The 122,086-nt window shown below is 44.7% G+C and overlaps 1 long non-coding RNA gene across 6 annotated transcripts; it reads left to right on the top strand.

The window, feature by feature from the left end:
- Nucleotides 1–656: 656 nt before the first annotated feature.
- LOC126933467 (uncharacterized) lies at nucleotides 657–86,023 on the top strand. Of its 6 annotated transcripts, none has more exons than XR_007718598.1 (11): nucleotides 657–1,233; nucleotides 21,352–21,445; nucleotides 60,627–60,725; nucleotides 63,128–63,231; nucleotides 63,406–67,143; nucleotides 67,515–67,635; nucleotides 67,907–68,059; nucleotides 69,050–69,358; nucleotides 72,031–72,121; nucleotides 74,243–74,300; nucleotides 85,604–86,023. It is a non-coding gene; the product is annotated as an uncharacterized LOC126933467 (long non-coding RNA). The 6 variants fall into 6 exon arrangements; XR_007718601.1 differs by lacking the exons at nucleotides 657–1,233; nucleotides 21,352–21,445 and adding exons at nucleotides 48,898–49,811; nucleotides 61,750–61,872; XR_007718602.1 differs by lacking the exons at nucleotides 657–1,233; nucleotides 21,352–21,445 and adding exons at nucleotides 48,898–49,811; nucleotides 59,749–59,851.
- Nucleotides 86,024–122,086: the final 36,063 nt, after the last annotated feature.

Below are 122,086 nucleotides of genomic sequence, written 5' to 3'. Positions count from 1 at the left end.
TCCCTCACCACTGCGGCCAGACCCTCCTGTCTTTTGACCCCCTGTCCTGGCGGCATCTCACTGCCACGAGGAAGCTTCTCTGGGTGCGCGGGGGCAGTGGCCCCTGGACAGCTGACCTGTGTCAGGCTTAGAAGTTGCTTTGGTTTTGATTTTTAGTGTATTTGTTTGTGATATGGTTTGGCTCCGTGTCCCCACTCAAATCTCATCTTGTAGCTCCCATAATCCTCACGTGTGTGGAAGGACCTGGTGGGAGATGATTGAATCACAGGGGCGGCTCTTTTCCCTGCTGTTCTCGTGAGGGGCGGCTCTTTTCCATGCTGTTCTCGTGAGGGGCGGGTCTTTCCCCGCGCTGTTCTCGTGAGAGGCGGGTCTTTCCCGCGCTGTTCTCGTGAGAGGCGGGTCTTTCCCGCGCTGTTCTCGTGAGGGGCGGGTCTTTCCCCGCGCTGTTCTCGTGAGGGGCGGGTCTTTCCCCGCGCTGTTCTCGTGAGGGGCGGGTCTTTTCCATGCTGTTCTCGTGAGGGGCGGGTCTTTTCCGCGCTGTTCTCGTGAGGGGCGGGTCTTTCCCGCGCTGTTCTCGTGATAGTGAATGGGTCTCACGATATCTGATGGTTTTAAAAACGCGAATTGCCGTGCGCAAGCTCTCCGTTTGCCTGCTGGCATCCGTGTGTAATGGGATGTGCTCTTCCTGGCCTTGTGCTATGATTGTGAGGCCTCCCCAGCCACGTGGAACTGTAAGCCCAATTAAACCTCTTTCTTTTGTCCAGTCTTGGGTATGTCTATCAGTAGCATGAAAACAGACTAATACAGTTTCTACTTGCATTTATTTAACACTTCACTAATTTTCTCACTTGGTATTTATGAAGCAGATGTCTTTAAATTGAGGAGGGGAGAAAGAAGAGGAATGTTTTTTTAAAAACCATAAAACAGGTTACCCAGTGCCTTCAAGACTGAACTTTATCATAGTTTCCACAGCAAGTAGCTGGAGAAAGTGCAACCAAGGCTGCAAAGTGGACGGCCGTGCAGTGCCCAGGGTGCAGGAAGGAAGAGGGGTGGCCTCATGGCTCCTCAGCCCAAGAGTCTCGAGCCAGTGGCCGTTGGGGCTGTGGGTTGAAAACAGGCCAGCAGCTTGTAGCACGTCCCTCGCGATACTCTTAACGTTCTCCCGAGGACGCGTCCCTCGCGATTCTCTCCCGAGTTCTCCTGAGGATACACGACTTTCGGCCATGGCAGCAGGTCAGTACCCATAGGCTAGGATGTTAGCAAGCACCTGGGGGGCTGTGGGGTCCGAAAGGCCGTGTGGTGAGACTGGAATGCACCTACTGTGTTTCTTATAGACTCCTCTGTTTAGCTGAATGTTTGAAACATGATAGATAATAAGTATTTTTTTTTTTTTTTTTTTTTTGAGACGGAGTCTGGCTCTGTCGTCCGGGCTGGAGTGCAGTGGCCGGATCTCAGATCACTGCAAGCTCCGCCTCCCGGATTTACGCCATTCTCCTGCCTCAGCCTCCCGAGTAGCTGGGACTACAGGCGCCCGCCACCTCGCCCGGCTAGTTTTTTGTATTTTTTAGTAGAGACGGGGTTTCACCGTGTTAGCCAGGATGGTCTTGATCTCCTGACCTCGTGATCCGCCCGTCTCGGCCTCCCAAAGTGCTGGGATTACAGGCTTGAGCCACCGCGCCCGGCCGATAATAAGTATTTTTAATGGTTAAATCAATTCATTTACTTCATTTGACCAAGAGTGGAAATTTTAAACAGGACATTGGGGAAAATTTTCAGTCAGAAAGGCTTTTAATTCTCTTTAAATCAAAACGGTTTATATAGGTGATATTGAAGGCCCTGTCTTAATACAAAAAGCTATTGAAACAGTGTTACAAAGGTTATTGCAGAAAGATTGCTCAGAAGAGCCTAATTAATAAAAGTAGCAGTTAATATTCCAAGAGGAATGTTCTCTTTGATTAGGACAACCAGCAAGCACTCACCAAAAGACAGGGTAGGCCCAGAATGTTTATATTTGTTATAGGAGACCAGACAGTGTTTCCTGTGTGAATACTGAATAGTGCTTGCAACTTAGGGCATATGCTTTGCATAACATGTAATAGAGTTCAGATGGGACTTTTGTCTCATGCTGAATAGATGGCTATGGGGCGGAAATGGGTGCACGAGGGTCACCGCCTACCTTGATCTGAGAGCATCCACGGAAACTCGAATGTAGGTGGCCTGAGGGAGGCCTGGATGGTCCTGAGCCGCCCGGCATGGCCAGTGTGGGAAACGAGTGAAAAGAAATTTAGTTTAAATCCCAGAATAGTGGTAAATGGACGAGTTTGGTTGAGCTGAGTCAAGGAGGAGTGTTATAGAAGGCGGTACTCGAGCAGCACGAGAGACGCAGACTCGTTTCCTGAGCGCAGCGGAGCCAGGTCCTGACCCAGCGGCTCTGCACAGCTCGCCTCATTCAAGGCAGGTTTTGGTCCCGGCTGTTCCACTAATTAGCATATGACGCCGGCAGCATGACCTCCTTGACCTCTGTCTTGCAAATGTGAAACGGGTGGATCCTGTAGGACCCCTGCAGGCTCTGTGCAAATTCAGTTAGAATGACTCACCATTCCCCCAAGTAAATGGTATTTTTCACTTTTCGGCAACACCACTTTCTCTTGTACAGTCAGAGCTGTCAGCCCACACACAAGAGGAGAGTCTGAGGCTTTAGTTTGATGAACACGTTTATTATGATGGGATGAGCATCAGAGCCCGCAGCTCTTGGCCCTGCTAGTGGCAGAGGCTTTGTACCGTGTGACAGTGACCTGAATATGGAAGCAGAAGGGAGCTTCTAAGGAACGGATGCTGAGAGTCTCTTGTCCTGGCCTGGACACTGGGGTTCAGGTAAGAGGGTAGAAGGACGTTGGCCAGATCAGTGCTGTGATCCCTACGGCTGCTTCAAGGTCTGGCAGGAGCTAGGCTTCGCCTGGAGGCTCCTCACAGCCCCTTGCACCAGCTTTCAGCAGGGGGATTGCAGGAGAAACACTTGGTGAGTCAGAGACAGGATGTGGTGTCAGGGTGACACACACACTTTCTCAGTTTCAGGAGAACTTTTCTGTCATTTTGGCAAAAAGTTTTTCTATGTTTGTAAAGAGACTGGTTCGTTCTTGTTATACCCGAGGATCCAGTTTCCTGTTGCCCTGCAGCTAATCAGCTTCACCAGACATGGACCTTCAAGCTTAGGGATACATGAATCTGAAATCCAAGCCATGGTTGTAACAGCGATAATATGAGGAAAGAGTAAGAAACCAGATTTTTACATTGCTTTCAGAATAGAGCAACAAGCAGATGCTTGTACAATCTGGTGTCAGCCAAAAAAGAGCCTGTTTCAATAAGCAGAAATAATAAAGTCCTGATTTCTCCCTTTTTGAAAAAGAACTAACCAGTTACAGTGTAATATCAAGACACGTTTATTCACTTGCTCTGAATAAACGCGAGTGTGAATGTGAATGAAGGTGGGGAGCTTTGCTGCTAAGCCCACGTGGCTGAATGGCCAGGGAGCCCAGCAAGGATGTGCCCTCACGTGTCCACGTTTTAGGAACGCAGGAGACAGGCCTCGCCGCCCGCGTTCTGCTGCTGGTAGAAGACATCTGCTGGGCATGTGCGTGTGGGCGCGTGTGTGTGAGGGCATGTGTGTGTGGGCATGTGTGTGCAGGCGTGTGTGTGCGGGCATGTGTGCGCAGACGTATGGGCGTGTGTGTGCAGGTGCGTGTGTGGGGTGCGTGTGTGTGCGGGTGTGGGCTTGTGTGCAGGTGCGTGTGTGGGATGCGTGTGTGTGCGGGTGCATATGTGTGCGGGTGTGTGGGCGTGTGTGTGCGGGCGTGTGTGTGCAGGGTTGTGTGGGGTGTGTGCAGGTGCGTGTGTGTGCAGGCATGTGTGTGTGGGCGTGTGTGTGCAGCAATGTGTGTGGGTACGTGTGTGCGGGCGTGTGTGTGTGTGGGGGCATGTGTGGGTGCATACGGGCGTGTGTGTGTGTATGTGGGCGCGTGTGTGCGGGCGTGTGTGGGGGCACGTGTGTGTGGGCATGTGTGTGGGTGCGTGTGTGTGCGGGCAGAAAAGCACCAACATGTAGATAGCTGGCGCTCACTTATGCACCACCAGGGCTGGAGTGTTTCATCTCCCCTGGTGGCTTAGTAAGTGACAGAACAGCACCGAGATGTGAACAGCCGGCGCTCTGCTTGCAGAGAGGCGGGAGGGGCCAGCCCTCCCCGCGCCACAGCCCTCCCCGAGCCTGCCACAGGGTTGCTTGATTTGAGCCAGCACATCCGGGCCCCACACCCCCTTCCCCTTGGACATCAGGTGCAATCCACGCAGCATGTGCTTGTTATGAAGCAGGAATTAGAACGCAGGTTCCACTTTGGACTGGACTTGACACTTCCAACATCCTGAAGAAGTTGTTCTTTAAGGGTGCTGTGCAGTGGGACTGAGGTTTTAATTAAAGGCAGTTGGGGTCGCCGCCTCCTTCATGTTTAAATTTCTCAGCTACACGGTGGAGGAGGAGAGCTCAGGGAAGGAAAACTTCTGGGTTTTTTTTTGAGACAAGGTCTCACTCTGTCGCCTAGGCTAGAGAGCAGTGGTGTGGTCACAGCTCACGGCTAAGTTTTTAAGAGGTAAATTTCCGGTGGAAACTCCTGATCCACGCTGGTTACCGCAGGACCTAGAGCCTGGGATGCTCTTCCTGGATTTAGGATTCAGGGAGCAATGCCTGGTCCGGAGGAAAAGCGCCAGGCAGTGCCGTGGTGACTCCAGGGAGGGGCTGGCCCACGGAGAGCTGTGCTGAGAAACTGTCTGCCACACCGCTTTGTACCTTTCATTCCATCCATGGATATATTTTAAAAGTTTGATTGTTATATCCTTTATAAAAGAAAGAAAAAAGAATTAGCAAGCCCTTAGGTAGTAGGAATCCCAACTCTTTTCTGTAAACGTGGGCCACTCTTTCTCTTCCCCCATTTGTCATCAAGTAAAACGAAACAAAAGCAGAAAACATTTTTTCCGCAAGCTTCTACATCTTTGCTCCAACTTGGTTTGCTTGGTGGGCCTGGGGCACTGTATCTGTATTCCTGGGTGGGCAGATGCCTCCTGACTTCACAGAGTGATGCCAGTTGCCATGGGCTGCTCCCCACACCCTCTCTTCATCTCTGAGCACTTTTCACAGTGAGATTTCATGCTGGAGTTCATGCTTTCACCCCAGTCAAACCTAGCCTGCTGGTCCTGGGTGCAGTGTGACATCTGAATTGCACCTGCCTGGTTGTAGGTTCCAACTAATGGATGCTCATCTTGACCACATCCTTCTCAGAAGTGGCTCTGGAGAGGCTACTGTGGAAATTGTCATCAGGTGATGTGAGATGAGTCAAAATGGGCGATCAAAACTGTTGCTGGCTTAGACCCATATCCATCTCTTAAGCCTGTCAATTCAGAAGTCTGCACATTGGCTGAGAAAGGCAGAGGAAAGGCCACAGCAAGAGAGAAAAAGACCGGGGAGAGAAACCTCCAGACATTCAGGTCTCCCTGACAGTCTACCAGTGTGAGGTAGCCCATGTGGAGGTGCTCTGTCCTGCAGCACAGAGTCAACTTCTGCTCCATCTGCAGCAACGGGGACCATGTCTGCAGCTGGAGCGATGGACCAGGCTAAATGGGACAGATTTCCGCTTAGCTCCGAGCCCTCAATAGACAAGGATCCCATCTCACTTCTCATTTTTCTGGTGACCAGCACAGCCCAAGACACACAGATGTATCTCCCATGGGTGCTGGATAATGAACTCCAGTTACGCAGCTTTGAAAGCCCAGGGTCCTGCTCACCCGTGGGTGCTGGATAATAACCGCTAGTGACATGGCCCCGAAAACCCGGGGTCCTACTCACCCGTGGGTGCTGGGTAATAAACCCCAGTGACATGGCACCAAAATCCCAGGGTCCTGCTCACCCGTGGGTGCTGGGTAATAAACCCCAGTGACATGGCCCTGAAAGCCCAGGGTTCTGTTGGAGTCACAGAGTCCCTGCAACTTGGAAATCACCCAGCGCTGACGTTTTAGACAGGATTTGAGACAATCCACTCAGCGCTGATGTTTTAGGCAGGAGTCGAGACAATCCATGAGGTGCTATGGCCTACGTAATAATATCTCTGGTAGAATATTTTCTATATTTATAGACAATAGGATAGCCATGCTATAAAAGAAATTTAAAAGTATATTGAGCATCTAAAATAATATTAATGTTTAGACATTAAAACACACTTACTTTGGATCTCAAAAGATAAGGTAAAAAGTTGTATAAAAGTCTTATCCAAGTGATGCGTGCCAATACTTACACCACTGCTTTCAGGGAAGTGTGCTCTGCCCCCAGTGCGGATGCCTGAGCATCCCGTGTGTGGCTGGAGTAGGACTTGGTTTGTGGGTGATCACGGAGATGGAGACTGAGAAGCAGATCCTAGTTTTGCTACTGACAAAAAGTATGGGCAATTCACTGTTCTTGACAGTTCTCGAATCCCAGAGGTGAAAAATGGAAACGTGTGTACAGGTTCCACCCACTCCACCTATGGCAAATCATGAGAAGAGGTCAACTGTGATGTATAAGGTCGTTTTTTACCATACTCATCTCTGATGTCTGGCCAGGCATAAAGAGAGGCTTTTGTGTCCCCAGATAGAAGGAAGCCATGGATGGCAGAGGGTGTGCTCAGGGGGACAGGAGGATGTGGGTGGGGCAGGTGGGGAGGAGCAGGAGGGATGTGGCTTTGGAGTCAGAATCCTGGAGTTGTATTCAGACTATGTGACCTTAGCAAGTTTTACATTCCAGCTTCCTCATCTGCAAAACAGGAACCAGCGTCCCTATCACGCAGGGTAATTGTGTTCATGAAGTTAGCTCATAAATGAAAAATGTTTAACCTGGTGTCTGACCTAAAGGAACAATTGGTAGTAATTTATCCTCTTTTCCAATGCAACTGGTAGTGTGGTGGTTCTCTTTCAGGCTAGTAGCCATGCCATAAAAGAAATTTAAAAGTATTTACTTCGGATCTAAAAAGATTAGTGTAAAACCTGTCTCTGTCATCACGCCCACCTTCACCTGCTGCACCTCCAGGAAGCAGCCAGGTGGCAAGAGAGGCGAGAGGAGCCATGTGTCAAAGAGGGTGCGTGGGAAAGTGGGCCCAGCTTGAGGACTGGCCATTATAAATACCGCTGTAAGACACGGGGCAGGCTCACCAGGGCTGCCCTGCTGCAGAGAGCTCTTGGTCGAGAGCATGCAGAAGGAAGGGCGTTGTGCATGTGATACTTGATTTTGAGATCACGTGAAGCAAACAGATAGGGAAAACATGTTGCTACTTTGGCAAACTGGTGAGAAGGATGAGAATCTGAAGATGGAGTGGCAAACCTACTTAAAGGGATGACCAGCTATGGGAAGACTGTCTTCCTGCTGTGGGGCCCTGCGGACCATGCTGTCACGCTCATGTTCCCTCACCTTTTCTATGCCACACCCCGGCAGTGTCAACTCGCCACCCACACCTGGCCTGGCACCACTCCTGTCACCGGACTCCCAGGAACACTCCGCTCAGCAGTCGGCTCTTTGGGATCTCCAGGTGCCCTGTGCCTCTGGTGTTTCAAGGCCGACACTTGAGGGCCTTTTTGTTTGTTTTTCCCCTTATAGCCCTAGGTTTCTTCAGAAGTCAAGTCCCATGAATTTCAACTAGAATTCTTAGATTCTCTTCAACAAACTCTCCTTGGTGCTTTGCAGAAAGAACCTGTGAGTCAGCTTCCCAGATGAGCCTCTCAGTGACAATGATGGCGTCTCACGGCTCCTCCAGTTAGGAACCGCACTAAGCTGTTCTGAGCTGAGGGGTCGGCTCCTCCCAGGCAGCCTTCTGAACCCTGAGGCAGGCTGGACACAATAGGCATTGAGAACGGAAACCTTTAGTGCTACAAGGGAAGCTTAGAGACTTCTATTCCTTTTTGGAGTCGTCTTTTGTTGTTGTTGTTGTTGTTGTTTTTGAGCAGGGTGTGGCAGGCAGATGGATGCTCCGACGTGATCTCCTTCTCTGGTGCAGTGCTCATACCAATGCAGTGTGCATGCTCCCTCCCCCCCCCCTCCCCCTCCCCCTCCCCTCCCCCTCCCCTCCCCCCTCCCCTCCCCCTCCCCCTCCCCTCCCCCCCCCCTCCCCCCCCCCCCCCTCCCCCTCCCCTCCCCCCCCCCCCCCCCCCTCCCCTCCCCCCTCCCCCCCCCCCCCCCCCCCCCCCCCTCCCCCTCCCCCCTCACACTCTCCCCCCCCCCCCCCCCCCCTCCCCCTCCACACTCCCCCCCACTCTCACCCTCCCCCTCCCCCTCCCCCCTCCCCTCCCCCCCCCCCCCCACACCACTCTCCCCTCCCCCCTCCCCCTCCCCTCCCCCCCCCCCCCCCCCACCCCTCCCCCTCCCCCACCCCTCCCCCTCCCCCCTCCCCCATCCCCCTCCCCCCCCCCCCCCCCTCCCCTCCCCCCCCCCCCCCCCTCCCCCTCCCACCCTCCCCCCCCCCCCCCCCTCCCCCCATCCCCCTCCCCTCCCCCATCCCCTCCCCCTCCCCACCCTCCCCTCCCCCCCCCACCCTCCCCCTCCCCCTCCCCCCCTCCCCCTCCCCCTCCCCCTCCCCTCTCCCCTCCCCTCCCCCCCCCCCCCCTCCCCCTCCCTTTCCTTCTTTTCTTTCTTTCCTCTCTTTCCTTCCTTTCTTTCTTGCTTTTCTTGTCCTTCCTTCCTTCCTTCCTTCCTTTTTCTTTCATTTCTTTTCTTTTTCTTTTTCTTTCTTTCACTTTTTAAAAATATATTTATTTATTTTTGTGTGTGTGTGTGTGTGTGTGCTCAGATTCTGTTTTTTTATTTCAATAGGTTTTTGGGAACAGGTGGTGTTTGGTTACACGAATAAGTTCTTTAGTGGTGATTTCTGAGATTTGGGTGCACCCATCACCCAAGCAGTGTACCCCATACCCAATGTGTAGTGTTTTATCCCTCACCCCCTCCCATCCTTTCCCTCATTTCCCCTAAGTCCATTGTATCATTCTTATCCCTTTGCATCCTCATAGCTTAGTTCCCACTTATGAGCGAAAACAAATGATATTTGGTTTTCCTTTCCTGAGTTACTTCACTTAGAATAATGGTCTCCAATTCCATCCAGGTTGTTGCAAATGCCATTATTTCATTCTTTTTTGTGACTGAATAGTATTCCATAATATATACACATATATACAACATTTTCTTTATCCACTCATTGATTGAGGGCATTTGGGCTGGTTCCATATTTTTGCAATTGTAAATTGTGCTGTCATAAACATGCATGTGCAAGTATCTTTTTCATATAATAACTTCTTTTCCTCTGGGTAGATACCCAGGAGTGGGATTTCTGGATCAAATCGTAGTTCTTTAAGGAATTTTCGTTCTTTAAGGAATTTTCACACTATTTTCCATGGTGGTTGTACTAGTTTACATTCCCACCAACAGTATAAAAGTGTTCCCTTTTTACCACATCCATGCCAACACCTATTATTTTTTGATTTTTTGATTATGGCCATTCTTGCAGAAGTAAGGTGGTATCACACTGTGGTTTTGATTTGCATTTCCCTCATCATTAGTGACATTGAGCATTTTTTCATGTTTGTTGGCTATTTGAACATCTTCTTTTGAGAATTATCTATTCACTTCCTTAGCCCACTTTTTGATAAGACTTTTTTTCCTTGCTGATTTGAGTTTGTTGTAGATTCTAGGTATTAGTCCTTTGTCAGATGCATAGTTTGCAAAGATTTTCTCCCACCTGTGGGTTGGCTGTTTACTCTGCTTATTATTTCTTTTGCTGTGCAGAAGCTTTTTAGTTTCATTAAGTCCCATCTATTTGTCTCTGTTTTCGTTGCTTTTGCTTTTGAGTGCTTGGTCATTAAGTCTTTGCCTAAGTCAGAGTCTAGAAGGGTTTTCCCAATGTTGTCTTCTAGAAATCTTACAGTTTCAGGTCTTAGATTTAAGTCTTTGATCCATATTTAGTTGATTTTTGTATAAGGTGAGAGATGAGGATCCAGTTTCATTCTCCTACATGTGACCCAATTGTTGGGTGTTTTAGAATCTATGAGGGCAAATATGAAAATGAATCTCTGCTCACTGAACTTAGCTTAAGTTCTAAAGTTCCATAGTTATGCCCAACAGCTATCATGAGAAGAAGATGGATGAAGAGATAGTTCTTCATAGAGCCAAATTGGCTGGCATAGATTACTCATAGTCCTCTGTCAACTTCTCCACCCCTGTCTTGCAACACACAGCTCAGTGTTTCCAGATGTACCCAGTTTCATAGTTTCTTATTTTCCACACCCTTGGGATGCCTCCTGCTGAACCTGGAACTCTCTCTTGCTATGTCAGGTCCAAGAGAAACATTTTATGGCTCAAAAGTGGAGTGATGGTGTGGGATTGGTGGCATGTGTTAAGTATCTTTGCCATGTCTATCATGATACTGTTTTAGAAGATGAGAGTCATGAAGGTCCCATGAACACACTGTTGAGCTGGTAATTTTTGAACTCCCATGACTCAGAATCAAACCATATCTGTTTGTTTTTGTTTAATTTTCCAAGTTTTATATAGAGTTCCCATAAATAAAACATTGTGCTGTGAGAATGCAAGGGCATGAAAACAAATATAGTTTAGCCAACAGCAATACCTCATTCTGGTCTTTGGAGCTGTTTCTCAGGCACCCTGAATTTTATAGTAAAAAATTATTCTGGGGCTCCAAATATGTTACTAACATGGAAATTTATATATATATGTATATGATATATATAAAATAAAATGTTAAATATGTTTTTGTGCAAAATCTTGTTTTATGCCATAATCAGCAAGAACATGGGACTCTCACCAGTATGGATAGCGTGTGACTGCAGTTGAGTGCCCTCTGCACTGGCTGTGGCAAAGTTCTCAGTTTATGTCCTGATTTATCTGTGGGATGGAAGTAAGCTTGAGAGCTAGCTTTTCTCATCAGTGACATCTATTGATGACAATGTGCCTATGACCTATATCCACAAACTTACTATGTTTAGATGTATTTGTGGGTTGATGACCAGCAACACTTTTAAAAGGGTCTCATTCTTTCCCTTGGATATTTTCAGGATGACCTTATATTAATATATAAATATTCCCATGTATTTTGATTTTCAGGGCCATTAATTCTTCTCAGCAACACCATAGTCCCTACCTAAGTACTGATTCAATAGTAGACATGAGTGAGAGTTTTGCTTGCCTACGTAAGGTGCTATAATTGATAGAATATTGAAGATAAGTTTTTGAAAGAACGGGAAAGGTAAATGATAAGTAAATATAGTAAAAGAAAAATAGGGCTCCTAATTATCAGAATGAAAGCTTAGGTAGGTGAAGTGGGATGATCTGAGAAAACATGTCATCTCTCAAAGATGGGAAGAAGTCTTAGACATCAAACAATCTCAAATCATCCACTAAGTGAAATTTAGGAAAAATTTATTTTTTTAATCAAAAAGTGGGCTTGACAGATTTTTTGATAGATCCATAATATGGGAAAGTATCAGGCAAAAAAAAGTTTTGGACTAAATTAGAGGTGGGATAATCAGAGGAAAGTATAATTAAATTAATTCATTAAACAGTAGTCAGTGAGATAGTGTATCAGTTAATTTTGGTTAAGTAACAAATGACTTCAAAACTTAATAGTTAAAATAATAGTCATTTTATTCAGCTCACAATTACGTAGGTTAGATGGGTGGTTCTTTGGCCACTCTCTGGAGGGCTCTTTCATTCAGTGGATAGTTGGCAGGTCTGTTGGTGGCCAGCGGGTAGCTGATGCATGATGTAGGTTGACCTCACTTAAGAGTCTGGTGTTTGGCAGGGTGTTGGCCAGGGGTTAGCTAATTATTAGCTGAGGTTTTTATTTATTCACCATCTGTTTTTTCACTTATCGGGATAGCTTAGCTTCATTCACATGCCAGTCTTAAGATTCCATTTTGGAAACCCAATCATATCAATAATTATGTTAATTGTAAATGGGCCAAATATTACAATTAAATTGCAGAGATTGTCAGACTGAATAAAAATGTAAGACTTAATTACCTGCTGCCTGCAAGAGACTTTAAATATAAAGAAACATAAGTTGAAAGTAAAATGATGAAAAAAATATACCAGGCAATCAAAATAAGAAAGTTAAATTGGCTATGTTAGTACCAGACAATGTAAACTTAAATGCAGGAATTATTACAAGAAATAAAAAGGAGTATTTAATAGTTATAAAATTTCAAGTTTGTAGGAAGACTAAATAAGCATTAGTAATGTAGGTAGCTAAATATAGTGCCTCAAAATAAATGAAAGAAGCATGATAGAATGAATGGGAGAAAAAGCCAAATACAAAATTATAGTGAAGATTTTTAACATCATTTCTCAGAAATTGATATAACTGCCCCCAATCTAGAAAACACCCAAATTCTTGGAAATTAAATCAACACATTTTTTAATAACTCATGGGAAAGGGGTGAAAGCACTAGAAACATTTTTACAAATATTTGAACTCTATGAAAATAAACATAGCAATATCAGTGTTTATAAGAAAATCTAGAGATTTTAATGCTGATATTAGAAAATAATAAATTTATTCTAAGGAACTAGAAAAAGAAAAAAATTAAACCCAAATAAATAGAATAAGGTAAATAATAAAGAGCTGAAGTAAGTAAAATAGAGAAATGTAAACATTAAAGACAATTATAAATGCTATAAGTGGCCGGGCGCGGTGGCTCAAGCCTGTAATCCCAGCACTTTGGGAGGCCGAGACAGGCGGATCACGAGGTCAGAAGATCGAGACCATCCTGGCTAACATGGTGAAACCCCGTCTCTACTACAAAATAGAAAACACTAGCGGGGCGAGGTGGCGGGCGCCTGTAGTCCCAGCTACTCGGGAGGCTGAGGCAGGAGAATGGCGTAAACTCAGGAGGCGGAGCTTGCAGGGAGCCGAGATCGCGCCACTGCACTCCAGCCTGGGCGACAGAGGGAGACTCCGTCTCAAATAAATAAAATAAATAAATAAATAAATGCTATATGTTGGTTCTTTGAACAGAAAAAAATACAAGCCTCTAGAAATACCAATCAAGAAAAATGGGAAAACACAAACTTACTATCATCAGAAATAAAAAAGCAGATCTCACTGCAATTTCTACAACATTTAGAAATATTATGAGGGAATATTATGAACAAAGTTATTTGATAATAACTTTGATAACTGGGAGAAATTTGATAACTGGGAGAAAATGGAGAAATTGTTTGACATACAGTTTAATAAAAATGACACAGAAATAAGTTAAAAATTTGAATAACCATATATCTAGTAAAAAATTTGAACCTTTGTATTAAAGGATATTGAAGTTTATAAAAACAACCTCGCCACAAAGATGCTTTGAGTCTAGATGGCACTATCTAGAATAACGCTGGAAGGAATAACAGAAACTTTAATAAACTCTGATGGAAAGTAGAGGACAGTGCAGGACATGTTGCAGTGTATTCTGTGAGCCCACACAGCCCTGATACCAAACATGACAAAGGCATTATTCTCCAGGAACATAATCTCAAAAGCTTTGTAACAAAATACTGACAGATAAAAGGATAAAAAATATACCAGATAAAAAATACACCACATTATCAAGTGGGATATATCCCAGGAATACAAGGTTGATTTAACATTTGAAAATCTATCAATAAAAATCAGTATGTTAACAGAATAAAGAAGAAAAAAGACATGATCATTTTAATATACATGGAAAACATTTGATTACATTAAACATGCATTCATGTTAAATAAAACTTTCAGCAAGTGTAAACAGAGAATAAAAAGAAACATCCTTAATCTGTGAATGGGAATCTATGAAAAACCTACAGCTCATTTAATGGTGAAATGCTGAAGGCTTTCCTCCTACAGGCGGAAACGAGACAAAGATATTCTTTCTGATTATGTCAAGTCAACATTGAACCAGAGCTTTTAGTCAGTGCAATCACACAAGGAAAAGAAATAAAAAGGTATATAGATTGGAAGAAAGAAACAAAACTATCTTTGCTCACATACGTCACAATTGTTTATGCAGAAAATTCTCAGGAATATACAAAATAACTATGAGAGTTAGTGAATTTAGCAAGGCCATAAGATACAAAAAAATATAAAAATTGATTGTACTTCCATATGATAGCATCAATCATGTGGAAAATGAGATTAAATGTTATTTATAATAGAGTGAAAAAACAAAGTAATAGGAACATATTTTATAAAAATGAGCAAAACATATACAGTGAAATTAAAGGAGACTTAAGCAAATGGAGATAACACTATTTTCATTAATTTAGACACTCAATTTTGTTAAGAATTCAGATATCCACAAATAGATTTTTAGATTCAATGCAATCCCAATCAAAATCTCAACAGTATGATTTGAAAAAAATTACAAGTTAAATCTAAAATGTACATGGAAAGCAAAGGACTCAGAATAACCCAAATACTTCTGATAAGGAAGAACAAAGCAGCAGGACACATTCTACCTAATTTCAAGACTTACTATAGAGCTCTAGCAATGAAGACAGTGTGATATTAGTACACACATAGACCATTCCATCAATGAAACAAGGAGAAGGATGGAATAGACACCCACATGAGAGGTAAATTGAATTCTGGCAGAAGTTCTAGAGAAGTTAAATGGAGAAAGGAATATTTTCTTTTATATGATGCTGGGATAATTGAAAAAAAAAAAGTGGAGATAAAACAACCCGTATCCTTACTTCTCACTACACATGTAAACTATGGTTCATAGATCAATACAAAATATAAGCTATCACTATAAAGCTTCTAAAAACATAGGAGAATGTTCTGGCAACCGTGGAGTAGGCAAAAGTTCTTACAGTGAACAAAATAAGGCATTTACCTAAGGAGCAAATTGGAACATTAAGCTGTATTGAAGTTAAAAACTATTCTGTTTAAAACAGATCATTAAGACAACACGAAAGCAAAACAGGCTTAGAGAAAATATTCATAATACACATATCAGGCAAAACATTTCTGTAAAGAACATATAAAGAGCTCCAACAAATAAAAATAAATACAAATGATTCAATGACTTATACATATATTCCACTAAATATATTCATGTTCAATAAAAACATCAAAATATCAAAAATATTAGATATGAGGATAATGTAATTAATGTCAGATGATACCACTTTGCACAGTGTATACCATTTGCTAAGATTAAAAATTCAACCACACTGATTGTTGAGGTGATTGCGAAGCGCCTTGAACTCTTAACAGGTGCTCAGGAAGGGCCATAGACCAAGCACTTTGGAAACTGGAAGTTTCTCATTAAGGTAAAAATACACCTGCTCTATGACTCTTACACTGCACTGGTATTTACCCAAGAAGTATAAAAATAACCATCCACAAAAATACTTGTATAAGAATGTTTGTAGTAGCTTTACTCATAATTGCCAAAGCCTTAACCAATCCAAGTACCCATCAACAGGAAAACAGATTTTAAAGAGATGATACAATCATACAGCAAAATGCTACTGAGCAATTAAAAGGAATTGGACACAACAATACAATCTGAAAAACATGCTGAGTAAAAAACCCAGGCGTAAGTGTAAGTATTGCATGATTCCCTTGATAGGAAGTTTAAGAACAGACACTGTCTTAACAGGAACCAGAACCTTGGTGCCTGCAGGAGTTGCTGGCTGTTTCCTGATGCAGTTGGAGCAGAATGGGATGTTCTGGGACAACAGAGATGTTTACCCATCTTGACTCGTGTGGTCTTCTGAAGAATGGCCTTCAAAGTTATCCAGATCCTAATCCCTGGAACCTGAGAATGTTGCATGGATGAGGGAATTTGCAAATGTGATTGCGTTAAGGAGCTTGAAATTTGTAGATCATGCTGGATTACCCCAGTGAGCCCTAAATGTAATCACGTGTGTCTTTATCAAAGGGGAGCAGAGGGAGATTTGCAGACAGATGAGGAAGAAGATGAGAAAACAATGGACACAAGAAAGAAAAGGTGATGCAATTCAGGGACCCAAGCCAATAAATGAGGGTTACCTCCAGATGCTGGAGAAGGGAAGGAAGCAGATGGGCTCTAGAGCCTCCCCAGGAAGCAGGACCCTGCCATCACCTTGATTTTGTCCCAGTGAAACCATTTGTTATTTAGTTGCCAGAACTGTGTGGGCATAAATGTGTGTTGGTTTAAGCTATCAAATTTGCAGCAATTTGTTAAAGCTGCCATGGGAGACTAATACAACTGGCGTGGTAGTTCCATGAATGCACACATTCACCAAACCTTAACATGTAATCTTTGGATACTGGCATGATGGGTCCATGAATGCATATGTTCACCCACACACTAACTTGTACCCTTCAAATACTGGTATGATAGTTCTATGAATGCATTCTTTCAACACACACTAACATGTACCCTTCAGATACGGGCATGGTAGTGCCTTGAATACATGTGTTCACCAAACCCCAACATGTACCCTTCAGATACTGGCATGATAGTTCCATGAATCCATGTGTTCGCCAAATCCCAACATGTACTCTTCAGATATAGACATGGTAGTTCCATGAATGCATGTTTTCACCAAAGACCAACGTGTACCCTTCAGATACTGGCATGATAGTTCCATGAATGCATATGTTCACCAAACTAAAATATGTACCTGATATGGTTTGGCTGTGTCCCCACTCAAATCTCATCTTGAATTGTAAATCCCATAATCCTCACGTGTTGTGGGAGGGTCCTGGTGGGAGGTAATTGAATCATAGGGGTGGATTTTTCTTGTGCTGCTTTCATGATAGTGAGTAAATCTCACCAGATCTGATGGTTTTATAAAGGGCAGTTCCCCTGAACGTGCTTTCTTGCCTGCTGCCATGTAAGACATTTTTTGCTCTTCCTTCACCTTCTGCAATGATTGTGAGGTGTAGCCAGCCATGCTGAACTGTAAGTCAATTAAACCTCTTTCCTTTATAAGTTACCCAGTCTCGGGTATGTCTTCACAGCAGTATGAAAATGGACTAATACAGCAAATTTATAGTGGGAGTGGGGTGCTGCTGTAGAGATACCCAAAAATGTGGAAGTGACTTTGGAACTGGGTAACAGGCAGAGGTTGGAACAGTTTGGAAGGCTCAGAAGAAGATAGGAAAATGTGAGTAAGTTTGGAACTTCCCAGAGAGTTGGAGAGCTCAGAAGACATGAAGATGTGGAAAAGTTTGGAACGTCCTAGAGACTTATTAAATGGCTTTGACAAAAATGCTGATAGTCATATGGACAATAAAGTCCAGGCTGAGGTGGTCTCAGATGGAGGTGAACAATTGTTGAGAACTGGAGTAAAGGTCACTCTTGCTATGCTTTAGTGAAGAGACTGGCAGCATTTTGCCCCTGCCTTAGAGATCTGTGGAAATCTGAACTTGAGAGAGATGATTTAGGGTATCTGGTGGAAGAAATTTCTAAGCAGCAAAGAGTTCAAGAGGAAGCACAGTATAAAAATTTGAAAAATTTGCAGCCTGATGATGCAGTAGAAAAGAAAACCACATTATCTGGGGAGAAATTCAAGCTGGCAGCAAAAATCTGCCTAAGTAATGAGGAGCCAAATGTTAATCATCAAGACAATGGGGAAAACATCTCTTGGCATGTCAGACACCTTCACAGCAGCTCCTTTCATGACAGGCCTGGAGGCCTAGGGGGAGAAATGGTTTCCCTGGCTGGGCCCAGGGCCCCCCTTTTGTGTGCAGCCTTGGGACTTGGTGCCCTGCATTCCAGCTCCTCCAGCCATGGCAAAAAGGGGCCAATGTATAGCTTGAGCCATGGTTTCAGAGGGTGAAAGCCCCAAGCCATGGGAGATTCCACATGATCCCAGCCCTTCAGATGTGCAGAAGACAAGAATTGAGGTTTGGGAACCTTGGCCTAGATTTCAGAGGATGTATGAAAATGCCTGGATGTCCAAGCAGAGGTGTGCTGCAGGGGCAGAGCCCTCATGGAGAACCTCTGCTAAGTCAGTGCAGAAGAGAAATGTGGGATTTGAACCCCCACACAGAGCCCCTACTGGGGCACTGTCTAGTGAAGCTGGGGTCTAAGCAGACCCCAGAATGGCAGATCCACTGACTGCTTGCACCATGCACCTGGAAAAGCTGCAGACACTCAACACTAGCCTGTGAAAGCAGTCAGGATGGTGGGCTGTACCCTGAAAAGCCACAGGGGCAGAGCTGCCCAAGGCTGTGGGAACCAACCTCTTTCATTAGCATGACCTGGATGTGAGACAAGGAGTCAAGAGAGATCATTTTGGAACTTTAAGATATAATGACTGCCCTATTAGATCTCAGACTTGCATGGGGTTTGTGACCTCTTTGTTTTGGCCAATTTCTCCCATTTTGGATGGGTGTATTTACCCAATTCCTCTACTCCCATTGTATCTAGAAAGTAACTAACTTGCTTTTGATTTTATAGGCTCATAGGTGGAAGGGACTTCCCTTGTCTCAGAGGAGACTTTGGACTGTGGACTTTTAAGTTAATGCTGAAATGAGTTAAGACTTTGAGCGACTGTTGAGAAGGCATGATTGGTTTTGAAGTGTGAGGACATGAGATTTGGGAGGGGCCAGGGGCAGAATGATATGGTTTGGCTGTGTCCCCACCCAAATCTCATCTTGAATTGTAGTTTCCGTACCCAATGAGAGGTAATCGAATCATGGAAGTGGATTTTCCCATGCTGTTCTCTTGATAGTAAATAAGCCTCATGAGATCTGATGGTTTTATAAAGGGCAGTTCCCCTGCACATGCTCTCTTGCTTGCTACCATGTAAGATGTGCCTTTGCTCCTCCTTCACTTCTGCCATGATTGTGAGGTATCCCCAGCCATGTGGAATGGTGAGTCCATTAAACCTCTTTCCTTTATATGTTACCCAGTCTCAGGTATTTCTTCATAGCAGCATGAAAATGAACTAATACAGTACCCTCCAGATACTAGCAACATAGTTCCATGAATGCATGTGTTGTTACCAAACTCAAATACGTACCCTTCAGATACGGGCATGGTAGTTCCATGAATGCATTTGTTCACCAAAGACCAACATGTACCCTTCAGATACAGGCATTTGACTACATGAGCAGTTTACTTCAATGAAAAAGAAAAACCCTGAAAAACAACAATAAATAAAAACAAAAAATAAGTAAAAATATCTAAAAAATAAGTAAAACCACAAAAAATAAGTAACAGCATCTAATCTGTACTTAGATACAGAAATCACACAAAACACACACACACAATAGGAGTCCACAATGTTTGATGCACTCTTTTGAAGGGAATTAAGACATGTTTCTTTTGTGTTTGGTTCTTATGCTTTAAAGTGAAATACACCTTCAGCTAGACCTGTCAAATCTCGCTTTCTTCCAATCATCACATCTTTATTTAATATTCATTCTCATTTTCTGACTCCCCCGCACTGCTGGGTTCCATCTCAGTTTGCATTAACTGGTCAGCTCCCCACCATAGGAGTAGGGGGAACAGTGCTCTGCACCTCCCTCTCCCCTGTACTCCCTCCCCTCCACCCACTTTCCAAACTCCCACAATGACATCCAAATCCACAGCTTCTCTCTTCAGCTGATGCTCTGCAAAGAAGCAGCAGAACCACTGCATCCAAGATGAGTGAAGGTGAAGTTAGAAGGAATGAGATTCTTTGAGAGGAGACCCAGGCAGTGGAGGGGCAGAGGTGAGATCTGAGCACAGCATGGAGGAATTTAAAGGGGAAAGAAGATGCATCCAGGATAGAAGATTCCTAAAGAATGTTTACGAAACAAGATGCTACTCAGTTTTTATTATATGAGAAAGCATGAATAGTGTCCCCTCGCCTACCCCAAATCTAGAAGTGAAGAGGCTCCAGAGTGCAGACTGAAACCACCCCCTCCCAGAGGAGGCCAGGCTCAGCACCAAGAGAGAGTGCAGTGGGGCAAACACCAGCAGTGATGCAGTCTGGTTTGTAGGGGGAAAAACAGAGGACAAACTTGAAAATCTAAGGTGCTGCTACTGTAAGTCACACAGATACAATCACTGCAGGCAGACATAAGCTGGGGCCAGTGCCTCAGGCCAGCATGGGAACAGAATACGAAGGAGGTCACAACACAGGCGATACACTGGGGCCAGGGGCCATGACATCTGGGTCAGGGTCTGGATGAGTGGTGATCCAGGGGACTGTCCACAGCCTTGGCCCTCTCCTGTCTTAGACGTGTCCGTTCCCTGACCCAGGTGTGCCCCTCCCCTGACCCCTGTGTGCCCCTCCCCTGACCCAGGTGTGACCCTCCCCTGACCCTGGTGTGACCCTCCCTTGCCCTAGGTGTGACTCTCCCTTATCCCAGGTGTGCCCCTCTCTTGCCCCAGGTGTGCTATCCCTTTCACTCAAGTGTGCCCCTCTCTCCTTGGAGTCAGCTCAGAGGCTTCCCTGCTTGTGGTGGCCCCTTCCTCCTCCATTCACAATTTGCAGTTAAGTGTCCTCTGCATTCCCATAGTTAATGAAGAAGAAAGAGCTTTAAAATAGCTTCTGAACAGTGAAAACCAGAAAAGAGTATAAAAGGTTAAAAATAACCTTGAGCATCTTTAAAAATGTAATTCTATGGATACACAATCTGTAGCTCTCAGCTGGCTCTGCAGAAAAGCCAGTGCTTTGCACTCCACGGCTGTGGTGCCTCCGTTTACTGTGACTGAAGAAAGGGCAGGTGCATTGACTGACAACCCTCCGTGCCAGGCAGTGCAAGGGTCGCTGGACTGATCCTCATTTACAATATTGATTCTGTAGAATGTTCCTCCTGACAGTGATTCTAAAACCCTTTGTGTGCATATGGATTTTATATAAAATTTCATTTTCTCTGAAATCGACCGAGCATCCAAATCTTGTTCCTGTTGGCAGCATCTCCCTGCAGGTGCCTGCCTGGACTTGGGTGGTTGCCAGTGTACTCTGGGTGGGCTGGTGTGGAGGCTTCAGGAAGCTGCATCCTGAGCACAGGGACCAGCCAGCCAAGTCCCTTTCCTGAGATGCCAGCCCGCGCTTGAGCTGTTCTCCACCCCTGCACTCTCTCCTCTCCCACCTACACCCACTCTTTTTTTTGTTTGTTTGTTTTTGAGATGGAGTCTTTCTCTGTCACCCAGGCTGGAGTGCAGTGTGCAATCTCTGCTCACTACGACCTCTGCTTCCTGGGTTCAAGCGATTCTCCCGCCTCAGCCTCCCCAGTAGCTGGGATTACAGGTGTGTGCCACCAGGCCAAGCCTCCTACTCCCTTTAGAGAAGTTAAACTTGTATTTTTTCTTTTTTAGCAAGAGAGAGACGCTGCAGGGTGCATCACAGATGATCCTGGGACAGATGGATCTCGGCATCACGGATGGCAGCATTCACTCCACTGGCCCCAGAGTAAGAAAGCTGTGTTTGGAGAGGGGTTAATGACAGCCTCCCAGCCCTCAGGAAGTTGGTCACCTTAAAGAAGGAGGCAGGGAGGGTGTGTTTTCCAAATCTAGTCCTGGAGATGCTTAAAGAGAAAGAACATTGACAGAACTCAGTGTCCAATGAGCAACTGAAGGGAAGTCTATGCTCCACCTCCGAAGGGCTGAATGTGTCCAGGGCCCACTGCAGGGTGGACATGGTGCCTTGGATTGCAGTGTGTCTGTATTTCCTGATCAGTTGGTTGTGTAATACTTCTCAGTTAAGCTAGGAAGAGAGCACCAACAGTCACTGGGCATGTTAGGAAAATTCATAGCTGGAAAGATAGAGAACGGAGTAAACAATAAAGAAGAAATACAAAAATTTGAAGACTTTTTAAGCAGAAGAAAACTAAAATACACAATCATTAATATCCTAAGGAGGATTAGAGATGGTATCATAATCATCAAATGAGAAATGTTATTAGAAACATTCAGAGGATAAAGAAGCACTCTTAGAAATTAAAAACCTGTGATCACAACTTAAAATTTGAGTTGAAAAATATTGTTGAAGATATCTTTTGGAAGCCAGAGCTAAAAGGCAAAGACAGAAAATATGAAAAGAAAAATACAAAACTTAGACGAGTAGTCTTGGAGCTTCATTATGTTAATAAGGAATCCAGAAGGAGAAGGTAGAGGAAATACAGGGAGTTAAGTCATTAAAATAATTCAATAAAAAATTTCCAGAACTAAAAGACATTATTTTCCTGATTGAAATAAAAAACAAGGGCCCAACGTAAGACACAACAGTGGGAAACTTCAGTTTAGTGTGAAAAGTTGTGGAGGCTGCAGATAAACGCGTGGGCCCAGCAATGAGCCATCTGCAGGGCAGCCATGAGGCCAGCCCAGCATGGCCGTGAAAGGGTTTCCACTTGCAAATTCTACAGCCAGCCCAACTCTCAATCAGCCTACACACATTCTCAGATATTATCAGGCACTTTCAGACAACATTCGCCTCTGTGCCCTTTTTGAGGATGCCGCTGGAGCAGGCGTCTCACCAAAGTGGAGTGGAGACCAGGAAGGAAGGAAGCAGGCATTTGGGAAAGGGGAAAGGGCTTTCCCAGGATGGTGGGTCAGGGAGGTCTCAGAATGATGTCTGTGCATCCAGTGGAGGATAGCTTGTCTAGACGCTTCCCTCTTCAGGAAGAAATGGGAGAAATTGCATGTGTCTGAAATCTTTGAGAGAAGATTTAGCATTGTATTAGTTGAGAATAACCAAATTAAAAACAATTATTAACTCTTGAAACAACAAAATCTTTGCTAAATAACAGGCTCATGGTTTATTCCATGTTGTATCTGTCAACTGAATTTGTACAACCACAAAAGTGTAAATGTTGAATATTGATCTAACCCCAGTTACCATGCAACCATTGGAGGATGATGGGGGCTGGGGGCAGGAGCAGGCTGAGTCCTGAGCTGCCTGGGTAGGAGCTCAAGAGAAAAGGGTCATTGCAAGCATGTGATGTAGAAAGAGGGAGCTATTGTCTAAAGTGTTGGTAAAGGAGGAAGAAGGATTGCCTCTGTGCAAGGATAGCTTTGGTAAAAAGTAAAGATTAAAACTAAAAACACATGAAGACAAATGAAAGATAAACCCTCCTGACAAAGTTGTTTGTGTGTACGTGAGTGTGATTTTATTATAGACTTTGCCTTCTTGTGCTCAGGGATGCTAGACAGCACTTCAGCATCAGGCCTAGGGGAGGCACGCTAGACAGAAATCAGCAACAAAAAGTGCAAAAATATAAAAATATGTCAGGAAATATGCTGCAAAAGTATGCTTGTTTACAGAAGGCAACAGAAGCAAGAGGCAGGCATGTGAACATGCATGTGGGAGACTCAGAGTTTTCACCACTCTGCACTTGGCCATGAGTGACCCAGGAAGTGCTTCAAATGTTGATGTTGGGGTTACCACCAAATTCTAGTGAACAGGTGAACTCTCAAATACCTTCTATCCTAGGGCCATTTAGTGGGGTCATTTAGTGCCATTTTCTGATTTCATTTTTCTGTCTGATTCATTTCTTCAGCTTATTTCATACTTGTATAATTTTATGATTTTATTCTATTCTGTTAAAATTTATTTCTCTAGTATATGTCTAAGTAATGCAGAATATATGTTTACATGCAGCATATTGAGAGGAAACAGGCATCACTAGACTAAGTCTCAACGTGTGGACAGCGTTGGTAGAAGCATACTTAGGGAGCTCATCTTCATGAGACACAAATTGGTTTCCTATCCCCGTTACTCCTTTCCCATCCTCTCCTTTAAAGTACTGAGGTTAGTCCCAGGTGGCTCTGTACAACTTCCCACAGAATGGTTATTTTATGCAAGAACAGAATCCTTGTCTGTTTTTCCTTCAAAGTAGTCATTTTAACCTGTGGCATTTATTAGAAAACAAGATTGTCTTAAAAGGAAAATTTTAAAAACATTCAATTTCTATTTATTTATGTTTATGTTTTTATCAAGTTGAAATTCACAATGTATGATCCACCATATTAAAGTGGAATTCAGTGATAGTGCATTCACCATGTTGTGCAGTTTCTAGCAAATTGTATTTTAAAAACGTTTTTATTACCCCAGAGAAACACTTTGTACCTAAGTAATCATGTAATGCAATGAGATGTAATGGGACAGAAACATTCAGAGAATAAAGATGAACTTTTAGAAATTAAAATCATATGATAGTTTGCTGAGAATGATGGTTTCCAGCTGCATGCATATCCCTACAAAGAACATGAACTCATCCTTTTTTATGGCTGCATAGTATTCCAAGGTGTATATGTGCCACATTTTCTTAATCCAGTCTGTCACCGATGGACATTTGGGTTGGTTCCAATAAAAAAAAATTAAAATCATACATGACAAAAAGTTACAACTCAGTGAAAGAGTTGGAAAACATTGTTGAAATCTTTTGGAAGCTAGAGCTAAAAGACAAAGAGATGAAAAATAGGGAAGAGAAACATACACAAATTAGACAACTAGTCCTGGCACTCCACTATGTTAATAAACCAGAATTCTGCAATGAGAGGACAAGAAAGAGAGGGAATCTCTGCTCCCTGGTAATCTCTAATCTGCTTTCTGTCTCTATGGATTTGTCTGTTCAAGATAAACCGTATAGAAGAAGTAATTCACTATGTGACCTTTTGTACCTGGCTTCTGTTACTGGGCATAATGTTTTTAAGATTCATCCATGTTATAGCAAAATAATATTTATGACTAAGTAATATTTAATTGCATGTGTACCACAATTTGTTCATCCCTTTATCTGTTGATGGACAACTGGGCTATTTCCATGTTTTGGGTATTGTAAATAATTCTGCTATAAACATTTGTGTGCAAGTTTCTGTGTGGACACATGTTTTTATTTCTCTTGGATATATACCTAGGAGAGTAACTGCTGGGTTATACAATAATTTCGTGTTTAAATTTTTGAGAAGTTGCTGGGGTGTTTTCCACAGCGATTGCATCATATGACATTCTCATCTGCAGCATTCTTGCTCCTGTTACACCACATCCTGTCAACACGTTTTATTCTTCATTTTCTTGATGAAAGCCATTCCAGTAGGTGTGAAGTGGTGTATCATTGTGGTTTTTGATTTGCAGTTCTTTAATGACCAGTGACAGTGAACATCTTTTTGTGTGCTTTTTGACCATTTGTATATTTTATTTGAAGAAATGTCCTTTGCTCATTAAAAAAATTTTTTTTGCGTTTTTTATTGTTAAATTGTAAGAGTTCTTTAAAATTGCTCTAAATATGAAAACTTCATGAGATACATAATTTTGCAAGTGTTTTCACCTATTCTATAGATTGCCTTTTCATATTCTTGATAATGTTCTTTGGTGTTCAAAAGCTTTTATGAAGTCGAACGTATCTATTTTTTTCTTTTCTTGCCTGTTCTTTTCATGCCAAATCTAAGACTTCATTGCCAAATCCAACATCAGAAGGTTTACCTGTGCTTTCTTCTAAGTGTTTTGTGGTTTTGACTCATGGTTAGGCCATTGATTAATCTTGAATTAACTTTTTGTGTATGTTAGGTAGGGATTGAAGAGACTTCTTTCCCTATTCAGTCTTGGTACCCTTGTGAAAAATCATTTGACCATAGATGTTTGGGTTTATTTCTGGACTGTAATTCTATTCCATTGGTCCACATCTGTGCCTAAGCCAGGATAACACTGTTTCGATTACTTTCCACAGTGACTGCATCATATGACATTCTTATCTGCAGTGTTCCTCTATCTTGTTCTTGACCTTATGGTGAAAGTTTTGAAATTGGGAATTGTGAGTCTTCCTACTTTGTTTTTCATTTTCAAGGTCGTTTTAGGTATTTGGGACTCCTTGCACTTCCAGATGAATTTGAGAATCACCTTTTGCATTTCTTCAAAAAAGACCATTGGAATTTTGATAGGAATTGCATTGAATCTGTAGATCACTTTGGGGAATATTCTCATACTAACAATATTAAGTGCAGTTCATAAACATGGGATATCTTCCCATTTATTTAGATCTTCGTTAATTTCAGCAGTGTTTGGTAGTTTCAGTGCACAAGTCTTTCACTTATTTGGTTAAATTTATTTCTAGGTATTTTACTCTTTTGGATACTATCATAAGTGGAATTGCTTTCTTATTTTTCTTTTCAAATTATTTATAGCTGGTGTATAGAAGCATAGCTGTTTCTTGGATGTTGATCTTGATGTTGATTTTGATGTTGAACACAGAAACATCACTGGATTTGTTTAGAAGCCCTAGTAGATTTTTGCTTGTTTGTTTTGTGGGCATGTGTGTGGTGTGTGTATATTCTATGGGATTTTCTGTATACATACTCCTGCCATCTGTGAATATAGTTTTATTTCTTCCTTTCCAATTTGAATGTGATGCTCTTATTTCTTTTCTAACCTATTACTCTTAAGATATCCAGGAAAATATTGAATAGAAATGTGAAATGTTCATTCTTATCTCGTTCTGGACTTTAGGGTGAAAACTTTCACAATAAAGTATGAGGTTAGTTGTGGAGTTTTCAATTGTCCTTTATCATGTTAAAGAAGTTACCCTCTATTCCTAGTTTGTTGAGTGTTTTTATCATAAAATGCCATTGAACTTTGTCAAATGCTATTTCTGCATCTATTGAGTTGCTTGTGTGTGTGTTTCCTTTATTCTATCAATGTGATTACATTGATTGAATTTTTTGTATTGAGCTACCCTTGCATTCTGGGGATAAATCTTCTGTTATCTAATCCCTTTATGGTATACAATCCTTTTGATGTGTTGATGGATTCAGTGTGCTAAGTGATGGTGCTAATCTTTAAAAATGTTGACGTCTTTGTTATGTCAGCTAGATTGAATTGTATTTAAAGACCCAAGGCTAGTTACTTGGATAGCCATTGGTCACACATTTGCTAGTTGGGCATTTCACAGAAATGGATATTAATCAAATTAAAGAAAACAGGCATTGGTAAATGGATTTCTGTTTCTAGGCATTTTCAATTCCATAATAGATTATTTACTATACCTGGTCAGCAAGTCTGTAATGCTAGAATGAATACATACTAGGTTTATAGGTTTTAAAAAATGAGAATAGTAAACCATTTATCATTTTTATCTAACTTCTTTTACAGACCATATAGACATATGAAATCTGACTTAATATGAACTGCTACTTTTTCTTTTTTCTAATAGTAATTTCGAATCACATTTAGCTTTTTTCTCATTAAATATTTCCTAATTATTATTTTATTATGCTTTTGTTTTATATGTATGAAGAACATAACATTCATTGACTTTTGATTTTTCTCTGTAACATTATCTTCAGCTATTGAATTAGTTTTCCTTTTGATGTTAGTTTCCATTTATCATTTGGGTTACCAAAGTAACGATTTCTTACAGTTATGTCTTTGTTAATAATATTTAGAGCTTTATAAAAAATAGTATATTTCTTAAAGCAGTTATATTTTCCCAAGATGTTCTTTAAAAAACTGTGGTGCATGCATATATATTTATATCTATTTTCTTTAAGTTGGTATATTCTTCTTTCCTCATATGCTTCTGAAGATATTACAGGGTAAAACTCTTATTTTATACTTTTGAAAGTGATCTCCTCCAATAATAAATGAAAATTGAATACAGTTTTTGATTTCCTTTCATTTTAGGTAATTATCTGTTAGAATTTGATTTATCATACTATACAGTTTTGCTATGAGGACAATTAAAATAATTAAAATGAAATGTGTGTGTATGTAAAGTCTTTTTCCCTCCTTATCACACTGTATCACTGTGAGTTTTTCCAGTGTCTGACACTTGGCTCCAATGTCAGTTTCTTAATTTCAGGGCTGGGTCTTCACCTCTGTCTCCACTTCTAAGTTAGTGCAGGGCTTGGCATGGGGAAATTTCCTTCTTTTCTCTTCCTCATTTTCTGTTTCTTTTCTTCTTATTTTTTCTTTGTTTTTCTTCACCTCTCCCATTCTTTTGCCACCTTTCCTTCCTACATGTTTATTGAAAAATCATGTACCCTTAAGTAGTGATTTTACATCTTATTCCCATCCAGATAATATATTTTAATATATGCCTTTGATTGTATCCTAAAATGCTGTGATATTTAGTTTGCTTGAGTGAATTGAATAATGAATTTTATAAATTCTGCAGTACCCTGGAGGTAGTTCCAGCTACTGTTTGAAATACTTTCCTTTTCATAGTATCCCTATACTTCTCATACAGTATCTTGCAAAATAAAAAATAACATAACTAAGAGTATAATAAATGTACCTTGATAATCCTGATTGGTTATCAGAAGAAAATTTGGTAACTGCTTTGCATCCTTTACACTCTGGTTACATCCTCATTCTCAGGCTGAAGCTACTTGTTTTGACAACTGTAATCTAATTAGTTGGGGATTAGAAAACAGTAACATCTCCTTAACACCCAAGAGGGCACCTAGGATGAAATAGACCCTTTCAAACATGATTCCTTGTGGGTGACTGTATGGCTTTTCCATACATGAGTCAAACACAGCAACAGCATATTTTATCTAGGACATTTCCTTTAGTCACAAAGACCTGTTCGTCTGATGCAAATTTGAGTCATGTGCCTTTGACCTTCAAGAGCCCTTCAATGCCTAGGAGACATCCCTCATTTCTTAAGTTGTTCTTAGAACAAGGAATTCACAAGAGTAACGAATCCAAACCTCAGATGTCAGAGGTCAGACTGAGAGCCAGAGCTGGCTGTATGTTACGCTTGGCCAGACTCTTCCCTCCTCTCCATCCTTCATATTCTCCGAGGATGCAGGCTTAATATCCTCATTATTTTGTCAGCTGCAATTTACCAAAGTCATAAAAAGCCACACCACCCATGTGTCTTTGAAACAGACAAATTCTTTCATAAAAATATACCCTGGAAAATGGGAGCTGTATTTTTGAAAATAAATATTCAAACTCTAAGACTCATATTGAAGTAAAAAATAATATTTTTCCAAGCCTGGCTGAAGATAAATTATCTGACTAATTAAGAATATAATAGCAATTCTTTTTGATGAAGACTATGTTTTCTTTGAATCCTGAAGGAAGGTACAGGTGGAGCGAGAAGAGAAGCCCAGGGAAGAGCGGTGGCTACGTTATAGCCAGACGTCACCATTAGTTCGTTCCCAAAGAATTCAAAGACGCCAGACATGGGGGCTCATGCCTATAATCCCAGCATTTTAGGAGGCTGAGGTGGAAGGATCGCTTGAGCCCGGGAGTTTGAGACCAATCTGGGCAACATAGTGAGACCCCCATCTCTAAAAACGTCTATAAAAATTAGTGTTGGTGTGTGCCTGTATTCCCAGTTCTTCAGGAGGGTGAGGCAGGAGGATCACTTAGGGCCAGGAGGTCAGGGCGACAGTAGGCTGTGATCCCACCACTGCCCTCCAGCCTGGGCCACAGAGAGAGACCCTGTCTCAGGAAAAATAATAATTCAAATATATTAAAATACAGAGAACCCGGATCACAGTGCACATAATTTGACTTCCTTTTGGTGACTCAGAGTTGTGCTGCAGGGTCGGCTTCACGCTCAGGAGAAAGCTGGTGTATTTGCAGTGACGTCATCATGCAGCCTAGGAGATCCTGCCTCACCCAAAACCCCAGTGTCCAGTTGTTTACCTAAAATTTATCTCTTCATGTCAAAATAATTTGTCAGATATGCAACGTTAGAAGTAACAGAACTCCAGATGACAAAACCCGGACAAATCAGTTTTTACTGTGTTTTCTTGACTATGATATTATTTTTAAATAACCATTTTATATTGCATTGAAATTAACATTAATTTTTTAATTGGAAAATTTCTGTATTTATGATGGGCAACATGATGTTTGGTACATATTTATATACATACACTGTGGAATGGCTAAATCAAGCTGATTAATACATCCATTGTCTCACATACTTACTATTTTTCCTTTGTGGTTAGAACGTTTAAAATATACCATCTTAGCAATTTTCGAGTATATGTTACATTGCCACTAGTTATAGTCACCGTGCTGTGCAACAGACCTTGGAACTCATTCTTCCTGTGCAGCTGAATTTTGCATCCTTTGACCAACATCTCCCGTGCCCTCTCCCTGGCCCTGGTACCCGCCCTTCCACTCTCTGCTTCTCTGAGTTCAGCTGTCTTGGATTCCACATTGAAGTGGGATCATGTGGCATTTGTCTTTCTGTGCCTGGCTTATCTGATTTAACATAATGTCCTCCAAGTTCACTCATGTTGTTACAAATGACAGGATTTCCTGCTTTTTCAAGGCTGAATGGTAATGGTATGCCATTGTGTACTATGTTTCTTTTGTCAGTTCATCTATTGGGGGCACTCAGGTGGATGCCACACCTTGGTTATTGTAAACCATGCTACAGTGAACACAGGACTGAAGATATTTTTTAGATCCTAATTTATTTCTTTTGGATACGCCCAGTAGTGGAGTTGCTGGGTAATATGGTTCTATTTTTAATGTTTTGAGGAAACTCAAAACTTTTCATAATGAGGGCCAGGCGCGGTGGCACACGCCTGTAATCCCAGCATTTTGGGAGGCCGAGGTGGGTGGGTCACCTGAAGTCAGGAGTTTGAGACCAGCCTGACCAACATGGTGAAACCTCATCTCTATTAAAAATACAAAAATTAGCCAGATGTGGTGGGGGGGTGCCTGTAATCCCAGTTACTGGGGAGGCTGAGGCAGGAGAATTGCTAGAATCCGGGAGGTGGAGGTTGCAGTGAGCCGAAATCGTGCCGTTGCACTCCAGCCTGGGGGACAGAGCGAGGCTCCGTCTAAAAACAACAACAACAACAACAAAAACACTTTTCATAATGGTTGTATCAACTTACATTCTCACCAACAGCGTGAAAAGGTTCCTTTTCCACCAATTCCTTACTAACACTCATCTTGTTTTTTGATAATAGCCTTTCTCGCAGGTGTAAGATGGTATCTTATGACTTTTATTGTATCTCCTTGATGATTAGTGATGAACGTTTAAAAATATATACTCGTTGGCCATGTGTATGTCTTTTTTGGAAAAGTATCTCTTTAGATATTTGCCTATTTTTAAATTAGGTTATTTGTTTTATAGCTATTGAGTTTTTGAGTTCCTTATGCATTTTGGATATTAATGTCTTATCAGATGTATGGTTTTCAAATATTTTCTCTCATTCCATGGATTTTCTCTTCATGCTATTGTTTCCTTTTCAGTATAGAAGTTTTTTTTTTTTAATTTGATGCAATCTCATTTGTCTATTTTTCCTTTTTTTGCCATGCTCTTAGGGTCATCTCCAAAAAATCATTGCCCAGATTAATGTCACACAGTGTGTCCCCCATAATTTCTTTAAAGCAATCTGTAGATTCAATTTGATCCCCGTCTGACATTTTTCACAGAAATAGGAAAAGTAATCCTCAAATTTAATTTGGAACCCCAAAAGACCTCAAATAGCTAAAGCAGTCTTGAGCAGAAAGAACAAAGCTGGGCACATTACATTACCTGACTTCAAGATATATTACAAACCTATAAATATATACATATCAAAACAGCGTGATACTGGTATAAAAACAGACACAAAGCCCAATGGAACAGAATTGAGAGGACAGAAATAAATTCGTGCATTTATAGTTTATTGGTTTTTGACAGAGGTGCCAAGAGTACACAATGGGGAAAGGACAGTCTCTTCAGCAAATGGTGCTGGGAAACTGGATGTCTGGAAGAATGAAGTTAGAGCCTTTTTTTCACACCACAGACAACAATCAATGTAAAATAGACTAAAGATATGAGGCTTGAAGGTAAAAAACTTGGTTGGGATTTTTAAAAAATTAAATTTAGGATGAAAAAGAATCTGGAATTCAATTGTCTTTTTCTCTTTCTTTCCTTCTTTCATTCTTTCCTTCTTTCTTTCTTTCTTTCTTTTTCTTTCCTTCTTTCTTTCTTTCTTTCCTTTCTTCCTTTCTTCCTTCCTTTCCTTCCTTTCCTTCCTTTCTTTCTCTTCCTTCCTTCCTTCCGTTCTTCCGTCCGTCCTTCCGTCCTTCCGTCCTTCCGTCCTTCCTTTCGGATCTGGCTTTTCTATCCAGACTGGAGTGTGGTGTCGTGATCACAGCTCACTGCAGCTTCAAACTTCTGGGCACAAGCAGGCCTCCTGCCTCAGCCCCCCAAGTGGCTGGGACCACAGGCCGCCACGCCCAGCTAATCTTTATGTATTAATTTATTGACTGGTAGAGATGGAATTGCTTTCTATTAAAGTAGGGAACCACAACCTTTTGAAAGCAGTGGCCTGTGTCTTAGATTTTTGGTAAGGTATATATTTTAGGGCTAGGTATACATAGTAATCAAACATCAAGGTTTAACATATATTAAAACTTAAAATCTGTCCTCAAAACATCAAAACAGTTTTAAAAATGAATAATGGAGTAATAAAAATATTCATATGCATGACAGAAATGTTAATTTCCATAATATGTAATGAACCATTGCAAATTAATAAGAAAAATTCAAATGAATCACCAAAAATTTCAAAAATAAAATAAATTGCTTTAAAAAGTAAGAAAAAATGTAAGCTTCTTAGAAATAAAATACATTAAAGTTAAAATTTGGCTACATCGCCAAGTGGACGGCTCTCACAGTGTCCTCATCAGTGCTGCAGGACACAGGGAAATGTACCTTCTCATAAACAGCTTGTGGGAATGAAGATTGGTCAAAATTTTGGGAGGTAATTAGACAAAATATTTTTAGAGTCTTAAACATGTCCACACCTTTTGACCTAGTAATTCCATTTTTAGAAATATATCTTGACATGTGCACATCTCTGTGGGTTTATATCAAAGTTGTCCAGTGATGCATTTTTGTAGCCTAATGCATGGAAAATCACCTAGCTGTCCAGGCATAGAAGAAAAAGTAAAAATAATATGGCACAGCTTAAAATGGAATGCTGTACAGACATAAATATTTTTTAAAACCATTTAAAGCCATGTGTAACTGCTCATGGCAGATTGCCTAGTAAAAAATCAGAAAAAATGTATGCAGAGCAATTTTCAGTAAGTTCCAGGATGCCTGCGGGATGTGGCGTTGCTGCTGTGGCTGAGTGAGTTTGTGGTCAGAAAGAGCTCTTAGCGTGGCTCCCAGCCCCCACTCCCTGACTGAATGGAGCCTCGCTTGCCTCCTGGGCCTCAGTTTCCCCATCTGCTGCCTGCATCTTCGAATTGCTGTTGGATTAAATGAAATCACAGACCTGGCTTCCAGTGCAGAACAACTCTTCAATGAATGGTAGTTTTTACTGTTATAGTTCTCGTTACTACTATCATTGTTATTCCTAAACCAAAAATACGAATATACCCCAAATATTAGCAATGACTACTCTGAGCAGTTAGCTTACTCTTGTTTACAGTGTTTATTTTTACAATTACACTGTACCTTCTTATTTACATAATCAATGAGTTCTATAATCAATGAGTTCTTTTACTATCAGAGTAAAATTAAAAAATTCTCGTTATGTGTTTCCTAACAGCTCCACAGTCTCATTTTAGACTTTTTTTCTCTTTCAAAGAAATTAATCTTTCTGAAAATAAATTCCTTACAGTGAGTTGTTAGACTCCAGTAGTTATGAATCTTTCTGAAAATAATTTTAAAATTTTTTGTCTATTATACTTAATGCTTTAATTCATGTTATATATTGAGAGAAAGAAATTGTATTAAACATATAAAAACATATATTTCCTTGGGGGTATTTTAAGTGTGTTCTTTTTACATATTTGTCAGTTACTGTACAATTATAATACTTTAAAAATTATTATAACTTTAAAATACATTTCAATATCAGTTTGTATAACAGGCTACTGCTTGCATTTTAAATAATGATTTAGAATTAACTTTTTACCCTGGCCTTTCCTCTGTGCACCTCATCTCCAGCATCTCTTTCTCTTCTTATGAGGACGCCATCCTGTTGGATGAGGGCCCCACCCTTGTGCCCTCCTGGAACCTTTACGCCTTCTCAAGGCCCCGTCTCCAATAGGGCAGTGAGAGCTTCCACACACAAATCAGGGGGAGGCAGATGCAATCCGTTCCTTAATAGACAATCTGATATTTCTCATCGTCTAGTGCGTGATTGAACAGACTTCTGAAGTCTGAATCTGCCTTCGTAAACAGATTTCTTTAGACATGTCTATGTTAAGTTGTTTTTGATTCTCGCTAGTAGTTGTTTCCTATCATGATTTTTTCATTCTTGGTCTCTTCACTTTGATCCATGTCATGGTGGGGGGGAACTTCCCTTAGAGGACACTTCTCAGGAAGGTCCCATGAGTGGGAGCATTTTGAGCAATGCTACTTAACGCTTATTGGATGAAACACATCTTGCTGGTTAAAACTTTCTGTAGTCATGCGTTCTCTTCCAAACGTTGGGAGGCCTTATTTCATGACATTTTGACGTTTAACTTTTAGGGGGAAAATGAAGTTTTGGTTGCTGGGTAGGCAGTCGTCCTCCTTGCCCAGTTGCTGGTAGATTTTAGACTTTTCTTGGTTATTATTGTATACACACCTCTATTTGTTGCCAGTCTTCATTGATCTTTTATTTTTGGTTTGTTTTGCTTTTGTCTGGAGTGACTGCACACATTGCTTTTCAGCTCAAGATGGCTGGCTTTTTATTTTCTTATTGATATATAATGTGCATATTTATGGGGCACGTGCAATATTTTCACACATGCATAGAATGTGCGATGATCCAATGAGGGTATTTATGATACCCACCACCTTGAATACTTACTATTCCTTTGTATTGGGAATGTTGTAAATCTTCTAGCTATTTTGAAATACACGATCTGTTGTTGTTAACTATAGTCACCTTACTGTTCTACAGACACTAGAATATATTCCTTTTATCTAACTGTGTCCATTAACCAGCCTATTTCCATCCTCCCTCCCCTACACCCTTCCCAGCCTCTGGTATCCATCGTTCTACTCTCTACCTCCATGAGATCGTCTTTTTCAGCTCCCACATGCAAGTGAGAACATGTGATGTTTGTCTTCCTGTGCCTGGCTTATTCCCCTTAACCTAATGCTTCCAGTTTCATCCACATCGCTGCAAATGACAGAATTTCATGCTTTTTTGTGGCTGAATAGTATTCCAATGTGTGTGCATGTGTGTGTCTGCATGCGTGTGCCTGTGTCTGCATGTGTCCTTGTGTGTCCTTGCGTGTGCCTGCAGGTGTCCTTGTGTGTCCTTGCATGTGCCCACGTGTTTGCATGTGCCTGCATGTGTCTGCGTGTGTGTGCCTGCGTGTGTCCTTGTGTGTCCTTGCGTGTGCCTACGTGTGTCTGGTGCATGTGCCTGCGTGTGTGTGCATGCACCTGCGTGTGTCCTTGTGTGTCCTTGCGTGCACCTGCGTGTCTGCGTGTGTCCTTATGTGTCCTTGCGTGCGCCTGCGTGTCTGCGTGTGTCCTTATGTGTCCTTGCGTGCGCCTGCGTGTCTGCGTGTGTCCTTGTGTGTCCTTGCGTGTGCCTGCGTGTCTGCGTGTGTCCTTGCGTGCGCCTGTGTGTGCCTGCATGTGTGTGCCTGCGTGTGTCTACGTGTGTGCACCTGCGTGTGTCTGTGTGTCTGTGTGTGCTTGTGTGTGCGTATGCATGTGAGTGTATGCGTGTGTGCATTTTTTGTGTGTAAATATGTATGTCACATTTTCTTTACCCGTCCATCTCTGATGGACACGTAGGTTGATTCCATTACTTTGTTATTGTGAACGTTGCTGCTATCTTCATGGGGTGCAGGCATCCTTTGACATTCTGATTTCCTTTCCCTGGAGGGATGTCCAGCAGTGGGATTGCTGGATCCTATTTTTTCTAAGTTCTATTTTACTCTTAGTTTCCAGAGAAGCCTCTATAATTCACACCGGACTAGAAACACAGCATCAGATGCAAGATTTTCCCCCACAGAAGGCTAACTAATCACCAAATAAACTATGTGCATTAGGAAAATAAAAAATAAAGGCTTGCAAGTCAGGTGACAACGAGCAGAACTGTACATTCTCCTAAAGGAAGGGAGGAAATAACTGGGTGCGATCACACAACCCACCCTTCCGAGAATGATTTCAGAAAGAGAAACTGGTTGGGTGTCTTCAAGGGGATAATTTTGCAATAAGAAACTCACCTGTTAGGTTACCACTTTTCTTCTGGCCCAAAAGAGGCTACAGCTGTGGCCATCGGATAGAAAAGTTGCTGGTGCGCCGCCGGCAGGAAGGCGAGTTAATGCCGGGGAGTCGCCCGTCCTTTGTCTGTTGTCTTTCCATGTCTCCAGTCTCTTTCCGTGGATCCCAAGTGATCCTGGGGAAGGTTCTATTTCCTGTTCTTACAGATGCCCACTTTGTTCTCAGGACTTTCTGAGCATGCCTCTTGCTGCTGTGGAATTCTTGCTCGCGATCTCCGCACATCCTACTCCCCCTCTCGTCTCTTTCCACTCCCCGTACACACGTGCACCTGTGGTGACTGTGCCTCCCGGGGTCCGCGCACTGCTGGTCCACACCACCCTCGTGGTTTTCACGCACACGCGCCTGCCCAAGGTTTGCTTGAGGTTGTGGCCTCTGAATAGTCCAAGAAAGGCTGTGCAGGCCAGGAGGCAGGTGGTGTTCCGGCTGCTGTGAGAGCCCAAAACACGACAGAATGAGGATGACAGGCAGCTGGACATCGGGAGGGAGATCTGCTGAGAGATTCAAGGCTCCTTTCCTCTCTGCAGCAGCAGGAGTTCTTGGAGGGAGGAGGGACAGCTGGGCATGTTTTCTTTACTGCAGCTCCCTCGGCTGCACGACGAGGAAAGATGCTGTGTGGTCCGTGCCCTGCAGGGTGGACCCTGCCTTCCATGTTCACATTTCCCGCTTCTCCTTTCACTCATGGCTTCATGGGGAGGAGCGGGAGACCTCAGGGAGTGTGGAGAGGTGTCACGATTGCATTTACATCGCTCCGTAAATTCCTACTTGCCACTTCCGTTCACTGTCTTCTGCCCGCACCCTTTCTCACTTGCTTGGGATGGGGAATTTAAAGAAGGAAAAGATAATTGAATTAGGTCAAAATTCTATTGATATTTAGGAAAACCTGGGCATGTAATTGTTTGATAAATGTCAGTTCAATATGACAGAACTTAAACTTTTTAAATATTTTACTACATAAAGATTTAAGTGTGTAGAAACAGTAATATTTTAAATTTCTAATGATAAAGAAAAGGCTTTCACTACTTGTTTGAGTTACTTTGTTAATTTGATCCTCCAAGTCTAAAATTTGGGATTTAGTTTACAATCTAGAGAGACCACAGATTCCATGAATAATTTCAACTGGCTGTGTGACTTTTGACAGCTGCATCAGCCTCTCTGGGTTTCTAATTATCTCTCAGGTACAGGCTGCAGCAACTGACTGACTTACATGGGTACGGCCAGCTGCACTGGGCAGCAGGTACTGGACTCATTTCACCTACAATCTGCAACAGCAAGTGGTCTTTTGACCATTCGTGTGGGGGCAAGGACTTGTGTTCACCTTCGTAAGTCTGTGGGAGGGTGAGGAGGGGCTTTCTTCCAAGGGTATGGGGCCTGTGGTCATTCCATGTAAGCCAGGGGTTCCCAACTATGGGCAAGTTTGCCAGGAGACGTCCGGCCCTTTCTGGGGACATTTTGTTTGGGAACACTGGGGGCGGCACTGTCATCTACTAGATGGAGACCAGGGATGCGGCTGAACATCCCCCCACAACAGAGACCCGTCTAGTCCAAATCGTCAGCAGTGCTGAGGCTGAGAGGCAGACATGAGTCAAGGAACTGTGATGTGGTTCTTTCTGCCTTTGATGACTCTGGTGTCTGTCATTTTGCTGAACAACTGATGCCTTTGAATTTATCCTTGATGTAGCTACAAAGCTTCAATAGCACAGAAGACCACTTCAATTTTTTTAGTACGTGTATTTTTTCCACAAATGCTCAAAGTACACGTAATAAAAATGCTTTAGTTGTTCCAAAAAATAATGCAGTTTGTTTCCAAACCCTAATATTATACTTGAAAGTGACCCTAAATCCATATGGTCCACATGGAAAGGGGGAAAGGGCTCTTTCATGAATATTTTTTAGCTTGAGACCTTACCAATATCGTATTTCAAATGACAATATTCCCAGGAATTTCAAAGGGTGGTATAATTAGAATCATGAAAATTTCGAGCTGGAAAAAGATTTAGGGATCATACAGAATTCAAGATGCTCAGCCAGACTGTCCCAGCATCTTAGGTCAAGTATCTGGGTCCAAGAGGTTAAGTCCTAACAGTAAGTCCTAAGGTCAGTCCCAACAGTACCCAGGGCGGAGCCGGGGCCCAGAGCCTGCAGGTCATCTTCATCCCCACCGAGCTGCTTCCTCTGTCCCATCGTGAGAAAAGAGTGTTAGGAAGCAGACTCACTCCTGTGTGTGTCTTCAAAACTAATTCACATTACCTGATCCTAAAATATATGTATTGTATCTGAAAGACACACATCAAAGATGTGGTTGTTGAGAAAATAGAATTTCGTGTCAGGATGCAGTAGGATTTGTAACACAGCTCATTATCGTAAGGATTCCTGGGTTTTACGCGAACCGTTTCCCTGATGTCCTGCTCAGGGGCATTAAGGGAGTGTCGTGTTTGCTGGGGCCAAGATTCAAGATGAAAGGAAGCATTTTTCGGGCTGAGTGGCACATGGCAACGGCATGGAATAAATCTGCTGTGTGAACATTATGATCCAAATTGACACCAGGTATCAGTATTTTAACAGGGCTCGACGACGTGGCTTGTCTCTGGCATTGTATGTTCCTGTACACGTCATTGAGCTCTGCCTTTCCCAGCATCCATGGTGAACCTGGAGCAGCGGTGGCACTGGAGACCCTGGGAGCAAGTCACAGGCTCTGGTCTTAGGGATTCCCAACCCAGTGTTGGTGGAATGTGTTACTCAAATAAAGCCAGAGATCGAGATGTAATTGAAATTTATATCAAGGGCTCTAGTAAACAGGCAGGCGTGATTGGCAGCGCTGATTTAGATCCAGTGGTCAAGGACAGTGCTTGGAAAAAGTGTCACTTGAAACATGAATACAAATTAGTTAGCAAGAGGGGGCCAGAGGGGCACTCCAGGCAGAAGGCATGACATTCCTTGTATTGGGTGACAAAAAATAGAAGCTACTCTTTCACTCTGCAATCAGTGAACACACTGTGATTTAATCAGCATCCTAAAAGTCACTGTGTCCCTCTCAGCTGGGGCTGGTTAGTAGGGCCCAGTGGAAAGAAGTGCAGGCTGTGGAGTGAGGCTGACCTGGGCCCTGGTCCACCTGCAGAATTTGCTCCCTGTGGCATCCTGGCATGACACCAAAGCTGTCAAAGCTGCGTGGGGTGCATAAAGTGGGGTGCTGGAGAATGATGAGAATGACAACCCCTATCTCTCGAGGTCTTTCGAATCAGCTCCCGGGCCCTGTAGGTCTGAACTCTCCCCAACCCCACTAACTCCTTGACCTTGTCTTTGACCTCCCCTGCTGCAGCTGACCTGGCCTGTGCCCTCCCTGAAGCTGCTCTCCAGGCTGTGGATGCCGTGACCTTCCCACTTTCCCTGCTAGCTTTCTCCCAGCTTCAGGTCCACACTCAGAAGCCTCTGCTGCGAGCCCCAGGGCTTGTGTTTTAAACTGCAGCCCCCACTGCCCCACACTCCTATCACCTTTCCTTCGTTTATTTTCCCAGGACTAATTAGCTGTGATTCTCTACATTTTCTTTCTTTATTGTGTCCCCAGCTAGAATTAATCTTCAAGAAACCAGGAATTTTCATTTGCTTTTTAATCAGTGCTAAATCCAGCACTCATAAAAGTAACTGGTAAATAAATTGACACTGAACAGATATTTGTTAAAAGAATAAACTTCCAAGGCTTCTGGGAACCTTAGGGATTATGGGTACAAAGTGTCTGCTGTAGTGCCTGACATAGGGTAAGTGCAGAAAAGTGATAAATATTTTTGTATTTTAATATAAAAATTAGCATTTAAAAACTGGTGACAATGCATCCTTTGAATATTATTTTTTTAAATGAGAACTTTCTGGACAGTCTTCTCAATCAGTGGTGTTGGGAAAACTTGATATCCACATGCAGAAGAATGAAGTTGGAGCCTTACCTCACACCACATACAAAAACGTAATTCAAAATGGATCAAAGGCCTAAATATAAGAGTATATGTATAAAATTCTTAAAACATAGAGAAAAGCTTCATGATATTAATTTAGCAGTAGTTTCTTGGGTATGACATCAAAAGTACAGGTAACAAAAGAAAAAATAGATTAACTGGACTTTATTAAAATTGAAAACTTTTGTGCATCAAAGGAAATTATCAACATAGTGGATAGGCAATCCATATAATTGGAAAAAATATTGGCAAATTATAAATCTGATAAGGAATTAATTTCTGAAATATATAAAGGACTCCTACAGCACAACAAGTACAGAAAACGACCAGCCTAATTAAACTATGGGCAAAGGAGTTGAGTGGACATTTCTCCAATAAGACACATGGATGGCCAATAACTTTATTGCACATGAAAAGATGCTTAACATCAGTAACCAAAGGAAATTCAGATCACAACCGCCATGAGGATACCACCTCATACCTATTAGGGTGGCTCTTACCAAGCAAACAGAAAATAGCAAGTGTGACCAGGATGTGGAGGAATTGGAACCCTTTCACACTGATGAGAATGTGAAATGGTGCAACCACTGCAGAAAACAGTATCGGGGCTCCTCAGAAAACTAAACATAGACTCCCCACATGATACGGTAATGCTGCTTCTGGTTATATACTGAAAATAATTGGAAGCAGGAACTTGAACAGATGTGTGTACACCGGTGTTCAAAACACTGTTTTGCATGATATTCAAAGGGTGGAAACCACCTAAATGCCCAAAAACGAATGAACGGATAAACACAACGTGGTGTATACACACAAGGGGATATCATTCAGCCTTTAGAAAACGAAGCTCTGATACGTGCTTCAACATGGATGAATCTTGAAGACAATACATTGTGTGTAATAAGCTAGGCTAACGTGTGATTCTGTGTGAAGTTCCCTAGAGGAGTCAAATTCACAGAGACAGAAAGTAGAACGAAGGCTGCCAGGGGTTGTGGGGGAGGGGTGTGATGGTTTAACAGACACAGAGTTGTACTTTGGGAAGATGAAAATGCCCTGGGCGTGGATGGTGGGGCTGATTGCACAGCAACGTGAATGAACTTAATGCTGGTGAACTGCACACCTAAAAATGGTTACAATGGTAAATATTATGTAATATCTATACAGTAAAAATGAGGGCTTTCTCACAAATACTATCAATACTTCTGAAGGTATTTTCAACATTGCACTATACATAAAGCATGTGTTTTAAACGTTACAATATTATATGATAGATATTTTGGCAATTCTTTCCTGTATTCCTCTTCTGTATTTTATCTTAATGTATATACAGAAAACATCCAAAGCTTTAGAAAATTTGCCCCTTGGCATCAACTTTGGACTGTCCTAACACAAACTGTTCAATATATTAAAGAGAAAATTGAGTACAGTTATGAGAGTGGGGTAGAACCAGAGGCCAAGAGAGAGGCAGGTGCCTGCCACAGTAGAAACAAAGGTTCACACAGAAGATAAAGGTTCACGCAGAAGATAAAGGGACACGCGGAAGATAAAGGTTGACGCGGAATTTAAAGGTTCACGCAGAAGGTTTCCTTTTACACTTTCTGTCTCCATCTTCAGACATCATAGTCTGCTCATTCATAACCTGTTCTATTTTACTGACTTGGCTGTTTAATAGGTTACTGAGCTCTACTCGGCATGGTGCCAGGCCCTGGGGGATTTAGTGCAAACCATTCGGATTTTATGCTGTGAGGAACTGAGGACAAGGGCTTGTGAAATGAAGGCCTGAGATGAGTGATTCCTTCTCCGCAAAGCAATTTTAGTATCTACTGAGAAAGACTATTTCAGCCTTCTAAAACAATGACTTCTGTTGGACTAAAACCAGAAAACAATGCCTTTTAATGTGAGCGAAAGCGATGGAAGATGTATTTTAAAGGTACAAGGTATTGATCTTAGAGTCCAGCATCCTAGAAACTTGAAGTTTATTATTAATCTAGAGAGTGGTTTGACAAATCAATGCCTAACTTGCCTAAGCTGGTAATTCTATTTAGTGATTCCACTTTTTCCCTTTAAGGAAATGAAGAGATAAACGTCTGTAATGATTGTGTAGTAGAGATAAACGTGCATAACGATTGAATTGTTAACCATTTTCTATCTTTATATCATGCTGCCTCTGTCTCCTATCCACATTTTGAAAACCGACGACCTAATTTTCAAGCATGGAACGTCCAGAGCATTTAGGATTAGACAGGGAGGCTGATGTGCTTTTTACTCAATTTAGAAACTAAGTTATTGGGGCAGAGTTTTAACCTGAACAATAAGATTAAGAGCAAGAAAATGTCAGAACCTTAAGTCAGCAACTTACTTGCCTCCAAACTGATGTGCAAATACATCATGGGGCTGCAGAAAGTGCATGGATTTGAACAGCTGGTCTCCCGGCTGATGAGGGAACCTGACTTACAGTGTCAGAGATGAAAGTGAATGGGTTTGAACGGCTGGTCTCCCGGCTGATGAGGGAACCTGACTTAGAGTGTAGAGATGGGTGGGGAGATGGCTGGAGGAGGACCTCTGTGAGGCTTTCCCAGGCCTCGAACACCAAACCTCACAGCAGATTGAACGTCAAATGCAGTAGCATCACATGATAAATACAACTGATGAAGAAATACGTTAGTTGCAATCATGTGGCCAAGATGAAAAAAGTAACTTTTTTGACTAATAAATCAGGTGTTAATTTTAAGTTTGTAGCTTATGTTTCTGGTTTTGAAGCCGTTTTTTAGCTTTGAAGTGCTCATGGTTCTGGGGGTGACGATGCCCATGTTGCCTCCTGGATAAGGCGACCCTGAGGTGAGAGGCCAAATGTTTCCATCAGGTCACACCCTCAGCTATGGGCCCAGTGCCCAGACACTGCCTATCAGTGGATGAATACAAGCCCTGAGAACGGGGTGTGAAATCAATGCTACGTGAGGTCGATTAGCTCCGTCAGTACATCAGACTTCGTTGCAAACATCGTTCGAGCCCTGATCAATGCAGTGCAATCTTAAGTAATTATAGAGACAAGCCACAAACAGAAACTGAGAGTCCACAGTTTACAGAGAAGGAAACACAGGTAATTTCACCACCAGCAGGGTCTCCAGCGTCATCTTATTCTCTGCCTGGCATTTGAGAAACTCCGATGAGCCTAGAACAGATTTGGAAGCCTGATAAGTCCCACACGGCCGGCCTAGAACAGAGACCTGCGATGACCTAATCCCAGCCCGAGCCGCTCACGTTGCCGATGAGGAAGCCCAGGCCAGGGAGGGAGGGTACGGGGCCCACCTGGGCTAATGCCACATGGGGCACGTCTCTAGGCCTTGGCAGCTCTCTGTGAGTCTTTTTGTTTTCTTGCACATTTATTTCCGTGTGTCGGGAAAGAAGGCATGTTCAATTCCGCATTGCCTCCCCTCTAGGGAAGTGTCAGCACCTCAGTCTCCAGCACTGGTGCTCCAGGCACGCTCGTGTTCGAGGAATTGAGAGTTACAAGAATCACCAGATAGGGGAAGTTAGGGAAAGGACGTAATCGGTATTTTGAGTAAATCGGAAGCGCCGTCCCACCCCAGCAAGCCCTGAGGACGTTGCACGAGGCACTGGCTGCGCCTCCCAGTGGGTTTGTGCTGCTGCGTTCAGCCTGAGGGCAGAAGAGGAAGAGCCTTTGGGTGCTGCTGCCATGAACCGGGTGAGCAGTGTCCCGGCTCCCAGAAATGTTCTGAAAGCAGAGCGACAGCATTTCCGGTCAGATTGGATTTGGGGGGCAGAGAGACAGGAAGGAAGGACGCTCCAGTGCTTGGCCAGAGCACCTGGAAGACGGGAGCTGCCTTGAGCCAGATGGGAGGGCTGCAGGCTGGGGCGAGGTGCGGCCAGGACAGCATTTAGGTGACTGGATATTCCAGAGCAGAGGCGAGGTGGACAAACGCGTGGTGAGGTCGAGAGTTCAGGGCAGAAGCCCAGGCTGGAGGACCTTGGCTTTCATCACCAGTGGGGGTCCCAGGGGCACCCACTCTGTGCATCCCAATAACAGCAGAGGCTGAGCCAGGGCTGCTGATGTGAGGGGTGGGGGCAGAGGTCAGGTGTGGCGGCTCACACCTGTAATCCCAGCGCTTTGGGAGGCCCAGGCAGGAGGATTGCTTGAGTTCAGGAGTTTGAAACCAGCCTGGGTGACATGGTGAGACCTTGTCTCTACCAAAAATACGAAAATTAGCAGGGTATGGTAACACATGCCTGTCCCAGTTTCTCAGGAGGCTGAGGTGGGAGGATCCCTTGAGCCTGAGAGGTCGAGGCTGCAGTGAGCTGTGATCATGCCACTGCACTCCAGCCTGGTTGAAGGAATAAAGTATGACATTTACAAAACTACTATATATACAAGGAAGTAAGTTATTTTTAAAATAAAAATAAATTTCAAAAATGAAAAATAACTATGATTTGAAAAATAAATATTTAGTAATAATATAAACAATATGAAGTATGAACAAATATAATAATTTTATTTAACAACAAAAATACTAAAATGTCAAGAAGACACACAAAGTTGAATATTATCAAATCCATATTTTTGGCATCAAAAATGGTCAAACAGCAATTTCATCTGGTTCAACCTAATACATGTTCATGTAACTCATATGATGCTTCTTGACAGCTGGAGAAACAGCCGTGCTCGGCCTCTTGCCAGCGAGAGCCCCACATTTTCAGTGGCTGGTGAGGAATATTCTCAGCTGACGTGAGACGCCCTCCTTAGCTCTTCCCGCCAAGCCTGTGTGCCCTCACATAGAGGGTCTTGCATGAGCACCTCCTCCTGTGGTCTCGCCCGTTTCCTTTCTAGCTGCCTTGGCTTGTTTGTGTTGCTATAATAAAATACCTCAGATGGGGTCATTTATAAGGAACAGCAATTTAACTCTCTGCTCTGGAGGCTGGAGGTGCACAATCAAGGCACCGGCAGGACCGGGGTCTGGTGAGGCCCTGGGGGTTCCACTCAAGATGGTTCCTTGCTGCTGCTGCTGCTTTTGCGGGGGACGGAGGCTGTGTCCTCACATGGAGGGAGGGCCAGAGGGCCAGAGGGCAGGAGGAGTACGGACTCTCTCTGAAGCCTCTTTTATGAGGGCATTAATCACTTTCTCAAAGGCCCCACCTCCCAATACCACCACACTGGGGGTCAAGTTTGGGGGTTTTTGTTGTCATTGTTGTTATTTAGTTGTGTAAGTTTCTTATATTTTTTGGATATTAAACCTGTATCAGATATATGGTTTCCAAATATTTTTTCCTAATCTGTAGGCTGCCTTTTTAAAATTGTTTTCTTTATTGTGTGGAACTATTTAGTTTGATGTCTTCCCACTTGTTTATTTTTGTTTTTGTTGCCTGTGCAACAAATAATTGCCAAGTCCGATGTCAAGGAGCAAAACCAATTGTTTTTCTAGAGTCTTTCAGTTTCAGGTCTTTAATCCATTCTGAGTGTGTTTTCATGTATGTGCAAGATAAATATCTAATTTCATTGTTTTGCATGTGGATATTCAGTTTTCCCAGCACAATTTATTGACAAGACGATCCTTTCCCTATTGGGTCTTCTTGGTGCCCTTGTTGAAAATTAGTTGACCAAGGTTTATTTCTGGGCTCTCTTTTCTGTTCCACTGACATGTGTGTCTGTTTTTATGCCAGTGCCATGCTGTTTACATTACTTTAGCTTTCTAATATAATTTGAAATCAGAAAGTGTGATGCCTCCAACTTTATTTTTCTTTCTTGGTTTGGTTATTTGTGGTCTTTTATGGTTCCATATGAATTTTAGGCCTTTTTTATATCTGTGGAAAATGCCATTGAAATTTTTATAGGCATGGCATTGAATCTATTTATCACTTTGTGTATTATGACTTTTTTTTTTTTTTTTTTTTGAGACAGAGTCTTACTGTCACGCAGGCTGGAGTGCAGTGGCGCAATCTCAGCTCACTGCAAGCTCCACCTCCCAGGTTCTCCCCATTCTCCTGCCTCAGCCTCCTGAGTAGCTGGGACTACAGGCATCTGCCACCATGCCTGGCTAATTTTTTGTATTTTTAGTAGAAACAGGGTTTCACTGTGTTAGCCAGGATGGTCTCCATCTCCTGACCTCATGATCCACCTGCCTCAGCCTCCCAAAATTCTGGGATTAAGAACATTTTAACAATGTCAATTCTTTTGATCTATGAACATAAAATACCTTCCCATTTATTTGTGTCTTCTTCAGTGTCTTTCCATTTTACTAATGTTTTATAGTTTTTAGGGTACATATCTTTCTTTTTTAAATTTTATTTCACTTTAAGGTCTGGGATACATGTGCAGAACATGAAGGTTTATTACATAGGCATACATGTGCCATGGTGGTTTTCTGCATCTATGAAACTGTCATCTAGTTTTTAAGCCCCTCATGCATTAGATATTTGTCCTAATACTCTTCCTCCCCTTGACCCCCACCCCCCAAACAGGCCCAGTGTGTGATGTTTCCCTCCCTGTGTCCATGTGTTCTCATTGTTCAACTCCCACACATGAGTGAGAACATGTGGTGTTTGGTTTTCTGTCCTTGTGATAGTTTGCTGAGAATGATGGTTTCCAGCTTCATCCATGTCCCTGCAAAGGACATGAACTCATCCCTTTTTATGGCTGCATAGTATTCCATGGTGTATATGGGCCACATTTTCTTTATCTAGTCTATCACTGATGGGCATTTGGGTTGGTTCCAAGTGTTTGCTATTGTGAACAGTGCTGCAGAAATCATACTTGTGCAAGTGTGTTTATAGTAGAATGATTTATAATCCTTTGGGTATATACCCAGTAATGGGTCAAATGGTATTTCTGGTTCTAGATCTTTGAGGAATTGCCACACTGTCTTCCACAATGGTTGAACTAATTTACACTTAGGGTACATATCTTTCAGCTCCTTGTTTAATTTATTCATATTTCGTTCTTTCTGACACTATCATAAATGGAATTATTTCCTTGATTTCTCTTTTGGATAGGTCAATATTCATGTAATAAAAATGAAACTGATTTTTGGATGTTGATTTTGTATTCAGCAACTTCACTGAATTCATTTATTACTTCTAATTGTGTGTGTGTGTGTGTGTGTCTGTAATCTTTAGGGTTTTCTACATACCAGATCATTTCATCCACAGTAGGGATGTTTTTAATGTCACCTTTCTGATTTGGATGTATTTTATTCCTTTTTCTCATCTGATTGCTCATGCTAGTAATTCCAGGACTATGTTGAAAATAAGTGACAAGTGTGGGCATCCTTACCTTCTTTTGGATTTTAGAGAGAAATCTTTCAATTTTCACCCATTGACTATGCTGTTAGCCACAGTCTTCATAAATGGTCTTGATTATGTTGAGGAAATTTCCTTCTAAACCTGCTTTGCTGAGTTTTCATCATAAAAGGGAGCTGAACTTCATCAAATATTTTTTCTGTATTTATTGAGATAAGAGGGAGTTTTTTATTTTTTAGTCTATTAAAGGGGGGTATCACATTGATTTTAGTACAGTCAATCAATCCTGTATCTGCTGGATAATCCCACAAGGTCATGATGTGTAATCTTTCTAATTTGTTGTTGAATTTCTTTGCCTAGTATTTTATGATGAGTTTTATATCTATGTTCCTTGGAGATAATTGAACTATCATTTTCTTGTGGTGTCTTTGTCTGGCTTTGGTATCAGGGTGATGCTGGGATCATAAAATGAATTTGGAAGTATTTCCTCTAGCTTCAGGTTTTGGAATAATTTAAATGTTGGCACTAATTTTTCTTTGAATATTTGTTAGAATTCGATCCTGAAGCCGTCTGATCATGGGCTTTTCTTTGATGGGAGATTTTTGATTATTGGTTCTCTCATTTGTTATTGGTCTGTTCAGATTTCTTTCTTCATGATTCAGTTTTGGTAGGTTGTAAGTTTCTAGAAACTTACACATTTCTTCTAGGTTATCCAATTTGTTTTATCCAATTTGTTCATTTGAGTTTTGTTTTTTTTGTTGTTTTTTTTTTAATGTAGGCATTCATCACTAAAAACTTCCTTCTCAGAACTGCTTGTGCTGCATAAAAGTTTTGGGGAGGATGAAAACACTTTTGCCTGTTTCATGATATTAAATATTTAAAAAAAGTTTCTTTGGCCCTTTGGTTGTTCAAGAATGCGTTGTTTAATTTCCCATATTTTTGAATTTTCCAGCTTTCCTCCTGCTATTGATTTCTAATTTAATATCATTGTGTTTGTAAAAGGTGATTGTTATGATTTCAGTCTTGTTAAGTTTGTTAGAACTCATTCCGTGGCCGAACATGCTGTGTCCTGGAGAGTGTTCTGCGTGTGCTTGAGGAGAAGCTGTTGGGGGACTGCTATGTATAAGCACAGGTGGAGTGTAGCTCCTAAGGAGGTTTTACTGATGCGTTCTCATCCTGGGACCCTGAGATGCTGTATTCCTTGTGATTTCATACGCATGCTACAGTTTATGCTACAAGTATTACCTCTGAAAAATGCCACCAGCTGTGATGACTACCTGGGTTCAGGTTAGACTCTTCTCCTTAATGATTAATACAGGTTATTTTCAGACCAATTCAAAGGTATGAAACAGGGCATGGAGCATGACTTTGGCATTGTGTGGACTTGGACTGGAACCCTGGCTTTGCCACTTCGTGGGTTTGTGACTGGGATGTCTCACTTACCTTCTTCACACTGATTCTTTTCACTGAACGATTTGGATAACTAAGGAAGAGAAAGAAGGTTGGATGGAGTCTGAGGGGATTCTGAGAGTGAGGGCTGGGGGTCCCCAGGTATTTACCATTGTATAATATTTGGTCAGATTGTTGATTTCCTTGAACTTTCTTAAGAAGTAGTGTGCTGGCATGCTATTTGGTAACAAAGCTTCTCCCTACAGGAGAGATCTTACCTAACTTTTAAAAAGTGAGGGGTAAATTTACTGCTCAGGGAGGTTGTTTACACTTGGAAGAGTGACTTACCAGATGTCAGGACATGGACAGCATTTAGATGGAGCTGCTGGATGGTATTCACTTGTGCGTGTGCATCATGAAGTTGAGTGATTTCTGACAAATGGCTCATGTGCTTTGTCAGCAGGTCCCTGTAGTGACCAGAGGAGCATTGTACAAATGTCTGGCAAAGCCATCAGGACCTTTGACAAACTCAGTCTTCCTGACATGCCCCCTCCTGCCGTGTTAACTTTGTTCATTATTCTAATTGTCCTGAGGCACTAGAAAGACTATTGACTAAATCAAAGAGCTGTACTGAGAATTCACCCCAAGGCCCACGCTAGCAACTCTAGCTGAACTGTCTTTATTTCAGAGGAATGTTGAGAGTTAAACCTGGTCCAATACAAGCATGAGATGATGGCTGGGATGAGCAGGTGTGGAGAAAGGAGTGGCATTAAGAGATATTTAGGTGGAAAATGGACCATGAGGACAAAGGCAGAGGACATGGTCTGTGTAACTGGATGGGGGATGGTGACATCACAGAAGCAGGGAGTTCACAGAAGGTCAGGGGTCATCAGGAGCCAGGTGAAGGTGCTGCACTTGATCAGAGATCACTGAGTTTGAGGTGAATTTGGAATGTCCAAGTGGGTGACTCCCACGCAAGCAGGCAATGCTGTCTGCAAAGGTAACTGATATCGTCTAAGGTCCTTGGCCAGCCTGGACTCAGGTAGGTGTCCTGTTAACATCTTTTTAGTACTTTTAAATTTCTGTATCAAATAACAAAGAGTAAGTCTACTTTCTTTTAGCTTAGAAATCAGTATTTGGCTCAACTGATGTTCATTGTTTGCTTTTTTGACAAACAAGTGGCAAATAGTCTTGTTTTTGGACACAGGATCTTACTCTGTTGCCCAGGCTAGAGTGCAATGGCACAATCATGGCTCACTGCAGCCTCAACTTCTTAATCCCAGGTTTAAGCAATTCTCCCACTTCAGCCTCACGAGCAGCTGAGACTATAGGCATACACTAACATGCCTGGCTAATTTTTAATTTTTTATAGAGATGGTTCTTCCTGTGTTACCTAGGTTGGTCTTGAACTCCTGGGCATAAGCAATTCTCCCACCTCAGCCTCTCAAACAAATTGCTGAGATCACAGGCATGAGCCACTGCACCCAGCCTGACCAGTAATATAAACAGCTGCTCCAAAATCACAAATGAACTTGATGGCAGTATTAGGATTGAAGTTATGGTTATCCAAAGCCACTCTGACCCACGAGATGACAGCGTTCCTGTTTACCATATTCCTACAGGTTCTGCAGGGCAGAGTGGATGGCCATTGTGTGCTGTGTGCTCTGAGGAAGCTTCTTCAACTGCTCTGCGAACTGCAGCAGTTAGGTGTAGTATACAAGGCAGTTACATGGACAGTGACCCAGATACAGACCAGTCTCAAGATAAACAAAAGGAAGATACCTCATCTGCAACCCATGGCCTGAGTTTTTCATAATGCCCAGAATGGTGGTGCAAGGTGAACACTATGTTAGAAAGCTACCACTGGCTGGAGGACATGCCACGGGGACAAAACCAATAAAAAGCAGGACAGAGAAACCACCTTGCAGGAGCATAAAGAAATCAGCGAATTGAAATTTTTTTGTGACGCTGAGTGAGGTGGAATACTGACCGTATCGCATCCTAATGGCGTCTTTTTGTCACACGTTGTCCAAGCACATTTCCATGAACACACACCCCAAGCAGGTTACACACTTAAGCTGCATCCTTGACTCACCTACATTTCTAAGGGCGTCTGCCTTCTTCAGCAGCCCTCTGTGGCTTCCACACCTCCCACACCAGCCAACCTGAAACAAGGTTTCATCTTCCTCTAGGAAATACTCAGGGCCTCGCTTCCTCCTTCAACATCCACTGTGTCTTCCACACCCCATCCTGAACCAGGTGCCCGAATTCCGAGTTCCGTGTTCCTTCTGTCACACGTGGCTAAAGACCAGCTGCTACCTAGAAAATCACTGCTTTCCATAGCACCCTGCCGAGTCTTACATGAAGAGTTTTCTCCTTAGAGACGTGGATTCTGATTCAGATATTTGCTTTCATCATAAGCCTTGGAGCAAAGAGTATAAAGGTGTTTTCTTCTGAAAGTTCCTTTGGTTGACCACCAATCCCCAGCCTCAGCTGGCTCCCTTAGTGTTGTTTGCTTAATGGATCTCTTACAGATGTGTGTCAAATGCAGTTCATAAGCACAAAGACATCTGGAAAACAAAGAGTCGCTATATAAAGACTGAAGACACCATGTTTATATTGAATTAATAAGCTGATTCTGAGATTTTTTGAGAATAACAGCCTACCTGGCATTTATTCTCTCGGAGCATTAATTAATATTTTTCACACCAGTATCCTAGTCAACATCTTTTGAGCTTTGATTTAATTACAAAACCCTAACACACCAAACTGTGTGTTTTTCACATGGTAAAATATCACACATGCACTAAAGCCTTCAGAAGAATCAGTTTACTGTGGATTCTTTCCAATATTATGAAGTTCTCTTGTCCAAAAACACAGTTTTGAAAGATGAGGTTAGATTTATTAGTGCTGTGTTGGCTGGGATTTCATTAAGTGAGAGGGGTTTTGTAATTTTCTCAGACCAAGCAAATTTTATTGGGCCAAATTATTTTTAGGTAAATCTATGGGAATCTCTCCAATTTGTTACATGCCCTAAAATCTTGGCACACTGAGATTTTTTTTGTTTTTCTTTAGCAAATTCCCTCCCTGTTCTCCCTCTTTGATATTATTCCTAGTAACAATGCATTATTGTTTCCTGTGGGTCTGAGGACAGTGGCAATTCAGGGCATGTTTGGTGGTGTTGGCACATCACGGAGGAGACGTTCCCCACGTGGCCTTCCCTTTCCTGCTATGTTGTGGCCTCGGGCCCTGGAAGTTGAAACGGGGCGGCCAGGCCGAGGACCTTCTGTGCTGACGGCTCCGGTGCCCTCAGTCATCAGTCTCTGTCACGCAAACTTGTTACCTGTGTACAGAGCAGCTGCTAGACACTTTCTCAGACGACGAACGCATTAAGTAGTTTTTTCATTCCTCCATTTGACAAACCTTGACTTACAGCTGAATACATGATCGCGACCGAGCTGAGCACCACAGATCAAACCACACCCAGCTCGCGTCCAGCACTCAATTTATGGTACATTTATCTAAAGCTTCAAACCAGGGTATGCTCAGGGCTTACGTGTAATATGCTAAAGAGTCTGCATATCCTGTTACCAATCTCCTGAGACATAAACTCCCTAAGGAAAAAAAATTCTTTTTCTAAAGAGACTGGCTTGTTTTCAAGCTTACGAAAACCAGCCAGAGGGATCAGGCTAAGTTTAGACAACTAAAAATAAAGTGAAAGCTTGGGTTTTTAAATTATGATGATGATGATTATTTTAAAATTCATTTTTGAAATGCACTTATATAGTGGAACAACACCAGATTAATGAAATTTAATCGTTATTATGAAGATAAGTCTGTTTTTGGCTCAGATAAAATGAAGAACTTCTGTAATATTTCCTTTTTTTCTCTTAAAAACCAAATGTGCATAATTCTGTTGGAAGAATAAAGATTATAATTGTGAACTTTACCATCATCTTCAATCTGCTTGTCACTTGTTTCTTAAAAATCACTTTTAGCTCAAAAAATCTGATCTGTTTTTGTTTGGCCTGTTGCTGTCTTTTAAAATGTATTTTCAGACATATATACTCTTACAAAATGGTATTTCTGATGTAGATATAAATTTACCAATTGATATTTGATTTTCTTTTAAATATTATACTCTTAACATATACACTAAAATTATAAAGAATTAGAAAAGATTCTGAAAAATAGCAACTCTGGTCCCACTCTTCGACTGTTATGGAGGAAATATCAGATTTTTGTGGCAGGTAGATATAACTGGGAGGTAGGTACTCCCTGTCATTGTTGAAACCACGAATGTACATTTTCTGAATCTCTCTAAACAGGAAGATTCTTGTCAGAACATAAAGAACAATGTAGAAATTTTATGAAGTAGGTGTTGTAAATGTAGGTTATAGAATAAATTCCAGTGAGTTATAAAAATGCAGGGTTTAAAAACAGCTGTATAGAAGAAGTGATGTTAGCAAGATGGTGGAATGGGAGTTTCCAGTGCTCTTCCCCTCACAGAAACATCAATTTGGATAATAATCCACACATGAAAATACCTTCATAAGGGCTAGTGTGAGACACTAAAGTACCTTGTGGAATAAAGAAGCAAAAATGTATTTAAGAAGGTAGGAAAGACAGTTTCATGTTACCCATGTCATTCCTCCACCAAACCTGCACAGCACAGCACAGAGATTTATATCCTCTGTTGCCAGGGGGTTGGTGGGGGAATGCACCAGCCATCTGACTTTGCCATGGGCCCCAGGACCAGGTCCACCTCCAAAAATTTCAGGGCCAGACTAGCCCCTGAAGCCCCAAGCTCTAGGCCCAACAACTCTAAAGAAATGGAGATACATGAACTGCCTGGCAAATAATTCAAAACAATCATCTTAACGAATCTCAATGAGTGACAAGAGGACACAGATAGACAACTGAATGAAATCAGGAAATACACAAGCAAAATGAGAAGTTAGAAAATAGATATAAATCATTAAAAATAACCAAATAGAAATTCTGGAGCTGAAGAACAAAATGACTGAGCTGGAAAATTCCATAGAGAGCTTCAACAGGAGACTCAAACAAGCAGAAGGAAGAATCAGTGAAATCAAAGACAGGTCAATTGAAATTACTCAGTAGAACAACGACAACAAAAGACTGAAGAAAGTCTATAGGACTAAGAGACACCATCAAACAAGTCAATATATGCATGGTGATAATTCCAGAAGAAGCAGAAAAAGAGAAAGGGGGCAGAAAGCTAATTTAAAGAAATAATGATGGAAAAATTTCCAAATCTAGAGACAGAAATGAATATCCAGATGCATGAAGCCCAAAGAAGCTCCAAAGAGGTTAAACACAAAAAAACTTCATAGACACACATGGCAACCAAATTCTTAAAAGTGAAAGACAAATAGAGGATATTGAAAGCAGCAAGAGAAAAAAGTCTCCTCACATACATAAGTCTCCAAAAGCACAGTTATGTTTATAGTAGGAACAAAAAAGATAAAGAGAAAAGAATCAAGCATACCACTGATCAAATCACAAAGAAAAACAGCAAGTGAGGAAGAAAGGAGATACAGAATAGCCAAAACAAAATGGCAATAGTGCATCCTTACCTATCAATAACTACTTTAAATGTAGATGGTTAACTTCTCCTGGCAGAAAGACATAGAGTGGCTGAAGGGATATTAAAAGAAGACACAACTCTATACTGCTTACAGGCCGAAAGTGAAGGAAAGGAAAAAGATACTCCATGCAAATGGTAACCAAAAGAGATAAGGGGACTATACTCACAGACTTTAAGTAGTAAACTGTAACAAGAGACAAAGAAGGGCATTGTATAATGATAATGGGGTCAATTCATTGAGAGGATATAACAGTTACAAATATATATGCACTCAACATTAGAGCACTTTAAATGTATAAAGTCAATGTTAACAGAACTGAAGGGAGAAATTGCAATGCGGTAATAGTAAAGAACTTTAGTACCCTACTTTCAACAATGAATAAATCATCCAGACAGAAAATCAATAAGCAAACAGAGATCCTGAACAACATTACAGACTAAATGGACCTAACAGGTATGTACTGGACATTCCATCCAACAGCAGTGGAATACACACTCTTCTCAAGCACATGAGAAAAATGTTCCAGGATAGATCCTATATTAGGTCACAAACAAGTCTTAACAAATTTAAGAAGGTCAAGTCATATGAAGTATCTTTTCTGATTACAGTGGTATGAAACCAGAAATAGATAATGGGGAGTGGGGGGAAGAAATCAAGAAAACAGAATCCTGTTTATAACAGTGATGAAGAATTAAGACTCATAGGAACAAATTTAACCAAGGAGATGAAAAATATCTACACTGAAAACTATAAAACACCGATTAAAGAAATGAAGAGGATACAAATAAATGGAATGATATCCATTGTTAATGAACTGGAAGAATTAATATTGTTAAAATGTCCATACTACCCAAAGCAATCTACAGATTCAGTGTAACTCCTTTCAAACTACCAATGGTGTTCTTCACGGAAATAAAAAAAGTAATTTTAAAATTCATATGAAACCACGAAAGATGCTGAAGAGCCAAAGGCATCTTGAGCAAGAAAATAGCAACAAACAAAAATAAAAACAGCAACAGAAAGCTGGGTGCATCACACTACCTGACTTCAAAGTATACCACAAAGCTGTAGTAACCAAAATAGCATGGTATTGGCATAAAAATAGACTCACAGACCAACGGGACAGAATGGAGAGCCTCAAAAAAAATACATCCATCTGCAGCCAACTGATTTTTCACAAGGGCATCAAGAACACACAGTGGGGAAAGAATAATCTCTTCAATAAATGGTGTTGGGAAAGCCAAATACCCACATGAAAAAGAACAAAATTGGACCTCTTCTTACATCATACACAAAAATCAGCTCAAAATGATTAAAAACATAAACATAGGACCTGAAATGGCAACACTACTGGAAGAAAACAGAGAGAAAAAACTTCTTGACATCGGTGTGGGTAATGATATGACACTAAAAGCACAAGGCAACAAAGGCGAACATGGACAAATAGGGTTGCACCAAACCAAAAAACTTCTGCCCACACAAAGGAAATGATCAACAGAGTGAAGAGATGGATCTACAGAATGGAAGAAAATAATTGCAAACCATACATCTTATAAGGAGTTAATATGCAAACTATATGAGGAACTCAAGTCAATCACAAGAAAACAAAGGACTAGGCCGGCATGGTGGCTCACTTGTAATCCCAGCTCTTTGGGAGGCTGAAGTGGGTGGATGGCTTGAGTTCACGAGTTCAAGACCAGCTTGGGTAACATGGCAAAACCCCATCTCTCCAAAAATTACAAAAATTAGCCTGGTGTGGTGGTATGCACCCGTGGTCCCAACTACTCAGGAGGCTGGGGTGGGAGGATCGCTTGAACCTGGGAAGCAGAGGCTGCAGGGAGCTGAGATTGTGCCACTGCACTCCAGCCTGGGCAACAGAGCCAGACGCTGTCTCAAAATAAAAGAAAGAAAAAGACCCAAGAAACCCCATTTAAAAATGAGTGAAGAACATGAAAGATATTTCTCAAGAGAGGCCTACAAATGGCCAATAGATGTATGAAAAAATGTTCAATATCATGATCATCAGGAAGATGCAAATGAAAAGCACCATGAACTATTACATCACACTTGTTAGAACTACTATCAAAAAGACAAAAAGTAACAACTTTAGGGGAGGCAGTGGTAGAAAGGGAACCCTTGCATGCTGTTGGTGTGAATGTAAATTGGTGCAGCCATATGGAAAACAGTATGGAGTTCCCTCAAAACATTAAAAATAGACCTGCCATATGATCCAACAGTCTCTCTTTTGTGTGTCTATCCAAAGGAAAGAAAATCACTATTTGGAAGAGATGTCTCACTCCATGTTACCGAGCCAAGACATGTAATCAACCTATGTCCATCAAAGGAAGACTGGATAAAGAAATGTGATACATCCACATAAGGAAATATTATTTAGCCTTTAAAAAGAAGGAAATACTGTGATACGTACATATAAGGAAATACTATTTAGCCTTTAAAAAGAAGGAAATACTGCCGTTTGTAACAACATGGAGGAACCTGGAAGACATGATGTTAAGTGAAGTAAGCCAGACACAGAAAGACAAATCCACATGATCACATTTGTATGTAGAATCTAATAAAGTCAAACTCATAGAAGTAGAGAGTAGATGGTGGTTGCCAGGGGCTGGGCTGGGGTGGCGAAATGAAGTGACGTTGGTCAAAGGTACCAAGATTCAGTTACGCAGGTAACTAAGTCCGGGGGATCCCAGGCACAGTGGGTGACTGTGGTTAGTGATGTTGTACTGCATACTTGAAATTCACTAAGAGGGTAGAAATTCAGTGCTCTCATCACACACACACGCACACACACACACACACACGCACCAAGGTCACTATGTGAGACTATGAATGTCTTAATTAACTTGATTGTGATCACCATTTCACAGTGTACACGTATATCAAATCATCACGTTGCCAATTTTATGCAACAAATCTGGAAAAAATGAGATGATTTTTAAAAAATAAAAAATAAATAAATAAAAATAACAACAATTGCGTGGAAATAAATGTGAATACATCTTAGAGCATGAAACAGAGGCAACCCAGTAGCTCCATTATGTGAACGGCCTGCCAGGATTGACGACTCACTCTTAGGATGGTGTAATTTTAAAAGTAAAGTAGATCTTTGGGTCTGCCATTTCCAGATGGTGCCCTGAGTGCTGGGGTGCTGGCACTTTGGCTGGGTCGCGTGCTGCAGCTGGCAGAGCTGGAGAAGTCACAACCCTTCCCGCCGCATGAGGCTGCCCTGCTGCTGCCTGGGTTGGCCAGAGGAACGGTCGCCATTGGAACTCGGTCTGTTTGAAGTTTCCGTCAGTTCCATTTACCAGTTCGTTGTCATCCCCAAGGGTTCTATGATTTTCTGTGCTGCCAAGGAAGATGATGATGAAAGATTTACTGACCTCAATATACAGACACTAAACTTACAATGGGGTTATGTCTCCGTGTCTCCGTAAACCCAGCATATGCCTTGGAAATGTCGTGAGTAGAAAATGCCTTTAGTACCTCCTTCCTAGGGAGCGTCACAGCCTGGCCTGGCCCACCTTAAACACGCTCAGAACACATATCAGCCCACAGTTGGGCAGAATCATCTCCCACAAAGCCCACTTGATATTAAAGCGTTAGTTCTCATGTGATTCGTGGAATGTTTTACTGAAAGTGAAAAACAGAACAGTTTCTACCGAATGCCTGTCACTTTCACGTTATAAAGTCAAAAACTCTAAGCGAAACCATTTTACGTTGGGGAGTCTATACTCTGTTAATGTGCCTTATTCTGGAAACCATTCCGTGTGAACTGAGGAAAAAGTCCAAACAACATGGAGAAAAGCAGGTATTTTCCTATTTCTGATTAAATACAAATGGGCAGCGAAGTGTGGAGAGTTAGCCCGGAGGTGGGAACGGCCTGAGCCGTGTGCGCTCTTCGCCGGCCCTCACAGCTGCAGCCCTGCTCACAAGATTTTGCTGTGCAGTCCTTCCCCTCTACCGTGAATGCAAAATCCTACAGAGATCAAAATACACACATTCAATAAAACCGACAATAACAGCGTCTCACTGGGTGGGCCGAGAAGCTCCGGGAAAACATCCTTTTAAAACTACTATTACCTGGAAGTCAGCAAAGTGGAAAAACTGGCAGAGGAGAGGATTTTGTGAACGGCTCCCCAGGAGCACCTGCTTACATGTGGCTTCCTAAATGGGGAGGCCTGGGGGTTGTAGCCTGGGTGGAAATGTTGGGTGTTTGAGATGCAGCACTTCTCAGGCTCCGAGAGACTGCAAAGTAGCACCCAAACCACCAGACAAGCCCCAGGGGAAATGTGGAAAACGTGGCGCTGACGTGCAGTTACCCACATGTGTGTTCCAGCCAGAAGCCTTTCGGAATACATTGTGGACAGTTCGCTACAAAGAATGAAATGTAAACACATAGTTTAAGATATAATAATCCATGACTGTCCATGGAGCTTGGCGTTTCTGTGTCCCTGTGGCCTTCAGCTGGCCACTTTCCTGGGAAGCAGTGGGCCATCCCTGAAGCAGAAGCTTCTCAAAGCACCTGCACCCTGGCATAGGCCGTGGACTGCCCATCTCACCCAGCCTGAGCCCCAGGCACTGAAACGCAGGAGACTCGTTCCATGTGTTTATTCAAACAGAACATAAATGTGCGGGAATGAGATATTTCATCCTGTGATGTAGGTATTACTGCCCTCTCCTTTTGCAGGTGAGGAAACCCAGCCTGAGACGTGCCGAACAAATAGACTGTGGCCACACGGTCAGGGAGTGCTGGTGGATTTACATGGAAGGCCCTGGACAGAAGCTCGCACACTTCCCAGCTCACCACATCACTTTTCCGAGAGATGCACGTTGATTAAAACACAGAATCATGCCTTTTAAAGGCACCGATGAATAACCCTGGAAACCAGATTCAGCACATAGATACACATGGGAAATACCCATTCATAGCAATGTGGCTGAGAGATTCCAAACCTCACTTTGCAAGAGAAAAAAATACGTGAAAAAATAGTTATAAAAATAATTGAGAGTTATAAGAAAATAGTTATAAGAACATAGTTAATAAGAAAAACCCAGAGTCAAATATGCAATAAAGCAAAAGAGAAAAGATCCATTACGGTAGCGAGCATCGCCAGAGACGGGACTGAATTACTGCTATTTTACCCGGGAAGCCAAGAGCAGCCTGCAAGGGCGAGCTGAGCTGGGGCAGAGCAGGCGCGGCTCAGGGACGGTCACTGTGTCCTCACACGGGCAGGACGGGCTCTGAAAATGGCTATTACCTGTCATTGGCTCCATTTTCCCTGGTGCTGTTTTCTTTGAGAAAAAAGAGGGCAGCGTTTATCTTGGCTTTGCTTTGTGTCTTTCTCCTAGTTTTCTCCTCCCTGACGCTGTCTTGCGGTTTAAGCCAACGTTGCTTAAGACAGTTCAGCATTCATCAACTATTGATTGCAAGTCTAATCAATAACGTGACTGTGTGAGTGTAATCAAAATACTTGAATTATTTTAAAAAACTATCTTAAATATTTTTTCTGACACACACATACACGCGCGCTTAGACAATTTAACTGCAGTTTTTGTGCTAATAAAATTTACATTTTCTGTGCCCGTTAAAACTACCTTCCGACAGCCTTAACTGAAGATGAAAGTCAAGGAATTCATTTTTCACATAATGCCTGGTAAGAAGCTGCCATGCAGATTTCTACCTGGGCACAGAGTGTGTCTGTCCTTTTAAAAAGGGAGTAGAAAGTTGTATAACTTGATACGGAAAATTATTGCCATCCAGGTTTTCCTACTTTCTGGGTAAACGTCCTGCGTGCTGGGCTTTTTCCAGATGCCGGCAACAGATCCTTGGGGTGGTGGCTTGGTGATGAAGCCAGTCACACCCTGCAGGGGTGGCAGCCGCCTGTGACCCTGTGACACAGCCAGCCCTGTGAGTCTGGCGAGGAGCCCAAAGTGCTGGACTTGGTGCACTTTATAAAGAAGGAAATCATATTTTTAAATAGCACTTTTGTATTGTGTTGTCCTCTTATGTTCTGAAATAAAATACGGAAAAAGAATTGAGTGCAAAACTGAAATCCGAATTTATTCTTTAAGATAATGTGGCCAAATAAGTTTAGAAAGTCCTGTAACAGTTCACAAGCCCTGTGGACATGGTGTGGGGCTCGGCTGGGGTGGGGGATTTCTCCTCCCTCTCTGGAGGGAAGGTGGAGCAGGGGGAGTTACAGTCCTGCCCCTCTTTCCTCCCACAGGGAGATGGCTAATGACCACAGCTGGCAGCATTGCTGCCTCCTCAGGACTTGAGTTACTGGATGTCGGAGGCTCACAAAGTGCTCTTTCTGAAGGAAAAGGTAATTACAGTGTTTAAGAGCAGCTCCAGGAAGTGTGTATGGATTCTATAGCTTTGTTTTCTTCTCTCTGGCTAATAGAAATCATCCAGCCCTCCCAAGGAGGCCGCCTTGGGGCCAAATCCCCAAAGTGGCAGGCAGTCCCCTGAGAAAGCATTTCTTTGATGAAAAAAAAAAACAAAAAAACGTAAAACCATTTATCCATTCTTGGTCCAGAGAGCCAGTTTCCCTGAGAGGAGGTGTGACCACAGGGTTGGGCAGAGAGGAGGTGTGACCACAGGGTTGGGCAGAGAGGGATGTGTTTGCTCTGTGCAGTTGTCACAGGAAAAAGAAGCAACGTCTCCTGATTTTGACAGACAGGGCTCACTGGATGGAACAGCAGCTCTCAGAGCTGAACCCGTTCCCTTCTCTGAACTTCAGTTTTATTCTTATTTTAAATTCTTCAGCAATACCTTTACCTTGACAAGAACGAATGATTTGAACATGCGTCCCCATGGCTGACCTCATGAGAGGAGATTTGAGTGAGGCCCCGGGTCCTCCAAGCTGTGCCCAACTTCCTCCCCATTCCCCGGCTCCCCTTCCACGGGGTGCGGTTCAGACCCCTGTCCTCTGTCCTGCGGTGGTTCTGAGTGGCCTGCACTTCATCCTGCAAATCAGCAGGATGCAAATCATCCCTGCAGGTGCCCCACTGCTCACCACTCACCTGAGAGCAGGAGCCAGGTTGGGGCTGGGACTGAAGTTCCCACTTTCGCTAGTGAGTGCTTGGCTTAACTCAGTCATCACACTGTGGCCACTCTGCCCTCTCCCCTCTGTCCTCTGCTCTCTCCCCTCTCCCCTCTGCCCTCTGTCCTCTCCCCTCTGCCCTCTGCCCTCTCCCCTCTGCCCTCTCCCCTCTGCCCTCTCCCCTCTCCCCTCTTCCCTCTTCCCTGTCCCCTCTGCCCTGCTCCCTGCTCTGTCCTGGGCTTCTGCCCTCCTCACCCCTCTCTGCATCCACTCCAGCTTTTCCCCCTTCACTTTCTCCAAACAGCGATTCTTTGAAACTCTAATATCAACAAGATCAGGACAACTGCAATCACTTTACCCGACCTGTCAGTTTCTTATTTAGAAAATGCAGACTATGGAGTGGGATGGGCTCCTCATGGGACCCATGGTAAGTTCTTAGTTTTTGAATTCACAGTCAGATGATTTGGTTAAATTTTACATCCTTGTGTAGCTCACCCCCTCCACATTAGCTGTGTGCTCCTAGGAGTTTTCAGTAAAATTCAAAATATTTTTAAAAAGAAAGAATTCTAGACTAACTATCACCTACAACTGAATAAAACAAAGTATTTTATTATAGCCAAAGGGTTTTTCTGACTTGTCCAGAACACCAAGGTAATCAGTTGAATTTCTTAATATTTTTCTGTGAATGCCCCTGTCTGAGATGGAGGAAATAGCTGATCATTAGTCTAAATAGCAAGACAACTTCTGGAAGGAAAGCAAGATTAACTTTATGTATATGTAACTGATTTTCAGGAGAAAATGCAGGCTCAAATAAATGTTATTTTTATATTATAAAAACTAGACAAAATAGAAAAAAAGATGAAATCACCTTGAACAATACAAACATCATAATTCAACAACATCGCTAATATTTCAGTGTATTGTTTTAATTTTTTCTCTACACTTACATGGCTGTGTAGTCATCTCTATAATATACAGGCAACTATGTATCTGCTTTTCATGTTTATAACTTGATTATAAGCGTAACCCCCTATCGTCACATAGATGTTAAGCCTTCATTGAGAGGAAGAAGAATCTGAGTTTTTATAATTTTATGGTCGGCTTCCTCATGTATTCTTTGCTTTTCTGTGCTCGGCCCCTCCTCACACACTGGCAGCAGCTGGAGGAGACAGAAGTTACTACGAGGACTTCCAGGTTTTCTGAGTTTCAGGCTGACTCAGCTTCCAGAGGCAAATATTCCACCTCTTGCAGCTCCTTCTTCCCTGCTGTGGGCGAGAGGCGGCCCTGGCACGGTCTGTGGCTGGCCGTGGAGGTCGGGGTCTGGTCTCTGAAGTCTGGTGGCTCCTGGTGGGTGGTGGACACCGTTGGGGGCTGAGCACACTGCGCTCCTGCCACTGCCTCTGGCCGGGGACCCTCCGGAGCAAATCCTCGACACCCCAAACTGCCTCCTCAGCCGCTGCATGCGGTCTCCACCAGAACCCCCTGACTTGCTTAGGAATCCTGACTTGGGGCGGCTGCCAGGTCCAAGCCGGGGCTGGGGCTTGGCCGACGGGCACCCACCAGGTACCCACGGCCGCTCGGAGGCTCTGCCCTGGATGCTCTGCCTTCAGATTCCGTCCTGAGCATCAGGAAAGAAAAGACACCAGCTTGTGAGCTCCTTGTCCCACCTTCTTTCACTCCAGATGTCCTTCTCCGGCAGGGGCCTTTCTGGGCAGGGCACTTCCTTGATCTCATCCCCAGTTTTCCAGCCAGGACTGCGTGAAAACTCCTCCAGGCCTGGCTCTTGGTATGTCAAAAAAAGTTTGAGGGATTTAGACAATACATACGTATATGTACACATGTGTATGTGTGTGCGTGTTTAAGGGATTTAGACAGTACATACGTATATGTATATGTACACGTGTGTGTGTGTGTGTGTTCATACAAGTACTTATTTATCCACTTACTTGTCTCTTTACAGCCATGACTTTTACACGTGTTTTGGTGGGAACTCAGCTATCTCATTCCGTCAGTCAGGGCGGAAGTGATGCCTCTTCCTTTCATTTGCATTTCCACCCTGACAATCACAGCTCCCTGAGCAAACGGCTATTTCTGTATGACTAGGGGAAAGATCACATATAAAGGAAAATAAAAGAGAAGAGCACATGATTTAAATATGCCTTTAAGTGATCTCTTTTGCACAGATATTCACTTTGTTTATTCATCTTTCCTGGACATGCGTTGGGAATGGGATAAACTGGAGGGTGTGGTACACAGCGGCATTCCAGAGCCGGCTCTGTGAGGGCTTCAGGCGAGAGCCAGTGCCAGAGCTGCCAGGACCTCCGTGCTTGTCGCCGTGACGCAGGGATGCCTGACCTCAGACGGACGAACGCCGCTGTCATCAGCAGTGGAACTGAGCCGGGTCCTCGGCGGCCCTGCGGAGTCTTGCAGGTGAATGCTCCAGTAAGCGACGGCCACCCCCGGCGTGTTCCTGAGATGTAGAGACGGTTCCAGCTGTGCTCCGTGCCGTCTAACACTCTGGGTTCTCGGTGACGTGTGGTGGAGAGATGCTTGCAGCTGCGAGCGTGCTGTCTAACATTCTGGGCTTGTTCCTGGGTTCTCCGTGATGTGCGGCAGAGGGAAGGCCCGCACACTTTGGGGTACTTTTTCTTTAAATTAGAGAGGATGACACACAGCTGGGAGGTGGGTGGGAAAGTGGGCGTGGTACGAGATGAGTCAGATGAGAGCATTTTGCAGACACCAGGAGCTGTAGAAATGGGAGTTGTCACTATAGAAGGTCACCTAGATGTCTTCCTGGACAATTCTCTTCCACATAATCGACGTAACACTTCTCTGTCATGCCCAAGAAGTCCTGGTATTGTATAGATACAATCAACAAGTTATTTCCATTTTACCCGGACTCAATGTTGAAAGGCCATGGGATGCCAGGACATTCCTCGTTTGTTCCTGTCCTGCGGTGATCACGGGTGGGACGAGGGGATTTCAGCCTTGCTGTGCTGATGGGTCCTGAACAAAGAAACACCAGTGACCATCCCCAGAAACAGCAAAGGGTGGCGGGAGTCAGTTAAGGCATCGAGCAGTTGCTTGCCATGTCTCCACCGTGGTCTCCCACCTGCAGGCGACAGGCCTGTCCGTCCCACCTCTAAGCATCTGTGACTCTAGGCCAGCAGGGAAGCTCCTGGCGTCACGCGTGGCTCCGCTATCCCCGCCTCCCAGAGCAGGGAGGACGAGGAGCACAGAACAGGGGTCCATCAGGGCCGTGGCTGGTGGAGGTGGGAGGCCCTGGGCGTGGACTCCACAGCCAACCAGGAGCCTTGAGCTCCACACAGCCCGTGAGTTAGAACCAGGACTGGCAAGAGTCAGACAATCTCCCCAGCATTTCCAGGTCTCGGTTCTGAAGAAACCAACCAACAAGACACTTGAGCCTTTGCAGTTCCCACGTGCCAGAAAAACTGATACATGCTTGAGAAGCGTGGATGGACAGAAGAGAAAGCGTCTCCGGTGGGGTCACCGCAAAGAAGAAAGGGCGCGTGCAGACACAAGGCACAGATCCACGGGCAGCACCTGGACGGTGCATGCTGCTCCCAGGCCGAACCTTCACTCAATGCTCCTGGAAGCTGGTTTCCGTGTTCACGCCAGCTCACAACTGACCTTCATGCTACACTTCAGGTCCCGTGAGGGCAGCTGCTTCCCCCATCACTCTTGGGCAGCTGGAGCCTAACACGGAACCTGGCATGTGGTAAGCGTGAACTCAAATTTCACGGCAGGCTGAGGGTGCAGGCTCGTGCTTCCCACACACTCAGACTTCACAGCGGGCTGAGGGGGCCTGATCCCAAGCGATCTCCCGCAGCCTGCACTCAGATTCCGCATTCCAAAAGTGCCTGCTCATCTGCTGGGACGCCTGCAGGGCTGGCTCTGATCTGCTTGTCCTGAAATGTGTTAACTGCCTTTCCCTACCTTTTCTCATTGCCATGCCAACTGTGAAAGACTCCAGCCCTTTCAGATGAGGCCCGCAGCTCAGAGATCCACCGTCCAGGAAGTGCTGGACAGACACGTGGGGCGGCCTCCGCCTCCAGCTTCCTCCCTGCTGCCTCCCCCTGCTTCTCATTCAGAAAGAAACGTGTTTCCGGAAGCTGTGCCGTTGCCATGGAGCCTGGATGGCTTTGTCAGTTTCCTTATTTGCAGCCACATGTCATCTCCGGACCCACTGGGCTCCTGGACCCCTGGCAGTCCCAGCTGTCACCTTCACGGTGGTCTGTGGACACCTGCACTGAGCCTCGTGTCCTGTGAAGTCAGGCTCCCAGGGCCTCCACGGCCTCCTCTTACCAGAGACCGCCGCATCTGCCGCGAGTGTAACCTAACACTCAAAACCGTTCTCTGGCTTCGGCCACCTTTTGAACATATTCTGTTGCTTTGTAGTTCCTTTTACCTGTCGTACGCTTCAGTTAACGGCACAGTCCACACCTTCCCCGTGTTGGAGTATTCTATCCTTCCACGTCCAGGTCGTGTGTTTTCATGACGTGTCTCTGACTCCCCCCGCTCGGGCCTGCATCTCCTCTGTGCCTCCTTGTTTCACGGTCTCTCCACGTTGCCTGAATGCCCACTGTGTGCCTGGCTCACTACAGCACCCTCCACACTGGCGGGCGCCTGGCTCAGCTGTTTCTGTAACTTTGATTATATTTATTACTTGGGAGGATATTAACCTAGCCTAATTCTAATTAACTATTAGAATTTAGTTAATCTATATTACGGCATTTTACTTTTTTCTTTCTCTTTTTCTTTTATTTCATTTTGGAAACAGCCTGGGCTTTGTGACCCACACTGGAGTGCAGTGGTGATCTCGGCTCACTGCAGCCTCTGCCTCCCAGGTTCAAGTAATTCTCCTGCTTCAGCCTCCCGAGTAGCTGGGACTACAGGTGCATGCCACCACACCTGGCTAATTTTTGAATTTTTAGTGGAGATGGGGTTTCACCATGTTAGCCAGGGTGGCCTCGAACTTCTGGCCTCAAGTGATCCACCTGCCTCGGCCTCCCAAAGTGCTGGGATTACAGGTGTGAGCCACCACACCCGGCCTGTGTTGCTGCATTTTAAATGTCCAGTCGCGAAGCTGTGGGTGCAGTAATGGAGCTGATTCTCAGCTGCTTCAGCTGAGTGATGTCCAACAGCTGAACACAGGAAGCCTCAACGCAGATGCTCAGGCGGGGGCGGCCGTGGAGATGGAATATTCTCTGGCCCTTCTGTGGTAAGAAAGCCTTCAGGTTGCTGATTATAGAAATGGATGTTTTTAGTCAACAGCGCAGCTCCACCCTCGAACGGAAGAAAATCCTGTTTTCAGCACCACGTATGCCTAAAGCATCATTATTGCACTCCCAAATCAGCTGTGTTGCCACCACACTGAATCTGCTGTGAAATAACAGTGTCTGCCAGCAAGTGGGTGTTTGGTTAATTATTGTCTTTTTATAAAATAACTGCTTTTCCTTTGGCTTAAGTCATTAATGATGTGTTAGTCTGGCCTTGTCATGGATCTGTCACTGGAATTGCACTGCAGGTGGCTTCTTTTTGGAGTGACAGCAAACGGCATTTGAAAAGTGTTGATACTCACGCTGTAGCTGTCCCAGGGCCACACACTGATTGGACCAGGGACAGGTGCCCCACAGACCCTCATGGGTTTAAGCCGAGTCTGCCTAAGTGTGGAACCGTAAGTAGAGAACTAAGGAAAACAAAACCTGAGCGTTTTCTCAGAGTTAGGATTGTTCTTTTGAAAATCTTGGGCCAACTGGGATGACCGAGATTTTTATCCTCTTACCAGTTTTTTTTTTTTTTTTTAATGTTTTCTATTTCTAGTGAAGAACTAGAAGGAAAATATGCCCTTAAACGGACAAGTGTGTTATGGATGGAATGTGTGTGTCGCTCTGAAATTCGTAGGTTGTAGCCTCACCCTCGGGGGAGGAGATTAGGGTTTGATGAGGTCCTGAGGGCGGGGCCTCGTGCTGGGGGCTGGGGTGAGTGTCCTTGTGAGAACAGGCACCAGATCCCACAGGCTCCCTCTCTCTTCCTGGGCCCACACAGAGAAGCCAAGCCCTGTGGGTGCCGTCACGACAGAGGCTGCGGCCCCCGGAGAAGGTGCCTCAGGCGAAACCAGCCCTGCCGGTGCCTTGGTCTTGGACCTCGGCCTCCAGACCTGCGGGAAGTGAGTGTCTGTTGTTCAAGCTGCCCAGTGGATGGTACTTTGTTATAGTATCTTGGGCTGACTAGGACACGTGCCTTGGGAAGTTTGCTGCTGAAATTCTGAATGGAAAGAGTGACAACCAAAATTAAAATGATCTGTGTGAAGTGACATGCTTGTTCATCATTCAATTTAACATAGCCTTAATAGACAGAGTATTGCAATTCTATTATCTTGATTATTCCGTAAATCTTGGGCAGAAATAGGGCAGATAGGATTTGTTCCTGTTTTATAGACAGAGAACCTGAGATGTGCATTGCACACGGCCTGTGCCTTCCTGCAACGGAGGGGCAAGTGGAGACCTCGTCTTCCCAGTCAGCATCCTCCCCACCCCGCCTCCGGGCATGGGAGCCATTGCCACAGCCTGGGACCCCTCTACCTGCAGAAGGTAAGGACGGGTCAAGTTAGATGAAGGATGGCACAGGGAGATACTGGAACGCTGTGCAGCGACTCACTGTGATGCTTTCATATCATTTTAATGTGGAGCTGTGTGGATGCCTGTGAAATGTTTTACACCCTGCATCTTTCCTTTTGAGAATTTTAACCTGCACCTGGTGTGTGTATATGTGTGTGTGTGTAAATACATGCACATTTGCACTTGTATTTATATTTATACTATTTATATTACTATTTAATATAGTTTGGCTAATAAATTTTTTTCTTTATGGTTACAACGTTTGTGTTTTGTCAGGAAAATTTTTTTCTTTCCCAGTATAAAGGCATTTTCCAAGGTTATCTTGTAGGATCTTTATTTTTTCACCCTCCCTGTTCATTTCCACAATCCACCTGGGGTTTGTTTTGTGTGAGCCTGAGGTGGGTTGAGTCTCCTTCTTTTCTCTATAGGTGTTTGATGATCCAACGCTGTGGGCTGAAGTCTCTCGGAGACATTCCGTCACGGGTGGGTGTCCCCGCCTGCCTGGCTGCGGGACTTCTCCACGCACCCCCTTTGCTGGTCTCGGTGTCAGGACCTTCAGGGCACGGCCAGCGCCCGGGCCCCTTTCCCAGCCCCTTCACCTGTCCTTGGCTTCCGCAATTCCATATACATTTCAGAATTTGAAAAACTTTACAAACACAAATTCTGGGCAATTAATGAGAATTCATTGAATCTCCAGATTTATTTGTAGTGAAAGAGATCTTCACAACGTTGAGTCAGTGGCCCTGTACATAGTTTGCAGATTTGTTCCAGATATTAAATGTTTTGTAGTGCTGTTTTATTTTCTGTGTGTTTCTGGATTATACAAATAAAATTACATTTAAAAATTTGACCTTATATCCAGAAACTTTACTAAATTCTAACAGTTTATCTTAATTTGTTTTGGACTTTTAACATGCATAGTCTGTCATTTGTGGCTTAGGTTGATTTTCTTTCTTTTCTCAGCGAATGCTTTTATACTCCCAAGTGCATATTGAAAAGCCAAAGCTGCAGCGTTGTGCAATGTATTCCATCAGAGTTTGGCGCGTTTTTCTTCAACGTTACGGTGCGGGTGACTGAGGACAGTTGTTGCGAGCGCTGCTTCTTGGTTCCCCGAAATGGGAGGCGTCTTGTGCGGCTTCCCGGAGGCCACCTCAGGGAGGATCGTGTTTCCATGTGCAGTGAAGGATTTGGGCGGGTAAATCAAATTGTCACAGCAATGGCGGACTCCTTCAGGGCACAAAGCCAAAGGACAGGGATCTTTTATTCGTTTCTGTAAGTTTAGGCTTTTGCTATGAATTCTTTTACTTTGATTCTGGAGAAAGTAGTACAATTAAAGAAACCACTTTGCCAAGTGTTTAAAGGATGCAGTAGCCATCCTCAACTATTTGTATGCTCAGAAATTATCATGTGCTTCAGGAGGACATGAGGCATTGTTCCATCATTTTTCCATTTGTGAATCAAACGCTACCCAGCCCTTGGGCATCAGTGAATTTCCTGAATCTCCTGAATGCCTTCGAGCATTTCTCTTGAGAAACAGATGACTGTGTTGTACTGGTTCACTGCACTTACATTCCCAAGATTCCAGGTATTTGCAACATGACCAAGGCAACATTCCAAACTATATTATAGTTTGGAACTATATTATAGTCCAAACTCAAACTATAATATCTGAAACTCAATTAATCAAAGGCTCAATGAAAATAATTGCTCTTTTTATTATTTATTCATTCAACAAATGTGAATTAAGTGCCCACTATTTGCTGAGCTCATTGGGTGTTTGTGTGGTCCTCATACAATTTCAGGGTAAATCGCCACTTGATGTCATTGCTAAATGGGATACCTGAGCTATGATGATTTTGCCTGATTGCTAAAGTTAGTATTTTAAGACCAAGGATGGACAAAATAGGTTAAAATTGTAGGTAAAAGGCACAACATTTCTGAGTTTGCTTTTAATACTATAAAAGACATTATAAAGCTGTTGTATTATAATAGGAAGGATTGTTACAAGAACAGATTCGTCAGAAAACAAAAATGCATCTTGAAATGAAATGGAAAATGAAAATTAACTACACTTCATATGTATGTGTGCATGCAATTTATATATTTATATTAAATTTTTTTTTCAATGAGTGAAGCTTTATCGGTGACCTCAATCCTAATAATTGTGCATTTCCACCTTCTGTGTTTCCCTGGAGAGCAAAGCCATTCTGACTAAGCGCCTGCCGGGGCTGAAATACACTAACCAATTTTGTCAGCAGGCTTTTAAAAATAATGTTCTTGGGAATCTAACATGATCAACAATTCTATTGCTTTGGGGAGATAACTCATGCTTCAAACCTTGAAACATGTTCCCAAGAAAGCCTTGTTTCTGAAGCAGGCAGCATCTGTTTTTTATTGGGGTCTTGCCTCTACCTAATTGTGTGGCTGCTTTGAGAGATGAAGAACATTTCAGATAATCTGGCTGAGATAACAGGTGAACAAGAAAATTCACTTCCGTGTGAACCAGAGAGCTCTTAGAGGCAACTGTGGTTCCCTTGCTGCTGTATTAAGCCGTATGTACTGCGATGTCACATTCATTCACAAAATAATCTTATCAGAAAAGAGAAGTGTGGTAAATTTCACGAAACCTAATTGCAAACTGGGAAGTCCACACTTTTCTACTGTGAGATGTACACAAGGCAAGAGAGGAATTTATCCATTTGTTTGTTTCCTTAACAAACATTTGCTGAACACCTAAGAAAGTGCCTGCCTACAGGAAGCCCAGATTAAAGCAAGCAAGACAAGCACCCTTACCAGGGCTAATGCCGCACAGCTCTGTGGGCAGAAGGTCAGTGTGAGCACCAGGCGCGGATCGGGTGTGTCAGCCTCAGGACAGAGAAGTTGCTCTTCCTCCTCCTGTTCCCTTATGAGCATTTCCTGAATGACCCCAAACGCTGGGACTCCATATTGCCGACTCCAAACATTGCTTTCCATGATTGCGGCCTCCCCGCCCTACAGACCCAGGTCAAATCCTGTATATGTGAAGTTGCTTCTGAATTTCTTCCCATTCTTCACCCCAGTGGTCATTACTTAACACAAGTGCAATGACGTTCCAGACACGTCCCACCCAGATTCCCCCCAGGCCGCCTGCCACATGAGTGAGTTTTCCACCTTATACGTGGGGTGCTGAGTGACCTTCATGACTCTCCATAGCCCTTAGGATAAAGCTTATACTATTTAGCTATATTTATCTAATTTGGTGTATTTTATTCACAGAAATTATTTATATTCTGCAAATATGCCGTGCATTTACATACATTTGTGTCTCTAGAAATGGTATTTCCTTTTCCCAGAATGCCAGTAATTAGTGTTTTCACCTTGCTCGCTTATTTATCTCCTTTAAGGTTTCTCTCAAGCTCTACTTTTTACTAAACCCTCCCTAAGCACCTAGTCTTGTTTGGACACCTGTCCCTACAATCCCGCTGTTTCCCTTAGCGTAGGGAAGGGTGAATGTTTTGGTTGTTTGCGTGTCTAGTTGGTTGGTGTTATTATTCGTACTTTGGTTTTGGTCTGTCTCGGTAACATTCTTAGGGGCAGCTGGGGCTACATTTAATGTATCTTTATAGTCCTGTGTTCTTTACAGAAAAGCAATATATTTTGTAAAATGAATGAATGAATGCTTTCCTGTGTCCAGTAAGAGAACTGTGTCCCTGGGAGGGTAAGATGTGAGCAGTTTATCCAACATCCTCACCGTGTTATGGTCTCCATGACCTCATGGCACACGGTGTGTTCACGGCCACTCCTCGATGTCCTTTCAGATTCCTGGTCTTTTTCCTGAGGAAAAGACAGATGTATGCTGCAGCATCTGTGAATACACATGCATTCAACATAGAATCCTAAAAATTATAGGATTGAAAGTGTAGTATTATGCAGCCATAAAAAAGATGTGATGATGTCCTTTGCAGGGACGTGGATGAAGCTGGCAATCACTACCCTTAGCAAATTAACACAGGAACAGAAAACCAAACACCGCGTGTTCTCACTTACAAGTGGGAGGTAAATGGTCGAGCACAGGGACACATAGATGGGAACAGCAGACACTGGGACCTGTCAAAGGGTGGCAGGCGGGAAGAGGGAGAGGGTCAGAAGAAGTAACGAATGGGCACTAGGCTTAATACCTGGGTAGTGAGATAGTCTGTACAGCAAACCCTCGTGACACAGTGTACCTGTGTGAGAAACCTCAACTTGTACCCTGAACTTAAAAGTTAAAAAACAAAAGTATAGTTTACAGAATCTATTATAGTATCACACAAAAGTCAATGCTGTCCTGCCACCCGTGTGCCCACAGAACCCAACTGAAAAGCTCGCAGTCCCCAGTCTATGGACTTCCTGACCTTCGTGTTCTCTGAGAAAAGCTGGGTTTTCTATCTCCTTCCTGTCTGTGTATTCATCACTCGGGATTTAGCCTTCCCCCGCCTTTTTGTTTTTTGCTTTTCTCTTTGTTGTTGTTGAAGTCCTGTATAGAAATTGGAGTTGTAGAAGCTCTGTCAGTCCCTCAGTTCTCTGAAGAGCTGTCTCTACATCCATGACAAGACTTTCTAGAGTTAGCTGAAGTTTTGAATTTTAAGCTCCCAGTTCTCAATATTTCTAGGCACATTTTTGTAAAAACCAGGTCATGAGATGAGGCTGGCTTGGGGATGCTGCCGTGAATCCCACTGGGCTTGAAAGCCTCTGAAACCAGAGGACATGCCTTTAACATCCAGGCTTCTCTTTCCTCCGAATGCTGAGTCCCCTTTAAAATACAACTGCTTGCTAGGAAAACAGTCAGTTAACATAATCTCCCAGGTCTCTCAGTCTGCTTTTGAGACTGAGACAAATTGTGAGAGCTGACTCACAAGCACTTGCTTTTGAATCTGAAAATGCTACGTAATTTTAAGATAAAAGACCCACGGTATAGCATTCACAAATAACTTTTAAACCATATGTGCCCAGATACATTGTAAATTACACTCCAGATGTGTCCTTTCCATGAACTGTAACATGTTGGAGACCTAGCCCCTTGAAACTGAGTTACTCAGTCCAATATAAAATAAAATTCCCAAACCAAAGAAAATTAAAAACTTTTGCCTGGAGACATTGCTGTGCACGGCCTGCAGTTGGACGAGGTTCACGTGGGTTTTGCTGTGAAGGGGTCTGTCCAGAAGAGGGGATAGAGAAAGGGTGACTCTTATCGCTGAACAAGGCATGTTGTTTTAATCTCACCAGAAGTTTCATCTAATTTGAAATAGAAGGCCAGGCGCGGTGGCTCACGCCTGTAATCCCAGCACTTTGGGAGGCCGAGGTGGGCAGATGATGAGGTCAGGAGATCGAGATCATCCTGGCTAACACGGTGAAGCCCTGTCTCTACTAAAAATACAAAAAATTACCCGGGCGTGGTGGCGGCACCTGTAGTCCCAGCTACTTGGGAGGCTGAGGCAGGAGAATGGTGTGAACCCAGGAGGCAGGGCTTGCAGTGAGCCGAGATCGCGCCACTGCACTCTAGCCTGGGCGACAGAGCGAGACTCCGTCTCAAAAAAAAAAAAAAAAAAAAAGAGATAGAAAAAGTTTCACTCGTCCATTCATACTTTTTAATAAGTTAGAATATACATAGTGACTGCTTGCTTTGGGCCGGGCATTCTTCTAGTCTCTGTGGATTCAGAGGTGCAAGGTATGGCCCTGGTGTCCAGGAATTCAGTGTAGGAAGCGGGTAATTACAAGCCATAGATATGCACATGCTTTCCTTCTAGAAGGCACGTTCACGAGTATTCTCAGTTTACCTTCGCGAAACTGTGGAGTCACACCGCACGCTGCATTTATTGTGCTGATCAGGAAATGAAGGGTCTGGGAGGAATTGCCTCGAGGGGCTTCCATTCCCACAGACCCTCCTCTGCCCTTTCTTGGCTCTGCAGGGCTCAGGGTTCTTGCGAGGCCCAGCTTAGGCATGGCCGCCTCATTCCTGCCTGGGTAGGGCTTGCTGTGTGATGTCACGTGGCCTTCGTGGTGAGGGGCAGATGAGAACTGTATTTCTTCTCTCTAATTTTGCTTAGTGTTATTTCAGTTGTATTAATCTTGTGTCCCCAATTCAACTTCACACGGCCTGAAGGTGAGTTCATGCCTTGAATATCCTTATTTTTTCAGATCGAACACTGCAGATTGAAGCTGGGTGCCTGATGGACACCTGCTCACGTGCTTCTCTGTGAGTATCTGCATTGTCTCAATTGCAAGTGTGCATTTTGCTGAGAATCACTGTTGCCCCCGATGGGGTCCTGTCCTATGGACTATCCCTGTCTAGCTGGGAACTCGGTGCCAGGAGCTCAGCTGGCTCCAACGCTTCCCATCCTGCTAAGTTCTACCCTGACTATATTGGTAGGTAACACCTGTTTTCCTGCAATACTTAAATACTGTTTCTACCTGCACCTTCGGCAGCTATGTGGCAGACATTTAATCATTGTTAGGCAAAAAAGACCTAAAGATATTCTGTGAGCTACTGCACCCTGCCTGGCCACATGTCTTGGAGAGCCCTACACAGATTCAGATATTGTTATTGCTTCTATCCACTCTGCTAAACTAAGTCATGGTTAATAAAATATGAGAATCAGTAATTTCCAAGTTTCTAAGAGTTTAAAGTTATAGGAAATAAAAGACATGATGTATTCCTCAGAGTAGACTCACTATTGTAATAACACCTCCGAATTTTAGTGGCTTACCAAACTAAGAATGTATTGTTCACTTGCATGGCTGTCAAACATGGGCCAGATGAGGGCTGTGCTCCACACCACCGCCCAGGAATCTGGGATCCTCCCTTGGGCTCCAGTAGCTTCGTGGACGTCTGCACATGGATATAAACGAGGCAGCTGAGGGGAACTGGTGGGATTTCAGAGGAGGTCTAGAGGCGGTGGCCATCGCTCTCCCTCACAGTCTCCTGGCCAGGACTTGGTCACACAGCTGCACCTCACAGCGAGGGGATGGGGAACGCAGCCTCACCCCGTGTCCAGGAAGAGGAGTGCCATGCCGTGGTGAGAATCTCCGCTCCTGAAGAGCACATGGTTAGTGATTTACACATCCTGATGTTGTGGTTTAGGGTCTCCTCCCACCGGGGGAGACAGCGGAAAACAGTGTGCATTGCTTACGGTGAGGAAGCTGGTTCCTTGGCTGGTCTGTGGGTCACACGGCTCATCTCCATGGGGACAGTGGCCACTCTTCACCATGCATCTTGTTGCTGGATTGCAACGGGAGCCATGCCATCGATGCTTTGGGCAAAATAGCTCATGTGTGGCTCCTCACCAGCTGTGTGCAGTGGCACAGATGCCCCACGAAGCTTATAGCTGGGTGTCTTCACCTCACAAAGCCATTTCCAGCTGGACAAGCCGGCCTCTTGGTGCTAATGCGTCTGTAAAAGGCGAAGACCCTCTCATCATTCCGCGAGCCACATGATGGTGCTGTGTTTTTATGCCTGTCTCCCATAACAAGTGACACCATTGAGAATGAGTAGCAGGGGTATCCAATAGCTGTTACTTTGAAGTAAAAGGATTTCACCGATCCAGCTGCAGTGGGTCCCTAAACCAAGGGTTGCTTAACACACAAACCCACAGGTTGCATCATGGCCGTGGAGTACACTAGACTCAGCACCAGGACCCCGTCTGTCCTCACCAGCTGTGTGTATGCCTTGGTGAGCTCCTTAAATCTAAACACTTGAGTATCCTTATTTGTCAAAAGAGGATTCGAATTTTAACCCTGGAGAGCCAAAAATACAAGAATTACTTAATGAAGGGGTTGTTGAGAAGCGATAAACTGAAAGGTAAATCAAAGCCCCATGGCAAATGCGAATGGCCTGAAAATGCAGGAAATGCTTTCATCGTGGAACATCTGCTGTCCTGCCCAAGTCAGGTCTGTGTCTCTGGAGGTGCACACGGAGCTGTCCCTGGTGGCAGCTTCTGCCAAGGACTGCGTAACCCGGGGGGCAGCCTCTGTTGAAGGCTGTGTGTTCCTGGTGGCAGCCTCTGCTGAGGGCTGCATGGCAAAGTGCACATCCTGCCTCTTCCTGACTTCCTCTCTCTACTTCCCACTCTTACCCGGCACGTAATAAAATGTAATCTACATGAATATTAGGATTTGGATTTCTATCTGGACACATGTGATTTACCTGTTAATCAGACACCACCCACATGAATTATTATTAGAGAAGTATTTAACAAAAGCTACATAAAAACAGTTTTTGAAACTATTTGGACTTCTCATAACATTCTTAAAAACCAAAGTTCAGTGTGTCTCCCAAAATGAAATAAAATTACCCTGTTTTACAGATGGTTTTGGGTCACTAATATAAATTGAAGGATCCATTTTCAAGCCTGAAAGGCAGTGAATGTATGAAACAATTTCTTAATAAATTCATTTATTCACGCACCCATTTCTTCACGTGTCCATCTGTGCATTCATCACTTACTGGACGCCTCCTGATCACTAGCACCCACGACAGGCGCTTCCCATCCGGCGAGGTGTACGGCCTGACTCACGCCCACGGGGACTCATGGCCGTGAGAAAGTACATACAGAAATAACATTCTAAAATAAGTTCCATGAGCTTATTCCATGAACCTAGCAGGTTCCATGAGCTCATGTTGCAGGGGTTGGAGACTGACTGAATTGGGAGCGTTGGCCCTCAGGGTACAGAGTCCAGTCAGGGGTCGGGGAGACTGCTGGGGCTGCTTCTGCTGCTGTTCTGGGGCAAATCTAGGACTCAGCAGGAGACATTTTAATTTTCCTTCCACTTGAGAAACCCTCATTATTGCTCAAATGCCTCCCCCACCTCAACAATCACCTCTATGGCCAAGGTGGTCAGAGTGGAGGGGGCAGCTTCCTCCTGGAACCCCGTCATGGCAAAGGACAACCACGAAATCCTGTCCGGGTCCAATCCAGGCTTATAGCGTCAGGAACAGCAAGAAGCAGGAGAGTCTGCAATGAACATGTAAAAGTGTGGAGGCTGGGAAAGGGGTCAGCACAGCGAATAAAGGAGGAAATGTTTCCACTGACGGGCTGTTTCTCAACTGAGACGTGCCTTTCAGATGTGTAAGCTTTAGTCATGCTTATCACAATAATGAAATTTTACAGATGAAAAAAAATGGGCCTAAAGAGTTAGGTGAGTTGGCCGTGGAATGTGGTTAGTTCATGGGGAGGATGGCGTGGATTGAAGCCTGTCTTAGGAGGAAAGTTTATTTATTTTAACTGCTCATGATGTCTCTCCAAAAAACAAGTATCGTGCTTTCCACGTGTTTTATCTTTCTTTTGCTCTCCTTCCCTGGCTTCCAACAAAGACCTTTTCTCCTTTTAAGTCGTGTCTTAGCTCATATGAGTCAGACAGCAGGTGGCATAAAGCTGTGTTTTCCCCAAATTTCCCGTCCACTCGCTCCTTGCCAGGCCTGAGTGTCCCCACGATTTTGTTGAAGCTTAATCTCCAATGCAGTAGCGTTAAGAGCCGGGCCTTCAGGGGGTGATTAGGTCATGAGGGCTCCTCCCTCGTGAATGGGTGGAGCTTATACATGCTTACAAAAGAAGCTTCACACAGCACTGGGGAGAAACCTGTTCCATGGTGAAAAGTACAGCTTAACACACCTGTGTGATGTTTTGAAGGCAGGGTTGGAAGCCTCAGAATGTGGTGTTCTCGGAGTGAGTTCACCATCACCCACAGCTACGATGGAGTAGAAGACTCAATCATTAAAATAACAGATTTTTTTAAGCCAAATTATGGAAGCCTGAGGCCATAAAGGCAATGTTGAAAATTCACTTTTCCCCTGATTGTTATACAAGAACACACAACAACAAAGTTGAACAGACTTGAATGTAAAGTTTCTCACCATGACTTATTGTAAAATATTACATCATCAAGGAACATGCAAATGAAATGTGTTTTTCTAGTTTTTCGGACGCCATTCTCTCAGTCTCTAAGGCTTGGGAAGTAGCCAGCCTGAAGGACAACGAGGCAGTGTCTGATCATGGGGTGCTACTGAAAAAAGTGACAAATGTTGGAATGATGTACGATGTCCCCAGCGCTCTGAAATAGAGGAAAGCTGCCTCCATTTCCAAGGCGAGAGGTGGGTATGGCCGAGGTGGGCCCAGGGCTACGCCTGGCGCGGCTGTGGCCTAGCATTCAGTTGGTCTCTTCACTCCGGTGCCCAGGCCTTGCCTCTGCTCCTCGCCTTTGCTTTCCCTCAGAGCCGAGCCCGAGTCTCCTTCTCAGCTGCTCTCTCAGGGCAGGGATCCCACTCAGCAGCAGGGCGCCGTGCCGGCATAGCACCACGTCACCAGGAGAAACAAGACGGGGTGTGCCTGGGAAGCCTCTTCTGGGGCCCTGCTTACTGCCATCACAGGCACCCTAGGGGCATCCTTCGGGGTGCTCTCACGGGCTCTAGCCCCGCAAACAGGGTTGGAGCCGCTACCACATCTGTCCAAGTGATATTAAACCTTGCAAGTCTTTCTTTTCTACTTTAGTGCGTGAGTGAAATGAGATAACCCATCTTATGCATGAGAGTGCCAGTGGGTGTCCCTGTAGTTCCCTGGCAGGACGGTGGCCCCATCTCATGCATGAGAGTCTTGATGGGTGACCCTGTAGCTCCCTGACAGGGCTCCGCAGGCACGCACAGGGCCCCGCAGGCACGCAGAGGCTCCGCAGGCACGCAGAGGCTCCGCAGGCACGCAGAGGCTCCGCAGGCACGCAGAGGCTCCGCAGGCACGCACAAGGCGCTGCAGGCACGCACAGGGCCCCCGCAGGCACGCACAGGGCCCCGCAGGCACGCAGAGGCTCCGCAGGCACGCAGAGGCTCCGCAGGCACGCAGAGGCTCCGCAGGCACGCAGAGGCTCCGCAGGCACGCACAGGGCCCCGCAGGCACGCAGAGGCTTCGCAGGCACCCACAGGGCCCCCGCAGGCACGCAGAGGCTTCGCAGGCACGCACAGGGCCCCCGCAGGCACGCAGAGGCTTCGCAGGCACGCAGGGGCTCCGCAGGCACGCACAGGGTCCCGCAGGCACGCAGGGGCTCGGCAGGCACGCACAGGGCCCCGCAGGCACGCACAGGGGCTCCGCAGGCACGCAGAGAGCCCCGCAGGCACGCGCAGGGGCCCTGCAGGCACACAGGGGCCCCGCAGGCACGCACAGAGCCCCGCAGGCAAATGTGAGATTTGTCCCCACCCAAATCTCACTTTGAATTCTGGTCCGTAGTGTTGAGGCCTGGTGGGAGGTGGTGGGGTCATGGGGGTGGAGTTCTCATGAATGCTTTAGCACCACCTGCCTTGGTGCTGTAAAGTGAGTGAGTTCCCACGAGATCTGGTTTTGAAAAGTGTGTGGCACCTCCCTTCTTGGTCTTCCTCCCGCTCCAGCCGTGAAAGGCAAGTTGGCTCCCTCTTCGCCTTCCGCCATGATCGGAAGTTCCCTGAGGCCTCCCCAGAAGCAGAAGCCTCCATGCTTCTTGTACAGCCTGTGGACCTATGAGTCAATTAAACCTCTGTTCTTTAAATTACCCAGTCACCAGCATTTTTTTTTTAAAGCAATGTGAGAACAGACTAATACACTGGGCCATATTCACTCATCCTCTAGGCAAGACATGTCTCGTAACCATCATCTAAGATTACATTTGGATTTTAATTCTATTCAGCAAAAGGTGTAGAAAGCGTTGTGCCAGGTGCTGGTAAAGACAGGAAAATAACTGAGCCACACAGGTGCTCTTGGGCAGGAAGCAGCACTGCATGGATCTGACCCATGCAGCTGGCTCCCCGCTGCCCTTTGGCCAGTGGCTCCAGCCCTGCCCCGGTTTGCAAGGCTTCCACCCCACTGTTTGAGGAGGGCCTGCCAGGGGCACAGCAGAGCGAGGTCAGCGGCCGCCAGTGACGGTGGACAGGGAGACGTGGGCATAGGTGAGCCATGCTCATCTGAATGCCACTGAGTCAGGGAAAACAGCTGGTGGAAAGGAGAAGGACAACATAATGGAGTAAAACACTGCAAATCGAACTTTGATGGAAGAACTCTAAATAGCAGGCGGTAAACAGAAATCTCTTTTATGAATGGGCTGTGGGCCGGTGGCAGAGACGGCAAATGGATGGTCCAGGCAAGGGCTGGTAAACAGGAAGCCGCAGCCACCCCGAGCGTGAGCTTGAAGGGCACACGGAAGCATCGCTTTCCCCCAATTTCTATTTTTTAAAATTTGAAGTAGAGCTGCTGTAATAACCAAATCAAACTAGCGGACAAGGGAACATTTTGTTTCATTTTTATGTGTAGTGAGTTCCCTTATTGTGCACTGGATGACCTATAGGAGCAATGAATTCCATGATAAAAGACTCAATCAAGCCGTACATTTTAGTTTTAATCGCTGTATTTTTTGCTTGTTTTCTTCACTGGAGAGAGGAAGTCTGGTTGTCACAGCCTGGTGTGTTCCTTTCCCTGGCCACACGCTTAAATACAAAGATCCAGAGCGCAGGCCCTCGTCTGGACCATGCAGGAGAAGAAATAAGACTCACTCGCATCCTAAGCTCAGGATCCTGCAGCCTGCGGGGTGACGAGATACACACAGGACTGTGCCCTCGCCAGGGGGAGGTGACGCTGCAGGCAGGAGCAGGAGGGGCCCCGCAAAAGGGCCCTAAGCGGGCGCCACTCCCAGTCGTGACCCGTCCCTCCGAAGGTGCTATTAAAACCATGAGGGCACAGAGGAAAAACACAGTACTCAGCCCCTGGGAAACTGAAATTGTCAGATAAGCTACTATCTGAGTTTAACAGAAATTTCAGAAAATAAAATAGGGATGAAATGTAATCGTTAGTGGATCACACAGGCTTCAACTCGTGAGAAACAGGTTCCTGTTTTTCTCTTAAATTCTCTGACCACCTAGAAGAACAGAGTGGGACAGGACATCCTCGCACACATCCTACAAGGACAGCTCCAGGAACCACAATGGGCGAGGAGGGCTCAGGCGGCCGCTGACTCCCACGGCTCTGTGGGTCTCAATGCTCCGTGAGAACGTAGCCCAGCTCATAAAAGTGACTGTAAGATCTGTCTCCTCACAGCAGAGATGAAGCAGTGCCACCAACTGTGTGTCTCTTGACTCCCTATTATTTGGGGAAAAAAAGTCTCCACATATTTAAGATGCTCCAAGTTGGGTCTTCTGTTCCACAAAGGTGAATTATTTTTTACTAATTCAAGAGGATAGAAGCATTAAATAAAAAGTAACCATTTTGAAATCTAAAAATATCAAACAACTTTTATAAGCATAACGTGAAGTAATTGGATAACCAAAGTCAATACATTTGACTAGATAGATGTCAGTTCACAAGCCCTGATCTGATGAAGGTCACCCATGCATGACGCTGGCCGGGGGCCACGCTCCCACACTACTCTGGGGTGGCCCTTTGCATGATCACAACTCAACGTGCATGATCACCTGAGCTTGCATACCTTCTCCTACCCTACGTTTCTATTCCTAAATATACACCTGAGAAAAATTCTAGCACACTTTTGAAATGAAAAATACAGATAAAAAGAACTGCTTTTAGGAGTACAATTTGTAATGATTTACATTGGTGAAAAATATTGGGACATCTCAGAATATAAAAAGAGGATATATAAATATTTTAAGTACATTTACACAGTATAGTAGTATACATTAGTGAAAAAGAACGGTGCTGAGGGGCACCTTTGTCACCTTCCATGATTTTCATACAAACATTAAGACTCAATCATCGTACAATACATGGGGTCCCTAATTGAAAAAGTGTCAATGTGCCGTCTTAGTATGGCGAGGTTAATGGAAGGCACTATTTATTTTTTAATCTGCGTGTTATTTTGGGTAAAAAGCCAAAAGAAAAACTTATCTTTTGAATATTAGTCCTTCTCGAACTTGAATCCTCTCAAATGTAGGAACCTCCTGAGTATTTTGTTAAAATTTAGATTCTGGCTCAACAGGTCTGGGTGGGCTCTGAGATTCTGCATCTCCAGCCAGCCTCCAGGAGGGTTCTCGTGCCATGCTTGGAGTCACCAGGCTGTGCACAGAAGCTCTTCAGAACGTGGAGAATTCTAGCCCCTTCCCATGTGAGCATAAGGAACGGTGTTTAGTGAAAAGACAAAACTGGACCCATTCCTCACAGTGTATCCTAAGATAATCTCCAAATGGATCATATTGAAATGCAGGAGATGAACCTCTCTACAGAAACATAGATCTATTATTTTATTCCGCATGACTCAAAATCCAGAGGCAATAGAGGAAATGTGGTAGGTTTAATTATATGAAAAATATCTGCATGGTAAAAAGCATAAGCTAATGATAAATGGAAAATATTGACAAGTTATATCACACACAAAGGGTTGGCAGTCCATCTACATTAAGAACTTCTAAAACCACAGAACAGAAAGATCAATAAGCATATAAAAATACATTAAGTATATGAACAGTGTTCATAAAGAAATGTTTTTTTAAAAAAAATACTGAACTTCATTCATTGCAAGAAAAACACAAATTAAAACTAAATTAAAATACAATCATCTCTTTAAAAAAGTAGCCTCTTCTGTTGACTATAAGACAGGGCGTTCTTTTACAAGCTGGTGGGAATGCAAAATGCTAAACTGGTGTGAGTGGGAAGTTTTGCAATATCTGGCCAAATATTATATCACTTTTCTCTAGAAAAAGTAATCCTACCTCCGGGGATTTAGCCTCCTGAGCACAAATAGTAGACGATGTATGGGGCTCAATTTGCAATAGAATTGCAAGTAAACAAGCTAGAAAACAGCCTGGCTGTCCCAGGTTGTGTCCCAGGTGTGAGATTGAAAAGGAAGAGATACAGCATTTTCACACAACATAAACATATGCAAAATTTACAAAATGAGTGAGAAATATCTCTAGCGTATGCTAAGGGAAAAAGCAAGATGAAGAAAAGCATGTAAAGTATTGGAAACATTTGTCCATGAAAAGAAGAAATATACATGCTTATTTGCTTATATTAGAAAACATGAAATGGTAAGTTGCACAAACTGTTCCCTGGAACCCATCACCCTGTTGTCACGGCTGTGGATCCACAGTTCCTCCAGCTTCATCCGTAATTCTCCCTTCATTTACTGGAGAAGACATGTCAGGCATCTATCAGTCTCCTAGGTCTGCGTGAGGAATCCCCGCAGACGAGGTGGCTAAAACAACAGAAATGTATTTCCCTTCAGTGCTGATGGCCTGAAGTCTGAGATCAAGGTGTTGGCAGGGTTGGTTCCTTCCCAGGCTTTGGGTGAGAACCTGTTCCAGGCCCTGCCCAACTCCCAGTGGCTGCCGGCCGTCCTTGGAGCTCCCTGACTTGTAGACGTGCCCTCCAGTCCCCATCTCAGCCTCCACACAATGGGGCTTCCTGCATCCTCTGCACCTGAGCCCAAATTCCCTCTTTTTATTAGATACGACTGGAGAGTCACACTGGAATTAAGGCCCACCCTGACCCAGAGGACCTCATCTCAACTTTATTACGTCTGCAAAGTCCCAATTTCTAAATAGTCACATTCATAGGTAACATAGGGAAGGTCTTCAATATATGTTTTTGGGGAACACAATGGTACCCACTCCAGACATCACATTATTTCATCTGTACTTTTGTATATAGTTTAATTCTTTCTTTTTTGTTTTTGGTAGAGATGAGGTCTTGAACTCCTGGCCTCCCAAAGGAGGGACTACAGAAGCATTTAGCGATTGTTAATTGCTTAATAATAGTTGTTATTTTTTACTGTAGTATTATCATGTATCAGTTGCAAGTGAAAAGTGTACATTTTTAGAAGAATGGTATTCTTAATTTACTATTTTGAATTTACCACATTTTCTTGCTCCACAGGTAAATTGGCAATTATTCTTTACTTGGCCTTCTTACAGGAATGCTTAAAATCTGATTTTGTTTTCTGAAAATTACCTTGCAATAATATTCATACCAAGAGTCATTCACGATTTTGCAAGTGTGTTGGTGGTGGTTTTGTTTGTGGGTCCACAACCACATATTCCCTTCCTCCTTCGCTGCATCCTTGCTTCCTTTCTAAAGGCACAAACAATCATTCTTGGACTAGGTTCACTTCTCTCATCTTTCCTATTTCATGCTCAAGATTTCATTAAAAGCAAAAGCACATTGTGGCTTTACCATTTACAGTCTGTCTCTTTTCTAACGACCTCTTAACTCCCCTTTGTTCCTCCACAGTTCCAGCAGCAGAGTTGGCTGGTCTGCTGCACAAGCTGGGCCCCTCTCTGTTGGGCTCATATGGGGTTCCTGCTGTGCTTGGCACCCGTGGCCACTCGCCTTTCTGCACCCTGCTCTACGTCAAAGACCATTTTCAGTTAACACTTATGAACAGCTCAGTGATGATGATGATTTTCTTGAAATTATTTTTAAAGCAACAACCAATACTTGGAAAGTGATACATTTCAATGTTGAAGACACTGAAATTCAGTAAACTTTATTAAAACATATTGCATGACTTAAATTTGCACTTTCCAAACAAAAATGTTACACCTAACAGTTCATACCTTCGACCATTTTTAATCTTTCTTTCTTTCTCTTTCTTTCTTTCTTTCTTTTTCTTTCTTTCCTTCCTTCCTTTCTTCTTTCTTTTCTTTCTTTCTTCTTTCCTTTCTTTCTTTTTTCTTTTCTTTCTTTTCTTTCTTTCTTTATCTCTCTCCTACTTCCTTCCTTCCTTCCTTTTTTCCTTCCTTCCTTCCTTTTTCTTTTTTTTTCTGAGACAGGGTCTCACACTGTCGCCCAGGCTGGAGTGCAGTGGCACAATCATGGCTCACTGCAGTTTTGACTTCTGGACTCAGATGACCCTCCCACGTCTTTCCTGCTCTCCCACCTCCCCATGTATCTGGGATAGAGTGAGACTTTTTCTCAAAAAAAAATGCGTGTTACAATATGTGAATTTGAATATTAAATATATTTTAAAACTCAATAGTAACCTCAACAGTTATTTTGAACTTATGCTAACAAAAGGCCTTTTTAGGGAGCAATACTTTTTTCTTGGCATTATTTAAAAATCTAGTACATAAAGCAGAGAATCCCAGCTTTTAGTTAGTTTTATTATTGTTTTTATTGACAGAGACTCGCCCCTACTGCTTGCATCCTGGGTGGGCTGCACCCACCACCAGCCCCCTGGTGGGTAATAAAGCAGAGTGTTCATAGAAGGTGCAAGACTTTTCTATGAAAGAAAAACCTAGAGTTACACATTATTTTCTTATGACTTATTGGAAACTGGGTCAAAGTGTACAGACATTTTCTGTAAAATGATAGCTAGCACTACAGAACTGCTTTTCAAAACTTGTATACTACTTTATAGAGCAACTAGTGTGCATTAAATGAGCCTACCTTCATCAACACAGTTTTAAATTTTGTTTTATTGATTCCATATCCTTTGTTACCTTTTGATTCATTGTTAATACCATTTAACTTTATAGATAAATTGACATTTTTTTCCCCTGTACCTGAGATTTAGGCAACATTATCTTTTTTTTTTTTTCAGGGAGAAAACCAAGACATGGAAAAGTTGCCTCACAGCCTGGGTCTTGCAGCTGGTTCATGCACGTCCAATTTCATGACTTCTGCCTTAAGTCTCTGTGCACAAAGCTACTTGCACCACCGACAGTCTGTTCTTAATTAGTGATCCGTTTCCAATAGCAAAGTACAATTCTATTAATGGGTCTCCTTGGGACATTAATGTGATTTCTGCTCTGCCATTTCCTTCCTCTTGTTCCTTCAGACCATTTAATATTTCATATTGGTAATTAGCAAATTCTTCTTATTTAGTGCTAATTTTAAACATTCCATCTATTTTTGTAAGACCCTTTTTCAGTAAATAAGATAACCATAATTTCTTCTAAATGTTCACTATGTTCCTTTTATAGACACAAGACTACTGTGTTGCTCTGAAGTCACATAGACATCTCCCACTGTGTTTTTTTCTAAAGTGGTTGAGTTTTCCCAGTCAAGACTCCGCTCCACTGACCATCTGGCATGTACCACTGAGCTCCCACCGTGTGCATGGATAGAGCTCCCACCGTGTGCATGGATAGAGCTCCCACTGTGTGTGTGGATAGAGCTCCCACTGTGTGCATGGATAGAGCTCCCACTGTGTGCATAGATATGAGCTTCCACTGTGTGTATGGATAGAGCTCCCACCGCGTGCATGGATAGAGCTCCCACTGTGTGCATGGATAGAGCTCCCACTGTGTGTGTGAATAGAGCTCCCACTATGTGCGTGGATAGAGCTCCCACTGTGTGCATAGATATGAGCTTCCACTGTGTGCATGGATAGAGCTCCCACTGTGTGCATGGATAGAGCTCCCACTGTGTGCATGGATAGAGCTCCCACTGTGTGCATAGATATGAGCTTCCACTGTGTGCATGGATAGAGCTCCCACTGTGTGCATGGATAGAGCTCCCACTGTGTCTGTGGATAGAGCTCCCACTGTGTGCATAGATATGAGCTTCTACTGTGTGCATGGATGTGAGCTCCCATTGTGTTCATAGATATGAGCTCCCACTGTGTGTGTGAATAGAGCTCCCCCTGTGTGCATGGATAGAGCTCCCAGTGTGTGCATGGATATGAGCTGCCACTGTGTGCATGGATAGAGCTCCCACTGTGTGCATGGATGTGAGCTCCCACTGTGTGTGTGGATATGAGCTGCCAATGTGTGTGTGGATAGAGCTCCCACTGTGTGCATGGATATGAGCTCACACTGTGTGCATGGATATGAGCTCCCACTGTGTGTGTGGATGTCTCACTGAGCTGCCACTGTGTGCAGAGGTATGAGCTCCCATTATATGCATGGATATGAGCTTCCACTCTGTACATGGATATGAGCTTGATTATGTAGGTATAAGCTCTCACATAATGAGCTCTCACTCTGTGCATGGATATAAGCTCCCATTATGTGCATGGATATCATCAGCTCTGTGTGCATGGATATCAGTTGCCACTGTGTGCATGGACATGAGTTCCCACTGTGTGTGTGGATGTGAGCTCCCATTATGTGCATGGATATGAGCTTCCACTGTGTGCATGAATATGGCTTGATTATGTAGGTATAAGCACATAATGAGCTCTCACTCTGTGCATGGATATGAGCTCTTACTCTGTGCATGGATATCATTAGCTTTATGTGCATGGATATCAGTTCCCACCGTGTGCATGGATATGAGCTCCCACTGGGTGCATGGGTATGAGCTCCCACTGTGTGCATGGGTATGAGCTTCCACTGTGTGCATGGATAGAACTCCCCCTGTGTGCATGGATAGAGCTCCCACTGTGTGCACAGATAGAGCTCCCACTGTGTGCATGGACATGAGCCTCCACTGTGTGCATGGATAGAGCTCCCACTGTGTGCATGAATGTGAGCTCCCACTGTGTGCATGGATGTGAGCTCCCACTGTGTGCATGGATGTGAGCTCCCACTGTGTGCATGGATATGAGCTCCCACTGTGTGCATGGATGTGAGCTCCCACTGTGTGCATGGATAGAGCTCCCACTGTGTGTGTGGATGTGAGCTCACACTGTGTGCGTGGATGTAAGCTCCCACTGTGTGCGTGGATATGAGCTCCCACTGTGTGTGTGGATGTCTCACTGAGCTTCCACTGTGTGTGTAGCATAAGTAGTGGGGTAAGCAAGGTGAAGGGAGCTCCTAATTAGCACAGATGGAGCCAGATTCAAGACTAAGGAGGAAAAAAGGATCTAACAATCCTTAAGAGCCTACTATGTTCCAGGCACTTTCCTCACAATTCTTGTGAACTACTGTGCTTTACCCTGCTTCTGTGGATGAGGAAACTAAGGCACAAGGAAGTGAAGGACGTTGGTGGATTCGACATCCACCTTTGTGCTCCCAAGCAGTTTTTTGTTTCTCACCATTAGAATTGACCACCTTGCATTACGTTTTGTTTCTAAATTATCACAAATCCCATCTCTGTTTCTCAGGTTCTCAACCAGAGGCAATCTTGCCCCCAGGGAACATTTGGCAAACGGAGATATTTTTGTTTGCCCCAACTGGTGGAGGAATGTGACTGGCATTGAATGGGTGGGGCCAAGATGCCACTCAACACCCTACCGTGCACGCAGTTTAAAACAAGGTTAGACAAATTAAATTTAACAGAGTTTAAGTGAGCAAAAACGATTCATGAGCCAAGAATCACTGAGGACAAAAACAGGCGCACGGTGGGCAGGGAATATTTATAGCAGAAAGCAGAAGTGACTGCAGAGATAGCCTGATTGGTTACAGCTCTGGCTCGCTGAGACGCAGCCACCTGTCACCGGAATACACGCCTGTGTCAGCTTGCAGTTTGTTGACATGCTGAGTTAGGCTGAGGCCTCAAAGTACGGAGGCAGCTTTAGCCAATTTAACCCAATTTAACACCACGACGGTGCCCGCCACAAAGAAACATCCAGCCTAAACTGCTGGAAGTGCCAAGGTTGGAAACCCTGAAATGTGCGTACATATATCCCATTTAAACTTCCTGTCATTCTCCATTTAACTTTCCAGAGTCAAGTACTGTCAGTAGTTGGAGTAAGCCCTTCCCACTTTCTGTCTGCTATGTTTAATCTCTATTCTCTCTCCAAATGTATTTCTGATTAAAAATGAGATCATGCTATGAATACAGGTCTGTAACTAGCTGCCTTTTTGCTTCAAATGCATCATCGACATTTTCCATGGAACTCTTTCATCTTCCACTCGTTTTCTGGGGCGCAGCGCGTGCCATTCCCTCAGTTCTGCGTAAGCTGACCCAGCTGTTCCCTGCTGGTGGGTGTGCAGTCCGTTTCCCTTTTGAAAGCTGCCTCCCACATGCATCTCCAGGTCCTCATTTGGCGGGTCTTGGGGCAGTGTCTCTGCAGGTTCCCTTGCACGAGGCACACACCTCACAGCTGGGCTCTGCAGGTTCCCTTGCACGAGGCACACACCAGGTGAGAGGACGCCCGGCCACAGCTGGGCTCTGCAGGTTCCCTTGCACGAGGCACACACCAGGTGGGAGGACGCCCGGCCACAGCTGGGCTCTGCAGGTTCCCTTGCACGAGGCACACACCAGGTGAGAGGACGCCCAGCCACAGCTGGGCTCTGCAGGTTCCCTTGCACGAGGCACACACCTCACAGCTGGGCTCTGCAGGTTCCCTTGCACGAGGCACACACCAGGTGAGAGGACGCCCGGCCACAGCTGGGCTCTGCAGGTTCCCTTGCACGAGGCACACACCTCACAGCTGGGCTCTGCAGGTTCCCTTGCACGAGGCACACACCTCACAGCTGGGCTTTGCAGGTTCCCTTGCACGAGGCACACACCAGGTGAGAGGACGCCCGGCCACAGCTGGGCTCTGCAGGTTCCCTTGCACGAGGCACACACCAGGTGAGAGGAAGCCCGGCCACAGCTGGGCTCTGCAGGTTCCCTTGCACGAGGCACACACCAGGTGGGAGGACGCCCGGCCACAGCTGGGCTCTGCAGGTTCCCTTGCACGAGGCACACACCAGGTGAGAGGACGCCCGGCCACAGCTGGGCTCTGCAGGTTCCCTTGCACGAGGCACACACCTCACAGCTGGGCTCTGCAGGTTCCCTTGCACGAGGCACACACCAGGTGAGAGGACGCCCGGCCACAGCTGGGCTCTGCAGGTTCCCTTGCACGAGGCACACACCTCACAGCTGGGCTCTGCAGGTTCCCTTGCACGAGGCACACACCTCACAGCTGGGCTCTGCAGGTTCCCTTGCACGAGGCACACACCAGGTGAGAGGACGCCCGGCCACAGCTGGGCTCTGCAGGTTCCCTTGCACGAGGCACACACCAGGTGGGAGGACGCCCGGCCACAGCTGGGCTCTGCAGGTTCCCTTGCACGAGGCACACACCAGGTGGGAGGACGCCTGGCCACAGCTGGGCTCACACCTCGGTGCGGGGCTGTGACGCTTCTGCTTCTGGGAACTGTCTTCACCTTGGGTTCTCCCCACTGGATTGAATGCATTTCCCCCTGTCGAATGTCGGGGCTCGAGTCGTTGAGAAATTTCCTTCTGCCTGTTGTATATGTTGCAGGTTTCTCTCTTCATCCGCAAACGGGGCATTTTCATGGCCTGTTGATTGCGTTTGGCTACAAGATTGGGCTTTTCCATGTTACATTTCCAGCATCAAACATGAGACCCGGCACGTGGGGGGCACTGGCAAATGTTTATTAGGTAAATGGACAAAGTTCCATGTCAGTGGAATAAGACATTGCAGCCCCTCTGGCTCCAAGGCGGTCTGCAACAGAGTAGAGGCAGTGAGGACGCAGGAGGCTCAGTGCGGTGCGCTCCGGGTGGCCTCTGACAAAACACAACACGCAGGATCTTTATTATCTTTACTTGGATTAGTATCCCCTGCACATGCTGGGCCTTCAGGGAGCGGTAACTTGAGATCAGATTGCTGCTGACTTCTGCCAGTTGCTGGTGTTGCCTGGCACGTGGGTTAGCTGGTATTAGCTCTTTCGAGCCAACAAATGGATATGCCTCTGCAATGGAAAATGTACATAATGTTGAAAAGAGACACACACATTCTGTTTTTATCAATAATTTGCAATGTAGATATGAGTTTTCCGACTCCTTTTTCTTCAAGACTCTTTACATATAATTAGAATCTTTGTTTTTAGCGTTCTATATAATGCATCAAAATACCCAGAAATATGGAGAAGGGGAGGTCTGAGGAAGAGAGGAACGTCGAACGGTATGTTTAGATATTTCACAGCAGAACTCTTAGTGTGACATATGCATTTATAAAAAGTACCACTTTCTACATCATCTTGCTCTAACAGTGAGGGGAAACAGGGTTTCTGCACAGCTCTCAGAACTCAAGGCTCTAAGACCTTTGTGACCTGGACACCAGGGAGACAGTTGAGCTGAGCCGCCTCGTGGGAGAAGTGGCTGCTGGTGCAGTGGACAGGGCAGGAGCCCTGGAGGCACAGAGCTGGGTGCTAGGACCCTGCATGGGGCACTGCTGGGCCAGGCCAGGACAACTGGGGGCTGCCATGCAGGGCCGGCTCCTCTGAGCCAGAAGATTTGGATGCGTGCGGCCACCACTCCAGGCCCCCCACTATAAAGCTGACCGAGGTGCTTTTGTGTGCCGTTAGTATCGTTCCCTACTTACTAACTGCACATGAGCTAATTTGGGTCTTGGAGATACTCTCTGTAGCAGAACAAACTGTACTTTCGAAATCCTCACAGACTCCTGGGAACAAAAGGCCAGCCAGCGTGAAGTACAGCATGAGCCACACTCGCACCCTGTTCGGGTTGCGCAGTTCAAGAATGCTGGCTGCAAAGTCTTGCCAAGCTCCTTTTCCAATAAAATGTTCTTTTTGGTCTTAGAATGACCATCCCATCATGCAGCAAACTAAGCGTGATGGTCATTTCTGCATCTGCTGGGCTGGGCTGCAGTGCCAGTTACTTAATCAAATACTCTGCTAGGCATTGCTGTGCGGGTATTTTGCAGAAGCGACTGCCTCTGAGGGGGCTGACCCTTGATAATGTGTGTGGGTCTCATCCAATCAGCTGAGGCCTTAAGAGCGAAAACCAAGGTTTACTGTAGAATAAATTCTGCTTCAAGACGGCAGCGGCATCCTGCTGCATTTCCAGCTTGCTCTCTCGCTCTCAGACTTGCCAGGCGCACCCCACGATTGCACAAGCCAATTCCTCAAAGTAAATCTCTCTCTCTCTCTCTCTCTCTCCATATGTTTACATATTCTCTGTATGTACATACACACGTTCACTCTCTCTAAACACATACATATCCCTCTCGTGGGCTCTGTTTCCCTGGAGCACCCGGGCACCCTAGCCTAACGGACTGCCACAGTTTTAGTGCAGACTCTTCAGTGTCTCCTGCCTGTGATCTGCTTTTCTGAGAGTGGGTCTACAGCTTTGTTAACCCAACGAATCTCCATACCCAGTGCTGTTTACAGCAAGTGCCACCTGCTCAGGTGAGTCGGCAGCAGGTAGACGGAGCACGCAGAGCCCAGGCCTCGGGGAAGCAGGTGGAGCGGAGGGTGGGGGGTGCTCGGGGATTGAGGACAGGGCGCTGTCTGTTCCCGAAAGACACGAGATAGGAGCGTGAAGACCACCCTTGAGAAATGGGCTGTGGGGGCTGTGCCCAGCAGGACAGGGAAGCTGCTGGGTGGGCTTCGGGGCTTGTGGAGACCACCGGCAGTCTCAGACGGCAGACATTGGTGACGAGACGCTCCCGCCCCATCTCACCTTTCAGCCCTTGGAGCCCTTGTCCCATTTTCCAGGCCTGCCTATGGGCTGGCATCTCCATGCTTTCCTCTCTTACGAGAACCTGGCCCACTGCAGAGCATTGTGACAGTCACGGGAGGTCCTGAATGACGGAAAAGAAGGCGACCCTGTCTGGAGGTTCCCATCATATTTTAGCATCTTCGTGGCTTCTCCAGGCCCCAAGAGTCAGGCTCTGCCCAGGTCCAAGTCTGGCTCGGAACAGAAGCCTTCACAGACATTTCATGACAAAGGTGTCCAGTTGCCCTTTTGATTTCATCCTGCTGCCCTCACCACCCTGACCAACATCCCGGCGAGGGCCAGAGAGGAGGCAGCACGAGTCTGTGTCTGTGCAGTGCCTTGTTTTGAAAAATACGACATTAGCTTCGGAACTGTGTGTTGAAGCTCCGTAGCCACTTACAGGCAGCATCCCTGGGAACCGTGTTCCTGTAAGGATGCAGACAGCCACAAGGACAGGTCTGGCTTTTCAGAGGGAAGCACGTGGGGAGTGCCGTGCTCTGTGTCACTCAGGTTTTGCAGCCCTGCAGCCCCAGCTCGGCTCTCTCCCTCCACCCTCCCGACAGCCCGACTTCCAGGCCAGTTTCCACACACAGCCCCTGTTCACTGTGGCGTGAACTCTGTGTCCTGGAAGTAACATCAAAACTGTGCTGTACTGTAAACGAGCATTTTCACTCATAAAGAAATTAGGAGAAGCAGGGAAATTATCAAGGGTCAGCTTCTCAGAAGCAGTCACTTCTGCAAAATACCGTCACAGCAACACCTAGCTGAGTGTTTGGTTAAGTAGCTGGGGCTGCAGCCCAGCACAGCGGACACCGAAACGACCATCAAACCCAGTTTGCTGTGCTATGACATGGTCACTGGGAGCTCCCCCCACAGCTGTGTGCACACGGGTGAGTCTTCAGTGGCACTTTCCACCCCCACAAACTGCCCCTCCCCACCCACCTCCTCGGCCCTCATGCTGGTCTCTAAATTGGCTGGGGGATTTGAGGAGGGAACTCTGCCAATCACTTGGATATTGACTTGGAGAATCACAGACAGACCCACAGACGGCCTTCCCTGGAGAGGGGGCCACTTCCCAAGTCACCGAGCAGCGTGGTGAGCAAGGTGAGGCCCTGGCCTTCGCGCCTCCAGGCCGCCGACTGTCACCTCCACACCTGTGCGGTTCTGCTCCAGACCACGCCTCCCTTCACTTCCAGGGTTCCCTGCGTCTCGTCACTCACAGCGTTTCCACATTGGCCAGTGGGCATCATCTTGGGCCCCTCCTCAGATCCACAGACCGGAACCTGCCTGTTAGCAAGGGCACCGGCAGCTCCTCTGCAGACTGAAGTCTGAGCCGCTTGGCACATAGCACTCGCTTGGCCCGTGCCCAGCCTGCACTGTGGGTCGTGTGTCTGTCCGTATCTTACCAACCCAGGTGGGGCCAAGGTCTGTGCAGGAAAAATCCCACCCCAACTTTTCCAGTGTTTGTTCCATGAGGTGTATTTGAAAGCCGTTAGTACATGCATGGTTTTAAGTGACTTATTTTCAAGAGACAGTCTTTTACATCTATTATTAAAAAAGCAGCAAACTTTTCTCAAAATGCACACATAATACAGAAATGGATTGAGGTGAAATTAAAGGTAATTAGAGAACTTTGTACATTATATTTTAATTTGCAGTAAACGGTTTCTCTTTCATTGTATAGCCCTTCAAAAACAGAGTTCACACTTAAACGCCAAACTTAATAGAGCTCAGCTTCTGTAATAGGATGAGAAACCGCCGTGATAAATCATTCCTGTCACTGGGAGAGGGCGGGTGCTTCCCGTTAGCCTTTCTGATGGCTGATGGTTCCGTGGAATTCTTCTAGGAAATACTCAGAAGGTTTCTGAGTGTTGTGAAGGTAAAAAGGATGGTGTTGCAGTTGCAACAAATCATCACCCGCAAAATTGGTTTTTAAAATCCCAGCCCAAGGAGTTTTTTCTACACCTGTTGAGGATTGTGCAGCCTGAGGAGAAACAGGATGCGCCCACTTCCCTGACGTCCCATTGTGGGGGGCTCTGCTCAACCTTTCTGAGTCTTCTGGGCTATCTTTGAACTCACGTCTTTTTAACAAAGAGAGGTACCTGTTTGTTTTACTTTTCAGAGTTAGGCACACAATACCAGCTACTTTAAAGTGACTGATAACAGCATTTCCCTGGCATTCTCTATGCACCGGCCTCTGTGCAAAATGCCCGGTGGGTTCTCTTTTGTTGTTTATGTGCACTGCTTTGTTATAAACGGTCTACAAAGGATACAAAGGAAAAGATGCCAGGGCGAGGCTCGTGGGCGGGTGCTGAGTTTCCATGCCCTTTCCAGCCACCCCAGGAACCTCCAAGTGCCCAGCTGTCCTGAGCTCCATTTACGTTCTCTTTACAAGTGTGGAGCTTAGGTAACCTGAAGGCCCGAGGAAGTATTGGATCCTTTTTAAATGGAGGAGGAACCCGAGACAGCCCTGGCAACTTGGCCAAGGCCGCCCACTTGCAGCAGAGGCGGGATTTGAACCCAGACACGGCTCCAGGATTTGCTCTGCATGAGGTAAAGATGGGCTTGGGTGGAGCCTCCCGTTCCATGTGTGCCCTGCCTCTTCCACCGTCAGAAGCTACGTTCCCCGCATCAGGCTGGAGCCCCTGCGCCCTCTTCTCCCTGGACCCTGGCCCTAGAGGTGAGGGGGCAGCATGAGAATCTCAGTGACATGGCAGAGAGTGTGGGGCAGCTTTGCACGCATGTTTCAGACCCGTGCTCCGCTGTGACAAGGAAGTGTCCCCACGTCCTACATACGAAGACGCGCCCCCGGGAAGGTGGACACGCCATACTTAATTCATGGCAGGAGTGAGGTGCTGGAGCCCACAGCCCGGGCCTCCCACCGGGCCCTGCCCACCTCCATGGGAACAGTGCAGGCCCAGGGCTCCTGAGTGCATGAGTCCAGGTCACCTCTGTCCTACTCTGAGGCTGTGGGAATGTCATCAAGCACTGGTGATCCTCACAGATGCAGCAGAGGTCACGGTACATGCCCTGCACAGGGGAAGGCATGGCCAGTGGGCTCTGCCACCTGCCCAGAGCCACGTTCCCCTTGGGTCTGTTTTCAGCATTTCACTCTGCATCTCTCTAGCGTCTCTGCTTCCAGAACGGCCCCACAGGATGCTCACCCCACACCCGTGTCACCGTTCGAGTCTCTTCAAAAGTTACCAGCTCTCGGTCTTTCCCTTGGCGGAGGTTAATCTAACCGAGGAAGCAGGCTCGATGCTTTTCATGTTCCCACAGCATTTGCATTTTCACAGCGTTTGTGTTGTTGGTTTCTGGGAAGACCAGGTTCGGGGCTGGTGTCCGAGCAACGTGTGGCCCTGGGAACATCTTACATGAAGTGGGGTGTCCACCCTTGGGTGGGTCCCTCTGACTCAAGGTGAGTCTTGTGGAGGGACAGTTCACGCAGTCATCATCGTCTACACATTTGTGTCAGGGGCGGGTGGTGCCAGGTGAGGTGGAGGCCCAGAGAAGGTGAGATCCTGAGATGAGAACGGAAACACAAGAAACATTTCTGAGCGGCAGGTTCGCTTTGCTTCCACCGGAATATCATCACACTTTTGTTGATGTTTGCTATTTTCAAAGTATGAAGTTTGGTTTATGGGTGGCTATAAATTTTTAAATCTAATTTTGCCTTGGACAAAATTCATGATTATCCAGGGGAAGAAAAAACATTCTTTGGATGTGAAAGCGCAGGAATGAGGGGTTGGATTCTGAGGCCTGGCTCTGGGTTCTGTGCTTCTCAGGGGACCACGCGGCTGCGTCCTGGGATCACACCTGTGCTTGGCCGGCCACTGCCACGTGCAGAGCTGCGGGAAGGCAAAGTGGGGAGGGAGGGCTGGGCCTGCTCCATGTTGCATCTAATTAAAAACTCGTCTTGTCACCATGAATCTTCTCGCAGCAGCACAACAGGCTAATTGCACCGATTACGAATTCTTCATTATATTGTAAAACCAGTAACAATCTATTTCATTGTTAAACTGAGTTAATAAAAGGTTTATGCCTTTTTTCCCAGTGTGCTACATATGAAGACAGTATCTTCTTGGAAGACAGAATGAGAGTTTCAAACAACTGCATTTTCTACTCCAGCTGATAAGACTGCATCAGCCTCTACACGATGCAGTCTTTACCGAATGGACGGCTTCCTAACGACAGGGCTGATCACCACCCACGCATCCCACATCTCTAGTATAAAACAGCGTCTGTGACAGAACCAGGGCTTTGTGAATAATGCAGAACACACTGCAATTGTTGAGCTTTACTTCAGAGCGATCTGATTTTTCTTACAGCTCAGGGCTTAGACGTAACCCACATCACAAGGGCACTGCAAACGTCCACAAGCCCAGAGCAGGCTCCCCCGGAGTTATCTGAACAGAGCTCCCCAGCGGCCCTCGCTGCTCCTCGTGTATCAGGAATCTCCGTGGCTGCCCCACAGCACAGCTGCGCCCTGAGAGAGAGGAGACAAGGACGTGGAACCAGGGAGGAAATGCAAATTTCTGCCATTCTGACCACACGGTTAAAAAGTATCATCCCTGCAGTCATCAAAGGTTCGATTAATGAAACACTGATTTGAATTCAAATGTAATGCATTACAGTCTTGCCGTTTGAAACTTTTTCACTTTCATCTGTTTCTACAGCCAAAGTTGAAAACATTAAACTGGAATTATAACAAAACAAAAATTTTAAAAGTAACAGTTTTTAAAAATCCGTATAACAATCCTGGGTCATTTGCTGAAATCCATTAAAAAATAAATCTGTACTTAGAAAATGCAAAACTGGTGAAAAATAAATGTGACTGTTGAAGAGGAACCAGCAGCCGTTGCTCTGTACAGGTCAGAGCCCCTCCCCTGGTCCCTTGTGACCTCCTCGAAGCGGCATGTCCGAGACGCTGCAAACATCATTCAGGGCTGCCGCCTGCCACACTCAGACACGGAGGAGCGCGGGCAAGGCCGTGGCCAGGACCCACACGCACAGCAGTTACCTGCCTTTTACACGGAGGAGCGCGGGCAAGGCCGTGGCCAGGACCCACACACACAGCAGTTACCTGCCTTTTACACGGAGGAGCGCGGGCAAGGCCGTGGCCAGGACCCACACACACAGCAGTTACCTGCCTTTTACTGCTTGTTTAGGTAAAAAGTTCACCATTAACTACAAGTAACTGATAACGTGCTGTTTGTTTGGGAGCCGACCGCTAAGCCTTTCCCCAGGCAGAGCTGGTGGCTGAACTAACAGAGGCCCTGACCATGTCACTGTGGCGAAGCCGGACAATGGGCCTGGGGCAGATTTGTTGTCTTTTCACCTCCAATTTCGTGCTGTTTCCTGTCTGTCTTTCTTCCCTGAAGTTCTTCTCCTCGATGGCTGTCCTCGAGTGGTCACTCGGTTCCCTTCCTGATGCTGCGGCTCTCAAGGAAGCATTTCCAGTTCTGGGCCGACTCCTCTATCTCAGAGGACCCTTCCTTGATTCCTGCAGCCGAGCAGGAGTGGACTCAGGGCCAGCTTGCCAGCCTTGGGAGATACCACTGGTGTCCCGAGGCCACGGCACCAGGTCTCACAGCCTGTCCATTTGCAGGAGACACAAAGTCTGGCACCTCACCCCCCACAGTGCAGACACAGCCACGCCCGGGCTCTGCCTTAACCGGCAGGGGAGGGTAATGCTGCCAGGAGCAGTGGGGTGACTGGGCCACTCATCTGAGCTTGCCCTGACTGTGGACCTGGACCTTGAGGCAAGCGTTGGGTGTCCTGAGTATCCTCTGAGAACAATGACAAATGTCCATGTAAACTCAGGGTTCACTCTGCATCCCGGGAGCAAGAGCGTCACGTGGGCCTTTACAAGTCCATTGTCAAATATCCACTATGCATAAAAGTTGCCTAAGTCCTGCCTGTCACTTGCAAATGGAAAATGGCCAGCAAGTTGGAAGAGAGGGCATGCCATCTGCTTCACAGGCACGGAGATGATGACCGGCCCCAGGAGGAGGCTGCTGGTGAAACGCTGGGTAAAAATGTCTAAGAAGCTTTCATTTCAGACAATTTTCATTTATCAGAGATCCAGTGCCAAATTACACCACAATTTTGATTGAAAAACCCTTTTACAGAAAGACAAACAATGCTTGCTGTTTCTAGTCGTGACCCTGTGGTCTGTAATTTGGTTTTTCAGAGCCTCACCTCCCATCTCATCTACCAAAGAGTGATAACATTCTGCTGTGGGTCTCGCTGTGGTTCTCAACTTCCAGCTCCCTCCCTGCCCAGCAGATCACACGTTAACATCCTTCACCAATACCGACGGGTATTAAGAGCCCAGATCCAGGAATTGCCCCTCCCTGATATTCAACTTGAGTTATGCCACAGAGCACTGGGTAATTAACTCACTGTCACCTCTGATGAACCCAGATTCTCATTCTTTTAATTACTACCCATGGGGTGGCTTTAATGTGTTCTTGTCTCTGTTGAACATTGAACGAAGACCACATTTGCACTTGGTATTTATTAATGTGGAGAAGGTATTTGCTGTGTCTCAGAGTGGAAGCAGAAATGATACTAGGGTAATATATTTTAGGTTGATAAGAGAACATTTTACCTGTTTATCTAGCTTTTCAAATGAAGTGCTAGCCCTAGAATGTGGCTCTGGGACATGGATTGTTAGCATAGCATTACATGACCAAATCCACTGTATTTCCCAGGTGCGATTACGTGGACCACATCAGTTACTTCAGTGTTGATGCAACTTAAATACCCTCATTTTTCTCCACTTACATAATGGGTCAGTGTTGAAAGCCAAAGATTGCAATTATTTTTCAAAGAAACATATTTTCATGGCCAAATATCCCATTTTGGAATACATGTTAACACACTGAATTTTGATCTGGTGTAACGGGACATGTGATTTGGGATTCACATGTTAATTTATTTATATAAAACATTTACTGTGATATTTCTGTATATAATGATCACGCCCAGTACTAGCAACACATGAATCAGTGGTGGTTACACTCAATCATTTCACGGCCTACAGCTGGGTGTCTCGGTTCATAGCCTGTAGGCCAAATGGTGTCCATTCCTTTGCTGAAGGTAAAAGCAACACTAGCCCTCTGTGCTTAAAGAGTGAGACTTGTTATAACGAGTCGTGATTCTTATCATGGGAGGGGACACCGTCATCAGCAGGGGCCCCTCTAGCTCATGCAAGAGCCAATTTCAAGACCCTGAGGGCCAGACTGCTCTGGCTTTGGATCTGAGCCTGTCCTTGGTGAGGAAACATATGCCCATTGACAGTTCTCCTGGTACTGCCAACATTTGTGTTTTGATCAGATGTGTAGTTTCTATAGAACTGAAAGAATGGCCTTAAAATGACTCTCCAACACGTCCTTATGAGTGAATCTCCACATTTTCAGTGTTTCCGTTTGTCGCTGGCAGCCGTCTGTGGGAGAGGGGAGACCAGGCGGCTTCCGGCTGACGACACCTGACACCCCGCAGCCCATGGAGGCTGCACGTCACTGCCTCACTCGTTTATGGGTTGTCGGCCTCCATTGGTGGAGGGACAAAGTTTACTTTCTTTACTTGCACGTCAACAATGCTTGGCATATATTTGGCATTTGGTAAGGATTTGTTCAATGCACGAATGTGCGGATGGCTGAGGTGTGTGTAATCAGCTCTAGGGAGAACAGCACACTTTAAGCAGAGCTAGCATTCCCATTGGTGGTCCGAGGCCTCAGCTAAACTGACTGCGCTCCTAGGTAACTTCCCAGTCTTATGATTGGAGGGCGGGTCTTCACTGCTAATGAAGACAGACATTTCAGGTCTCTATTCTCTGCCGGCTCCCCACTAGAAGAGTGGGGAAGAATGCGTTGAATATGGGTGCTGGAGGATGACATCAGCAGGTGGTTTTGCTTCTGAGGCTCCACTTCAACCTGGGCCCCTCCAAGGCGGTCACCGTCGACACCACGGAATCAAGGGTGTCCAATTGTGGAACAGTCATGGTTAAGAAAAACTGCCCTCTTTAGAATTTCCTTTCTACATAGAACTATTTTTATTTGTATTGGTAGTTCAAAACAGAACCTTATTTTGTTCTTGGCATTCATTTCTTAAAGAGTGATAATACATTACTAGAAATCAGACCATTACTACCTTAACAATTTGTTTAACTATAGGTTAGAAACTTATAAAACACTTTCAACTGCTTTTATTGTGAAAATATTTGTCACATTTCTTTCTACTACAGAAGCACTTAACTTTAAGTACCGTATGCTTTCAATAATTTCAAAGGTGGGGCTTTCTTTTAAAATACATGTGGTCCATGTGGTTCCAGAAAATTCCAGATTTGATAGACACTGCATGCCTGGAGCTCTCCTGTTTGCACAGATACAGCCTGAGCGCGCTTCTCAGCAAACACCCCACCCAGTGACAGGACTGTCCTGGGGGTTGCAACTTCCTGCTGTTCTGCGACGGCTGTGGGTGCCGTCTGGGCTGAGACTGGTGGTCAGGCTGCCCAGAGCACCCAGGTGTAACTGCACGGGCCCCAGGTGTGGAGCTGGGACACCTGGACCACTGCCCAGCGCTGCCTGGGGACTCCATGATCCATCTCCCAAGTCAGGCAAATGCTCTTGGCCTCGTGCGCAATCAAAGGCCACTGTGCTAGGTGGCCATGAAATCCGATTCTAGTTCATGTTCTTTACCTTTAGTGTTTTATCTAGTCTTTTCATTAATTAAACTGATCTCTGAAATTAGTCTGAAAAGTGAGAATTTGTACTAATTTTCTTGCTAGTGACTCCTGAACCGTCACCCTTCATAAAGGTTTTAGCTTTTTAATATCCACCCAAAATAGCACCCCATGCAGTATTTTGTTTTTTACCTTTTTGATAATATATGTTATTATGGTTATTGATTATCAATTAGCATATTTATTTAAAAATTTATTTTAAAAATTAGAAAATCATACCTAAGAAGGAAAAAATTCTCATAACCCAAAGGTAACTGCTTTTTTACAATTTTGGTGCATGTTTTTATATCTCTTTCTATCTATCTATATTCACACATAATTTTTGTACTAAAATAAAATGAGTTTTACACTGCGTTTGCACATACGTTGTACAGGGAATGATTTTACATACCTGGCTATCTAAACATAAAATGATGTAGGAGAGAGGAGGTCAGGCCTGCAGAATGGGAAGGTCTGTGAAATATCCTTGGCCACCATCTCTGAGGACAGACACCTGGACTCAGGGAGGAGCGACACGGGAGGAGCCACGCAGGAGAGCGCACAGTGTGACCTCGTGGCCATAGAACTCCCACCAGGAGACTTGGGGCAGGAAAGGTGGACTTAAAATTGGGAGTAGGAAGACTGAATGTAACCGGCAGAAGAATAAAGTTTCCTGGAAACAGAGGGCCCAGAAGGAGAGAGGGAACTGCGTGTCTGACCAGAGGAGGAGGCCGCTGGCACGCTGGACACACCGGCAGCCCCCGTGGAAACACCCGGGAGAGGGAACGACTGGAGGGATGCAGGGACAAGCCTTCATGTTTGTTTTAAGGCCGCTGCGGCGAGAATGGCCTTGCTTTAGATGGAAAATAATCCAGTGCCGTGCAATCATTAAAAAGTCAGGAAACAACAGGTGCTGGAGAGGATGTGGAGAAACAGGAACACTTTTACACTGTTGGTGGGATTGTAAACTAGTTCAACCATTGTGGAAAACAGTATGGCGATTCCTCAAGGATCTAGAACTAGATGTACCATATGACCCAGCCATCCCATTACTGGGTATATACCCAAAGGATTATAAATCATGCTGCTATAAAGACACATGCACACGTATGTTTATTGCGGCACTATTCACAATAGCAAAGACTTGGAATCAACCCAAATGTCCATCAGTGACAGACTGGATTAAGAAAATGTGGCACATATACACCATGGAATACTATGCAGCCATAAAAAAGGATGAGTTTGTGTCCTTTGTAGGGACATGGATGCAGCTGGAAACTATCATTCTCAGCAAACTATCACAAGAACAGACAACCAAACACCGCATGTTCTCACTTATAGGTGGGAACTGAACAATGAGATCACTTGGACTCAGGAAGGGGAACATCACACACTGGGGCCTATCATGGGGAGGGGGGAGGGGGGAGCGGGGAGGGATTGCATTGGGAGTTATACCTGATGTAAATGACGAGTTGATGGGTGCTGATGAGTTGATGGGTGCAGCACACCAACATGGCACAAGTATACATATGTAACAAACCTGCACGTTGTGCACATGTACCCTAGAACTTAAAGTATAATAACAAAATGGTAATGATAATAATAATTATAATCCAGTGCTGTGGAGCTGCAGCCTTAGCCTTGCTGGCACCAGGGATGGGTTTCACGGAAGACAGTGTTTCCGAGGACAGGACGGGGGTGCTGGGGGGCGGTTTCAGGATGATTCAAACATATTACACTTATTGTGCACTTTATTTCTGTTATTATTACATGGTAACATATAATGAAATAATTCTACAACTTACCAGACTGTGGAATCGGTGGGAGCCTGAGCTGCTTTTTCTGCAGGTAGACGGTCCCATCTGAGGGTGATGGGAGGCAGGGACAGATCATGAGGCTTTAGATTCTCATACAGAGCGCGTGGCCGAGACTCCCGGCATGCGCAGCTCACAGCAGGTTTCATGCTCCTGTGAGAATCCAATCCGGCTGCTGAACTGAGAGGAGGCGGGGCACAGACGGTGATGCGGGCAGCAGGGAGGGCTGCAAATACAGATGGAGCTTTGCTCCCTGCCCGTCGCTCACCTCCTGCTGCAGCCCAGTTCCTCACAGTCCAGGGACCAGGACCATCCCGGCTGGGGGGCTGGTGTCCCCTGCCAGAGTATCAACCTGTGCTTGTTATAGAACTGCCTTCAACTATGTATCTCACCTCTGGTAGCAAGCTTATGGGTTAATACTATTTTTATTTGACCCTAACACTTTGCAAGCTAAGTTAGGGTAGATATTTATTACTAATTCCCATCAAATAGATCAGCAGTTACCAAATATTATTGGACTGCATGCTGTATTATTTTTAAATGCATTTAAAGGACTTTGTTTTGGAGTGGTTTCCAATATTATTTTCATTGTAAAACTCACATAAAGACATAACAAAAAACCTGAAATGGTGCGGTTAAGAATGACTTTTAAACATAGTTTGTAATATTTTCTCCTTGCAGCTCTGTCAGGAGATGGCTTGTAGCGATGGCATCTCTGACTCACAGGTGGACAGAGTGTCTTCACGTCACACAGGCGGGGGGTGTGGGGCTCGGACGCGGTCAGGTGGACAGAGTGCCTTCACGTCACACAGGCGGGGAGTGTGTGGCTCGGACGCGGTGTCTCCAGGCCACGCTTCGGGCCCCCTGCCACCCACTGCTCTCCTCCACGGCTGTGTTCACACAGAGGCTACCAAATGCAGCCTTGGTCAATGTGTGTTTTTCTTCTTAATATCCCATCTAGGACACCAGCAAATTGAGGTGAGGACAGCTGATGTCACAGTGTCTCCTGTTCATTAAGAGCCAAACTGGAACACGGAGCTGTGAAGCCTGCAAGGGAAGGTTGGTCCCTGTTAGAGTTTCTTGACCCAAAGGCTTGGGAAAACAGGACAGCCTGGGAGGGGGCAGCACTGCCTGCGGCCGCCTGCAAACCCACGGGCACCGCCCTCAGCTGCCGCAGAATTGACTTGATTCTGCGGTCCTCTGAGGCACACTGGCTAAAAAGCCATGCGTCCTTAGCTGCCTCACCACCCAGTTGACTTGCTTGTTGGGTGCAGGATGTGTTCAGTTGTGGGGCTTAGTAAATCTTTTACAGCCTGTTCATTCCTTACGTCTCTTCATACCTCAGTGAGTTTAAAGTCAACTTGGTAAAGTCACTCAGCTGAATTTGTGGGTTGAGGAGGTGGTAAGAGCTCGCACATTCTTAAGGAGACTACATGCCGCGGGCCTTCGGTGCAGGCTGCCTGTGCCAAGAAGTGAAATGTCAGGGGGTTGCCCTTCATGCACATGCGAGGGACCAGTGCCAGCCCTGGTGTTGCTGACGACCTGTGGCCCTAGAAAAGACATGTGTTAATATAGAATCACTTTTAGGTTTTTGTCTGTAGATGATGCTATGATATTACTGCCTAACCTAATTCCAGGGGTAAGATAATTGGGTAAACGTGTCATAACTTGCATGTTCAGTGCAGATCTAATGAACAGGAGTCGTCCACTCCTTCGTTACTAAGGACCTCTTATGAGCCAGGCGCTCTCCTCAGCGATGGGGGTCACAGGACTCAAAGTACCTGTAGATCACGGGAGGAGAAAATTATGCAAATACTCATGGAGGCCGGGGAATGTCCACATGCTTCTAAGTATTTGGTATATGTCTTAATTTCACACGAAATACTTTGATATCTGTTCAATCATCCTGCTTGATAAATAAGGAAATTAAGGAGGTTTTTAAAAAATTTAAGAAAATGCTTAGAACTTGCCCTAATTTATACTTAAGGTAGAACTAAGAGAAAGATATCCCTGCGACCAGAGTTTTTTAAATACCATTCTAATTAATCCTACCTAGGAGTTAAGGGACTTTTAAAATAGGATAAAAACTCCCGTCCCCTCTTCTCTTCTCTTCTTTTCTTTTTCATTCTATTCTTTTCTTTTTGAGATAGGGTCTTGCTCTGTTGCCCAGCCTGGAGTACAATGAACCTATCACAGCTCACTGCAGCCTCGGCCTCCCAGGCTCAAATGATCCCCCTGCCTCTGCCTTCCAAGTAGCTGGGACCATAGACACATGCCACCACGCCCAGTGCAGTTCGTAGAGGCAGGATCTCCTTACAGTGTTCAGACTGGCCTTGAACTCCTGGCCTCAAGCTATCCTCTCACCTTGGCCTCCCAAAGTGCTGGGGCTACAGGTGTGAGTCACCGTGCCTGGTCCAATTATTCTTGAGAGGCTTAGCAAACAGGATTCTCATAAAACATAACAAGGAGCCATAACTGCATACACAAATGTGAAAAATCTTGTTTAATCAGTATAATCTGACCAAATAAGTTTAGAAGCAATATCACACTCAGTAATGATTTAAGTGGATAATTATTTTTAAATTAAATTACTGGAGTAGAGTAGATGTTTAGCTAAAAATAGTTTTTTTCCTGCACAGAAATCTAACCAATAGAAAACCCTGATTTTCCCCTAACCAAACCTGTGTCTGTGTTGCCTGCGGGAGGCCAGGCAAGGGCCTGTGTAGTCATGCTATGTCCTCAACACCCAGAGCGATGCTGAGCAGGTGGGGGGTTCCCAAGACAGTGAAGCTTTCTAGTCCAGCAGAACTGTATTTGTAACGAAAAGAGTCTACACAAAGCTGTGTATAGCATTGGATTAAAGTATAATGGCGATCTCCAGAGATACCAAGTCCCAAATTGCAAAAAGTACAACATGATCAATAAGTGCCATCAAACCACAAATCTCATTCGGGATTGAACGTTTTCTTTGACTTGCAAAGGATCCGGTGTCTAAGGGTGCCCAGGCCACCCCGCGGGTGTGCAGGGGCCTTGCACACAGCGCTTTCTGCCGTCCTCAGAAGCTGCTAGCCGCTGCCTGGCTTTCCCTTTGCTCTGCCCTGTTTTCTTTTTTTCTTTTTTTTTTTTTTTTTTTAGCGTGTTTGTAAAAATTATTATTTCCTTTTAGTTTTCAAAGTTGTGTAGCTTGGTGATTTAAAATCAGTTTTAAAGGAGAGCGCTTCCTGAAAATTGCAGAATCCTTTTGTTTTCTGAATTCCTTATAAGATTGGTTTCGTAAGCAAGTTTAATTTTTAAAAAAATTATTATTATACTTTAAGTTCTAGGGTACATGTGCACAACGTGCAGGTTTGTTACATGTGTTTACATGTGCCATGCTGGTGTGCTGCACCCATTAACTCGTCATTTACATTAGGTGTATCTCCTAATGCTGTCCCTCCCCCCTCCCCCGTCCCCGCTCTGCCCCGTTTTCTACACTGTGGGGTCTCCGAACTCTGCCTGGCAGTGTGTTGATTCTTCTGTTTCATCCGTAACTTTGTGATTTCATGGTTCAGTCAGGGGTGGGCCAGCATTTCCTATAAGAGTTTCTCATGAAAGACTTGTGTGCGTGGCTGCTGTGAGAGGGAACCTGTCGCCCTGCAGAGCCCGCTTGTGTGACCTTTGTGGTTTGGGCGACATTGGGTCAGCCACACGCTGCTCCACATGCAGAGGAAACCTGAAACCCAGGAGGAAGTCGAGCTGTCCATCCCATGTGCGGTGCTTCCTCGCTGGGACCTCCACTCACTCAGGAGAGCCGTTGTCTGTGGATGCAGGTTTCTCGTAGTCACATCTGTGGCAGATAAGAGGGATCCAGGGTTAGGACTGAAAAAAAGAAGCAAAACCATAGAGCAGTGGTGGGCTGTGAAATACTGCCTTTAAATAATGTGTTTAACGGAATTTACCTGGAGACAGTTTCCAGAGAGTGAGTTACAAGCTCAGGATTTCTGCCACTCTCCCTTACTCTCCTTCTCCATAGCTGCCTTTTCCTGAATGAGCTGTGACATGGCAGCCCTTCTATGCCAGTTCTGGGGATGCCCTCTGTCAATAACTCACTTAAAAACCATTAATTTGATCTTTTACTTTCTGAGATTAGAAAACACTGTACAATTACAAGTTTAAAACAAAGTTTAATCTGTGTAATACACCCTGTGAATCTAAGTTTACCCACAGGATTTCTAAAGCACCGAATTGCTCATATTTCTAGGTAGAGCCTGAAATGTTGGCAAAAGAAATTCAAGTGACAAACAAGCATATCTTGCACACATCCTGGAGAAATTCTGTTGTAAGCCTTATAAAAACTTGCTTCAATGAGAATAACCATTCTTTCCAGGCTGTGGAATTTGCTAAATAATTATACCCTGGAAAGGGGTGTGCTTGTAAACAGAGCACAGTAATTGCAGAAACCTTGAGCCTGGGCCTTGTGTTACCTCACTGAACAGAAAGACCCCTTAGTCCTACCTCATCACTGTGGGCATGGATTTCCCTAGAGTTGGGGAACATGGAATTGAATGTGTTAGGAGGGAGGGAGTGTGGAGGAGAAAGGTGTCACCAGAAGGGCGGACAGAGAGGCCAGCATCCCACCCAGAAGTCACCAGAAGGGTGGACAGAGAGGCCAGCATCCCACCCAGAAGCCACCAGAAGGGTGGACAGAGAGGCCAGCATCCCACCCAGAAGCCACCAGAAGGGCGGACAGAGAGGCCAGCATCCCACCCAGAAGTCACCAGAAGGGCAGACAGAGAGGCCAGCATCCCACCCAGAAGTCACCAGAAGGGCGGACAGAGAGGCCAGCATCCCACCCAGAAGTCACCAGAAGGGCGGACACAGAGGCCAGCATCCCACCCAGAAGTCACCAAGAGGGTGGACAGAGAGGCCAGCATCCCACCCAGAAGTCACCAGAAGGGCGGACAGAGAGGCCAGCATCCCACCTGGGAGAGGCGGGCTCAGCACAGGTGCTGACTATGCCGTCCTAAACAGGAAGCGAGAGCAGCGTTTTGTTAAAAGACTCAGGAAAGAACACTTCATACCAATATTTAATATCATTTATAAGTGCTTGTATTAATCCATTCTCATGCAGCTAATAAAAACTTACCCAAGACTGAGAAATATGTAAAGGAAAGAGATTTAATTGGCTTACAGTTCCACAGGGCTGGGAGGCCTCAGGAAACTTATAATCATGGCGGAAGGGGAAGCAAACATGTCCTTCTTCACATGGTGGCAGGAGAGAGAAGTGCAGAGCTAAGGGGGAAAAGCCCCTTATAAAACCATCAGATCTGGTGAGAACTCACTCACTATCATGGAAACAGCATGGAGGTAGCCACCCCCATGACTGAAATACTTCCCACCGGGTCCCTCCCACAACACATTAGGATTATGAGAGCTACAATTCAAGATGAGATTTCGGCGAGGACACAGTCAAACCATATCAATGCTTGCTTAAAATCCTGCAGAAGACACATCGCCTATCCAGTCCAGAAGCCAAACAGCCTGCTGGGGGTGGGGGCCATAGATTCAGCTGAGAACGCTGCAGAGGCCGAACTCTCTGCTACCATCCTCTCTCCATTGTCCCTTCACGCTACAGGAACTAATGTAGCAAAACCACCATTTAATGGAATTACAAGACATCGACTAGTCCATGCATATTCCAACTCAAAGAACAGCCAATAAACACAGTGAAGTTTAGACCAAACCAAGGAAGATGCCAAGAGCAGAAGCATTGAATGCATTAACAGAGTGCAAATGCCAATGCTGATGTTTTCTTCAGAACAGAGAGAATTAGAGGCTTCTCTTGCTGTAAAACTGTCCCTCACCATGTGGTTCTGTTGCCTGAGTTTCAGATGAGTGGGACCTAGAGGGGAAACCTTACTGCCCCTGCATCCCTGTGGAGCAGTCCAGAGGCGGGGTGGGGCAGAGAACACCATCTGGGAAAAATTGGAGCTTAACAGTATTGGTGCAGAAAAATAAAATAAAGCAACACCATAAGCAGAAAGCATGCATAACATGAGACTTTCCTGAGGCTGATGCAGCCACATGTAGAAAGCATGGACTCACTGCGGCTGGAGCTCTCAGCTGACTCATCTGAACTGCTTCGAAGCCAGCCTCAAACCTCCACACCTACCATCCTCCTGAGAAAACAGCAGAGCCTGTGCTGCATGCATCTAACACAGGAAACAATTACTAGAAACAACAAAATAAAATCAAAGGAAAGTAATTTAAAAACTCAAGACACATACAAATTTACATTAGAAGAAAGATCACACTATGATTTCTTGGTGTGGTTCTTCAAAACTGGTTCTTAAGGAAAATTTCTGCAGTCAGAGATAGGGAGGCGAGATCTGAGAAAACCAAACAGTCAAAAAGGGAAACGATGAAGAATCAATTTAACCAGAAAATGATAGATATGGAGAAAGGGAGTCCAGTATACACTTAATCGATATTCTGAAAGAGTATAGCAAGATAATTGTACCAGAAAAAGTAGTGAACTTAGACTTGAAGATAAAGGATCCTTCTGGGAACCAGGCAGAACAAAACCCAGCATCCCAGTCATTCCCGTACTAGACAGACAATCGTGCTTGTACCAAACTTGTCTGTAAAGGACGAGTAACAGTTGAGCTGTTCGGGCCTTCAGAAAAAGAAATGTGAGTCAGTAGGCTTACACCTGACCAATTTGTCGTTTAAAAAATAAAAGCAGGGAAGACAGTCTCAATTCTCAAGAACTAAATGTAGCAACCAAGAAAGCCTCTTGAAAAATCGTCATTTAACAAAGTTAAAGTAACCAACAAATCAGGAGAGCTAGGATGGTGAGAGATTGAGAAGTCACGGAGGGGCCTGAGGCTGATTCACTCACACACAGATGGCAGCCGAGCACCTGTGGTGGTTGCGGCCGAAAACTGAACACACTTGCTACAAAGCAGAGACATAAAAAACAGACAAATGGATGCTGGTATAAAGGAGGAAGCAAAACGTGATGAAATGTGCTGGCGTGCCAATTTTGCCATTTGTCAGGTAGAATTTTTATACATAAATCTAAAATTCATGAATAAAAATTTAGAGAATATTATTCAAATTTGCCAGGCAACAGTTAAAGATGATAGTCAAAGTCGGAAACCATTGGGGGTGAGAAGCTTTGAGAACATCGTATGTCCACTCAGTCTTACACACTGGAAAGCTGAAAGTCTGTTTGAAGATGACAGACCAGGAACTGCAGGCTCCAGTGTGTTCTCAAGTCTGTCCTGGGGGCTGGGGGAGGGAGCAGAGGAGGATGGCTTGGGGGATAAAGGAACTCCCGTTGAAAAGTGACACCGCACGGATGACTGTTCCGCCAACTTTATCTGACATTGTTCTGGAGGGTTTTTTCTGTGAAATTAGACCACAGAAAGAAATAAGGTCTAATTAAGGAGGAGGCAAAATTATTATTTTTGAATATGATATGGCTTTCTATAAGAAAACTTAGAAGAATCAATTGAGAAAGAATAGAATCAATTTGCTGGCTGGTAAATATGTATATATGCAGTTGACCCTTAAACGATATGGAATTTAAGGGCACTGATCCCTGAGCAGTGAAAAATCAGCATGTAACTTTTGATTCTCCCAAAACTTAACTACTAAGCCTACTGCAGACTGGAAGCCTTACTAGTAACACAAAAAACTGATAAATACATACGTTGTATCTCATAGGCTGTATTCTTACAATAAAGCAAGATAGAGAAAAGAAAATGCTATTAAGAAACCATAAGGAAGGGAAAGTGTATTTATCATTCCCTAAGCATAAGTTGACTGTCATACAGGTCTTCATTCTTGTCTTCATGTTGAGCTGGCTGAGCAGGCAGAAGAGGAGATGGTCTTGCTGTCTCTGGTGGCAGAGGTGGAGGAGGCAGAGGAGGTGGACGGGGACACAGAAGAGGGAGGCTCCCTCAGGGCAACTTCTACTGAAAAAGTTTGGTGTATCAGTGGATCCGCACAGGTCAAACCTGTGTTACTCAAGGGTCAGCTGTATATTCTATATGTAAAACAACATGTTTTAAATACGCCAACTGCAACCAGATAGAAAATACAGTGAGACCAATTTATAATGGCAAATACATAAAACAAATGAACAGAAATTAAAAAGATATTGTGCCTAGAAATAAGATTAATTGAAAACATTTCATATCTATACAAAAACATTTGACCTTCGCATGCAATCAGCGGAGGGATCCTAATCTCTCTTTTATACCCTTCTTTCCCTGAATACATTTGACCTTCACATGCAGTCAGCGGAGGGATCCTAATCTCTCTTTTATGCCCTTCTTTCCCTGAATTTTCACTGGATCCATTTTGGCGGTTCACTATTTTTTTACTCAACAATGTCTAATCTGATTTTTAATACATACATCAGGGTTTGAATTTTAAATGTTATGTTTTTCTTGCCTAGACTTTGAATTTGGTTCATTTCCAACTTTGTTTGCATGTTTTTAGACAGTTGCTCTTGGTCCATCTGCAGTCTGTTCTTTCATTATTTTAAATCCTTCAGTCACAGGCTTGTCACAGTCTCAGATGACTTCTGTGACTGGAGCTCCTGTGGCTCTGATCTTGCCAACCTGCTGCACCAAACCTTGTTCCTAATGCATCTCTCGATTTTGGATGGTTAGTTCATTTTTCCTGAAACTTTATCTGTGGAAATTCTTTGAGCTCAGATTTAAGTCAGGTTTGCTTAAGAGTAGACTTATTTTTGCCACTGTCCTGTATATTCAGGTGAAATAAGTTCAGCGTCACTTTAGGATAAATTCTCCATTAAACTTCCCTTGTGATTTGCCTCTGTCAATGCACCTGGATTCCACACTGGGGCTAGAAACCCTGGAGGAAATTACTTTTCAGAACCTCGATATGAAGATTTGAATAAGGCAGTTTTCCTCGCCATAGTTTGGAGTTAGAGGCATTTTTGTTTCTGTTTATTTTTAAGCCCAGAGTGTTGCCCCTGAGGGTCCAGGCTTTGAGAAGTAGGTTTGATCTGAGACGATCCTGATATTCACTGCTTGTGCCTGCATTCCCCAGACCTGAAAACGGAATTTTGTTTTCTCTCTGCTAAGGTGATGTCAGGGCTGTCTTTACCTCTTTGGGTTCCAAAGTGAAGACCGTGAATCTATTTTAATTTTTTGGTTTGCAGTTTTGATTGTTAAGAAAATACAATATTTCTCTGAGCAATATTTCTCTGTTCATGTTAGTCATCCTCATAGAGCTTGTGTGAATTAAATTATCTGATCAATTCTAGGCAGTTTGTTTTAATAGGAGGACTGTGAGGTCACTGAGAGGAGAATGTGTCCAGTTGTGACATTTGTCAGAATCAGACTGGAGACACTTATGTCAAAATCCTGAAAAACAGAGCCAGGGCTGGCCATGGAGGGAGGGGTCTCACAGATGAATGCCTGGCAACAAGAACCACCACAAAAGACAGGAAACCACAACCGTGCACAAAAGCCACCACAACCTTACCCAAAAAATACTTCTGCAGGTCATCTGCCCAGCAACTGCTGGTGCAGCCTGGATGGGGGCCACCCTTGTTATTAAATCTGCCCAGCAACTGCTGGTGCAGCCTGGACTGGGGCCACCCTTTTATTGATTCTTGTAGCCAAGAATAATAAATCGTCTCAAAACAATCGTGTGGTCCTCATTTTCCTTCAAAAATGTTTGTTGTCGCTGACCTCTCCGAGTACGTGCAGGTTGCCATGGCACTTGTGTTCCTACTGCAATGCCCATTCCAGAATAAAAGTTATTCTCATTTGGAGATCCTTTCTCTGTTTGTTATGTAGGTTGACAAAATCCAGGAGAGAGGTAAGAAAGAGGGCAGGGCAGGGCAGAACAGACGGGTGTTCCCAAACCCTCAGGGCATGCAGACCAGCAGGTCAGATGGAGAGTTGGTGGGATGGAGCCTGGCCGAGTTCAGGATGACCTGGGAAGTCCCCAAGATATGGAGGGGAAGAGGCTGCAGACAGACATAGAAGAATAGGCTGGTTTAGGGCCATTGGGAATGAGAGTTCTTCTTCCCAGAGCTTTGTCTCAAGGAAAAGAAAATCTGCTCACTAATTAAGGAATTGTGAGTCTTTTTCATATCTTGTCTAAGCATGTGATTTACTGACTTTAGTCACGAATATTGGTAAGTGCCAAACTGAAGAAAACTTGTCATTCTTTAGCACTCATAGTTGGCATGAAAAATTAAAAAAATCTATTTATCTGTCATAAGATAAATTTTATGACATTCATAATGATGAATTCTCCCTGCAATCTGCAGAGCCTCCCACCTGTCTGCCCTTCCTTTCCTTGGCGTTGTGGGATGAGCCTCCCTGGCCGGGCTCTGCCTCCAGCCTGCACTCACTACTCCCGCTTCCTGCAGGGACTCAGGAAACACTTCCTCTCCCTCACACCCACCCTCCTGTAGGAAACTGTCCTTCACCTCCACTCTGTATTCTTCAAACTTCAAACTCTTCAGCAGGCTTAGAATTCTTTCTTTTCAACTTTCTCCTATGTTAAAAAATGTTATCACAGTAAGAACAATTACAGTCAAAGTTTTATGATTTTTCAAAAGTACAAATAAAAGAGGATTCTCAGAACATATAATTTTGATGGGTTTAATAAATATGTAGGGAACTGATCGAGATGGGCACTCCCTGGCCAGACCATGAATTCGTGGTTCAGAGTCTTGGCCAGTTCCTGGGTCAGCATTTGTGACAACTGCCCGGTGTTACTTTGCAGCAGGCGGTCCGGTGACCTCGTGTTGGGAATTATTGTCCTAAGGCTGTAACATGAATATTTTTGTTTCAATTTTTTAAAAAGGTTCTTTTCTTCAATTTCGTATTTTATCTATTGAAGCTGCATCTCTAACAATAAACATTTTGGTTGTGCCTATTTTTGGCTTGTTGAGTGTGTGTGTGTGTGTGTGCGTGTGTGTGTGTAAACTGAATCATACACCAACTATATCCCATTCTCCAACTTCTTTCACTTCATATCCTTGCGAAAGGTATCCAACTCCCTGAAGCCCTTCCTGTAAAAAGTTTCAGTCAAATTTCCTCCTCAGCTGCAGTGAACTGGAGGCCCACGTGTTTGATAATAGAGATTTCTCGAACTACTTGCAATTTTCACACTAAGGCTAATCTTGGTTCCATATGTTTCTTGATATTTCAGATTGAGATAAATAAGTATGACAAACTTGGTTGGTTGATCTAGTCAGTTATCTGATGTGGTTTCTTTAATTTTGTTATTTTCTGATAGAATATAACAACAATCTAGGTTTTCAGTTACTTGTTTATTTAATTCTGGTTTATTGAAATGTTCTTATAAGATTGATTTTCAGAAGGAATTTTAACAATATTTAATAATAGCTAAACAACTATTAATAATGTATCTGAGTTTATTATATGAATTCATACTTATACATGTTATAATTAAAGACTAATGAGGTGAAGATACCACAATAATTATATCAATTCACATATATCTGGTGATCTATGTATATTTTCATGTTTATTTATTAAATGTCCTTCCTTTACTGTTTCAATTATAGACTCTCCCCTTAAGTGTAGTTTGGGTATTAATAAACCCAGAATTTATTGTGGAAGAAAGTAAACCATTTGATACTGGAATGATGGAAGCTGTTTTGGCAAATGCAGAACATCATTACATAGCATTTTCCAGGTGCTCCTGAAGATATGCTCCTGTAGGGACAGCAGGGAGTTGGAAAATCGCAGTTTTCTTTCAAATAGCTTCATGAATTTTCTTTAATGTTTAATGGAACGTGCTCTTTTGTTTTTCTTTTTAATTGTATGAGGGAAAAGGAGTTTGGATTCTAACATTTTAATGAATGAGTGATTTTTTAGAAACTAAAGACGTCAATGCCCACAATTGTTCCCTGAAATGTGTACAAACCACTTCCAAAGGTTGTAAAAGCAATAATGAAAAATTCCCCAGTTTATGGTCTCAAAGAAAGGGTCATGGCAGTTTGTTTACAACCGACCCAATTAAAATGAGAAAGCAACGTGAAGTTATTTCCTCATGTAAATTACATGAAATCCTAGCAACACAGCTGTTCTGCAATGGGAGAGTGGGGATTTCTGCAGTGTTGAAACCTCTTTTGTATTTAAGGTGCCTTGCAGCTCTGTTTTCTCATTTCAGATCCTCCTGCTGGTCTTGTGAACAAGGCTTTATGGAAATATGAGACAGAGTTTCAATAAAATCAAAATGCACATCAACCTTTACTCATCTACTTTTCCAAAAGTACATTAATGTATTTCCCTTTTTTTTATTTACCTGAAATAAAATTACTATTTATTTGACAGGATAACTACTAATCATTTATCTTAGGTAAAATAACTTAAACATTATATAATTTACTGGAAGGTTACAGCATACCACAAACAGAACCAAATATTTCTATTCTACAAAACAGAGTAGTTTCAAAACCACATATGAGAAGTATTTTGTGCTAGGACACGACATGAAAGGAAGACCTTTGGTCCCGATTCCAGAGGCTGAGTTTCTCATCCCAACTGTCCAAAGCCTGAATAAGTCACTGAACTTCAGTTGGGCACAGTTCTTGTCAGCAAAAAGGTAAAATGTATCTATGTTATCTCTGTATTCTAGTCCAAGACTTTATGATTATAAGTTAATGTGAGCATGGAGCCAACAATGTCCAATTTTTTTTTCTTATTTGGACATTTTTTTCTAACTGTGCATGAAAAGTGGTCACAGGAACGCCCTGCCAGTGATGAGGAAATGTGTTTGTCTTCACCGGTTCCTGGTTCCTCCACTTCCTGTTCCCTTCACTCTCTTCCCTGGGTCGGCCCTGAGCTCCCAGATGCTGGGATGTGTCCCGCTTCCCTCCTCAGGCCACGCATCTTCCACGCCATCTCCCAGGTGTGTCGTTCACGAGCAGCCACTCCTGAGAGATGCCTGACACTCGGCTGCCCATGGGACGATTCTTTTCTGCCCACGGCTGGTGTTTTATGTTCGTATTCCTTATGGTGTCAGGATTCACTAGCAGATCTCAGAGGTGAAGCTAGGACTTCTGGCCAGTATTTGAGGTGCTTCCAAACCCGCTGGAGAGGCTGGAGGGGCAGGTCTGGGATGCTAGAGCCTGTGTTTCCTGGGTCAGAACCTGGCCAGCACCTCAGCCCCTGGGCAGCATCTGTGCCTCATCAGGCAGACACAGAGCTAAGCCCCGGCCGCTCTGCCTCGGTGGAACTCCAGGGGCAGGAATATGGGGCCGCGATCTGGCTTCAGAGTCTCACGGAGGCTGCCTGTGTCCCAGGGACACTCCCCATCAACACACCTGTGCTTATTCTGGGAGGGTGCAATGTGTTTATTTTCACATACCTGCTTAACCGGCAGCACATTTTTGAGTGGCTGAAAGATGATTGTATTGACTGGCAGTGCCGAAATTGGGGGTGCTCAGATAATACACAGAACCGGACACTCAGTCGAAATTACTTGGCAAATTCTGTGTCCTCACAGGGAAGCAGGCTTGCCTCCTCAATCCACAGAAAGAGGGCATCCGCTGGGTTTCAGTTCCTGCCTTGGGGTTTCTCCACACCCAGCAGGTCTCAGAGCCCCCATCTGGCAGCGGCCATGGGGCAGCAGGGGCAGTAGAGCTAACTCATTCGGCTGGTTTTGGGCTCAGTGAGGGGCGGTGAGCGGGACCTGCCTGGCTGGCACTTACTTAGTCCATTCCTAGCTCTGGAATGTGGAATCTATGATCATGAGACAGCCACCTCTCTAATTTCACGATTATTCCCAACTTCCGTTGGGTCCCCATTAATCCAAGTCTTAAAGGAGGGTTTATTTTTACATGAAAGCGTCAAAGTTGCAGGGTGGGGGGTGTCTGTTTTGTTCTCAGAGCTCCTGGCCCTTCTCAGCGATGCTCTGTAGTGGTCGGTCATCAAACGTAGGGGCTGAAGAGCGAATACGAAGTAGCTGGCTGTGTGGATGCCCGTGACTTTGCCCACCTGAAAAACCTGGGTTGTGCTTATTTTTCTCAGCCGTCTGTATGCTCAATAAAGAATTTAATCTGTTTCATAACAATTCTAATTATGACATATGGCAGAAAAAGGTCACACAATTTGGAAACCAGGGTTTCCAGGTGTGTAAGCCTCCACTAGGCTCAGGGTCTGTTTGATCTGCTGGCTACATCCAGGTCTGTGGTTTTGCGGAAGGCTGTTTGAGAATATTTGGGGAAGCATACAACCAGGAAATTTATTTAAAACAAAGAAAATGGCGCTTGTGTTATATATGATGAAAAGTGTAAAACAAGTCCATTCTATAAAAAGCCGTCCTGACTTCAGTACTTTTCTACAAATAAACGTGTTTTTACAATGCTGTCCCACCACAGCATGTGCACGAGGTGGGCCCATCACACCACATCCCTGTCCCTAGGACGCTGAGAAACATTTTAATCAATCCTGAAGTTTCTATATTTCGAAGCAACTGTTTTAATCATTCTCTTAAAGGCTGGCAATAGGCAAGACACCTGTTTTCTAGTTCAGGGTTAAAAATAGCTTGAATAGCTGGTATTTGCAAAGGATTTCACAGATTTCCTGCTGTTTCAGCCGAGCCACACATTTCCCTTGAGAAGGAGACAAAAAATGAACGTGTCCATTTCAGTCATGGAAGAAACGGTGCCTCCCAGTCACCAGAGGGATGGGAATCTCATGACGCTCAGGCCCTCCAACACCCAGCTGTCTATTTTTCACCATGGAGGTCATCTCTGATGACTGTAGCCCCTGATCTTCATTCCTCATCTGTAAGGGGGACCTGAGGACGGTTTTTTTTTTTTTTTTTTTTTTTTTTTTTTTGCTGGAGTCTCGCACTGTCTCCCAGGCTGGAGTGCAGTGGCAGGATCTCGGCTCACTACGAGCTCCACCTCCCGGGTTCGCGCCATTCCCCTGCCTCAGCCTCCCAAGTAGCTGGGACCACAGGCGCCTGCCAGCACACTCAGCCAATTTTTTGTATGTTTAGTAGAGCCGGGGTTTCATTGTGTTAGCCAGGATGGTCTCGATCTCCTGACCTCGTGATCCCCCTGCCTCAGCCTCCCAAGTGCTGGGCTTATAGGTGTGATCCACTGTGCTTGGCCCTGAGGACCTCTAAGGTAACGTTTCACTCGCTAGGAATTTCCAGTTTCCTCCGTGTTCCAAAGGTCCGTTCATGGGACTGTGAACATCTTGCCTTCATCCTTCTTCACTGTCAACCAACACTTTATTGTGTGACTATTTCACCATCTATTTATCTATTTTTCTGGCAATGAATTTTTTTCTGCCTGTTATTGGATCCCTAACTCACACTACAAACAAAAGCCTACGTTTTAGATGAAATATTTTAACATTTTGAATAAAATACTGGAAACTATTCAGAACCACCAATGACATCAGATGTACTGGCTGCCCCACTCCCTTCTGCACTTGCCCCTTAATAAATTCCTTTAATCCTTGAAACAATCCCGCAGAGGGATTCTGGCATTATTTCATCTTAGAAAAACTGAATTTGAAATGCAGAGAGGTGAACCCACGTTTCCAGCTCTGCTCTGCGAGTGGCAGGCATCTGGGTGTCCCCATCAGGCAGCTGCAGGAACACGTTCTCTCTCCCACCTGGGCGCTGGGAGGCTGCTCAGATGCGGCTGGAGCCGTCAGGGAGCAATCCCTCTCCCGCTTCTTCTCTTCCTGGGACTGCACAGGCTCCTCTGGGGTCCCCGAGGGCCTGGCCCCAAAGCCTCCTCCTGTTCACCCCTCCTGGCAGCCCACCTGCCAGGGCGAACAGCTCCTGAGCTGTGGGGAGTGGGGAGGCCGCCCCCCGCCCGGAGCTGACTCTGTGGCCCCGGCATGGTTGGGGCTGGTGCTCTGTCCGCTCAGCAGAGGCACCCACCCGGGGCAGAGAACACGCGTGTGAATGAGAGATAACTGGGCTTTTCCTAAACTGTTTAAGAGTAAAGTACCATTTACACAAAGAATCCGGTCTCGAGATTTGTAAGTGACGCCTGTCCAAAAAACGTATTATTCCGTGCAGTTTCCACATCACGTGGACTTTTATCTGGTTCAGCAGTGGCCACAGTAAGCCCTGCCCTGGGGCATTAGTTGGTGCCCTTGTACGCGCACAAACCAAGCATTTTACTGCATGATCCAAAATGATGCGGCCTGTGGCCTGTCGGGAGGCGCTCCCTTCTTGTGGAGGAAGGAAGGTCAGGAAGCATCTCCGTGCAGACCAGGGTTCGCAACGCCCAGAGACCTGCCCAGAGACCTGCTGGGCGCCGGGGCGCATGGCCGAGTCATCCCAGGCTTCCGTGGGCCGTGATTCCCACTCACGCCGGGGACGGGCAGGCAGAGAGGAGTTAATGAGCGCACAAGTGCAGGCGGTCACCCCTGGGCCTGCAACTCCCGCGCTGTGCGAATTATTCAGGGGCCTCGTGGCTCTCAGAGGCGCGTCCCAGGGGCGCACACAGCACCTCGGGCTGTGCAACTCCACCGGGTTGGGGAGAGCGGGTGAGGGAAGGACGCAGAAACAAGGGCAGAGGAACCGCGAGAGGCAGGACGGGGCTGGATGGGCCAGCGAGGGGGTCGACACTGAGCCGGAGTGAGCGCAGGGCCTGGGGCGCAGAGTCTGCCCGGGGAGCCCGGAGATGCGGCACAAGCCCCCCTCCCCCGACAAACGCGATGACCGAGGACGCGCGGGCCAGGCCGTCCAGGGAGCGCTGGTCCCTCAGCTGCACCGGACTGAGCCGAGACCGCTCAGCACGCGCTGCTTATAAATCAGGGGTGCTCCTCCCGAGCCCCAGGTGAGATCCCCTAAGTCAGCACAGCCTTACGAGCTGCAAAGCAGTGCGCGCCTCCGGGGCAGCGCGAGTCTTCCCTGGCCCCGGCCTCCCGCATCCTCCTGCAACGACCTGGAGCTCCCTGTGCAGGACGGAGCCGGGACCGGGGAGGGTCTTAGGCGGCTGCGGGGCGCACGCCCACCTCCTGCCTCCCCGAGGCCCTCAGGGCTTTCTGCAGGGTTTAGCCGGGAGGTGAACCGGCCCCGTCCTGCACCGCCACGGTGCGCCCGGGCTGTTCACCATCTGTGGCCGCAGATTCATACGAACTCCTCAATACATTGGCTCGGAAATGTACAGTCATAGGCAATTTACAAAACGGACGAAAATTATTCCGCTAATGCCAGGAATAACTGAGGATTTTCAGAAAGAAAAACAGGAATATTTTCTTGTGTAAATAATAGATAAAGAATAAAAAAGTAAATGAGTGTAATCCAGCAGCAATCCCCTTAGGGAGCAATAAAACCCGAAAAGTCCAATTTGCACAGCAAGATCCATTAGGCAGGAAGCGAGGAAGCCCGACGCTGTCCCGCAGCCTGAAGCGGGGAACTCACTGTGGGGGTTTGATGCCTCCAATCAGGAGCTGCGGAAGAAAGAAATTTCACTGTTTCATTATTGTGCATTAGTTCAGTGTGAGCAGGTTTTGTATCCCAGGTAACTTCTTTAAACCTGCAATCGCACAGAAAGGCCAGGCACGTGTCTCGGAGCCATTTCCGTCAGACCCGCCCTGCGAGGTGCAGCCCTGAGCATTGCGGGGAGCTGGGCCCTGGGAGGGATCCCATGACCCTGAGCCTGGGCCTGCCTGGAAGTCGGCGTGCTTTGTGAATTCCCAAATTCTCAGGCTTTAAATATGCCGCTTATTCTTATTTTATAGGTAACTTTTCTGTAAAGGTGAATATTGTATTGAAAAAAGTTCTTTTTTTTTTTAAGCCTCAAGGATAGGGCAGATTTTAAAAACATAAATTTAAATCATCGTCAATATAAATTTAAATTTAAATATAAATTTTAATCATCATAAATTGAAATCAACATCATCATGGTGTTGTAAGCCTTGCACCTTTCTATTACCTAAAAGTAGAAAATTGGGGGAGTTTAAACCCTTATCCTTACCGCAGTGGACCGTTTCAACGACAACTTTCACCTGGTATTACTGATTGTGAGCCTGGATTTCAGGGACTGTAACTGCGGGCTCCGTGTGCACACAGGGGAGCCCCGCATGGGTGAGTTCAATGCGCTGTTCGTCGTGCTGACGGCGGAACTCATATGCGATGGCGTTTACTTTTCCCCTGATGACTATGAATTTTCCCTGATAATCTGAGGCCAGAGTCCACTGGTGCAGCAGGTGGGATGCGGCGGAAGGCGTCCCTGCGCTGGGGAGGACTGTGCAGCTCCCTCGGTGATGCTGAGCCCGTCTGGGCATTCATGTGATACGCAGCGCTCTCTTCTGCGGGTCCCATCTACAACAATGTTTATTCCACAGGTGCTGAATTCTCATAGCACAACTGGACTAGCTGAGTTTTTAAGGTAATTAACCAGAATAGACATGATCATCATAAATTCTGTCTTGTTCAATTTGCTATCAATGTGCCCAATTGTATAATGATGTCTACCGATGTCTTCCCAGGTTTCAAAAATGGCTCAGGTAAATGAGGTGTAAACTCATTTGGCTTTGTCTGGATTGTAAAATATACCTGCACACCTCACCGTGTTTGACTTTTTCAAATCCAGCAGCGTGCTTTGACAATCTGAGGAGTTAATTTTTCTCCTTGTGCTGTCCTTTAAAAAATATCCTTGGTATGAAAGACACATAAAATTACACTGCACATCTTTAAAATAAACTATTTCTGTTACTAAATGACTCAGCATTAGAGTTTGCTGGGGTGCAGGTGTGCATGTTAAGAATGACAGTGTTACTTTATTTTTTACCTGTAGCATGGGAAAATCCTTAGGGAACATGAAAAACGGGCAAGTAGGACATTTTTTGGTTAATGATATTAGTTGTTTTATGAATATGAGTGTTTCCTATGTGTTCAAAACAGTTAGAATGTGGGCTTATTACAATATCTTTTATAGATCAAATTTATAGCTGTCTTCAAATAAAAGTTTATGGAACAATACAATTTATTGAGCATACACATTTCCTCTTTCAGTCTCTGATCCCAAAGAGATATCAGGAAACAATCAAAGCTAAAAATAAATGAATGCCTGGGAAGTGCCAGAGGCAGGCAATGCCACATCTTTCTCAAGCTCCACAATCACAAAGACAAGCCCTTGCATTCGGACTGCCTATCTGCAAGAGGACAATGGAAAATTACAAATATAAAGTTACAT

This window comes from Macaca thibetana, chromosome 13 (genome assembly GCF_024542745.1).
Source record: "Macaca thibetana thibetana isolate TM-01 chromosome 13, ASM2454274v1, whole genome shotgun sequence".
NCBI classification, from domain to species: Eukaryota; Metazoa; Chordata; class Mammalia; order Primates; family Cercopithecidae; genus Macaca; species Macaca thibetana.
This window is presented reverse-complemented; position numbering and strand designations above follow the sequence as displayed.